The 144,179-nt window shown below is 44.0% G+C and overlaps 1 protein-coding gene across 3 annotated transcripts; it reads right to left on the bottom strand.

The window, feature by feature from the left end:
- Positions 1-7,113: 7,113 nt before the first annotated feature.
- Positions 7,114-71,609, bottom strand: PRKCQ (protein kinase C theta). 3 transcript variants are annotated; one of them, XM_030016010.2, is made up of 20 exons: positions 71,570-71,609; positions 53,335-53,488; positions 53,087-53,241; positions 51,810-51,935; positions 46,233-46,432; positions 44,625-44,685; positions 42,789-42,951; positions 42,151-42,182; positions 41,969-42,054; positions 40,857-40,986; positions 40,046-40,155; positions 38,234-38,357; positions 36,047-36,222; positions 33,364-33,537; positions 23,981-24,072; positions 21,584-21,646; positions 17,833-17,971; positions 13,366-13,554; positions 10,450-10,578; positions 7,114-9,101 (listed from the first exon to the last, which is right to left on the bottom strand). In XM_030016010.2, the coding sequence occupies exons 4-20, from the start codon at positions 51,925-51,927 to the stop codon at positions 8,946-8,948; spliced, it is 2,142 nt and encodes a 713-aa protein (XP_029871870.1). In that variant the 5' UTR covers positions 51,928-51,935; positions 53,087-53,241; positions 53,335-53,488; positions 71,570-71,609; the 3' UTR covers positions 7,114-8,945. The 3 variants fall into 3 exon arrangements, with proteins under 3 accessions (XP_029871870.1, XP_029871869.1, XP_029871871.1); XM_030016009.2 differs by lacking the exon at positions 71,570-71,609 and adding an exon at positions 69,286-69,461; XM_030016011.2 differs by lacking the exons at positions 53,087-53,241; positions 53,335-53,488; positions 71,570-71,609 and adding an exon at positions 52,100-52,142.
- Positions 71,610-144,179: the final 72,570 nt, after the last annotated feature.

Consider the following 144,179-nt stretch of genomic DNA (forward strand, 5'->3'; position numbering starts at 1 on the left):
CAAAGAAAAGGGATCGCCACCATATTAAGCGAGGTTTGCATCGCCTGCAGAGCCACACTTACATAAAAACACTTTCCAGACTGCTCTTCCACCATTCTGTTTCAGTGTCTGGCCAAGGTCACCATGTAGCAGCAGTCTCAATTGAAGAAGCACAAGATTAATCCAAAATCTCTAATCAAAGGAACAGGCAGATGTTTGGGTATGATTCCCTGGTGTAAATCGGGCATCACACTAGGGACACTAAAAGTTATACCTGCGGTAAGACACGGTAGAAAGCTGCCTCCATCCAAAAATGAAGAGCTTAATCATAGTTTCACCACTATTCAGTGTCAGTGTGTGGTTGAGTTCTGACGACAAGGAAGAAATGTATATTTCAGAGCACTACACCATGGTGATCAGAATTTATTATTTCTTTATACAAAGAACAAATGCATCTTTTCTCTTGCAGTGGTCCTTTGCAGCCCCAGCCTGTATCTTAAACTTTCCTAGTTACCTTCTCAGCTATGTCTAGACCCAAAATTTTGGCAGACTTTGGGTGCAGGTCTTATTCTGCCGTATGCTCCTGTGCTGATAAAGAACCACATCACAGTTCCCAAGAGGTCCATCAAAGACCCTCCATTTGGAATATGGGAAGTGCTTCAAGGTGGTTGCTGCTGCTAAAAATAGCGGCTTGAGCTGATACAGCTGTCTCCCTTTAGCAGTTAGTCCACATAAGTGTGTGAAAGTGTTGCTACTTTTCGGACAAGGCATTTAGTTGAAATCTTAAGGCAATGGCTGATTTTAGCAGGTTTAAGCCCTGCTTTTGGCACAAAGATGTCTGTTTTTCAGCCAAATATGCTGTGGTCTTTTGTGGAGACTTTCTATTTATTCCTTTCTTTTCAGTCCACCCAAAGAAAGAGAAGCAAGAGTATGATTTGGTGTGGAGAGAGCCCAGCACAAAGAAACAGCTAACGTTCCTCTTCCCATCTGAATTCCTCCTGAAGAACTAAAATGCATTATTAAGTTTTAACATCATCTTTTCCAAGAAAGGTCACTTTGTGTCACTGCTGACTCCTACCTCACTATCTCAAAAATGCCACTATGGTCTGGGATTTATTATCCTTATGATAACAGTGTGGTCCATTTTCCCCATTTTGTCAGGTTTTTTTTACTCTTTTCATTATGCATAGTATAACCAGAACTGAGCTGATTTGCTGGGTGGATTATTGTTTCTTTTGAATTAGGGTTGCTATTTTGTCCCCTTTTGTCCACTACTTCGGCCCCATGACATTTTGCGGGGGAAGGAGGGAGGGAATGAGAGGTTATAACTTGAAGAATTTCACCCTGGTGGAAAATACCAATGATTTAAAATAAATATACTCTCTGAGATATCACATTACCCTGCCGAGCTCATGTACAGCAGAGATAAAATGGCTTTTTTAGAACCGATTTTTCTTTCCCCACCAGCTGAATGGAATATCAAAGTACACAATTTAAAGTAACTGTTAGAAAAAAGGTTATACACAATGCTATCAACAGAAAGGAGCTGAAAATTAAATGGAGATGATTACCGGAGAACTCATTTCCTTTGCTACTGGGAGGCTAACAACAATAATCAAAAAGAATTTAGAAGTGAAAGCTGAGATTTTTCCTTTGATGTCTGAATATTTTCTGTTTATGTTCCTTTAAAATAAAGGGCCACATCATAAATTAAATGTGATGCTTAATTCTTATTTTCTCTCTGCTCAAACAGCATGTTTTCCTCTAGGTGATTATTAAAATAATGATTCACCTCTCCAGCTGCTGTATACTGGCAGTTTTTTGTTTAGGCAGTGGAGCAGCATGGGTTGAGTGATAGCTGGATCTCAGACAGACAGAATCCTGTTGCCTCTTGGAAGAGAGATTAGGGCTTTTTTAATTTAACATGTGAAAATGTAGAACAAGAAAGAGCCTGTGCCCATAAGCATTCCTGTAGGTTCATCTTAAGTGAGCATCTCCTATGATACTCAAGTTATTTAGCCAAGCTTTCAACCCACTTCAGCTTTGGAGGCAACATCATTGCTTTGATGAGGAATCTCAGGCTAAGTCCGGGGTGTAACATATCGGTTACACTGGGGTTCTGCGTGGCTTTAAAGACCAGTGCATCACACACGACCCACCCTTGGGTCACCCTTGGGTGCCGTTGCAGGTTGAGCTGCACTGAAGCTGGAGAGCCCAAGCACACCCACCATGTCAGCATGGACCCAGGCTCTGTTCAGGCAAGGCACATCTGGGCAGAGTTTTGCTAGATCCCGACCCACCAGTGGCTGTCCCAGGACCTTACCAAATACTCCTAAAAGGGCTTCAGCTTCTTTATGGCAACGGACTGTGGGAAATGTCTGTGGCTTAGTAGCTGGGGCTTTCTAAGCTAAGCTGCAGGCAGACTACAACCGGGCTATATCCAGCCACATAGACATGCAGGAGCTTTTTGTTTTGAAGTGATTAAGACCTATATCATGAACCTGGTCTTCGACTGGAGTGTATAATAGAAGAAAGCAAATGTCACTGCTACCTTCAAGGAGAGCAAGAAGGAGGCTAAGGGGTTTACAGCCTGGTAAGCCTCACCTCCATCCCTGAGAAGCTGATGGAGAAAATCCTCTGGGAAGCAATTTCCAAACTTGTTATGGACAAGAAGGTGATTAGGGGTAGTCAGCATGGATTTATGAAGGGCTAATCATGTCTAACCAACCTGCATAAAAGCCTTCTACAATGAAATTATTATCTTGGTGAAAGAGGGGAGAGCAGTTGATGCTGTTTAGCAAAGCTTTCAAGACAGTCCATAACAGTCTTATAGACAAACTGATGAAGTCTAGACTAGCTAGGTGGACAGGGAGATGGATCAACCCCTGGACTGTTCCTCGCTCCAGTTACCAAACCAGGGTGCCACAACAGAGACCTGAGTAGCATGACACTCACAGCATAGTCATTCAGCACCAGTCTTGGGAGAACCAAACCTCATTCACAGCCAGCTGAGGCATTTTTATATTCTCCTGATTTATACAATGGCAGTACTATATCTACCTGAGAGAAAGGCCCCATTGAAGCCCAAAGTGATGCAGAAGGTGATGCACAAATACACACAGGGCAGCACTTGCCTACTTTTCTAGAAAGTGGAGGGAAAGAAAGTTCAGTGGACAACTCTGGTTATCTTAGAATACGATGAATCATACTCAGACTCCTTCCACTGATAATAGAGGAAATATAGATTATTACTTTGGATGCAGCTAGTTAAATTTTTATGAATTTTAAAGATTACATACTTTTATGCAACTCTGGTTAGTTGAGCTTGAATTCCATTCCATGAGCCTCTTTTCTGAACAACTTAGAGCAACACAGCATGAACTATGTCCATTCAGAGGAATCAAAGCCTAGCAATATAGCTTGCGCTAGGCCACAGGAGATATGTATAGCAGAACTTGGAAATCTAGGTCTACAAAGACTCAGTAGCACCTTAACCACAGGATTGTCTTTCCCCTAAGACATGTCTCTGCAAAGTCGTGTTGAATATTGTTGGTTCAATTTTGCTCCAACTTAACCCGACCAAGAGATCAGCTAGGCTTTGTTGACCTTTTGAGGAAATCTCAACAGGCGTTAAGGGTTTGCAATGAGCTTCTGCACCATTTTCAGGGAGGTGGACAAAGATTTCTGGTAGAGCTTTGCTTTTAATTTTTGACTCACCAGATCCTCCAATTCAAAATGAAAGTGAATGTCCTTGTGGAGATAGAAAGTAAAGACAGTTCTCAAAAGACCATAAATACCGAGCTTTGTGCCTCTCTGGTTGTCACTGCTTTAGTATGGGAGAAGGGGAGATGTTTGTCAATGGGAATGGAAATGCAGTGTTCTCTGGCCCCCCTTAATGAGGATATACCAGGAGGATCGAGAATTTCCTTCATGAAGTTTCTTTAGCAACTACAGAAAACACGTTGATGACTAATTTTTGATGTTTCTTCTTACAAGGCTTTTCCCTGACAGGGTCAAAACATGTTGACATTGCCAGCCTCTAGTTCAGGCTGTTTCAGTAGCTAAGTGCCAATAAATGTCCCACAAGCAGCTACTGCATGCATGTAGATCCAGTCTGCCTACCAGGGGCTCATGCTCTTCACTGCCAGGAGCTGCAGATTTCCTCTGGCTGGGAGGCTGCTGAGAACCATGGCAAAGGCTATTTGTTTCTGGTGCTTTTCAGGACAGAAGTCAAAGAGATGGTATTTTTGCAACCCAGTGGCAAAAGCAAAAAAAAAACCAAAACAATCGTATGTGTCGAGCTGTGACATGTTGTCCCCACCACAAGGAGCGACTCGGCTGGTTGAGTGCAGGTGCCTGTTGTAGGGTGAACTCAATCACTGGGCTTGATCCAGCTGCTTACGCAGAGGTGTCCACTGCTATTGGAGGTGCTCTGGGGCAATAAGGCTGTGGGATATGCCACAGGTTGTAGGAAAGACCCATGTTCAGTGGAGGTCCTCCGGGATACCCCAGCGTGTCTCAGTGATGCTAGATGACGAAAGGTGAGCAGTTAAACTGCATTCCTATGCCATAGACAGCTGAATTCAATTATTTGAATTGGGATCTGAATCCAGATTCAGGACAGAAATACTTGGATTTCTGGGGGAGATGCCAGGGTAGGGGTGGCTGCTCTGTGTTGCCCGGGAGGCCAGATTAGATAGAGCCATTCATCTGTTCTAGCCTCAGGCTGTCCCATCCCCTGAAATGTCCGAAAATCCTGTGCTTTCAGCTACAAAAGCAACTCTAGGATGGTACTGATGGCTTTGAATAAAAACAGCAGAGTTGTAATTGAAACCATTGAATGAAATGTTGCATAAGATTATACCAACCTGTATCCCTTCTTTTCTTTTCTGTGCTTGTTTCATCTTCCACAACTCAATGATGTTTTTTCTTTGTTTCACTTTCCTTTTATTTTTCAATTACTTCATATCCCTGTGTATATAAACATTAAGGTAATATAGGGGATAAAGGACTCCACTGCGCCTGTTACCAAACAGTAGAATGGACCCCATCATGTCAGGTACAGCCACTGAGCTGTACAGGACCACTGACTTGCAACCAGTGCCAGTTACAGAAGAGCCAGAAATACATTAATTCCTGTACTGCACCAGCTCTGCCTGCGTTGTCTTGGCTGCTGTGATACAGCAAAGATAAAATTTCTTTGTAAGCAAGGAAGGTAGAAAAACTTCCTGTGGTCTGTGCTGAGACCTCCACTGGCTTCTGTAGGTGATACGCTAGGTGAGCTGGCATCTCTTGGAGTGAGAGAGCAGTTTAGGTCCCAGCTGTGATCTCTCGCTTGTGTTTGAAGTGTCTAAGGTACAAATACAATAGTAAAGGGAGGAGCATACCTACTTGCAGTACCCACTATTTGGAGCTGTACTGGCAGACGGGGACTTTTGGTGATACCTCTCCACTGCAAGATATGCCTGGTAATAACTGGGCAAAGTTGACTTTCCTTTCTGCACTGGCAACAAAAAGCGTGGTGGGGTGCAGGATGGAGCTTGGTCTTCCCTGCGGGAGAAGCAACCATACCCCTGGGCTGCATGCTGAGGAGCTGTGAGACCAGCCAACCTCCTCTGGAAAGCAACTTGGAGGTGTTTGTAGGAGGGCTGAAATCAGGGCTGCCACTCACTGGTGACTTCCACTCATCCTGACCTGTTTATCGGCCTGAGGTTTGGTTTGGTGAATGCCAACAAGTAGGAATTTGTGCATCTGTCGAGTGGAGCTGCAAGACTGGGGAAGGAACAGTTGGGTGGTGAGGACTCCCAAAACTTGAGCTGAGGCAGGTGGTGTTGGAGGTCAGACCCTGACGTTTGCAGGTGCCATGCTCCTACAGCAGTGCTGTGATCCCATGGGGCTCCAGAACAGGATTGGGCCTTCAGCGAATGAATAACCAAACCAGGCAAGCCCCATTTACTATGCCAGAAAATGAACATTTTATGGAGGAGGGGAAAAAAAAAAACAAAAAAGAAAGAAGAAAAGACAAGATGGGTATGGAGGTGCCAGGTTTAGCCAAGACAAAGGAGCATCTCTGTGAGTATGTTGGCTCCTGCTCGTTTCCGTGCGGGTGTTTGGCTTTCAGCCCTCACCGGCTCCTATCTCTCAATCGTTGCCACCACAGGAAAACGCTTGCTGCTTACCACGTCACTCTTCGCACACCACAGACACAGTTGGGAGGGTTTTCAGGCTGTGGCACCGGTGAGACACACAGCACGCACGTTCGTGGAGGCTCGTACCCACCTCCCTTCCCCCATCCTCAATGGGTTTATTTGGTTTTTAAGCTGAAGACACCTTGCAGTGAGAAGCAGGCACTTCATCTTGTGGTTTGCATCAAAAGCCCTACAGTAAGCCTAACACTGTATCTGCTCTAGCAGTTACTCAAATGTGTTTCTTTACGAGCCACTCTCACGTTTGGCTGCTTTAGCTATCTGGGACCACAGCTGTAGTGCAGAGAGCCCTGTCTCTGGTCAGAGAGGTGTTAAACCCTGTTGCTTTTCAGTTACTTAACCACAAAAGGTGATTCAGCACCCTTCCTCCTTAGTCTACACTCTTGGGGTGTCCCTGCATTGGTGTCAAGCACAAACCACTGTGCTGTTCCAAAGAAAACATCCCTAACAGCCATCTAGAGCGGGATACTGCCAATCTTCAAATGCTAAGAAATGCAGTCTCTGGTCTGGATCAGGCCACCCAGACTCCATCCACAGTATGTGAACAGAGTCAGGTCCTCCCAGGTCTTGGCTGATCCAGCCTCATGCAGGTGTCAAAGGGAAATGGTGATTGCCCTCTAATAGTAACGACCTCTGCACATCTGGCTCTGCAACCCCTTTGAGATAGCAGACCCCATTTACAGCCATGTCACCTTCCGGTAATTCAGAGGAACATTTTACTCTCTTCTTGGATACCGTTGCACAGTGCCAAATCCTTGTTTTAGATACTGATCTGTGGAGTAGTTACAGTTGTTCAAATGCTTGCTGAGCTTGTGTATTTATGGGTTGAAACTGCGCTGGGGAACATCTCCCAGAAAGCACAGAGCCTTTTTAATGGCTTTTCTAAGCACCTTTGTCCTTTGTCCCTATTTAATCACTTCAGTGCCCATTTTCCAATTGTACACAACATTTTATTAAACTGTACAAACAGCACTGGCATTTAAAAAATTCCTGTTAACCGTTCTAGTTAAACATGATGACCAGCTGCACAAACTGTGAGCACAGATGCCCCCTGCATTTCATACAGCACAAACAAGGATTTCATAAGAATCACTGGACTGAAACCTTTTTCAGGGCGCTCTGCTTTTCTTGTCGACGTTAGGCACTTCTGCTCTTGGTCCTGCAGGATTCGGTGCCTGCAGTCACTGCCAGCGATATCCCAGCGCTGCCTGCAAGGCTGCATTCATCCTGTTGGGAGGTCCAAGCTGACAGCCTGGTCCAGCAGAGCCAGAAAGGCACCTCTGAAGGGAATCTGGTTTTGGGATGACTCACCTTCTAGAGCTTCTCTTCTCCATGGACTGGAGGGGTTGATGCAACGAAGCTCCAAATGTATACACTTCAAGTAGAGCCTAACACCAACTTGGGTGACTGCCTAAGTCTAAGCTATTACAGAATCCTCTCTTTGGGCTTTGACTTAATTTTGACCGAGTATTTAACTGGTATCTCAGTGACAAGCAGTAACTGGGAGGTTCTACATCTCTCCAACCTCAGAAAACAGTGCAACTTTATTTAAAAGGATCCCATGATGAAAGGATCACAGAAAAGACTTTTTTAAACCCATCTCCATTTCCACAGACTGCAAAGGGATAGAACACACAGCAAAATGTCACAAGGTGAAGCAGAGGACCACCCTCTCCCTATGTGCTGTCCTGCCCTGTGACCGTTGGGTGCAGCTTGTTGATGTATGTCCACCATGTGGGCCAAAGGGTTGGGACATCATTTAGAGCAATAGAAAGTATATCAGCCTTTGCAAGGACTGATTACTACCTTTCAAGTAAAATATGTCAAAGCCAGAAGGCCAGTTTTACGACCAAACAATGGTTTGAGGAAACCTCTTCCACCTTTCTCATGAGGTTTTAGGATAAAACTCAAGAAAGCCAAGTCCAGATTTTGCTCTGAGCCTGGCGTGTGTGAGGACAGTTAAAGCTTTAGAACAGGGGTTCTTGAGGCTTTCTGCTGGACTGCAACTTCCCATCCTTCCTGACCAAGTACTAAGTGTAAACCACTGGTTTTCTGTATTGATCTTGACACTTGCCTTGCCAATGATCCTCCTTCGCTGTTGAGTCCTTAGCTCCAGGGCCTCTAGTTGAGATTTAAGAATGCTGGAATGGGCACCTGCAACGTCTCTTCGTCCTCCTGGAGCAAAATTGAGTCCTAACACCTGTGAACATTACTCTTAAAGTGTCTAGGAAGTAAAACTGCTTCTTCAAAACTTCTGTGTACACATGCACAATTCTGCACATGTACAAGTGGAGGTTACCAAAGCACCCAGCCTGAAGTCTTCCCAGATGCCCTCAGGCCTTAAGCAAACCACTTGTCCTTCAGAAGGAGGTGGGCCGAGGTGAGAATTGAAGAAATGGGCACTGTTATCACCAGAAATTCAAATATACTTGTTTTTTCTTACAGAGAAACCCATTGACTGTGTGTACAAGTAGTGGGGAACATGTTTTGTCACTTCCTCATTTTCAGATGCTCTCAACTTCAAGAACGTTGGGAAAAGAGAGAAGAGAGACCAGAAGATACCACGAAGAAACTTCATCATTAGTGAAGAGTGGCTGGCATCTGCTACAGACTGGAATAAGCTGGAAGCCTCCAGGCATGGTACAAACTTTCACTGAGGTGTTTTTCAGGTGGGTTCTTGATAAAAATAACCATCCATAGTATTCAGTTGACAAAGTGTTACTCAAACCATTACAGAGAATCCCTTCAGAAAGGCAGATCTCAGGAAAATATTTTCTCCATTTTAGGGTTCACGAAAGAAAAGTTGCTGAACATATTTTGGTCCATGCTGTTAATCAGTGCTCTGTCAGCACAGGACAGTCTAGGTTTTTCATTTAGAAATTCCTTGTCAAAGTTGCTACAGTCACTCGGAGATTTCTTCAAGAAAAGGAAAAAAAAATTGATGTCAAACCACTAATATTCAGATATTCATTACAATGGTACTGGTCCTATCAGGCTGCTTCCTATGGGCTCAGCTCAACCAGTTGAGAGCAAGCTCAGTTCAGCCAGGGAACCCGCAATGCATTTACTCTTGCCCTTTTGCACCATGATTAGTTACTCCAGCCCAAACGATGTATAGTAACATGTCAAGCTGCAGTGAACTTCTGTCTGAGCTCTTAATATCCAGCAGCCAGTGCTAATCACTTGCTTATTACCATCCAATTGAAGTAGTAAAGGGAATAAATATTATATAGGAGGCACTGAGCCTGTGATCCATTAATTCTGCCAGGCAGGGATGTTACAGTTTTGTAACACAGCGGACTGGACCCATCAATTAAATAACACTTGTGAAGGACTGTAAAATGAAAGTATGATGCACTTGTCAAATTAAATTATATTACTGTTATTAATAGGACTTTAATAGTTTAATAGGACTGCTAGTAATAGTCAGGACTATCCTGACTTAGCCGACCACTTGGTTACCTGAACTGCTTTTCCTTCTTTACCTTCTGCAGTGCAGTGAAAGGTAATCCTTACAGAATGGCTTGCATTGATGTGGTTAAGGGAAGGTGTTTTAAGTGGCATCCAGACCTCTGCTATGGTAACTGAGAAAGTGATGAATAATTTATGGTTTCTCAGGTGTGGGCATGCCAGACCTGGGCTTATAGCCATCAGAAAGTAGGAGTCATGATGATCAGGTCAGGCAGCCTAGCCAATAGACTTACGTAGTTCACAATTATCTTTCTAACGACTGTACAATGAGTGAGGCTGTGGTAGATCCAAACTGTAGATGGTTTCAGCTGCTTGTATCTGATGTGCACAACATACCAGACAGCCTGTGAACAATTTAATCTGCGTTTGGACATTTAAGTAAGAGTCAACACTTTCCATTCTGATGGCCCAAGACCAAGGTCCTCCATCTACTTTTAGTCAGAGAGACTGCATGTGCACAGCAACTCCAGAAGATATAACCCTGAAAATTTGAAGGCATTTTGAAAGCCTTCACTTGGTGCCTAAAACTGTTAATTCCAGTGTGAAGCAGACATTTACCCACCTTTAAAAGGCTGACTCTGTGAATCTAAACAGGATTTGAGGTCTCTGACATTAAAGACCCATGTCTGAAGAGTTTGGACTGTGCCCCTAAATAGATGGGTTTATAACATTACTGCCGGTCCTGGCTTTGGTTTATTGCTAGCATGTGCTGGAGGGTTTAAATATTTGGGGAATGAATGATTCAGGAGAGAAAGACATGAGGTGGTAGAACTGCAAGAAGATGCATCCTTACCACTCTTGGTTTGAAAGGAGGTTCCATCCTTCTTTCTTCTAAAGCTTCCCAGTTTATTTCCCGGAAAAAGGCATGCTGGCGGATGTTCCCTCTTGCTCCCAGTCTTCTCTCAGGCTCTCTCACAAAAAGCTAGAATGTTGAAGAAAGAGAAATACCTTAGTCTTTTATCAATAACAGTGTGTTCATTAGGACAGTCCTACCAGGTAGGGGTTCAGACTTCAAACTCAAGCATGGTTGGTGAGAGTGTGAAGAATGTTCTACCTTACTAAATTTCTGATTGGGGAACCAGTTTGGGTTCTTAGCCTGACATGCCAAAACTGAGAGACCTTGGCCACATTTTTCCTTTGCAGGAGAGAGAACACAATTTGCTACAGTGACAACAACATATGTGTCTGAACATGAAAATATGCAACTACACAGGTGAAATATCTGGATTGCACTTGTGAGCTTTTGTCTGGACAATTTCTTCTTATCAGAAAATTTTTATGGTTGAAATATAAGCATAATTTGTGAAAATACCAGCCTAGACTATATGGGGTTGCATTCATCTCCTATACCTTTGGACACTTGGAGTGTCAGTATTTGACACTTTATAATTAATAGAGAAAAACAGTCACCTTAGGTGCAAATAATCTGACCACCTTTACACACTTAAAGATGAGATAAAAGACACTCTGGAAGTGCTCGCTTCTCTCCACTCACTGGCTCAGATGCTGACAACCATCTACTTCGTCAAAAGACGACTCCCCATTCAGATAGCTTGTGTTTGCTGCACACTGCAGGCTGCAAGTCCTGTGGATGACTAATTCTGCTGAAGACAGGGAAAAGTCAGAAGTGGGGGCATATTTTTTCACCATCACCTACATGCAGGTCTAAGCCCACTCTTCAGTTTAGTGTAAACACAACCCGTTCTGTTATAGATGTTTTTATGGTGATGCAGGAGCCATTTGGCTCTGGAAGCAGCTGAAGTGTTCCTGGGGGAGAGTTTCAGGAGCGCTAAATGCCTCAGAGCTCCTCTCAAGGTTTGTGAGCAGGAGGTACTGTTGAAGTATTGCTGGGTGTGAATAGTTTAAAACTCATCTTCCTATCTGCAGCAAAATGTCTGGGGCCTCCAGGCCAGCTGGCCCATAAAGAACCAGATCCTAGATCCCTCTAAAGTCAACAGAGAGGAATAGTGGCAACACTTGATAGAAGGTGACCTGAATACAGCCAGTATGTCCTACTCCAGAGGTAAGGGCAAAATTTCAAAAGCACTTTATTGTTGAGGGTCACCTCAAAATGGATTTGGGTTATATATGGTAGAAGTTTCTTGCTACGCTATTTGGCCAACAGTGAGCATACAATAGATACCACTCAGCAAATAACTAATAGAAATATCTAATGCCAAAAGTGGCAGCAAAATAATCAGATGTATGGACCATTGAGGGCCTGTTTGAAAAAAACCTAGGCATTGGGTTTTGGTGAACACTGTGGGCAAAGCCTCACCAAAACTGAAGTGTCCTACAGACAACTGATTACTCAGCAGTGCAGACTCTGTACGTTAAATTCTGTGCTGATAATACAGGCAGTAAGCAGGGTGGAATAAGTAATTATCCAGAGTCAGTGGCAATGACAATAGCTCATAATGGAGAAAATGTTTTTTTTGCTAAGCAAGGAAGTTTATTGATTGGTATAAAGAAGATTACTACCTCTAATCCTGACAGAAGTACAGGTTATTTGTGCAGAAAGATGGCAGTGTATGTCCCAGAAATAGATGTTCAAAATCTCGGTCTGCTATGGTATGTCTTCCTGAACAACTTCTTTTGATTGTTTTCATTATTATCATTTTATAGTGATACCTAAATATCTGAGCCCTGCTGTGCACAGCACAGATGGTAAAATAATCTCCTGTTCTCCTTCTTTTTGTAGTGGAACACTGTATGTTGTCCTGTTGCTTAGTAAATGCAAAAGTCAAGGTAGGGACTGTAGGTCAAATATGACCAAAATCTTGTGATGAAGAAGTTACCTCACATCAGCTGAGCCATTATAAGCCTCTGTACATGCTCACTCACCATGCTCCATCTCGAGTTAAAATGCCTTAGCTTAGATCATGTCCAACAGTTCAAAGCCCAACTGAGGGGTGGTAGCTTGTTAGACTAGCTGCGATTTGATTGCATTTTTATCTTGCAACTCTAGAATAATTTGCATCCCAAGCCAGAAAGGCTACGATGATAAATGGCATGGGGCTGAGAAGGAGGCAATGAAAAAATCAGTGTGTTAATAGACAGGAACCTAAAAGACGAGGAGGATGCCCATTAGAGGGAAACAGAAGTGTGCTCCACTCAGAAAGGACAATATGCATTCCTATGTAGGAGATTCAAAGGGCCAAAAATCCAGATGACTTGGTGCTACTAGCTTGAGTAGCTCCGCCACTTCAGGACACAGGCTTTGTTTTCCTGCTCTTTAGCTCAGTGCAAAGACGCAAAATATTCGCTACCAAAAATCAAGCTGAACACCAAAGCAATATACCCTAGATGTCCTCATATCTCTGAGGCACAAGAACTGCTTCAAAGCCACAATTATCAAGGATGTCACTGTAACCCTTAGTTTGAAGCCTGGCAGAGTATCTTTTTCAGGAGTTAACATGCCTTGCACCTTAGGGATTGCTCTGCAAAGAAACTAATCTCTCCTGGTATCTGATACCCTGTGATACTACTTACTGGATGTGAGGAGCCATCATCACAACTCAGGAGAAAGAAGACACAAACATGGCCTTATGACTTAAGTCAGGTGTGCTTTGAGGTCCACAGACAAGAAAGTGACTCTCTCTGGTCCTGTCACACTAAGTTTGTTTCTCTGAACAACAGCTGAAGGTGAACAAATCAAAGATGACAGTTCTGGCAAAAAGACTTTACTTCGATGTGTGGTATTTCTTACCTTCACCAAAATGTCCTTGGCATCCTTGTCAAGCCAGCGAGGGTAGAATGGGTTATCCATACGGATAGACTGGAAAAGCTCCTCTTCATCTTGGCCATGGAAAGGAGACTGGCCAATAAGCATCTCATACAGGAGGACACCAAAGGACCACCAGTCAACGGAGGTGTTGTACTTCTGCCCCAGCAATATCTGCCCAAAGAAAGGAGTGACAAAAAGACAGATGCAAAATGTCTGACGTGAGTATTTCAACTTCAGAAAGGTTGGCCAGACCCTGACCTTTCAACAGCCGCTTGGCACTGGGTGGGATAGCAGAGGTGCTTCCCCCTGCCTGCAGCACGAGCCAGAGCATCTGCAGGGGTGCAGAGGCTGGGGTTCGAGGGGCTCCAAGTCACAGCCTCACCTGGGTGCCAAAACAGTCTTTCACACTACAGATAACAGGTTGCATGTAACTCTTCAGTTACTCGAACAAATCCTCGGCTGCCAGAGAGATCTCTAACATAAAAAGTGAGGCAAGTCATCTTCTGCCTGCTCTCCAAGTTATCCCAAGGGTTCAGATCAGGCTTGTGAAGTCCAAGAAGACAAATGGTTAGGCATTAGCATTTTGGGACTGATTTAACTCACACAAGCTCGTATTTTAAAATTACAAGTGTGGCAGTGTAAGGGTACTTTAGGACTATTAGTCAGTAGAAATGGTGGGAATCTATCCCAGTAAAATCTGCCCCAGGAAAAACATGAGAAAGCGGTTGCTGATCTGTCCTCTTGAGACCAACTGAGTTATAGGTAGACAAATGGGCATTTGTCCCTCTGTCAGTCCATTGGTTTATGCCTTTCTGTATCAGCTACAAAGTGAAGGCTACATCCAGTGTGTTGGGGCCGGGGGGGGGTCACCTGGAGTGACGACCTCCCCTAAGAAGGGACGTGGCCTTTTCTGGTGGCCAGACACCACCAAGTTCTCAACCTTCCCCTCTGGGGAAGCAAAATTAATCTCACCTGCCTTTAGATATCTGTTATGGAGATACATAGAGCTGAACCAGTTATCATTACCACCTTTTATAGTCAAGGAAGAGAATCAGTCCAATTTTAGACATCCAGCTAAATATCTGCCCGCTGTAAAGTACAACCCCCTATTTGTCTCCTTTAGTTATCAAGGAGTCTAGACAACTTGCTTATACATAGATACTTACATTGCAGATGTCTAAAGGTACATGTGATGACTATGATGTCTAGGATCCTTATCAGAATTTTAGAGCTGGAGAGGGGAATAGTTCATTTTAAGGCACGATCTTCACGCTTGAGCCCACAGCTTGGTTGCAGTGTGATCTCTTATACTATAGCCATGGTGTAGGTATCAATGACAAGCACTGGAGATGGCTTAATACCAGTGAAAACAACTATCCAGATCAGTATATATGAAACTGCTGATAGTTGAAAAATTATGATTTGGAGAGGTGATCTTTACTGCTGGCTCTGAGGTACAGTGGAAGTAGGTGAGTAATTTCTTGACTGTTTTCATACCTTGTTTTCATTGCTTGTAAATTGCCCCTTGGGCCCAGATTCATCTTACTGCCTAAAAGTTATGTGTCTTATTAATTTAGTTATCCAGAGTCTTTCCATAGTCGATGGAGGGAAAATGGCGATTTAACTGACTTACACCCCTAAGATAGGAAGGGATGACTTGTCTTCTGGGATGCTTGTCTTTCTACAACACTATAAAGTGCCATCTAATGCCTCATTTTTAGATGAATTCCCCTCTGATGTACCTGTGGCATCTAGCAAAGCAGGACCTTAATATCAGAAGTCTAAACCCAAGCTGATGTAGAATGCTCATGAGTAACACCTTTGTCTCCAAAAATGCCAAAAGAGGAGATAAAAAAAGGACAAAAAAGCTATTTCAATATAAGATGCAATATATACACTCAGAGCCAAAAAAAAAGAAATCAGCAAGACTCTGTAATGTATTTCTTCTGGATCACTTATAAACAAAATCATCCCAACCTTTCCTTCTGAAAAGACACATTATTTTTATAAGGCTTTACCTCTTAAAGTACAAAATGTCTGGAAATTAAAATTAAATGTTTTATGACAGTCAAAGAAAAGATTTATTAGCTTTGCAATTCTCTGGAAAAAATAAATAAACTCAGCAATTTCATTTCAGGTTAAGTATTTTTTTTTTTTTGGTCAAATATTTTTCAAAATAAAAAAATTGCTTGTCTACTGACCCAAAGCCCCCTTATTTACACGGCTGTAGCCAAGGTGCTGGGTCTGTAACAAATTACAGTGCTAGAAGCTGCATTGAAATACTGACAAAAAGTCCAGTGCTCCTGCCTCTGGCAGGAGAGATGATCCATAAACTCCAGCAGTGCTTTCAATTTAGAGGTAAAATGCTTTATATGCACTCGTTGAATCTCTAAAATAAATGATGGTGCAGAAATAAAACTCTGAGCTATTTTAGTCTTTCTCTTTTCTATGAAGTAAAATCACAGATAATGGATTATTACTTGGCTCTATTTTTTTTTAGGATCAGAAAATAGCTTTTTTTTTTTTTTTAAGTAAAAGCATATTGAAGTGGAATAAAAGACAACTGTGGCTTAATTGCAGAGCACACTTACACCTGCTTTTAGGCAATACAAATCCAATTGATTTGAAGAGACCAGCCCTTGTGTCAGCAGTGGTGTAACCTAGATCAGAATTGAGCCCTTGGTGCACAGTAAAAGATCAATGAATTATAGCGGAGGGGAAAAAACCAAAAGCTTTAAAAGCTATTTGGCAAGTACCAATATCCATCATGGAAACACTAAAATCAGGAAATGGGATCTTGAAAGGCAAATAAATGGATTTTAGAGTGATGTTGGACATGATGCATGGATGACTCGTAGGTTCTTCTCTGAGCTGAAAAATGTTTTCTTTGGCCTCAATTTGCCACCTAATTAGTCAAAGCCTCTCCATAGTAAGATCTCTCATTGTGTGAAGTCACCAGGTTAAGGGTACTTTCTCTTTTCTGGAGACATCTGGTCCAAAATATCTAAATTTACCAAAAAAACCCCAACCCCAAACCCCCCCACAAGTTTCTGTCTGGGAAAAAATGGAAAGAAATAAGGGGAAGGGCAAAGGATCTCGCTATGGGCAAGCTGGAGTCTGGTGTCTGTGATGACCCAGTTTTATTGCATGGGCACATAGAGGCCAGGTTCAGCTTTTCTCCACCAAGTATCAGTAGATATCAACTGCAGATGGAGAAGAGGAACTGTTGATATGTTTTTGCATGGAGCTTGGAGACTGTCTCCATGCAAGCCCCAGTCTTCCTGAGTCAAGGGGACAGAGCAGGACCTTAACACGAGCTACAATCTCTGCCTTGCCCTTGTCAGCTCAAGCAAATCCTGGCCCTGATACAACTCCGTCATCTCTAGTTTTAGAGCCTCCTTCACCAGGAGGCAGCTTGTGGAGGCATGTCCTCCAGGGATGGGATTCATGCAGTGACGTGAGGTGCTCTGGCACCGTGCACAGCCAAAGCAGAGAAGCAGGTAGTCCAGAGCCCAGCGTCAGCAGGTCAGGTCCCAGTTGTCCTCCAGACAGCAACACCTCTCCTCCGACTGCTGGCATTTCGAGGGGAAAAATCAGGATGTATGACCACTCTCTTGTTTATGCGTCCAAGAATCTCCATCCCTTTTACAAGCAGCTATTGGTTGTTTTTTATCTTTACAGACCTTCAAGCCTGTGCTCAGTTTTAAGGTTATGCCTCTGATGGCAGAGCCTTTTCAGAGCATATAGTGCCTTATTCAGCTCTGGAAGGATGCTCATGATGCAGGCTGTGTTTGCAGCCAGCTAAGAACCTGTCTGAGTAAGGGAGAAGTCCAAGTTTATGGGTGCCATCCCTATTCAAGCATCAGAGCATATCCCAGAGGGAAGGTAAACCCCAATCTCTGCTTTATAGTGGATCCAGCCTCTCTATCTAAAGGGTGGTTAATCAATGAGGAGGGAGAATCACCTCCAGGTGGGCATTTTGTCCCACCTTTCTCTATTTTCTCTCTCAGGTTGTGATGAACGTCATCCCTTAGAAGCGCCCATAGCTCCCTACCAGCTATGAAGGAGCCTGTACAGCCATAGAAGCCTACTGTTAGCTAGCTACGGAACATGCTTCCCATTCCTCGTGCTGTTTCTGTCCCTGAATTGCAGGACCTACCTCTTGGAGCTTCTTCTGCCGTGGCTTAAACTGGATTTTCATTAGGCATCCTGTTACTTGGTTAAGCCAAGCACCACTTTCTTCCCAGGCCCATTTGCACAAAAAGTGAGTTAGCCACAAAAATAGGCAATGCCAGACAGCAACACAGACTCTGAGTCAAACTGAAATCCAGTTTCTAGCCTGGAACTACTCAAAAGCAGGTTCTTACTCTTTGCACTCTCCACCACTGACTGACAGTCATGTCCTCTCTCCGACAGAAGCATGCTGACCTCCCTGAACCCCACACCTACCTCAGGAGCGATATAGTCAGGAGTCCCACAGAAAGTACTTGTCTTCGCATCCCCAAACATGTTCTCCTTGCACATCCCAAAGTCAGCAATTTTGATATGCCCCTCATTGTCCAAGAGGACGTTGTCTAGCTTCAAGTCTCTGTGGAGGAAGAGAAGGAAACCCCTTCTTTAAAGTGTTGAAGAGCCACACAAGTTATTTCAGCAGGTTACACTTATTAACTTGCTATCTGCCTCCGTGTAGTGCCTACATGTTGCAATTACAAAGGAAGGTTGAGGGCCAAATGAGGAGCTGATCTCTTAGACTTCGATATCCCTCTTCTTCATTCCTCCTGTCCCAGCACTGATTCATTTGCTGGAGAAGAATTTATCCAAGACGTCTTCTAAAAGCTGCCTCCTTTGAGGATGCAGAATAGTGAAGCTAAAAAGGGCTTTGCTCCTGCCCTAACACAGCCTGGAGCAGGTGAGCAAGAAGGGACCAACTAATGCTCACTTTTTCCTTCTCTGGGAGTCTCAGTACTCTCTCTGAAGCTGCTGCCAGATGTCCCTCCCAGTGCAGGCTCTACAAATGTTGGAAGATGTCAGGATCCGCAATCCCTGCATGGCTTGCGGAGGGTCAGAATAATCCCGGACATCAGCAGAACACCCACCACTTTTTCACTGCTGGGCTGCACTGTTTGAGCCCTGGGGATTTACAAAGCCCTTCACACATAGCTGCCAAGATGTTGTCAGAGGTTTCAGGCTCTGAGCTACTATGGGAAGCAAAGAGCCCAGAGAGAGAATAAAAGGAAATGCACAGAGAAGGAAATAAAAGTGAGTGAGCTGATGAATCATGGCCATTGACGGAGAACAAAGAGGTCTTCACATGGGAACAACCTCTGAAAGTAGAGAAAAATATGTAGAGAAGGAAAGAAAAAGTCAGAAAGAAAGAAAGGCTGGCATGGCTTCTTTGTTAATTTTTTTAATATCTTACCTAAAGGTTTTGCTTTTCATTGAAATAATGACTCAGGGAGATGTTTGGATCAGTGATGCTGCACTTCACCTGGGATGTAGGTAGAATTTGGATTACCTGGTCTCAGAGCACCCACGTTCCTGCACTGCCTATCCTGTGCTATCATTCACTGCTCCTTCTCAGGGCTCCCAAAGCACCCAGACACAACATTTGCTTGTGTCCACAGCTGAGGATACAATTGGTCTTTTCCAACCTCTGCTGCTTCACAGCCTACACATATTTTCCACATCTCAGGCAAAAGTCCTAACCGCAAGGCTGCAATATAGCTACCCTCCCAGTGACAACTCTTTTACAATGTGTTTTTTTCAGAAATGGCTCTGACTCCCTTAAAGAAGGTAATTTCTAATGCATGATGTTCCTGAGATAATTGCCTACAATTGCAGGAAAGATGGCTGTTCAGCCTTCCTCTATGCAAAGCTCCTTGTCTTGGTTCGGCCAGGTCCCAGCCAGGGTGGGGAGACCTCCCAGTGTCTACACGCTAAATTGTTGTCATGGGGAAATTGTTCATTGCTGCTAGAATATGGCCCAAGAAAAAGCGGGAGTCATCAATCAAAAAGAAATATAGAGACAACCGAGACATTTGCCTTCCAAGTGGCAGACACTCATGTTGTCACAATTTCCAGCTGGAATGACTTATTTTAGTTACACCATTGAGATCAATCTCTGGCTGCCAGCACTGCTTTTATTCATCTGGTAGATCGAAGCAAAACAAAAACCCCATCACCTACAGTTCGCTTTCATTATTTTGATGAGTCTCAAACTCATTGGCTTCAGGGATTGGAGTTTCTGCCAAAAACGCCTCTGCTCATTCATTAAAATTTAAGCCAACGTTTCCAAACATGGGTGCATGAGACAGAACAGCTGGATTCATTATTCTTACTACATCGCAAGTGATGTAGTTTCAAAAATGATTTCTATTCACTTTCCTAAATGCTTAGTTAGCTCTGACTGAGATGCTGATGGCTGTGCGTTCTCAACTGACCTCGTTGTCATTGTCTTCAATAAAAAAAGGAAAAAGGGGTAGGACTGGTTAAATCTTTTCTCTCCAAGCTTGGTATCCAAAGAAAAGCTGCACAGACTCCTGGGAATGAGCTATTTCTTCCTGTCCCCGATGTCTAGCTATCTCAATTTGCCTACATTTCCCAAGGCTCCAGATTCTAAACCTCTCTCTCCTTTCATGAGGAAGCGGGTCCCAAACCCTGACACACCACTGGTGTAGAAATTCCAAATAAAAATGTAAATTATAAACAAAATGTCAGCATTAACAGTCCTGCCACAAACTCACAGTATCCTGCAGATATTTTTAATCAACTTTTCTGAGAAGTCTGGATAAAAATGAAGACACGGCTAAGTGATTTGGGCACTTCAGAAAATGTTTCCTTTCAGTCATCCAGAACAATAATTAGAGCCAGAAACTTGCTGAGACCCCAGAGATCATCTTAGCTTCATGTCATTGATATTGATCCCATGTTTACACAGTCACCATCATTGGTCAATAAAGCCTATAAATGGCTCCCACATGAGTACTAGTAATTAATAATAAGGAGAGTTTATATGAACCAAAGCTTGCATTTTAATGGGAGAGTGGATTGTAAACAAGCCATTCACTTTTAGCATTTGTTCTAATGTTCACACTACATGACAAACATTGAAATAAGCTCATTTTGGTTTCAGCAAACACTGTTGCTTTAGTGAGCTTTCTCATTTGTTTGTGACAAGCTATTTGCTTCCTGCTTTTACAGAAAGCTGCAATGTAGTAACTAACTTTGCCATGAAAATGAGCTGGACTAGAGCTCCCCAGAAATTCAGTTCCTCCTTTTGGTCACGTGAAAGCAGACTGTGGCCTGATTTCTGCAGCCCTTCTTGCTCCCATCTTGTCTCTGTCCTTTTATATAGGTCTAAAGCACAACACTTGTGCATTAGATCAAAGCATCCGTGCATAACTTTGAAGCTCCTAGGGAAGTCAAGCAGAAGCTGGAATGGGTCATTTTGTAGTAGAGGACTTCTCCCCCTTGGGATTTGATAGATTGATGCATTGTGGAATAAGTTCATACCAGTAGCTTTGGGAAAGGACCCTTCTGAGTGCAGCTGCCTGCAGTGTCCCACCTAGTCCCCGTTAGCTCCCTGTAGAGCCTGCTGGTAGAAATGGGCACTTCTCACACACACTCTAACACAGGTTTGAAGAACCTAAAAAGCCCACTCCTCTGCTTACTACAAGAAGAGCTTGGGTACCTAGCTCAGATTCATAATGGCAGGTGAGATGAATCCCATCTCCCCATGGAACTGTGCACAGCAGACCTGTTAAATAACCCCCAAATTAAGGTATATCACTGTCTCCCTGCTGTTGTTACTTGAGCTGAGCTTGTCACCGCTGTCCCAGGGTAACCAGCACAGCAGATATACCAAATTTCTCATGGCTAGCTTGACCTTATATACCCTCATACATGGAAAGCTTAAACTGGGTGCCTATGCTGGGTGCTGTATGAATGACCGAGTGTAATGCATCAAAGGGCTTGTTTTAATGTTAACTGAAACAATAGGACTGGATTCTCAAAAAGGTCTCAAAACTGCCTTTTCTACACTATCTCTTCCAAATAAAACAGCCAGACTCTGTAAAAAGGAAATCTGCATTGAAATGCAATACCAGTAAGTATATCCAAGCAACAGTGTCTCGGTTACTATTAGTGCTTGCAGGGAAAGCAGAAACGGTTTAGCATATTAGATACTATACAGCAAAATTACCTGTATATTATGCCCTTGGAATGGAGGAACTGGAGCCCGCATATGATTTCAGCAGCATAAAACCTGAGTGACAGAAGGCGCAAGTTAGAATGGATGCAAGTTAAAATGGCGCTTTCAACTAGACCCAAAAAGATGGAAACTTTGTCTCCACAGAGGCCAAAATTTCCTTAAGTTCCCAGAAGGCTTGGGGTAACTGATGGATGATGTGAGATTCCCAAAAGCAAGCCACATGGCTAGCAGCCCAACCCCCACTTTGCGAAACGGTAGGGATTTGGAGCCTACTCATCTTCAGGGATTTGGAAGCCACGCTGCATGGCTAGCTGCCTTTTTTTTTTTATATGTGACTGACTCTGAGGACATGTCCTTCAGTGCCCAAGGATGTCTCCAGATCAGCTGTGGAGCAAAAAAAACCACCACCCAGCTCCTACTGCCTACCCTGCTTCACCTCAAGATACGGTCCCTGTCGCAAGGAAGGCAGACCGGCTGGTATCTGTGCCTCTCCCTTATTTACATATTTAAAGCAAATCAATAATTGACAGTGATGCGCCAGACCGCAAACTGCAAATTACAGTTAATGCCTCAGACCTCAAAAGAGCAGCTATCATTTGCCATGTTCAGTAGCTGCTGCACAAAGAGTGGAGCAGTCCCGGCAAGGGGACAGGCAGGTGGGCATCTGGGTTTGGGGACCACAGACAGTCTCCTTGGCTTGTCAAACAGACCACTGCTCAGATTTATGCCTTGCTTTTGAAATTTTCCCCAAGATATGAACTAGCTAGCAGCTCAGGGGCCTTTCTCTGGAGTCTTTTCGAGTTTGAGATCTTTGTTCTCAACACAGTTCTGCCTAAAGGACAACACCACGTTCTGCTGGAAAGAGGCAGCAGAAGGCTGAAGCACCGTTCGCAATGAGAGTGCTCTCCCAGAAGAGCATGTAACTGCAGGATCGTAAGCCCCTCCGGTCTCGCACAGCTCTGCTCCCTCAGGCTTCAATGTATTGGCCCTTATTTCTGAACATTTAAATGCTTTTGAATAAATCATCAAATTAAACACTGATATAAATGAGGGCTTGCTTTTTTTTTTTTTAATTATTAAATAAAAATTAATTCCGATAGTAGTTTCAATATTGACTTTTAAAATACCTTTTACTCGCAGAAGGATTAAAAGCACCTTTCATTTATTCTAATTCATCTATTTACTTTAATCAAAGTGAAATAAATTTTTAACTCCCTGATGGTGTATTAATTTTTTATTTAAATTTACCTTTTGCACTTTTGATAGGTTTTCTCTCTTGCCCCCCCCCTCCCCCGAACCTTAAAAGGAAAAAAGGAAAATCTCATTGCTTCTAACAAACAACAGCTTCACCTCTGATCACTGGACCAGGAACCTCAGCTTGTGCACGTCCTGCAGCTTGGCTGCAGGCCACCCAGTGTTGTAAAGAACAAGATATTTGGTTCCACAGATGGCTGAAAATGCATCTGTGGGATTTCTTTGACAGCGGTAAATCTGGGTTGGAGGTTGGGTCCACGATGTTGTTATTGGGGTCTCCAATTATGGGCTGAGCAAGAACTCAATGAGTGCAACAAAGAGCAACCCCAGGGCTGCTGTAATCCACAGCAGACACCTGTAGGTTGCTTTGACCCTCATCCATGGGCCGTGTAAATAAGTTCTTAGGCGTGCTTGGGGCTGTTTATAGACAGTGGAGGCACTTCCAGAGGTAAGGTCTCAGCTGGGTTGAATGGTCCCTCTGGAGCCTCTCTCTGTTTCAGAGACTTCAGTCCTGGGAAGGGGACTAATTCAGCAAGCAGGGCAGCTTAAGGGACAGCTTCTATCCAGCTCAGCTCTCGGCTCTGAACAAATGTTTGTGGGACTATGCTGAGGTTAGCGCAAAATACGGGAGCCAGGTCACAGGCTAGAAGGAGGTCCCTGGTTTGCAGGCTAAAGGATAAGCCTGCAGGCAGAGACAATGCTGACGAGGGTGTAGCAGCATCTGTAATGCTTCCAGACAGAAATAGCTTCCCTGGTTGACCAAGAATGCAAAGCAAGGTCACGTCTGACTGAAATCAGCTGTGTGGATGGGCTTTAAAAAGCCTTCTGTGGGAGGGGAAAGAGGACAGGGAGAGGAAGTGACTTGCTTCAAGTCCATCGTTGAGTTGGGCTGATGTCTGTTTTGTTCAGTTTGGAGAGAGCTGGGCTAGAGAGTGACTCTGCTTCCAGCACAGGCATTATCCCCACTTTGCAGCTGGGTAAGGTGCAGAGAGGTCAAATGATTTGCCCAAGGTTTCCTCTACAGGACAGTAGCAGAAGTGGGAATAAAATCAAGATCTCTGGTGTCTGCAGCTGCTGCCTTTGCTTCTACCACGTGTGCGATCTGCAAGCCAAAAAGTAATAATAACATCTTACGTTGCTCTGGGAAGGTCGAACTTATGACAACTCTGTATATGGAACATGAGGTCTCCTCCGTTGAGGTATTCCATCACAAAAAAGAGGTTTTCCTAGAAAATGAGACAAGGTGACAATAAGGAGTGGGGAAGGGTGAGATAAAAGTGAAAAAAAAAAAAAAAAAAACCAAACCAAAAACCAGCCCAGAAAGCACTCAAAAAGAGGAAGGAAAAGATTACAGTGAGGGTTTTGGAAAGAAAACAGTTTCTTTTTCAGATTCCTCATTTCTCCTCTTTGTTTTCCAAGTCCATACTCACCCCCTCTGCCCTGATTTGTATAAACAGCGTTAGCAAAAATTGCAAATCCACTTAATAACCAGCTGGTGCAATTGATTTTTACCAGCAGACCTCAAGGCTCAGTAGAAGGGGATGAGTAATTCTACGGTGCCTGCATAACAGAAGGACAGATGGACAAGCTTCCTGGGGGACTAGTGGAAGAGGCAGAAGTAAATCCCAGGTCTCCTCTGGTTCCCAGTGTATTATCCATCCAGTGGAGTGATCTCAAGCTGGTGTTACCTGCATTGCTGCACATCTTTCGTGGACGCACATGGGTCTGATCTTTTCAAGTTATCAAAGACACTGGCCAGATGCTGCAACCTCTTCTAAGCACATGCTTGATTTTAAGCCTAGGAGCTGCTCTATTAAATAAGGTAGGATGTAACTTGCTAGGGGGAAGATTCATAAATCAGTCATATTTCTGGATGCCCATTGAGTGCTTGCATGTCAGAGAAGACCGGAAAAAAGATCCAGTCTTTGTCCCCAGTTGCATGCAACCATCAGCCATTCTATGAAGGCAGTGGAAAACTCTCCTCCTGGTACGCAGGAAGATGGGGGGAATCTCTGTGTTGAATAAAGAGCAGAACAGATCATCAAAGTTTCCTTTCCAGTCCTTGATGTACACCACATTGATCCACTTGCTGCTTCACGAGCTGTAACTTCACCACCAGGCCCCCCCAGAAGCTAGAGGCTGATTCAGACCAATTCCTTCCACACTGAATTGTACCTACAAAGCAGGATGGGTGCCTTTTTCTGCAAGAAGAGTATCTGTGCAACAAGTTATGCTCCCAGTTTAAACTTCTGTTTCAGGAATCTCGGCTTTTGTGCATAAATGCATGGATAAAATAAAATGGATGCAGTACTTTTTTTCTCAAAAGCCTCTCTCTGTTCTGTACACATCTGAAGTTAGTCACCTCCAGGCTATGTTAAAGTTTATGAATATCTTCCCTTTGTTGCGTATTGCCCATCACAGTTTTTTTTGGGAGGGGAAATAGAGTTCTTTTCACTTACATTTTTAACAGTCAAAGGCAGATTTTTATCCATAAGATCTAATGTAAGCATCTCTGGCAGCAAGCCAAGATCTGGCTATTTAAAAAAACAACAGTGTTTGTTCCTTTCAGATAACAGCTGTCTGCTCTAATTTGTGCAATTTCTTTAGCCAGATCCTTTTAATTACAGTAGTCTTATTTAAATGGATGTCTGGCTGGAAACCCCACCTGTCATGCAACAAGCACGGGGCCAGATCTAGCCTCCCAGGGAAAGAATACAAATTTTGCCAATAAACCAAATGGGTGCAGGTTTTCAGTTTGAAGGTCTTGCATCTGTAGACATCTGTGCGCATAAGTCAGTTTAAGCAAGCAAGAAGGCCAAATGGAGATGGGCAATTCAGTATAGAAATGCACAGATCTCGGAAGCAATGTGAGCTCAGGAGCCCGTTCAGGAAAACACTTGAAGAGATGCTCTTTGTGAAGGTACACAGGGATGTGATGAGGTTTAGTTAACAACAGACCAGCAGCCGCATGTATCACACTGCGACAGAAGAAAACTCCTGGGTCTTCACATGGGCCAGACTCAGCTTCAGTGGACTGGGAAGGAGAAAACCCCTGGGATTCCCTGAAAAGTCCGCTGAGTTGGGCTACACCTTATCACAGACCTTTAAGCATAACTTGAAGTCCATGTTTATTTAGCAGTTGTGCTCTGCTTGCTCATGGATTTGAGCAACCATCTGATGGACCTATTTAATTGAACTGGGGACTCTAACTTGAAACTGGGGACTTTGGCACCATCCTTCTGTCAGCTGAGGAAAGAAAAGGTGGACAACCCCTCAGGTTAATTGGCATCCAAAGATCATTATATGCACTCAGTTGCTCAACTGTCTAAAGCTATGAAGCTGAAGTCTACAAGCTTGACTTAGGCATGATTAATACTGAAGTTCATTGTCTACCAGGTGCTACAGAGTGGTACAGAAATACTGTTGAAAAGAAAGATGGCATCACTCTGAGTTTTCTGGTCCAAGACTTGGAAGTTCCCCTTGCTTCTCACAAAGGTCAGTTGTCTGGAACAGCCCATGGAGAAAAATTGCTTGAGATCAGCCCTAAGTACATCATTATGAGTAGCAAGATGTAACTAAGCAGCGCAAGCTGCAATGAATTATTGGAGAGAGCTTCCAAGCCTGAGATCTACACAGCCACAGAACCCATTAAAAAGGAGAAGTGGCAAAACCCATGCTTGAAAGCACCAAAAATTCAACAGTGTGCTAGACATTAAAAGGTTAGAATGTCACGGAGCACATGTTTGCAGACAGGCTCCAACCTACACTTCCTCTGGTCCTGGGAAAGTTATCTGATGGCTCCTGTCTGCTACTGCCAGGCTCTGAAGTCTGTCAGTACCTGGAGCAGGCGAGAGTAGGCTAAGCGGGTATTTCTCAAGACGTGGCAGCGGGGATGGCATGACTTTGTCATGCCTTTATCCCCTGCAATGGTCCTAGCTCAGGGATGTTAAGCAAAAAACCGGGAATGCTGTTCCTCGGTGCCGAGACCTACAGAGCTCTGCAGGAGGCTTGGGAAGAGCCCCTCACCTTCACCCTACCCGTCTGCCTTGCAGACAGACGACAGACGACTTGCTGACCGCATGTGAGAGCATCCTCGGGTAGCAAATGCTCAAGCCAAACTTCTGGTCACGGGTCCAGACTCACACAACGGAACAGAACAAGTCTGGTCTCATGGCAGAGTTTGGGGTCATCTTTTACAACCACAGAGCTCAAGGAGGACTGTAAAGGCATTTCCTGCACTCAGCGATGGGCACTGCCCCAGGATAGTTGGCACTAGTTGTCTTGAGGACATCCCTATAATAGCCATTCCTTACTTCTAGATCATCTTCCAGGGGCTTTCTCCATTGCAGCAGAGGGAACGTGACAAACCCCTCTGCGGGAGGATGAAAAGCTGCTCCTACAGCAGACAGAACTATAAACGTGACGTTGTACAACACACAGTTAGACAGGTACAGGTATGCATCCTGCACACAAAATACCAGGGTTCCCTAGTCGAGTCAATCCCGATTCCTGCAAGAACTCGATTTCTTGCCCCATCAGTCCCTCAGTGCCTGGGCTGAGCCGAGCTCCTCTCTGCAGAGGCGCCTGCTCCCTCTGCCTCGCCAGGACATGGCAGGGACGGAGTTAAACCAACCTGCTTCTGTTCTGCCTGCAACTGCTGTGAGAATGAATAGTCACTATCAGAGATGCTTTCAACTTTATAAACAATGAGTATAAAGCAGGCAGTATTTAAATTGATCTTTTGAAGGTACATCCTATAACAGGCTCTTAAAATTCTCAAACCAGCTGGAAGCCCTCCAGAGCACTTTTCTGCAGAGATTTTCAGATTTTGTTTTCTTCGCATTTGAAAGCACTTGCGTACATACAAATACACAATTTAACACCATTTACTGAAGAGCAAAAATTCTTCTTCCCAGGGCTTCCAGGAGGATGAATATCAGAATAATTAATGCTGCAGGATAGTACGGCTTTACCCTTATTTAGAGCAATTACCCTAAAAAATATCTGCAGGTGGAGAGGGCTCCTCAATGCAGATTAAGTGACCTAACCTCACTGCACGCCCATTGAATTAGGTTGGCCCTTGCCAAGTGAAAGATTTAACACCATGCAATTCCTGCAGCTGATTCTTGTCTCACAAAATGTGAGACAAAACTCGGTCCAGTCTGAGTGCTCATCCGAGCTTCAGATCTATTTTATTTCACGGGATAGATGGGTCCAAAGGCCTCTCAGCCCTTCTCCACCACACCACCCGCTGAGTGTTGCAGTCCCATCACGGCATCCCATCCAGTGGGAAAGCAAGGAATGCACACACTCCTCACTGTGTCTGCTCCCGTGAGGAACCGCTAACGCAGGATCACTCCTTGCTAGTAGGTGACCATAGGAGGTATTAACGTTGCTATTCGCACCATCTGGGGATGAGCAAAGCCTGTTTGTTACAGATTAAAGCAAGCCCAGGTTTAATTTTGTTCTCTGGTTTAAAGACTTTTTTTTTTTTTTTTCCCTCTTGTGTAATATCAGTTTATCTTCTGGAGATGGCAGCATTTCTTACAGCTGTCAAATAATTCAGTCCAGTCCCTGATCTCACGCTTTATTTTTCGTTCTAATCTTTGCACTGTCAGCATTTTTGACTGCATGTTAAACTGCTCATTTGGGATGCTTAGCTTTGTGTGCCCATCTACTTGGTACAAAGCGTATGAATATTTTTATACACATGTATAAAAATACATATGTATACATAAAAGTGCAGACATGGCTGTCAATAGCTCATTTCACTTGAGTTCTGAGGTCCTGGGACCCTTCCTCACAGCTCAGAGCAGGCAGAGTGGTAAACTCACAGTGGTAAACTGAGTTAGTCAGCCCCAGAAAGTGGCTTCCCCTACCAGTATCAGGTGGGATCTTGGAAAAAGACTAATTTTCTCAAGGCTGGATAAAAACTTCTGTAAATATTAGAGGATAAAAAAAATTGCCAGACCAAAAACTAAACAAAAAGTGGTCAAATTTATGAAGCCTAAATATTGTATCAGCTGAAAAATAGGGGGAAAACTGATGTTTTTATTTTAAGAAGTCAACTTTTTTCAGGCCAAAGAACTGAGCAGCTACACTGCAGACTTCTAGAAATCCCAGGCAAAGCTGAATGCATTTTGAGTTGATTTTTCTCAGAGCTGGACAACAGAAAAGCAAATTAGAATATGTGTATTGAATATGGCGATCATCTATCATTTAAAAAAACATGCTTGTGAGCTGGGCCTCTATTTTCCTTGCCAATACCCTCCACCTGTTCACACCACATGGGCTGACACCACCTAGAAATGTCTTGTAAAGACTTCATATTTTTGATGTTATAATTACAGCTGCTCACACCTTCTCTGGCAGAACCTTGTTGAAATCCCAAAGCTCTGCTGAGACGCTGCTATTTCTACTGAACCATGTTGAAATTTTGGCCAGGACTGAATGAGACCTTGCCAGTTTTCCTGCCTGCCGGTTGCAAGAGGCAAAATCCTCAAAGCCTCCCTAAACTTCCCAATTCTTCCCCAACTTTCCCATCAGCTGGTTCAAATTTGGCCAAGTAGCCTTGAATCAGATGTTTCCAAGCTGATGTATCCCCCCCAAAATACTAGGAGGGTGGCGACTTAGAAACCTTGTAGCTTCAAGATTGTGTTTCCCAAATGGCTGAACACTAAGGCGTGGGATGGTTTGTACAAGGGAAAAAGATGGTTTATACAAGGGAAAAATCGCTACATTGCCCTCTACTCTCTTCTTTAGCCTTCCTTCCTGGTCAACGCCAAAATTAGGATGCTCATTTTGTGACCAGAGCACTGTGTTTGGTTTAGTCCGTCCAACACTTTGTTGTGCTTCAGTGGTTGAGCAGTGCTGGAAGTCAAGGCTTGCAACCTCGCCGCCCTGCAGGATGACTTCTCCTGCAATGCATGGGCATCCCGCAGCCGTGCTGTGGTCAGGGAGGATCCTGCATTGCCTGGGGAGGGAAGGTGGGCCTGATCCAGGGCTGCTCAGAAGGTCCGTGGCACAACCAGGCAGTGGAGCCGAACATCAAACGGGTGTGAGACGCACATGTGCCAACCCACACGCTCTGATTCAGGTCAAATAATTCAGGCCTGTCCCTCTGACAGCAAGGCAAAGGTAGATGGAAACTGAAATTGGCCTTCAAAAAATTTTGCAGGAATTGCAGTTTCCTCGGAGGACATATTTTAATGAGAAATTTCCTTAAGATACTCGTGGAAAACACCTCAGAACCTAAGAATTTTTCAATTAGGATCACACTCCTTATTTACAATCCTTTTTTCCTTCCTGCCAATGTAAGAGATTTTTGAAGTCAGTATTAAGCACATTAAAATAACAGAGCATGTGAAAATGGCTCACCACCAGGACTTTGAAAAGACATAATACATTAGCAAAGCAGAAAAAAAAGTTACTGTAACATTTGCTTTTAAATTGCAATAAAGATTACTTCTCTTTTGAGTTGAGATAGTCTTCTGTGTTGCTATTTTGTGCTACAAGCCAAAATGCCTCAAGACTTAATTTGAATTTAGGTAAAAGGTGTGAATAAAAACTTGGTCAATGAAGCAAAGAAACAGTTAGAAACAAAAATGACTTTCGAAAAGGCAAAGCCTATTTTTATCACAGAAGATCAGTGAAATGCAAAAAGAAGAATAAAACATAAGCACTCGGATGCTAGTCACTGTGTTGGCATTACTGATTTTGGGTTTTCATGGAATTATAAACATGTTTTTCCTCCTCTTTAACATAACAGTGTCCCTTTAAACATAATACAAGAGAATAGCTCTCTGAGCTTGTTGTTAAAATTCACACCATATAATTATGTCAGCTGAATATCTGGATACAAAGATTACTGCAGTAAAATAAAACAGTCAAGTTCAAAAACAGATTGGGAAAAAAAACCCATGTGCTTGAATTTATGCTCATGTAGCAACACATGACAAGTATTCTGAGTTTCGAAAGCACTGATCATTCAGCCTCTGCAGGAATAAAAAGGAGCATTAGGGGCCTGGTGCCTACAAAAACCTGTCTGAAGGGCTGTCACACTTTATATATTTCAGCATTCACTGATTACCTGGGTTGAGGCCAGGAAGAAACTCATCCCAGAGCTCAGAGAACTGTCAACAGATTATATGACTTTTTTTTCCCTCTGGAGACATGGGGACTAGTGAGGTTCTTGTTTCAGTGTAGGAATATTCCTGGTTTTACTGTCCTCTGCAGAGGCACTCAGTACCTGAAGCAGCTCAGAAACCTCAAGAGTCAAAGCATCAGGGATTCAGAACACATTGACACATGCATTTCTGTTTGAAACTACTTATCTATCCAGTGAAACCTCAAAAAAAAAAAAAAAATTCAATTTTTCAATTGAAAATTCAAATTGTCAATATGAAAGTCCAGAGAGGGACTACACAGCAGTGCCCTGGCTTCTAAAGTGATTGCTCCAAAAGATATTGTGACTGAACCATGCTGTCCTTTGAGCTGTGAAGGACTGCCCATGGCATGTCACAGCTCTCCTGCTCTGAATGACTTTCACGTGTTGAGTGATCGCTGCTTGGCTTCCAAAGGTCAGAAGAGAAAAACATAAGCTAGAAATCAATCACAGCCCAGGGCGGCTTTGGCCTGGGCAGCCACATTCCGGCTTCTGTATCTGGGAACTTGAGGGCAAAATGGAGAGACCAAATAACATTGAAGTGGCAATGTTGACTTGGGATGAGATGGATGGAGATGCTTTCTATACGTCAGGAGAACAATACTATGATGCTGCCCATAAGAGAGTGTAGGAAAAGATCGCTTGGATTTTTGAGCGTGGCACCCATGGTTTTTGCAGGCACTCGTTGCTTTTCCATCCAGCAGGTTTTCCTTGCCTCAGCCACAGCTGGAAGCACAGTCCCCCCACTAAATGACCAGTAAATCCAATCTGGCTCCTGACATGACTCCATTTGGTCTGTCATCTTTTTGTTGTCGTCTCATGAAGGAAGCAGACACTTGTATGCGTGCACTGCCTGAGACCAGAGCTGCAGACCGCCACTGCTGGATCCATCCTGAACCTGACCTCCAGCTTCCAGACCAGGGTTGGACCAGGCTGGACCACAGACAAGATGGTTCTGCTGCTGTACGCAAGTCAACCGCTGGCATCAGTCAACATGCCCTTGGGCACCTGGACTTACAGACAGCACAAGCAGCTCTCCCTGAAGTATAAGCTCCTTCGTACAGCTGACTGTTGTGAAATTTTGTCATTTTAATTAAGTCTTGATTTTCTTTGCTTTTGGAGTTGGGTCACTTATATTTTCCTCTGAAAACTAGCCCCCAAAAAAGAGAATTAATCTTTTCCTCTCCAGGCAAGGATCCATCCCCAGGACGTGCTGTCCTAACTGACAGTCCCGAAGGGGTTAAACATGAATGCCTGGGCTCAGTGTCATATTGCCTACGGCAGTTCCCTGTTATAAATTTAATCTGTCTTTAAACAGGTGCTACATCCCACGGGCGACTGGGATATACCGCAGAGGTTATATTTGTTTCTCCTGACCCTGCAGAAGCTGTGAGCCTCTTGCTGAGCAGGCCCTAACCTCACACCCAGCAGTGGTTCGTGTCATTAAATTCTGGGACTGAGCAGGGACTGGGAGCATCCTAACAAAACCCTGAACAAGCAGCCTTGAGAGAGTGATGTTGCTCTGAATTTGAGCTCAGGGGTAGCAAGAATCTCTCAGGAGTGGTTTGAGTAGGTCGGACAGACAAGACAATCTCTCAAATTTCCTTCCATCATTTTTTTTCTATGCCTTGTGTGTGCTTTAGTGTTAAGATGATTGGTTGTGGCTGTAGAAAAGGCTCTGGAAAGCTAATCAGTTGGTGATTTGTTGCCATGTAGGTCCTTGAAGATTTATACATTACTTAAATGTCACTTCAGTTTTGGACTGGAGTCCTAAGCAGGGTTTCAGGTGAAGATGCTTTGTGCTGCGCCTCTGAACTGCAGCCTTCACCACCAGTGATCCTGCATGAATTAGGAAGAGTGATGCAATTTAACAGTAACTGGGGGAAAAAGAAGATTCCTAAAGTGAACGAGAGCATGTTTATTCTTTATAGAGTTTTTTGAGTTAGCTCTGATCTAGGCTAGTCGCTGCAGCACAAAAGTACTGTTTCATGGTCCAAGAGGTTCAGATAACACCACTACGGGCACATCTGCACCCTGGCTGTGGATGTGGCCTTTGCACACCCTCAGCCCAGGGTACCAGGACGCAGATTTTAATAGCGGGTCTCTGCATAGCCACCACAATCAGTCTTGGATGCCATAATCCTCAAATGCACCCCCCAGGTTAATGTGGGGAAGGTAGATGAAGTTTCTGGAGCCACTTCCCAAGTGGTTAACGTGAAGATCCCTTCCCTTAGCACTACTCCATGTCCAAGCTATTCCCTAACATCTAGCAGGCTTAAGGACTTCACCAAGTATCCATATCACAGCAAAGCATGCTCAGCCCCTGGAGGAAGGTGACAGATCCTTGTCTTACCTTGGTCTGGAACGTACAGAAGACATGAGTCAGGAATGGGTGCTCCCAAGCTAAGGAGAGGACTCTCTTCTCCACCATCGTACATTCAACGTCATCATCCATCAGCACCACATCCTTCTTCAGGGCTTTCACAGCGAAATACTGGTCTGTGCTCTTCAGCTCGGCGAGGAACACCTAGGGTGGAAAGAGCTGCTCAGAAAGAGGGATGCTCTTCTCTCAGAGCTGGCAACACAGCCACGTGAGGATGGGAGCTGAGCTCTGGGGAATTCACTAGGGTAGACCTTGAAAAAGCTGATGTTTAAGGCCCAATTCTGCCATTAAGACTTTGTAGACTTTGAGTTTGTTCCCCACAACCAGAATAGTTTCATGAAGCTGAACCCCGGGGAAGGATGAGAAGGTCTTGGCGCTTACAAGAGCAGGGGCTACTTGCCTGTGTGGACAGGACATGTCAGAGAGCCAAATACTTTGGATAACAGAAACCATCTTTATGCAAATGCTCATGAGATACATTTCCTGTTTTCTGACTTCAAATAACAAAACATAGCATATTGCTTTGTCAACATGTGAAATGCAAATGCCCTGCACCAGATCCTCAGCAGGTGTAAGACCATGTCCACCAGCAGACTGATCTATATCAGATGTGACTTTCTCCCCTTCCTCCCAGTTAGCGGGAGGCCTGAGCAAACCGGCTGGGTCCCCTGTGCTTCTGCAGGACTTCTTCTTTGAGAATAGCAAAACACATCCCAGAGGAGTTAGGACCTCTATCTCTTTTTATGGGCAGGGAAAATGAGACACGGAGCAGCAGAGAAGGGTTTTCTAGAGACCACAGAGCAAAGAAGTCTCCGCTGGAAGGCACTGCCCGTCCCGACCTTCACGCTAACAGCCTGTCGACAGTGTTTCCCATAGACTGAATAAACACGTAAGATTCATCAAAGAGGTCTTTGAAGTTCTCTACCAGACACTATTTACTGAGTAAGCTCAGACATGTTTTAGCCCTGACAAAAGTTTTATTTACCCTTTTGGCTAGTGCTGCATTTCACTTTGTGGCACTAGACAGAGAGTAGAGCCTAGAGCCTCCCTCTGTCTCTGCAGTGAATGACCAGAAATGCTAACAGTGCTGATGCTGCAGGCAGCCTTTTTACCCCCGTTTTTGTGCAGGGCACTGTTCTTTTGGGGAAACTGGGGAACGCAGTACATTTGTGACTTGTGCTGTGACTTCCAAGGTGCAGGTAGGCAATGCTAGACATCATGTAGAGGGGGCTTCCTCACGGGTCTGGCCCTCAACCTCCCTGGTCCATGCAGAGCTGGAGAGACCCCTCAGGCACTGAGATCTGCACACCCTGTCCCCTCTATGGGGAAGTGAATCTCGCTCCAAACAAGTAAGGGCACCAGGAGCAACACCTACACAGGAAACTTGTGGGTGATGTTTGTCGCAGAAGGGCATGAAATAGCCCATCCTCTCCACACCCACGTGGTGCACCGCAGAGAGGTGCAGATGCTTGCAGGCTTGGAGAGTCCATGTTAACACAGAGGGCTGAAGCATGATACAGAATCTGCTTCAACGGAGGTATTCGAGACTTGACTAGACAAACCCCTGAGCAACCTCATCTGATTAGGCCTGTTTTGAGCAGCAGGTTGGATTAGATGACCTCCAGAGGTCCCTTCCTTCCAACATAAATGTTTCTGTGACATCTATGCTCTTAAGTCTGGGTTAGTCTGGGCTGTGGCATTTGGGTTATTCCGGCTTAGCTCTAACTCAGATGTCTCAGCTCTGCTTCCCATGCAAACTGTAGACATGCCAAGTATTTTCAAGTATGGAAAGCCAACACAGCAAATATTTCACCAGTTTAAGAATTGGCTGCAGCAATTGCTTCAGCTCACTTAGCAGGCAAAAAGCAGCCCTTCTTTAAGCCACAGTTTCCACCTTGGAAAGATGTGGGATCTGAGCAATGCGATGCATAATGATACTCATTCTCCTTATTGGCTGTGAAAATACAATGGTGAGTTCCTCTGAAATTGCTTCATGCAGCTCTGCGCTGGCACCGAGTAACTTGAGTCCCCCATGTTCCAGGGGACATCTGCAAGAAGGAGGAACAATCCACAATTCATCAAGATTAATGAATCCACTGAAAACAGGTGGTTCTTGTTTCAAAAGCACAAATTCTTGGCTGTTGCAAAATTTGCTTTACGCTCCAGCACAGATAGGAGCTGGGAAAGAGCAGTTAGCGTTCCCAGCTGGGGACCTGCTGCTCTGGAGAGGGGAGGTGATCCACACTCAACTTTTCAGCTAATGCTTCTGCCTCCCTCCGAGCTTGCTCAGCTAAGTTGGCAGGAGTAGCTCCATGAAGGGGAACAGCACAGAGATCTTTCCCACCAGCTCTCTGTGGACACCCAGGCCCCGTCAACCTGCACAGAAGGGGAAGTTGCAGCTTTACTTGGCTGCTTTCCTCTCCTGTCATGGGCACTCATGAGACAGCAAACTAATGGGGCAGAGGAAAGGGCAAGGAAGATCTTTGTCTTAGGCAAGGAGAAGAGCGAGTTCAAGACTCAGCCACGCCAGAGCAAGGCTTCTTTGAGGGCTTGGAGATGTTTTTCCTAAGTGGCCTTCAAACCACGTGATATTTGGTGTCATAATAAGCAATAAGCAGACCTATGCAGTGGTGTCTAGTCCCCTGATGCTTACCTTGCCAAAACTGCCCTTCCCCAGCATCTTGTGCAGGACAAAATCTTCGATGGTTAGTTTTAGCTGCACTTGGTGCTCTTCCCGCTCCTGGGGTTGGTCTCCCAAGTCCGACTCTATTAGAGCCTCCCCCTTCACTGTGCCCTCCACCGGAGTCTCCCAGGAGATGCCCTGTGGCTCTGCAACACATATCAAAGGATTCAAATAAACCCCTGGAAATGAGCAGAAAATGCCCAGAACACTTACAGGTATTGTGTTTAGAGTTTTAAAAGGGTATTTCAAATAAATGGAAATGTGGTGGCCACATCTACTACGTAGATTCGTTCTGCTCCCACATTGCTTTCTCGCCAGAGGAAATTTTACTCCAGTGTAACTCCACCTTCTTCAGTGGCATTATTCCCACTTTATAAACTCCTTCATCTGTCTTTCTGTTTTATGGCAGCAAAACATGACCAAACCCTTCATTTCCGGCCACTTGTGCTGTTCATTCCTTCTTGCTGGTTGCCGTTATGATGTGATCCCATTTTTTCGAGGCCTTCTCAAGACCCTTGGCAAAGCTAGCATGTGAAAAGATGGGACAGCGTTTTCATATTGGGTCCCTGCTCTGGATGTGAAGCTCTGAGAGAGTACTCCAGCTGTTCTGGAGTGGAACTACTCAGAGTTTCTTCAGTACTGCATTCACTTGGATGTATGTGAGATTAAGAGATTCTGTCCCTTACTGGATTTATCCCATGTACTCAAGTGCACATTTGCTGTACTGTCCTAAATTGCTGAACAGCAAGAACACTACTCAGCTGACAAACAGACTCGCAGGTAAACCAGATTTGAAACCATTTGAGGCTTTACTGATTCACATCAGCATAGCCAGTTCTACTTGTAGAAAAGAAAGAAAATAAGCACAGATGGGGACATCATTTATTTCCCCTTGGGGGCCAAAGGGCACCGTCCCCTTAGCTCAGATGGTACCAAAACCAGCCTTTGAGGCTCAGTAGCCTGATGCTGCACAGTATCAAACCCAGAGCGCTGGTATAATGTGGCTCTGCCGTGCTTTAACCGGTGCCTTCTGACATTTTGCTCTAGGTCCAGTTTCCAGGATATTATCTCCACACGGGGCAGTATTAACTTGCATTGAGAAAGTAGATGATGGTGGGCCTGGGCTCTCAGCTTAACCTTTGGTTAGGGCTGGAGCTGAGGACCCGCTGTCTCAGTCCTTGCGAGGTTTAAGTACTGATTCACTTGTACTCTTCTTTTTCTCCCTCCCCTTTCTGGTAGATGCATTTTAAAGCTCGTGAGAGGCAAAAAACCATTGTGTCAGTGCCATCATAGGCCTGCTGCAGTTACAGTACAGTGCTTGGAGGGGCACCATGATCCTGAAATGATCTTTTACGTGGGCCACATGGGTCTAAAGAAAGATGGTGATGTTTTTGCTCCTAATATCCAGAGTTCTGTGACTCAAGCACAAAGCAGACAAACAAGGGATCTCCCCAGGAGACTAATTTTTGTTTTAGGTCACTGAGCCCCTGGTAGCTTTGTCCAAGGTCTGTTAATCAACAGTGCTCCCTGATCTCTCATTCACCCTCCTAAATTCCTGCCCTTGTAGCACAGAGGGCTGTGACACCTAGATCAGCTCCTGGGTGAATGAAGTGGGGACGTGTCAATGATTTTCAAAGGTACTGGATGTCAACCCCCACCCAAAAATACAAAATCAGAAAGAGAATTAGCCATAGTGATCAGAAGGACTCCCCATCTCCTGTTCAGATCTTGGTTTCTCTTTAAAGTTCTCACATTTTACAGTCTATGAGTCCCAAGAAGGGAATAAACACATTATTGCCAGTGGAGGTATGAGGTATGCTCAAGTATGGAGTCAGAAAGAGAGTTTAAGGGTTAGCTGAATGAGTGGCCGTTGGTGTCTCATGTCACCAGCGGTTGGAATGGCAGGGGGGAAATGCAGGTTTTTTAGAGAAGAAAGGAACCAGGTTGGGATCCAGGGTATCTGCCATGTCCAAGTGATGTAGCTGGGAAGAGTTGTTGATATCCTGGGATGACAAAAGGTATGTCTTGCTCTAGGCTGGAAAGATGCATGAAAGATTCACCGGCTAATAAATTCCCCACCCTCGTCACCTCCACCTAACCATGTACAAACCAAAAAATTAACAAAGCCTGCCACCCCATCTCACGAGGGGAATCTACCTTTTTTTCCTGTTGTAGATGCTGGCAATGCCTGAAGCGGTGTTACCTCCTTCGCTGGAACTGGGAAGCCAATTTCAAGAGGTCCATCCCTGGAGATCTGTTCAGTGTCACGCTGACAGCGAGCCTGGATTACAGAAAACAGCAAATGACTTTTGAGCCAAATATCATGTTCTTAGTTTATGGATGCTGCAGCTTCTTAAGTGTGACTGTCACACAAGCCAAGATCTAGAAGAGGTCTTTGCTTATGAGAAGAGCATCTCTGTACCTAACTTTTAGGGGTTTGGTAACCTAGAGGAACCCACAGCCTTCAGCAAGGTTTCTTATGAGATGAGCGTGGATGTTAACAGGTATTTGTACTGCCAAAATAGAGATCCCCTATTTTGCACAGGGGTCTGAGTCTCTGACTATCCACACAGAGGGCATTTTAATTAAGAATGTCCTTTCTAATAGTTCTCTTTGAAGGGAAATCTGCAAAAATACCAACAAAAAAATGGATCATGTTGTAGCCTCACCCCTGTACAGTGTCTGGATGTCACTCTGAAGAGCTCCTTGTCCCAGGATGTTGCAGAAGGTAAGAGTTTGTCTGGATTCAAGGGTGGTGAGACAAAAGGATGAAAGACAAATCCTCTGCGGGCTACTAAACACGAAGACTCCATCTATGACTTAAGAAGTCCCCAAAGCCTAAATTTCTGGAGATTAAAAGAGTATTTTGGGGAAAGTATGTAGTGTTTGCCCTCTGCACAACCCAATGGTGACCCAAAGTATGCAGTGCATGGAGCTGGAGAGAGAGAGCAGGTAGGAAATAGAGAAGCAAGAGCAGAAAAAACTCCTCTTTGGAGGTCTGGCAGCACTACCTGTTGCATAAAGGTGAGAAATATGCAGAGCTAAACCTGGTAGAGAGGCCCTCAGGATCGTATACATGGAAAAACACCTGCTGTATGGATGAAGATGTTGCATTGGGATACTTGAGGAACCTAAATATGGAGGACTGGGTACCTATGGATTTTGTCCCTCTCTCAGGTTACTCAAGAGCTGAGAGGTGTCCTAACAACCCTGAACTACTATCTCTAAATTCTTTTATGGTTCTGGGCTTGTGACAAGCTAATTTTCCTTCTTTTTAATTCAACTTTCTGTGTTCATACACTATTTTTATGACAGTAGTATCTAGATCCTCTCCCCAGGGCCCATCTTTCTTCATGAGAGTCCCTGATCTGGGGAACTTCATTCCAAACACATCAGAGGATCACAGGAGCAACTGCTAAGTGACAACCATGGAGCAAGGCAGTGACAGCAAAAGGACCCAAACCAAGTTCCTTGGACCCTGTTACACAATCTCAGTTACAAATATAATGTAACTACAGCTGTACCGAATCAGGGCAAGAGTCCGCCCAGGTCCTATCCTGTCTGCAGCAGAGGTCAGGTAGATACCAGGTAAAGATACAAGAAGAGTGGAGGCACGCAAAGTCACCTCCTCAGAATATTGTCCCTATCTCCAGAGATGTGCGGCTCAGAGAGTTCCTGATTCAAAGGCAGTGCTTTTCTATTAACAACATTAATTATTCTATTAATCCTGAATGGATTTCTCTTCCATGAACACTGGAGATTGCCCCTTGAACCCATGAAAACTTTTGGCCTCCAGAAATTGCTGCAATGAGTTTAACTACCTGTTCCATGAAGAATCCATTTCCTATTCTTTGCTTTGAATTTATTACCCACAATGCTCCACTCAATGCCCTTATTTCTTGCACTGAAACAAACGCTGAATAATTGATTCTCCTTTGTCTGGGTCACTCACAGCTTAAAAGTATTTACCTGCTGGGTGCTCTCTATCATTGCCAGAGCTTCAGCCATTAGTTTCTGGTTAACTCCACAAAGGTTTGCTACTTTTGTCTGGCACTTGTGATGGACGTTCATGCCACATGCTGAAAGAAAGAGCAAGAGGTGTCAGGACAACGAAGGATAGCGAGGCTGTAAAGGGTTTGGCGTTAGGTTGGGCAGGAACATGAGCTGCTGTTGGCCAAGGGCAGAGACCAGCCATGTAAACAGCTCAAAGCCTGGGCACCTTTTACATCTCATGAGATGGTACTCAGGTCATTTTCTTGGTTCTCTGTGGAGACAAAGTTTTTTTTATATTGTCTTCTGGGAAAAAGGTTGCATTTCCACATCCACCAGCCTTTGCAGCTACAGGCTACCAAAACTCCACATCTATCAGCTCACAGATAAACCGTAATCATAGAACAGTATTTCCCCATTGGTATAGGATTATGAAGATGGTGGAGTGTCTTGGGTCTGTCTGACAGTGGAAATAGAGCATGAAAGTTGATACTAGGAGTGATTTTGGAAGATCAGCAGTGTCACTGAGATGTTCTTTGCTTCTCTGAGAAGTGATTCTTCAGCCTCGTGGACTACATATCTTTCTATATGCTGACAGTGGTCCTCCTCCTTGAAGAATGATTCTCCTTGAAGATTGGTCATCTTTACCACTCCTTCACCACCCTGGATGCCATCACATACAGGTCTCAGAGAAATGTGATAAATGAGATTTGGCTTTTTAGATTGCAACTCTCTAAAGGCAACATCCCACTCCCATGCTCAGCTCATGCCACGTACATCAGGGACTCACCATCACACTTCAATCCTTGCCGTGCAAGGCCCCAGAGGAGCGTGCCGCAGTGCTCACAGAAAGTTGGGCTCTTGTAGTTGTAGACTTTGAAGCGGTGAGGCATGTCAATCTTGAACCGCTCTTTATGGAACTGCAAGAGAAAAGCCATGTTGGCAACTCACCCCTCTCCACCTCAGCTCTTCATGGAAAACCAAACTTGTACTACAGAAGATGGGATGTCTACTGCCCTTTTATCCTTGGGTATGACCATCAAGAAGAAACTATCTATAACTATCATTCAGATATACAAAGCCAAATTTTTATACATAATAACTGCAATTAGGTGGGAACTGGGTAATTTCCTCCCTGGCTTGATTTATCTGACCAGAGAGCTGCTTGCATCTCAGCTACACGTCAACATTTTTTGTCATGAATCACTCCTTGGAAGAGCCTATTTTTCTTCTTTTAGTACATAGGGAGTCAAAGGTGATGACAAAGTTGGATGCATCTACCCTAGAGATGTCAGAAGACAAGCAAGATGAATCTCATCTCTAAAGACTGTAGAAGAACAGGAGCCAGGGTGGGATTGGAAGCAAACAGAAGCTGTGGAACACGATTAAGGAAAATGGAACAGTCCTATCAAGAGTTAAAGTTTCACTTTTGCCTACCAAAAAAGGTTTATAATAAACTGATATGAGAAAAATAAAACAAATAATAGTGGAGATGCTAGTTATTCCATTGACTGCTTGGAAATCTCAGATAACACAGAGTGGGATGTTAAAGTACTGCTCTGAAAATTCAGTGTAATGTCCTGCCTAACATCGGAGAGCGAAAAACTTCCTCCAGTAAATCTCCACCTCATGTCCATGATCTTCCTCTGAGCTATACTTCATACATTTGAAAAATGTCAGTCCTGATTCAGCAACTGCTTATTCAGTGTCTGCATTTGAGTAAATCACAAGTAGGAGGTAATGAAACCATTGGGAACGTGAAAAACAAAGGGGACAGATCAGATCACACAGCCTTTAGTTCAGTAGCATGTTTTGCTTCATTAGAAGTTGTTTTACAGTGATGTAGGAGAGATCTGAACGACAGTAAAGTTGTTTTAAAAACAGCCAAAGAATAATACATACCATTGTTTCTCTGCTATTGATTGCTGATCCTGTACACTTGGCTATTACTTTATCAATGCACTTCTTATGAATGGCAGCATTACATTCTGAAAGAACAAGTGTGTCATGGTGTCAATAAAAAAATTCTTTAAGGAAGGATCAAGTAAATAATGATAGTAATAAAATAAAAAAAAAATTCTTACGTCTGCACTGATAGCCTTGTTTATTCAGACCCCTGAAATAAACAGAGAAATTATTAATTCTGAATTGTCTGAAAGCCTCGACAGAAGAAAGGAGAGCAACATTTATGAAAGAAAGAGAATAAAACAGCTTTGCTTTTTATCAGTCTTTATAGAGCTTCTCTAATGTAAATATCTTCATTCAATCTAACTGTGGAGTCATTCTCTATGGTTTTCACAGCACATATTCACATTCTGAATTTCACAATATCCAAATGGCGAACTGGGCTGATGAGAAATGTCTGTGCATTTGGACAAACCCAGAAATATCTATAAAAAATAAACTAAAAAATGAAGGGAATTTTCACAGTTGGAATTAAAACTGTGAACCACATCCCTGAAGTGATGCAGTAACTCTACACGTAAGATGTCAAGGGTCTCATCCTGCTGCCTTTACTGACAGCAGGAGCACAGATATTCACCGGAGAATCATAGAATCACAGAATCATTTAGGTTGGAAAAGACTTTTAAGATCACTGAGTCCAACCATAAACCTAACACTGCCACGTCCACCACTAAACCGTGTCCCTAAGCACCACATCTACAGAAGAGCTGGTCCCTAGGGTTAAAAGGAGAAAAAGCGGAGATCTCTTTTCATTTACCATACAAACTCATGACAGACAGAGCAGAAGGTGGGTTGTGGAAAGAAGGTGGCCGTGAACTCGTGACACTTGACATTATGGATTTTGGCCTGTTTGATGGCTCCCCTGCGCTGGTGCAAGGAGAAGAAGCCTTCAGTCTCACAGTCAGCCAGGTCCTTTGCATCTGGGGGGAAAGGAAACAGAAGATTTATTAGGGTACCCTGTCCTGATCAGGCGCCTTGAGAAAATGCAGCTGCCAAAATACTAAGTGACTGAGACTGATAATTCACTCATGGAAATAAAAATTTTTAAGAACTACTGCTTTTTGAAACCCACACAAGACTTGTTTGGATGGTTTTTTTATCTACTGTTCCTACAAGGACACTAAAATGACTTTAAACTTGGCAATCTGAGCTCCTTTGAATAGACATAATGCTGCATTTGAAAGGTAGACCAGAAATTTCCCAAGGAGAGATAATTTGCACTTAAACATAAAATTCTAACTTTGTATAGCACTGAAGAACCATGCCCTAAAAAAGCTGAAATTACATAAAATTTAATTGTTATCTATATATGCGCACACACACACGTGTGTATATATATATATATGTGGGTATTTAACTGAATACTTTATGTGTGCATGTATGTATGTGTAAGTATGTATGTATGTTCCTAGGATATTCTTTCTCTTGTTATTTTTCCATGCCAACAATTGCTTTGCTCTTTGCTGTGTCCATGCCATTATTCATGGTTCACATTTAAACTTTTTAGAACAGCAAACAAACCAATTCTGACAACACGTGCATATATACTTGTGCACTTATATATGTGCTTGTGTCCACAAATCTAGATATGCACACAGTATCTCACTCTCAATCTCTGTTTTGTTTTACTCATGCATTACACAGCAAGTTACATAGATATTCTGTGGAAACTGGCCCCCTGTGTGATCTGATGCTGATCTTGCTATTTGTAATACAAACACAACTTGCATTTTCTATGCTTTGGCCTCTGATATCTTATAACATACAAGGAGGCAACATAGTCTGTTCTATATTAAAGGTAGGAATGGATGAAGAAAATATCAGTATGGACAAGCTATTAGCTGCCTTCAGTACTTCTATGCTTCTATAAAAGGAAGGTCCTTCTAGATACGTATACCTTACAGCTTCACCCCACATCTGAATGTGGCAGAATTTTGGCATCAAAGACAGGAGAATAAGACTGAGCATTTGGATTGTAACCCATTTTCTTCAACAAAGCAAAATGCATTTCACATGGACATCGAACTCTGCCGGTGGGCTTTGGTTCCCAGTGAAGACACGTAAATGATGGTGTCACCTGTCCAGGTTGACTAAGCCACTGCCATGTCCCTGGAGGTCTAGCTGGACCAGGCAATGGAGCCCAGTGAATGACTCAGCTCACCTTGCAGCAGAAACCTACATTTGATCAGCTGAATCACTTTCTAGGTTCTTTTCCTGTTTTGCCTAGATTGCTCTTGATCTTAAAAGCCCGACTAACATGTATACTTAGGTGTTGTCAACCATAAATTGTATCCCATCCTTTACATCTGCACTATAATGCACACCAAAGCACATGTTACGTGCATACATACAAGTAGAATGATTTCAGAGGGAGCTGGCTCCTTATGTATCTATTCTGTCTTACTTAACATAATGAGAAAATCTATCATTTTAGTGGCAAAATGGCCAAAAATCTGCCTTGCAAATCACAGAGGAACAGTCAATCTTCATCCCCACCATACAATAAAAATCACTTTTCTGGAGTGTTTCATTTTCATGTCTACCCCACATAACCAGAAATCACATCTATCTATTAACAAATGAAATCACTTACCACTTATTTCCAGGAAGTATCTTGCATTCATCAGCATTCGGCCTTGAGGTTTCAGTTCTAGCTGGTTGAGATAAGTGAAAAATAAGAAAAAAAGACCAGTGCAATCATTAAACAGTCATTCAAAGAAGCAACAATAATTTCAGATGACTCAAGCTATCTCCTTTTCCCAGTGGGAATTGGTGAATGCCAATGAATGCTAATTTTGGGGTTGCTCATACCCGTGTGGGGCAACAAGGCAGGGTAGGAGCAATTATAGAGAGAGGATGCTAGATCACCTCTTATCAAACACTTGGAGTGGCATGATAGAAGAGATAAACCACAGAAGCTGTAGGCAGGTTTTTAGACTCCAGCTCAGGACCAGCACTATCTATAGAGAAATCTCATGATTCCCAGTAGATCCTGAAGGGGCGAAGTGGGAGCATCTCAAAAAATCCAGCTAACTTCAGGCAGGTACTTAAAAGATGCTGAAATCTTTTAGACACTTGGTTCTACAAGTCTAACTTCCATTACAGTCCTCTATGCCACAAGCTTACTCAGGCATTTTTGGGGCCTTCCCACTGGACCTGGACATTCCCACCTATCTGAACCTCCGTCTATAGGTGCCTTTGTAAATCTGGATCCACTTGCCTAGGAATAAGAAGACCTACCTTCAAGGATTTCTTCAGCCTGAGAACCACAACAGTCCCTTCCCAGACTACGTCCCCCCATCTCCTCCTCACCAGGCTGCTGCCTCCCATGGCTTTGGAGCCTGGGGCTGGAGTCATGCTGAGCAGAGCCTTTCGGTTTTCAATTCTGTCCCTAAGTTTCTCGATTCCTTCCAAGTTATGTGTTAAATGTGCAAATCTCTACCAAATCTTGCTCTTAGATCTGTTAAGTGACCAAGGCCTTTTTGACTTTTCTACTCTCTGCTTAACGCAAGCAGCTTAGTCTGAGAACTGGCATGAGAAATAAAACAAACAAACAAAAAATCCAGGAAATCAGTTTCTCTCCAAATTCTTTCCGCTTTATTGTTATTCATGGTATGGCTACTGAATACTACATGTTGAAGACTATTATCAAGAACTTTCTTGCTTGGACTACCAGGGAACACAACCTTACATTTAGCATCCTTATGAAGACTGTTACTTCAAATTTACTCCACTATAACTCCAGTGATTTTAAAGGAGTTCCTCTGACATAACTCTGAAGTCGGGCAGCTGTGAATCAGTTACATGATATTAGATTAAATTTTTAAAGCTGTTTCCCCAGAGCACATAAAATAATTCACATTTAGCCACTCACATTACCATTTGTCCCCAATGGGTTTCCTAAGCGAAGATTAATACGCGGGCACGGCTCAGCTGAACCAGAGTCCTTGCTAAGAGAAGGCACATGTTTCAATATAACAGCAGCAGGTAATATAAATGTGCCATGCTCTTTTTTTTCTGACATGCATGGAAGCCTTTCCTTCAAGTCATACCCAAGTACACTCAAAACATTATTCCTCGGCTGGCAGCCAGTTCCTGCTGCCCTCCTGGTTACTGTCACAGCCTGGCACGGACACAAGGCGTTCCCCTACCCCACAGCAGCACCCCATCCCATCCTGCAAGAGGAGATAACGATGCTCACCCATATCTCTGTTTTCCCATTGCTCTTTTTGCACCTCTCCGCCAGCACCTTGAGTTCCACCGTGGTCTCTGAAACTATTTCGGCACTTTTGTCCTTGACGATGATGTGCATGACCCTGCCGTTGTTGATATGGGCGTCGAAAGTGCTGTTCCAGGGTGGGTACATGGTGGGCTTCTTCTGCACGTACACTTGGCCATTTTCTGTCGACAAGAGGTGGTTTGGATTGACTGGACTCATCTGCACTAAGGCCACCACTCTACAGTCCCTGCGACAGATCTGTGTTATTTACCCACTTTAAGGTCTCTCTCCTGGCACGGTGTGTAATGGACCATGTTGGAGTGTCTGAGGAGGTTACTATGTGAAGTGAAACCTAGGACGGGATTCATCTCACTTAACTTTAGGTTTCTACAATGTGTATGCCCATATCTGAGCTGCCTGAATACTGGCTCCATTCAGAGGCAGTGAAGAGAATGTAATCAATATAAATCAATGGAGTCAGGGTGTGTTCATTTGACTAAATACATACATCTACCTTAGAAAAGATAATTTCCACCCTTGACTCCATTAACTCTATTGAGTAGATCTCAAACGTGGACTCTGACAACATAGATACCCACTTCTAATCAGGTGAATCTCGTCATAGATAACCAGCTACAGGTACCATTTGTCCCACGGCAATGCAAAATCAAACAGGTTTGCTTCGATCCCCCGAAAAGCTGGCTGCGCTTTGAGATTAAGGTTCAGCTGGAGCGCATGTCCAGTCAGTTCCTACATCTTGGCTAACTCACGGATGTTAATATATGAACTGTCTTGCAGACCTGCAACCACATCCACAGCGGTGTAGAGTTTTCAACCTAGCAAACTTTTCCTGCACCTCTTCCTCATGCATTAATTCCTCTTCCTTCCTAGCAGACGCATCTTCAAATGGTGAAGGGTATCTCTGAGGCTTAGCATTAGCTTGCAGACAGTTATCTCTAGTTAGTTCTCTCTGAAAAGAGTCTCAGCCAGCTTTATTCATTTCATAAAGCCCTGTAAAAGGCTTGGACATTTACTCAAGGTAAATTCTGTTTCACAGTTACCCTCTCCAAATTTTCAACCCAACAAATGCTGAAGCTGGAGGCATAACAGAACAAAAAGCAGTTGTGCGAGCAGCAGACCTGCAACTCCTGTTTCCTAAAGATCCTGCTCCTATTTCCAATAATCCCAGCCTTTCCTTCATCCCACCCAGCTGGAAAAGCACATCCAGCTGATAGCCTGGAATGTGACATGTGCTGGAGAAAATCTTTCCCTAGATGGGAGGACTAATTTGGGTTTCTTCCCTCTGCTCAGCTTTGATCTACACAGGCAGGAACTGGGGGATTTCTGAGGCTTGTACCACACCTTCAGGATGGATTAAAATTGGTAAACAAGCTCCAAAGTTATGGAGGCAGGAGAGAAGGAGAAAAAAAAAAGGAAACGGTGACTCCTGATTGTGTAATATTCATGTCAGGAAATGAGAGAACGTTTTTTTGGGAGAGAACAAATATCAGGGCTGTGAGATTATAACAAAACTCTCTCTTTATCACCCTGTACACTGGTTTCCTATGGAAGGAGAAAGAACTGCCAGAGCCACTGATGTAAACTATACTCACTAGAGAGATTTAGGTTGAGAAAGTGGCTTCCTGAGGAAAGGCACGCAGGATCCCGCAACCAATACTGACTTGCTGAAATTTCACTCCACAGCCCAACACATGGCTCTCACAAAGTGCTTTTGCACTTTTTTTCATCACATAAACTCGATTTGAGCTGCAGTCCGCCCTGACCATCAGCACTGGTCTGCATCGCAAAACTGAGCAGAGATCATTCCTCCAGCATACGATCCCCTCTCACACTTGTCCTGCCTGGTATGACAAGCGGTTGTGCAGCTAAATCTTAGGTTCAAATTCAGTTTCCCCAAAGTTTAGAGCAACCCAGTCTAAGGGGAATTCATCTCTATCAGTTAAGTGAGGTTGACTTTTCACATATGCAGATTTAGGCAATCATATACTGAGCTCATTGTCTGCAGGCTTAATTCATTCCCATCAACCTTGCAAATATACATTTGACGCACTCTTTCAACAAAAGCAAACAAAACGAGCCATAAAAAATGGGACATAAACTTCCCAGCACCACGGAGAACAGAAATCTCAGTAAGGACCATTATTTCTTTGCTACATCAGTGAAACTCCGCGGATGTGAAACACAGCACTTGCAAAACAAGTGCTTTCGTTTGCATTGCACTCCGAAACATACGGCTTAAATAAACAAACCCTGGAATGTGAATGAACTGGCCAATATATGGGATCAGACAGTCACCCCCGGCGCATCCCCGCTGACGTCTGTGGAATTCTGCCAGGGATTAATCTAACCCTGGGTTCCTGAAAAATAAAATAGCATCTGTCTTTCCCAGGCAGCAGCCTCCACTGTAGCTGGGAGCACTTTTCCTGGAGGCTTGCTGAGTTCAAACACGGAGCAGGATCTTTCACGAAGCAAATGTCACCAAGACAGGTGGTAAAATGGCACCGGGCCGGGTGGCTTGTGAAGGCAGAAGTCATTTTTAAAGGGCAGGGTTTTTTATACCTCAGAGGCGCCTATGATCTCTGAAATGTTTTGTCATCAGTAATAAATTGCTGTAACACTTCTAACTGTATGGAGGTATGAGGTTTTTTGTTTGTTTTTTAAAGATTATATCATAAAATACCAGGGTTCCTTTTACAAAATAAGCAAGTGGAAAAAACAAAAAGGCTGCCCGAGATCTTTCCTGAGCTTCTGAAATTCTTTGGGGTGGCCTTGTTGTGACACCCCTGTGTCCACAGGTGACGTGCACTACTCCCAGACCCCTGGGGACCTGTGTCCCAATGACTTATTCATCACAGCTAGTCGACAAGGGACAGCCTTTGGCATGAACCCAAAGTCAGAGTCAAACTCCCTTTTTTTGGGAACCAAACACATTTATCATCTACCACTGTAGATGATAGCTCTGTCTGTAAACAAACAACCAAAACCGCCTCACACTTTGCTAATGCTAAACATGGTATATATCCGATCCGTAATAGGACATTGCAAAAGTCAGAGCAGAGTCATCTACCAAACTGGTTCCAGCACAGAGCTTGCAGGGATTTGGGACTGGATCTATCCTGGATTTGGCTCTGGGTTTAGGCATGTCCTGCCCTGCATTCTGCACTCACTGCTATATAGCAATCACTTGTCCTGAAGAAATCTTAGTGGCCGTGTGTCAGAGCACAGGATTATTTGCATCTCTTACCAGCTGTGCAGCTGATCCACTCCTGCACCTTGGACATGCCACTTTAGCCAAAATTTGCATATCAGGGCACCAATATAAATTTATTTTTTAATCCTATTACCACTGAGTAGCAAGTGCTTTATGAAACCAGGAAGCCAGAGAGCAAACCGTGATCAAAAAAATCACAAAGCAGGGATGCAGCTATTTCAAATACACTCAGCTGATGTTTGTCCTGAGACCTTCATTGCCTTTTGCCTTCTCTGAGCCTGTTTGAGCATGACAGCTCCTCGGGATGGTCATGTTGAGAGCATTTCTGGCATCTAAAGTCAGGCTCACCTCACTGAACATCAGACATTTACCTCTGAGCGGACTGTCTAAACTGGCCTTGGAGTCAGCGGAGAGCACTGGGCTTTTCTGGGAGTGATTCATCAGTACCCAGTATGGATGTCTTCCTCAAGCCGAGATGACTCCCACCACAGAAATCCCTGTTTGTTCCCTTGGGTTCTAACGCAAGGGTAGCTGACTTGCTCCGATATCAACATCCCTGCAGAAGACTGGAATTATAGGGGAGATGGATCCCACCGTGGCCTCATCTTGGCTTAGTCACCTTAAGGTAAGTTTAGCCATCTACACATTTAGCCACCCTCCACCAGCAGCAGATTAACACCTCCCAAGGGTGGTTCAACCCCCCAAGAGGGGAGTCAGAGATGAATCAATCTCAGGAGGTTCCTGCGGCTATCACTGACATGACGAGAAGTGCCCCTGGCTGCCCCACCATGCTCTGAGCAACGGCTAGACAAGTGCAACTACACCCCAGCAAACTTATATCTTCTATTAGAAGGGCATCATTTTTCCTATATTCAATCCTTACTAATGGAGGAAAGTTCCGCAAACCACACTTTTTTATTTCTTGTTGGTAGAGGTATTATTATTATTATTATTATTATTATTATTATTATTATTATTATTATTATTATTATTATTGACTCTCAGGAGCACAAAAATTATATCCCTTAGTTAGTACGTTTATGTTTGTTAGGTGCCAAAAAAAGCTTTCGGCTCTGTGTAAGACAAATAAATATAGGTCTGTTCTGACCAAATTGATTTTATTTACTTTTGAACTGACAGAAACTTCAATTTGAGTTATGGCTTTCAAAAGCCTCATTAAAGCAAACTGCCAAGCTCTGCGCAGAGATGAAATAGGACAACTTTTCAGTAAAAAGTGAGATCTTAGGGATAACTTGTCATGCAGTATTTTCTTTCCTTTTGAATTTACCAGTCACCACATCTTTGAGAATCATTTAAAGTGTCATTTGAGCCAAGCTGAAGTTCAATGTGATAAATGCAGACTCTTAAAAAACAAACAAACAAAAAAGCCATCAAATAAACAAACAAAAAAGCCCAGTGAAATACTGAATTGTTTTAAAATTCTAAAATCTCTTTTTGTAAACTACTTTAACATCCTTTGGAGATTAGAGTCACAGGGATTCTCAAGGTATAAAAAGGGATTTCTGAGTTGATTTAATTTTTTTCAAGAATCACAGCAGTCAAGTTAGGAATTTATCAAAGATTTAAGATAAAAAACAGCCAATATGAGGAATTCCCTAACACTGAAGTTCTTGATCTTCATGATTCTTGAAAAGCAGAATGGAAGAACTTTTCATCCCCTCGCTGGGACTATTTTTGTGTATAAGATGTTTAAGAAGTGTTTTCCCAACGAGGACTCATCAGTCTTGTTCAATCAGGGAAAGTGTGCAACGATCCACGTATCCAGACATAGACAACAGCTTAGCAGGAGGTTTCATTTTCAAACATTTTACATAGCACAACAATTATGTAGAGAAATTAACTCTCTCTGCAAAGGCTGGGGCTGTTTGAGAGCTATTTTTTTTTTAAATGATTGAAGTTGCTGGACCTGTCAGTTCCTCAAAAAAATGTGATAAACAAAGATAAACAGGATATTTCTAGGACACCCAGACTTCACCTGCCTGGAGTCCCACTGACAAACCAGCAACTGCTCATAGAAAAGTGAAACCAAATACAGCTCAGCTCATCTGCTCTGTCACATGCAGAACTGTAATTCAGTTGATAATAACCTCAAATTGAAGATATAGATTTGTTGGGCACCATCTTAAAATCAGATTGTCTTGCAGGCCATGCCAAACCCAAACTTGCACTGTGCTGAGACACAAAATGCACTTTACAAACCCGTATAAAGATTTACCAATGTGCTTCTTACACACCAGAAATGACACAGTAAGGTGCACACAAGTCTTGTAAAAACTCATATGCATATTTAACATCTCCCCACTTACCTGACTCCACGGCTTCTTTAACCATCACGGCACAGTAAGGGTTAATCACCTCCCCTTGGGATGGCAGGTAAGGGCCACTGTCATAGTTGGATAAACCAATACGCAGAAAGGGAGACATGACAAGTCCTGTGTCAAACAAAAGACAGGCGATATTTGGGAAGAGTCTAAAAATTCCCTTGGTTTTAACCAGCCTCTTATCTCCGTTCGACAGGGTTACGCCAGCCGTTAGTTATCCATCCAGCTGGAGACTCTCTGACTTCCTCCACTGTCGAGCAAGACGATGGACTAACCGAGTGCTGCTTAACGTGCGTAAGGTAACGTAACTCAGCTGTCGGCTTCGCCGCGTAGCTGAGCTCATCGCAGGGCTGGAAAGACCCGCGACAGCAGCTTTGAGTACTAGTCACTTGATGCCAGCCATCAGGAACGAGAATGACAATACACAGAAGCCAAATTGGGACTTTCTTGGCTGGGGTAACCTCTGCTGTAATTTATGTTGAGTCACGCGTTCAAGCACCCGAATGCTATGAGAATAGAAAGGGTTTCGGGAATACAAGGATGTTGGAAGCCTGCGAGCTGAACATGAAACTGTGAAATAACTGCGTACTATTTATATATAGCATGGAAATGATCTCGGGCATTCAGCTGCCTGGGTGCTGACCCACATTCATAAGTCAAGCTATAAAGAGAAAATTCAGCTTATATGAACCACACTGTGTAGAGAATGGAGAAGAAAAAAAAAAAAAGATCTCAGGATAATTTTAAGCAGCTGGGAACAGAACCATATAAAATCAAGATGCCAGGAAACACAACAAAGCCTTTGGGTTGGTCTCCTCTGTAGGCTCTTCCAGAGCTTCTGGAGAGAAGATGTAGTGAAACCAGAAATTATTAACTGCTGTAGCTGGTGGCCATCATTGTGCCACCTGGGCCCAACGACTGGCATTTACCACCCAACTCCTGTGTCAACTTCAGAGCTTGTCATTCCTGGCTCCCCTTCTAGTCAATGGGGAGCAAGGGGCTCTTTGATCTCGGCTGCAGACGTCTATGTCTTGGACCACCAAAGTTAAAAGACACGAGTCTTGTCACCAGCTGTTACCTGTCAAATATATTGACAATATATTGTTCAACTACAACAGCAAAAAGTTGAATGACTTCTGGTGTGGGATGCAGCCCAAGTCTCTTCTCCTTTTTACACATAAAATGTCCTATCCTAAGGGCAGCTTCTCTAGCCTCACATAGCAGAAGATCCAGATTCTTTTCTGGGAATGGCATTTTCTTACCTGTAAATAGTATTTTCCTGACAGACAAGTTCAGTCTCTGGCAAGAGGGTCTTCTCTTTTCATCACAGTTGTGCACAGCATGGAAAGGATTTTCTCAGCTGAAAGAATGAGGATAACCGCTCCTCTGGCTGGGCTGACTTTAAAACTTGGACTCTCTGTTCAAGGAGACAGCAGGCAAGACCATCAAAGAGAGAAGAAAACGTGAGAAACCAAGACATAGCCCTTTACTTGAGTGTCTTCTCTCTTACCCAGCAGTGTGGAGCGATGAGTTTCCATCAGCCCCCTGTGCAAAAGTCTAGGCGACTGTAAAACTCAGAACAACTTTCTGTTAGTGTGTGGCCAGGTCGCAGCAGCTTGTTGTTTTGCTTGTGTCCTGGATAAGGTGAGATCTTCTCCTTCTTCCTGTTTTATAAAATGAAGACAAACAGCTACATTTAGCACTGGGACTGAAACACCAACTATTCTGGCCCAAATATTCACAAATACCGAGCACTCACGCTGCAACACTTTCTGACATTTTGGCAAAAAGATGGCCCATGCAGCCAGCTGCAGCTATTCTCTGATAGGGATTTCAGCAGGGGAGGCTTCCCAGGAGCCTAAATTTATTCCCCTACGTAAGGCCAATTTATACAACGGACAGCACAGGAAGACTCTCCTTCCCATTTGAGCTCCTGGATAGGTTAGCTAACAAAATGGGCTGAGTTTTCAGGAAAACGGCAAAGACTCATAAACCATCTTGGATATTGCGCTTAAAAGAGAAGAAAACCATCAGGTTTCTGGGGAAGACAGGATAGGACAGAAAGAGAGAAAAAAGTCCTGTGACTCACGTCTACTGCATATCCCTAGGTATGCACAGATTGTGGGCCACCAGCAGCTATCAGACCTCCTCTGAAGACTGCCCAAGGACCTCTGCCTGTGGCATTGCCCTCAACTAGGAAAACACCAACACTTTTGCAATGTTACAGAAGCTAGTGGGAAAGGCAAACACCACCTGGGGCTGGATGCAGGAGACTAGGATGATCCTATTCTCCTCTGGATGAGGGCAGCATCTCTCTGAAGGGTGTTTCAGAAACACATTAGCCAAGTGCCTGGATGAACTTGCTCCGGAAAGCCACTTCCATTTAGATGTTCAAGCACAGGTAGCTCTGTAAGAAGGAGCATTTGTGGCACTGCACAATAGTACAGTGAATGGTTTATGGGTGGTCCATGGCACAAAAAGTCTAAAATTTCTGGCTGGACTGACAGAAGCAGAGAAATCCAATCAAATTAAGTAGGGAAAAAATCCCTTTAACAGTAAGAAATATATGTATATATATTTCCCCTCTCTGTTCCATGCAACTATTTAGCCGTTTGTTTCAAAAAATAAGAAGCCTACTCAGCCTAAAGAAAAAAGGAAAACCAGATCAAAGTGTCTCTGGCAGCAGAAGGGAAATCCAAGTAGCTGCACGTTCTGTCTGCTCTGTGTGTGAACAGAGATGTATTCTCTCTGCCTCTACCATAGTCCACTAATACTTCTGGTGACTTCTGGGCAAGAGAAGATTATGTATCCTCTTCCAAATCCCCAATTCCCACACCCTTGGCTTTAACAACCGCTTGTTCCATGAATGGGAGCAAGAGGAAGTGCAGAGAGGGCTGTAAGCACCCCCTCACCAGGACTTTCAAAACTCACCTTTAAAACTCAGAATGCTAGCCAGAATTACTAGTCAACATGTTGGGCATCTAAGAACATGCGTGTTGCCAAAGGAAGCTGAAGTTTATTTGATGACTCCTTGGCATTAAAACGTAGTAATGCTATTTGCTTAAGTACTAAAGAAACAAAATTAGGGCTAAAAGTTTGAGCCTGGCACTCATCACATTTCAATGAAATCAATGTAGTTACAACATAGTTAAAATTGTGAAAGCATCTTGTCCTGCTAAATACATCACTGCTCCAAAAATCACTGGTTGGATGTGCTACAAGATACCTGTTCAGATCTGTGGATCTGCTCCCTAAACAGTGACATTTAAAACTTTTCTTAGTCTTAAATCCTGGACACCCCCTCCCTCCTCTCCAGTGCGATACTTCATTTTAGCTCTGTACAATCAAGCACTTCATGAACAGGTTTCCCAGAGAGGTTGTGGAGTCTCCGTCCTTGGAGATATTCAAAAGCCATCTGGACATGGTCCTACTGGCTCAGGTGGCCCTGCTTGAGCAGGGGAGTTGGACAAGATGACCTCCAGAGGTGCCTTTCAATCTTAGCCAGCCTGTTATTCTGTGAAAACATGGGTGGGACAGATCTCACCTAATCCTAGATGTCTACAGCATCTGTGTCTCCACGTGAGGCAATTACCTGGGCTCCTGAGAGAGAAACAGAAAAACTGGCACCCTTAGATCATCAGCTGGATCGATTTTAGACCCCTCTATTAGCATGTGATGAACCCATTTCTCTCCTTGAGAGCAAAGGGGAATGCCTGGGGATGATCCGTTTACAGGGAGCACCTCCACAGTACACAGCTGGTTTTGATCGCATTCCTCAAGCCATTAAATTTCAAAAAATCCCCTGCATTGTATCAGATCTAAAAGACTTACTCTGGGACTTCACATAAACCAGTCTATTGCATGAGATGTTCTGCAGCCACTGCAAACAGGCGAGAATTTTCTATCCAGCTGCAAAGCATGTAGGTTTGGCACACCTAGTGTTAGCACCAGCAGATCAACAGCTGCCCACGTAAGCTTTGCAAAGGCTGGCTAAAAGCTAGCTAAAATTGGAGTTTACTGTTGCACCAGTCTCGTGTGAGCACTCTGTCCTGGGGTAAATTTCTTCACCCTGTCCAATAAATCAGACAGATAACTGGTTTCCTGCTTCTCTCTCACTGTCTTTCCTGAAACCACCTTGGCTTTGGCCCAAACATCTGTTTTCCAGGTCATATCTCCAGCTTTTGCCACTACAGGACTGCTACTTGGCTCGCATCCACAGCCATAAACAATTAAGGAACAACACAACTCAGCTCCAGCAACAGCTCACTGTAATAGCAGCAGTTTAATTTAACACTAGAAGCAGCTGCAATGGATATGGAGAGTGTCTGCTTAATTTCCCAGTGGAAAGGATACTATAAGGTATCTGAAAACTAAGGATGAAATGCATCTTTCTATAAAGGGCCACCTGCAACCTCTCCTCCAATAAAACACTAAATACAGGGTACTTGGGGTTCAGCAATACTGCTCTCTGCTTCGCTGGCGCAGAGGTTTGCCCACCCTTGAGAATAATGCAACATGGAAATCATTCCCAGATGATATTAGGAAGTAATAAACTCCTTAATATCCTTACTCAATTGTGGTTAAGGACAGATGAAGAAATGAGTTCCTGCTCCTAGTCAGAGGAAGAACTGCGTTGAGGACAGCTGCCTTTAGTGGGATTTATGCTTTTGTGTTTCACTGAATGAAAATGGATGCATGCATGATGCAGTAAAGATGGCAATTTACTGAATGAGAGCCAACTGAGAGAGGAGGGGAAGTATTTCTGGATTTGAGATGCTGCTTCCCTAATGTCATAAAACTCTCATTTTCTAGAGGTCAGAGCGAATATTTCCAGCTCTCCCCCCCTTTTTGAGGCAAAACTGTGCATGCAAAATGAGTTCATAATCTGAGGATCAGCATCACCAAGAGAGAAGGGAACCAGGAGTTATAGCTGAAGGGTATGAACTTTACTTCACCCCCTGAAAGGCATCTCGCAGCCAAAAACACAGCTCCTGACCCTGCAATGATCTGTTTATATAGCTGGTGGAGACCTGCACATGAGCGTAACTCAGCACACCTCAGGGTCTTCCTGCTGATTTCGAGAGCAACACTGAGCACCCACAGCGATGGCTGGAGTCCCCGTCTCTGTCCCCGGACTCCTCATATCCCACAGACGTCTCCATACAGCAGGGAACAGGGATCTAAATAACTCCCCTGAGCGACTTTCATTTTGGGTGCCCCTATCACCTGTTATTTCAATGGAGCTCAAACCAGCCTGTTTATAAAGGAGGAAGTTCAGAACCCCTCGGGGTGCCACCCAACATTTCTCACACTTTCATTTTACAAGGGTGTGAGTCAGAGGAGGAGGAGGAAAAGGAGGGGAACTTGCAGAGCCATTTAATTTTCCCTCTCTTCATGGTCAGCCATCCTGTCTGGAGCATCTCACAAGGGCGGCTGAGGGAGAGGGCAGGGAAAGGCAGGACCAGCGGCCGCTGATGGCATTGGTACAATACCAGACTCCATGCAACTAAAGACGCTCCCAAAACTTCATGGAATGTCAAAACATAGGTGATGGTCTCCACGCAAACCCTTCCCCATGGCTTGCAGACACAGAGGACCCAGGCAAAGCATTTCTTCTGCCATGTGGAAATGAGGCTTGCAGGCTTTTCTAGGGCCAACGGCAGGCACGGGAACGGGCATTTCTCTTTAAAAGTCTCTGGGACAGCTCGTGATGCTGTGTTTAGAGCAAGTTGCGTGTATCGGTAACAGGACCTGGTCTCCTATATATAGCCTACAAACATGTCTGTTTGGACTCTGCTGAGTTCACGTGGTTTCTTCCAGTTGTATTTGTTGTGCGCAAGGCAAGACCGGAGGCTCAGGTCTATTTCAGATCTTATACGTGATTTAGCTACAGTGGAGTTAACGCAGGTGAACAGACTTACAGCTGTGAAAGGGTTGGTATTCATACCACTGGGACAATTGCAGAAAATTGCTGCTGGGAATGCCAGTGGTCATTGCATCCATCAACAGACTCTAGGACGGAATCTACAACCATTCTACCAGGTACATGTATAGCTGGGTCTCAAAAACTGAATTTGTGCTTTGCTGTCCTTAGGTCTCCGCATAACAGTTGCTTAAACCTGACCTAAATGCAGGCTATGTCCAAAGACACTGTTCAGCTCTCCACCCCGTCTCACACTGCAGGTTCCCAACCTCTTCCAGCACAGCCCAGTATCTGTGTAGGGTTTGGGATCAGGGAACAGATTTCTCTAAAAGCAACCCTTCTGCTTTTCTTTACTTGACAAGCGAGTTTGCAGCTGCATCCATTCCCTGATCTGACTGACCCGGCACGGACGCGGGGGCCTGCACTAAGCAGGAATGATGACATGGGGGATGGTATGCAGCAACTGCATTTTGGCTGGGATAAAGAGACTGGGAAATCGTAGCCTCACTGCCGGTGAAGAGATTAAGGGTGGATTCACATGAATATATGCAGACAACTGCAGCGCATATATGGGCTACCACCCCAGCTCCCATCATATCCAGTAAAGAGATATAAGTACTTGTAGCGGTGCATCACCCCATCCTAAAGAAGACATTTCAAATACGTTAAGCCAATCCCATCTGGGAATTGCTGTTTCCCCACTATGATTACATCTACCCCAAAGATGGCCAAGATCAGTCCTACCACTGATGTTCTGGTGTCCAGTGAAAAGGACCCAGATTGTAGGGTTTGATCCAGGAGCAGATGCATTCGTGTCTAACAGTCACAATAGCTTGAAAAGATAGTGAAATACAGCTGGGTGGGGACCCCACACATCCTGCCAGGCCGGAGCCAAAACCATCCGCTCTGAAAGTCGCCCTAGAAATGGAAAGAGGGTCCGGTGCCCAGGAGCACTCCTCAGCGCTTCTTAATTTGCTCATATAGAAGGAGCCAAAGTCTTACCTCAAAAGGAGAATCTCTTTCAGATGTGCCTTTTGTTTCCCAGTAGACAATGTGAATTTATCTCCCTCTGAAGAGGCAAGACTTTTAAAGCTAAAACCCTTGTTATTTCTGCAAACGGGAAAGAGAAGAAAAGCAGACCTACCAAATCCCTATTTGGAATAAACCCCTCCAGGTCCTGTCCCTGAAGCTAGGTCATAACCCTTTTTTTCCTCACATTTAATGAACGTTTGTCAGATGTGGTCCTGAAACAAAGCAAACTTGCATCCTCACCTGTCCCATTGGAAAGATGCACAACTATTCAGTTTACTCTCCTTTGTAAATCTTTTCTTTTTTTGTGCATTTTCGGGGGTCCAGATTATTAAAAGCAACTTGTCATTTTGCTTTCTTATTTTCCTGGAGAGCTTTTCAGGTTAATTTAATTCCCTGTATCACTCCATTTCTGCAACACTTGGGCCACACAAACTCAAAATAAATGTTTTCAAAATAATTATCCCCATTGTACTTATTTATAATTTTTATTACTAACGTCTCTTTTCAGGTTTTAGTTGTCTTCTAACAAACACAATGCTAAACTTGAAGCGACAGCACCCTGTTTTTCAAACACTGCACACAAAATTCTTTCAAAGAGCTTTTTAATGTAATGAGGGAAATAAGAATATCTTGAACTGAGATGTAGCTACAATATCTCCTTTCCTTTGGCTTCTTGTTCGTTAGCCCAGCAGTTCCTGTATTTCTGTAAGATTTTCACACCGGTTCACAGCCGTCTTGCTATGATCTTTTTGTTTAGCTTTTGGTGCTTTTTTTTTTTAATGACACAGGTGGAGTGCGCCTCAAATACTTCACCATCTTGTATCAGGATGGTCGTTAATGCACTGAACTTCCTGCCAGTGCCAGCATCTGCACCTATTTTTTTATTTTCTGTCCCTTAAAAAAAAAAAAAGTCCCAAGGAGGGGGGCAGAACCATAATGGGACATATTAACATCCTTCCTTCTGCAGGCAGTTTCACGCCTATGGTTAACCTCGTTCAGCAGTAGAGGTATTTAATGTCTTTATTTAATCCAGAAATCTGCTAAAGGTATTTGGACGCTGAACCACGGAAATGTTGGGCTGGAAAAGAGCATTTTGCTCATCCCTCTGCCTCCTGGCAGACTGTCTACATCATTCTTGATGTATCTATCTAGCCATCTGTCAGGAGCAAAGCTTCTTGTGTGCTTGGTGTTACCACGTACTCCTCCAAAATGTGGCCAAATTTGTCACAGAGGAGCCTCAGATTGTAACTGGAGTCCACACTGGACATCCACACCTTACTTCTGTGTGACACAAAGGACTTTGGAGATGTATTTTAGGAAACTAATTTTGATCTAGGATTGTCCCGTGTTTCTCCAGAGCTTGCAATATTATTTAAGCAGAATTAGTGTTTTCTCCCCACTCCTCTGCAGCACTGGACATTTCCTATCAGGCTTAGCAGATAGGAACTGCAAAAAGATGCCTGACTGCCAGATAACTTCATTTTAGGCATGCCAACAGCATGAACCCAGCTCTGGTCCACAGCCCTCAGCTGCCTGCCCTTTGCGCTGCAGTCCTCCCAGTAAGTCTGCAGCAATCTCCACCCCCGGGAGCACCTGGCCCAGCTCACACTTTACAAGGAACACCACCACGAAGATTTCAGATAATTCAGCCTTCTCCACACCCTTGCAGTTTCATGTTTATTCTTAAACACCTTAAAAGCAGAAATACTTCTTTTGCACGGCAGAAGCTGGCAGACCTGCAACTTCTGCCTTCATTCTCTGCGCCACCAGTCTTTGCTTCCACGGCTTCACCAAAATGACCCTCAGGAGGGTTTTTTTATTTCCGTCAATCTCAGGGCTCCCTTCTGCAGATGGCATACCTGTGCTCTCTCTTGTCAACACCATCACAACACCAAACTCTGTTTTCCCACTCCCAATGCCTTCACACCCCAGCCACTTCCTTAAATAAAATCTGACATATCGTTCCCTCTTCCTCAGTCAGACCAGAGCTCAATTTAAAACTATACTTCTATTTAAATAAGGAAGCTCTGACTCCCTGAGAGACCGTCCATCTCTGTCTCTTCATACCTTTGCACCCCACTTACCATTTAGCTAAGTCTCTGAGAGGTCATTTGTCCACCAGTTTCTTTCTGTGCTTCTCCCCTTAGTTATCTCCCTGACTGGGTGGCTACAGGGCACACAGTGGGTGGAAGAATGTAATGCAAAACACAGTCAAAATTCATTTTAGCCCAGAGAATCAGGTTTTTGCTTTGTTTTGTTTGGGGGAGGGTTGGTTGGTTGGGGTTTTTTTGTTTGGTTGGTTTGGTTTTGGGGTGGTTTTTTTTTTTCATATCACCTGCTGGCTGCTTAAGAAAACCTTCATGGGCTCATCTTCACACTGTGTGAAGAGCTAAGTCGTGATCATGCAGACAATATCTGCCTCCCTTCTCCCCAAAACTCATGCTGTTTTTCCTACTAAGTAGCCCTGGCTCAGGCTGTCCCTGAGCTCAGGAGGTAGCACAGAGCCTCACACAAAGCAAATGAATGTTCAGTCCATCCTACAGTAGCGATCTCGGCATTACCGTGGCTCACAGTCCCCGGGAACCGCGCAGGGTTCACCTCAGCATCACTCTCCTTTTTCTGAAGTGATGGCATAGCTGTTGCCTAACACAGAACTGCCGAACCTGATTTTTCAGAGGGGCTGTGCAAGTAGGAGCTGCACCATGAAGAGGCATATTGGTGGCTGCTAGGACTTCAGCACGCACGTATGGCGTTCCCTGAAAGGATTGAATTCAGGTGCTCACATCGGTACTGTGGTCCAAAGCTCATTCAATTAACACCACATCCTGCTTGTCTACCATGCCACTGCCCTCTGCTTGCTCCTCATCCACCACCACGGTCTTCCTCTGTGGGATTAGCAGGAGAGGTCCGTGAGCAGATGGGGCTGTAGCTGGTGATGCTTCCGCTACTGGGATCCTCTGCCCAAAAGGGCCCCCAGTCCCCAGGAACCAGCCTATGGCCACCTCTTCCACATTGATATGGGTCCTTCTATCGATCGTGACACACCGGAGGTCCCCTTCCCTTCCCTCTTTGCCCAAACAAACCAATATAGGGCTGGGATTCCTGACACCTAACTTTAGAAATTCACTCGACTACCTACTCCGTATACATCTGCATATGGACTATTCACCCCAGGCTCTCTTCATAAATGACAGAAAGAGACCTGCTGGGTTTTCAATTTCCGTTATCCCCATGCAGCTGACTAAAATGGGTCAAATGCCTGGTGACCTCAAATGCCTCTTTCTCCCTCCAGCCAACAAACAGAGACCAGGCAGCTCGTTCAGGTGGAGAAGTCTGTCCGACATTTAGGTTTCTGAGATGAGAGGGGCTGGCTCCCAGCCATGGTGTTTCACCAGCCAGCAGTTAAGCAAATTCAGAGATCAGCTTATGGGTGTTTGTCTGCATCGAAACCCAAATGAACTAACACATGTAGTGCAGAGAGAGATGAATAAGCTGAGGGCACAATGATGGTCTGCAGCTTTGCCTAAGTGCAACAGACTCTGAACCAAAACTCACTGAAAACTATTTAACTTTCTATGGCGTTTGAAACCAATCTATAAATAAGGCATAAGGACAACGCTAATAACTAAGAACTGGAAAAACTGACATAAGCTGTCTAACTGAATTTTCTAAAGATGACATTTGGTAAAAGCACCATCCTTTCCAATTTCACTAGAAAATATATTACAAAGAACCACCTTGCTTTGACGAGGGGAGGACAGGGAGAAGCAGAGCTGTTTTCAAGAGACTTTATCTAATTTGCTCCAACGTTTTAATACCAAGGTCTGTAGTTGCCCTTACAAACAGCCTCCCCTTGTATGAGCGGGAGGAGGGGACAGGAGAGCTGAAAACGGAAGCTGGAGGATGCACGTTCTTTGCTATTTCACCAATGTTATAAATCAAAACATAAATAGCAAGTGTTACTGCAAGGGTGGGAGGGGAAAACCTGGGTAAATTCAGCTCTCAACATGTGCATAGTCCTTCAAGACAAATAACAGCGATTCCCACATCAGCATTTGTCTCCCTGGTTTCCGTGGATAAGTAGGGTGCGACCTTGTCTAAATCCCATTCACAAGCCAGAACAAATCTCTATAAGCCTCAGCTGCTCTTTCTGTTCTCAACACATCAGACCCAAAATGCCTCCTCGTTCACTCAGACTGATTCTTCCCCCACCGCAGCTATTCCTGACTTGTACTGCTGATTTACATCAGAAGAGGAGCAGGTTCACCAGCACATAGAAACTCCACAGCAAAATCAAATGACCACATCAAAAACCTTCTCAGAAGAAAAGGCTTGGATCCAAGTGAAAAATTAATCATATGCAAGTTTAGTTTTGAAACAAAATAGAAGTTTCTGCTCCCAATGCACTCGCAGAAGTCTGGAGCAAGGCTCATGGGGATTTATGGTGCTAGATGACCCCAAAGCTTGGCCTCTTCCTTAATGTGACAGCCGTCCTGTTGCTGGCTGTGGCATCCCTGAGTATCCCTGTAGATTGTTATCTGCTATTTACAAAATCACGGGGTCATTAAAAGACCAAGCTGAATTAGGACTTCACTTGTGCCAAGGCAAAGCTGCAAGAACCCTGCATGTTTCAGGAAAGTTACTCCAGCCTTACACGTGTGTGTTTGCAGATAATCCTGCTGCCACTAGCATTTCTCTCTCTTTTTTTTTTTTTTTTAATTAAAAAATAAAATTAAGGGCACATACCTGGGCAGTTTATTTAGGCTACAGGTTAAATTTGGCCTCTCAAAGTAAGACATTTAGCTCACAGTGAGGCTACTGCTGCTGTGTGTTTGGTCCCAAGGACAGAAGTGGATCCAAAGTGTTGAGTTACTGCATCAAAGAGGACAGACAAAGACAAAGTATACACCTACCAAACCCAAGAAAAACCTTACTGCCAGTCCAAAGTTACGAGTACATTTGTCAGGGGGGTTCTTCTCCCACAAAAAACCAGAATAACTTCACAAAACGATGAGTCAGCCAAAGCCCTCCAGCCAGTCTGCTCTGAGAATACATCCTCTTTCACCCTTGATCCCTGCGTCCCCGAGATGAGCTACATTAAATCCACCCTCTCAGCAAATGCATGCGTTTACAGTGGTGCGACAGCCCTGCTGCTTATTGGGATGGACTGGTTTATTTGCTTTTCCAGAAAACATGTGGTGTAATGACATGTGAGGGAGGAATTGCACTTCCTCGCCTGGGCGGGTGGCTGCTCTGCAATGAAACATCCAGGTGTGATGACAGAAGAGGAATCTGTGTTTGACTTAGAGCTATTTGTTTGGATTATAAGTTGTCTGCTGTACTGTTACTGGAACTTTCAAATGCCTCATACTTATCAAGGTAAGAAACAGAGGAGTCCAGAGGAGTCTATGCCCTCAGAGATGACTTTTTAGGGCTGTGATTTAGTCAAAAACACTTGGCCCAGACATGGCAGTGAGGAGCAGGTCCATGCTGGTGACCAGCACAGCCATTTCTTCTCACCTTCTCTGCTGAGGTCCAAAACTTGCTATATGCAGCACGCAAGGACAATTCATTAGGTTCATTACTCTCTTCTGGCTACATCCCTTCCTAAGGGGAAGGTCGTATCTCCTTTCTGTCCTCTGACGGTCACGAAGGTGCCACTAAACCCAAACTAGGCAGTCTGATCTTGTGAAATGAAGGCAATACTGTTGGGATCAGCAGTGCATGGACACACATGTCCCACATTGAGTGGACCAAGGTACCTTCTCCGGTCCCAAGACCAAAAGTACATCCATCCCTTGGGTACATCTCCCTTCCTTGAAAGATCTTCGTCCATCCTGCCTACAGGGATCTGTCCCTATCACACGCTATCACTCAAAGTGTGCCTGCCAGAGCGCTGCTCAAACGGGCCACGACCAGACCTGGGACTGTGCTGATGCTTAAATGTTCTTGCTGACTGCAGCACAGTGCTCAGCCCTGTTATTTTATTAGCATAGCCAGTAACTCCAGACACACAGTGAAGAATGGGCCACGCTTGCTCTCAGGAGCACATCCAGCGGCTCACACCAGCTATCAGGTGGAGCTGTGCACCCTGCCTGGATGGAAAGAGCAGGCAGCAGGTCCCAGTCCTTTGCTTTACCTCAAAGATGGTCCAACAGGGAAAAGAAATGTCACTGGGGGAACATGACCAGGCATCATTGCTTTAGTTTGGACTGGGACTTGGTTTGTGCTACATCACATGAACATTTGGGTTCACTAAGTTCACCCGGATCTCTAGAGACCTCACCTCCCACCCTGAAAATAAACAGTGGCTCCATACTGCCCATAAACTGGGAGTTTGAGGAAAAGGCACACTTGCATTATCGCAGAGTCTGAGTGGGTCTGCTCTGTTCTGGGGCAATAAGGCCTCCTCTCCATGAAGAAGCAACAGGCAGAAAGGTCTTATGCCTGAAATATCACCTAACAGGAGGTAATTCGCTAACTCTGTCCCAGGCACACCTTCTGGAGGTGTCTTTCTTTCTTACAAGGAGCAAGGAACAAGGACGCTCTTGTCTTAGCTGCTCTGGTGAGGTGTGTAAGCATGAATCCTCACGCCCAGGAATGATGTTAACGAAGCCAAGGAAAGCGTCAAAGCTTCAAGAGAACTGAAGAGCACTTCTGTACAATGTGCTAGACCTAAACACAGGTGAATCTCTAGCTTAAACCTTCACCCTTCTGCAGTAGGGAGGAATGTACTAACCACCCCCAGCCCCCCACGCACCTCTCACCATATACCTATCTATCTTCTACCCACCTCGCTGTAACCAGCCCCTTCTGCTCAGGCTGTCTGTCTGCACAGGGTTTTTCCTGCCCCAGATTGCTGTCGTGGTGAGTCTGAGGTCTATCCTACCTCCTCCACTCAGTGATCTGCTTCTGTAGGCATGCTCACATCTTCTCCCATGTTACCACCAGAGTCTGGAATGACCTTTTCAAACCAGTTTCAAACATCGTTTTCCTGCCTTTCTAAATGATAAAACCCTCCATGAGCAGCAGGTGGTGAGCCAGCGTTTCTTTTTGCCATAGAAAATTGTCAAACATATTTAATACAGAACCACTTTTTCAACTAAAAATAAATAAATATTTTCTAAAGAAAAGTTACGTTTTTTGCTCTAGGAAACTGAGGTGCAACTTCTGAAATGGTTTGATTCAGCCAACCTGTCATAATGCCTCATGGAAACTATAGATAAGATTCCCTCATATCCTCATTCTTTCTGTCAACCAGGTTTATCCACAGGACCACATCTTCCTTGAACACTACTGCCAGGGACGTTGGGGTTGGAGCCAACACCTTTCTGCACCACATAAAGTGGTTATGGTGCATCTCGGAAGCTTCAGGAAATCAACTGAATGGAAAAGCAAGTACCATCTCTAACTAAATTCCTATGACACACAATAACAGAATTCAGAATGAAAACATTTTTCTTGTGGACCAAAATACTTCCACTAAAGAACTAAAAAAACCTGAACATCTTCTGTGTTTTGGAAAGGAAAACACCTTTATTTCTCCTGGCCTCTAAAGCCAACTGAATCTGTAACCCTGAAGCTTCCAGCTTAGACCCTGCTTTTCTAACACCTTACCTGGGAGCATGTCACTACACCTATGAAGAGCTGTCATCTTGCAACACACAAGGTTGCAAGACTCCTCCTTCCTTCCATCTCCTTCTTTCACCATTTCTACTTCCATATGTACCATGCTTTTGCTGCCTTTGCTATAACTCATTCTTATGTACATTGCAAACTCCTTAGGATCAATTTTTTGTATGCGTTCATGCACTGTCTCATCCTCATCTCCTGGTCAGGGCAGTCATAATTATGAAGGCAGTTCTCCTACTGTCACGTTTGATGATAATTATAATGTGCTAAGTACAGAAAGGTTTTTATTGCCACCTTTGAATTCCTTTACATATCATGGAAGGTGTGCCAACTATCTCCTATAAGCACCTCTCTTTGATGTCACATCAAATTCTTTCCTTTAACTGTTCATGGTCTGGCATCCCTGGATGAAAACTGCCTGAATTTTTCATCACTGTAGGTGCCTTGTCTATACTGGGAGATGATTTCAATGCAGCAATACTTTGGTAAACTAATAGATATTTCTCATGAACACAAAAGACACTTCTTATAATTTTTTTTCCTGTTTTTCTAGTTTGTAATCAGTGGGGATAAAATGCAGGGCTTTTTTCTTTTTCTAAACTCAGGTATTCATGAGGCATTAATGCTGAGATGCAAATAAAAAAACTATGCCATGAAAGATACAGTTTCTCCATCAAGACTGTCTTCAGCTCCTGGAGAAGTGGCATCATCTCCTGATGGAAGCACAAGAGTGCCCTGGCCTTGGGTGACAGAATGGGGTAGAACGATCTTTTCTACTCTTTTCCATTTGAAGTCTCCACACAGCTGCAGTAACACTGCTCAGTGAAGTTCATGGCCTTGTTTGTGGATATCTTGAGGTTTTTCACATTGTTCTGCTGGCTGAGACACCTCTTTTTGTCTGCAAGCACCTCCCAGGCAGTTCAGAGCTACTTTCTCCATAATCCTTATGCAAAGCATGGAGGTTTTACCCCTGTTTTATAGCCAGGTCCAGACTGACATGCAGGTCATGTCCTTGACAGCTTAGCGACAGAGTCAGTCAAACACCTGTAGGTTAAAACACTCGGCCGCGCAGGAAAAGCATTGCAGAGGACGCAGCACAAAGTGCTCACGTAATGAGCGGTACCCAGCAGCCCTTCTCTCCCCGTTGACCTGGCAGGGTGAGGATGCCCTAAAATGGTCTCAGCATTAAGACTCCCTTCACTTCCCCGACGAAATGGCAAGTTCAGTAGATGTAACAGAAGTCACGGGAGCAACACAGTCAGGCTGAGTATGATACACAGATGGCCACAAGGTTCATAACATCCCTGTTCTCACTCGTTTATCAACAGGAAATTTTTTTGACTTTTAGGGTTGGTGTTTCCTATGCCTGCATATGCTCTGACTATATTGTTGTATCTCCTGGAGATAAGTGGGACGTTTGCACTTGACAACAATAAGGAAAAGAGGATACACATCTTTTGAATGAATGCTAAGCAAATTAAAAGACATAATAATCAAGGCAGCTGTTTACTGAGAAGCAATCCAGCCCAAACCAGGTCGAATGCGATGTGGAAATGACCATTCACAAAAAACAGAAAAATGTTATGTAGAACTTATCATCTGTAAATCTCAGGGCTCTTTATGGCTCAGATAAATATCAAGAAATTCACCTCAGAGATAACTGAACCCTACATCCGCACCACACACATGGCACCGTGGTGAGAGAGGCAAGGTACGGTTACGTGAGAGCTGCACCATTTTCTTTTCATCCCACCCCGGGTACATCCTATACAACCGTACACTTCTTCCATTCAGCATTTCTGCCCAAAAGGAGCAAACACAGGAAAGTATTCTTACACATAGGTGGAACGAAAAATATCCCCAAATGGGATGGCACAATTCTGCCTCAGCAAGCTGCTCCAAAGCAACGGTGTTGCTACAAGGTACGATACAAAGCAGAGGAATTATCTGTTGCTAAAACAGCTGTGTGTAATTTGAAAAGCAATCTGGGTTCGTTCCACAAACATCATCAAAGTTAATAAACGTTATCTCTACTGTTGGATGTGATCTGGTTGGTGGTGACAAATTAAAAATCTCCAGCAGGCTTGATACATCACAAAATTAACACAAACAAGCAAAGATAGAAAAAGCACTTTACAATTGGCTACAGAGAAGCGTTTGCAGTTTACGCCGCCTTTGCCAATGTTTTCCTTCCAGCCAGGCCTACAACCAAGAGTCAGATGCTCTGGTTAGGATGCAAGCGCAGGCGAACAGAGAACACCACCACGGAACGGCGGTGATAAACTGTCACGGTGAGCTCGCAGGCTAACGCAGGCTGCCTTCTGATGTCAATCACGAACATGATCCGGTGAATTATTTCTATGTGAGAACAGGCAGTTAGCACGTGAGAAACCCTGCAAGGGAGCTTTGCATGCACACCAAGCTGTAGGTACCCGTGATTACAGGATCAAGGCTCTGGTTGGTGCTACAGATGATTTCACACATACAGGTTTTGGATGTTCATACCACTATATTGACTTTCTCTTCCTTTTCCATTTCAAGAATCACTTTTTTAAGCTTAGGCAAAGAACAACACTCTGCTTACACAAACCCTGGCTTCAGCAAAATGGGAAGCAACAGCAGAATTTGCAGCCAAATGTTTTAACTTAGAACCACAAACATATACATAAAAAGCCAAGAGCAGCTCCTATAGAGCAGCCCTCCTGACAAACCCCTCGAAAGCGGTTAGTACTTCAACCTCCTTCCTAGGCTGCTGCAGAGATCTTTGCAATTAAACCCAGATAATAAGAGAAGAAAACAAAAAGTTGCCATCAGAAGTTACGTTCACCATATCACCTTCCTCAGAACAAAGCGGGAGGATATACGGAGACTAACCTGGAAAAGATCCCAAGGAGGAAAAATAAAAACTTGTCATGCCGGGAAGCTAAGCTGCTTGGGCTCTCCTTCCCTCCATCCCTTCTTCCTTGTCTCTCCCTTTAAACCTTTTCTTTGAGACCCTCCATCTCTGACGTGATGGTGAGGCACACACTGCAACCGTGAGAAGCTCTGAGAGTCAACTGAGTGACTTTCTTTGAAAGGAAACACACTTGAGGCAGAAAAAAAAAAATCAGTTAGCTCCACCCTGGCAGTGTAATAACCCTCTGCTCATAGCTCTCCTTAGTGTGAAAAAAAATGAAGATTTTTACCCAGTGTGATTACAAAAACGGCCTGGGCACAGGGGGGCTGCTGAGATGCAGGATGGAGGTTCAGGAGGCAGATATGAATCTTCAATAGGGGTCTGAAAAGAATCCCGATGGACTTGCAGAAGTGGGGATAAAATCTAACTAAGCTCTGCATTGCCTATGCCAGTACAACTGTGGCATCATCTTAAAGCAAGGAGTCCTTCAAGTCAGAAACCTCTGCACAGGCTGAGCATTACTTGCTTCATTCATCCTGTGTCCTCACAGGCGTTGGCCAAAAAGTCATGCGAGGAAAACGAGGGCTTGGCTCATGGAGCTTTGGCAAGTGAAGGCTGGTGGACGTCAAAGTCTCACGTCCAGCCTAGACACCAAAAAAGAGACAGAGACAGCAACCCGGAGCCCACACCGGGATTCGGGTTCAACTCTGGTGTCAGGCGTTCAGCCGACGGCGGCTCGGTGGCTCTGGGAGCTCCAGGAAAGCAGCGCTCCCAGGAGCCCGTCCGATGCCTCCAGCCGAATGCAGCCCTGCTCCGCCGCAACCAGGCGGGCCAAGGACCTCCTTGAGGCAGATGCTCCTTGCTGGTCCCTCGACTCGGCTCCTAAAGCATATTCCCCAGAAACTCAAAAACGCCTGGCGGCCTCAACTGGCATGTGGAGAGCTTTCTTCAGTCAAAAAGAAGGATAAAAAAAAAAGAAATATAAAACCCACAGGTCCGGGACCTCAAGGATTTGGCTGTTCAAAAGCACAAAAGTGAGAACATTGCCCTATTCACCACAAATAGTTCTGCTTCTCCCTCCCCCCCTGCCTTTTTTTTTTTAATAGCAAGTTCAGTGAAACTTTATCTCTTCCTGCCCTAGTAACCCTACTAAATAATCTGTTATTAGCATGACTCAATTGAGTGGCTTTCAGCTGCTGAAGTAATTTTCTTTGCTACTGTTGTTTCATCGGTGGAAATTAAAAAAACAAGAGCCCGTAAAAAGCTTCCCACCCCTGCAAAGTATCACACTACTGGAGATTAAAGTACAGCCGAGAAGTAAGTTAGTTGCATTGTAGTTACAATTAAAAAGAATCCGATTACACCCAAGAGTTTAACTTCATTAGCATTCAACGTGCATGCAGGGAACATAACCCAGGTCTCAAGACGAGCAGCCAGGCTGGGTTTTTAAGTCCTCTCCTTCAAAAGGAAATGCAGCTCACAACACTATGCAGCGGAGGAGGGATGGAGAGAGTTCATTTCTCTTTGCTGCTCAAATCTGCTTTCAAACTTATCACAGCGCTAGTTTGTAGAATATTACAAACTTGATCCGAAAACGATATAGCCAGCTACTGAGACACAACCTCGCCTCTAAAACTAGACTTCTATCTGGCTTACTACAGACTGCTGTAACCAAGAAACACCTACAAAACATCACAGAACCTAGCAGGGGAAAGTATTTTCCCTCTATATTTTCCCCAGTTTGTTTACTGTGTTGAATAACACTTTGGTTATGGTCGGTTTTCATTGTTTTTCTCATTTTCCTCTTTCCTTTGTATTGCATGAAGGCGCATGGGAGAAAACAACGCTTTTTTAAAGGCAGGAAAATGTGATTACGAAACCACAAACACTCGCAAAAGACATCAGGTGTAGAACCTGAAAGTAATTTAAACTCTTATTTAAGAAAAACAAAACAAAATAAAACAAAAAAAACCAAACCCGCTCTCTTTGTCTAAACGTCAAGTCGAGAGCTTTAAAATCCCAGAACAAGAACCCAGAGCCGGAGCAGAGCGTCCTGCAGCAGCGTCCCAGGTAAAAAAAAAAAAAAAAAAAAAAAAAAGAAAAAAAAAAACCCAAAACCCCAAAAAAACCGAAACGCCGGCAGCACCGAGCAGCGCCCCAAACTTTCCCACAGCCCCGCCGGGCGCAGCTTCTCCCTCCTGCGCGCATCCTTCGCGCCCCGCGCATCCTCCGCTCCGCTCCGCGCCCCTCCGCAGGCGGTACCTGCTACCCGCGCAGCTCGGCTCGGCTCGGCTCGGCTCGGCTCGGCTCGGTTCGGTTTGGTTCGGCTCGGCTCGGCGCTGCCCGCCGCCGCGGCCCGCGGGGGAAGCGCACGCCGGGCCGCCCGCCTGCCCTCGCCGCCTCTTCCTCCTCCTCCTCCTCCTCCTCCTCCTCCTCCTCGGCACCACCCCGCTCCGCGCACCGCCGCGTCCCCCTCCCCGCCCCTCCTCGGGTCCGTCCCCCCCCCAACTTTTATCCCGGGTTTACCCCCAAAATGGCCCGATTCCCCCCGGGGGGGGGGGGTGGTGCTGGCTGGGAGTTGAGCATCGTGGCCCATCCTGCGAGGGACCCTCCTGTTGTAATCCCCTTTTTGCAGGCGGGGAAACCATGGCTGCATAGAAAATGCTCACCAAAAAAAGAACGAAATAATGAGGACGACCTGATTTTTTTTTTTTTTTTTTGGCAGGCTGCGGTGGCTGGCAGGGGGGAGGTTTGCCGAGGGGTGCCGAGGGGAAGTCAACGGGGAAGTCTTTCCTCGTTCGTCTGTCCCTTCGTGTTACGTTCTTGGCCATAGGGATTTAAAATATCTCTTTTCCTGACCTGAGCCCAGGTTGTTGTATGAAAGGCGGACAGACGGTACCTGCTCGGTGCACCCCGAAAGGGCTCGGGGGTGTCAGGGGTGCGTTTTGCCTGGGACATCCACTGGGACACTTTCTCAGCTCCGCCGGTCTCGTGGCTTTCTCCTGTGCTGTAAGATTAGGTGTGATGCTGGCGCTTGTGGACAGGTGGATCTTGGAGGGGGAAACTGGCCTGGGAACCTGGGAGAGGAGCAACAAGAAGGAAAGGAAACCCCAGAAATGTGGGTGCCAAAGGATTTTGGAGAAGGCAGTGCGAACTCCCCCCCCCTTCCTGCAGGAGCTCATCAGCCCTGTGAGACGAGCGGGCTTCGCTGCTGCTAACAAACAAATACGATTACAGCTATAGCAAGGAGACCCACAGATGTCCTTCACCCCCCTGATGTACCCATGGAAAACGTGAAGCCGTGCTCAGGTACCTCCTGTGGGTCCTAAGGCTCCGGGGAAGAATCTCAAATGGTGTTTCCCTAAAGGGGCAATGCACCATTAGAGGTGCAGAACATGCCACCTGCCAGACCTGTAAAAGAGATATTTTGTTTGAGATCATCCAAATGAGGTGTTTAGAAATTTTAGGACCTCTAAGTGTTCGCTTTGAACAGGCTGGGATGGTTCTTTGAATACCATTGTGATTATTTTGCCCCTGCTGCTGATCCCTAAAATGTAAAGCATGCATTAAAATAAAGAAAGGGGAGGCAAGGCAAGGCAAAGGGAAAGGCTGCTGGGGTTTTGGAAATCAGGGGAAATGAATTGCTTTCAAAGAGCAGTTCTCTCCTATTTTCTGGAACAATTTCAGCTGAGTATAATACCTATTCTTGTTACCAGCAGGAGAGAAAAAGACATTCATGAGGCAGATGATTTTGCATTTTAATTGCTCACACACCATTAACTTACATATCCATCCTTCCTGTCTGCATCAGAGTCCATTATACTGGGGGGGCAAGAGATGTGGTGTTGGTACTGGTGAGCATGCAGAAGAGGTTCTTTCACCCCAAGTGAAGGTGAGCTGTAGATAATTAAAATCCCATGTATTCCCATCCCGAGCTTAAGTTTTCAGCTCCACTGGTTGCTGCTACTGCTGCTAGAATTAACACAGGAACGTGACGGTTGGAGGACCATCGTATCCACCTGCACTTAGACTGGATGAGTGCAAGCTTTGGGCTTCATCGTGGCGTATCCCCAGCTCCGATGCAGCCCCATGGTCTCTCCCCCATTCCCTGACCCCATTGGTATTGCCACCCCACATATGCCAGATCCCTCCTGGGGGACAGAGCATGACACAGCAGCCGGTTACATGGGGATCACTTTGCCTATAGGAAATTTTGCAGATGCGCAAATGTTTAGGCTCAGGATTAGTTTCTGTGGATCACCCGCACAACAGCGCATCAGGCCACTTAGCTCCAATATAGGGGCAGAAAAAAGGTTGCAGCCCGTGTCTTCTCCCAGCAAAACGTTTGGTTGTGCAACGACAAGGTCTCAGAGCAGAAAAAAATCCTTGGCAGGACATCTTTCTGCCCCAAGGAAAAACCAATACGAGCCCTTTCTAAGGGGACATTCACCCATCTTGCCCCTCCAGACCTTTGGTGACAGCTCCACACCTGCCTCCCACAGCCTGTCCCAAAGCTGTCCTTCACTGCTGGAAAGCATTCCCTTAACGTGTAACCGAAACCTTCCTTGCTGTGATTTAAGCCCACTTCTTGTTACAGAATCATAGAATCGGCAAACGGTTTGGGTTGGAAGGGATCTCTACAGGTCATCTAGTCCAACCCCCCCGGCAATGAGCAGGGACATCTTCAGCTGGATCCTATCCACCAGGGACACGGAGAACAGATTTTCCCCTTCTTTTTCGCAGCAGCTTTTTGCATATTTAAAACCGACAGCGCTGTAGTCTGGGAGGCAGCTGCCGTATTAATTACCCAGCTGACACAGAGCTTCCACTGAAACACGCATCAACTGCTGTACATTATTATTGTCATTTAACTCGACTTGTACAACTAATCAGGCATTGCCTTCTACAACAGACAAGGCTACTCCTGTGGGTGTAGGTATTTGGAAACCAAAAGCCCTTAAAGCTGCATCTTTCTGGTGGAAAATATCACCACAAGCCATCGTGTTTTCTTTCCTGTATTTGAAAACCACCCACATTTTCAGTAAGAAAAAAAAAAATCAAACTGATTGAGTGTCTTGCCTGGGCAATAGGCCTTTCTGAAGAGTTTCATTCTCAAAATATTTGGTCTCTGTTGTTTGGTTTTTAAGGGTGATTATTTGCAATTTATTGTTAATTTAAAGGAGGCGTGGGGAAAAAAAACCAAGGGAACACATTTAATAACTGCTGCAAAAGAAGGTAAGGTATTCCTCTTTGCTTTGAATTAATTGAAACTCGGTTAATGAGTCAATGCGCTTGAAAAATAAAGAAGAAAATATAGCAGGTTAGATAATTTTCAATGTTAAAATAATACTAAAACTGGGCTTTTTATTTTTTTCTTTTCCTCCCTAAAGGCTTCCATTCCTGCTCAAAGTGTGTACTGCATGTTAACACGAGGTTTACATTTCAGTCTCTTCTAGCAGTCATAAAAAAAGGGCTTGGAAAGGACCAGAGAGGTCACTTCATCCCTTCTACTATACGGTGGGTCTGACACTCCCCAAACGGCGCATTCCCAAGAGAGGTCTGTCCTCCCGGCTGTTACACACTTCCAGCTCGGGAGCTGCCCGGCCTCTGCAGAAGAGGACAGGAAACACAGTGAGCAAATCAAACCACTTGCAAAATACTGTGTGATGGTGCATGTCTCCCAGGCTTCACCAGAAAAGGTTGAGTAATTATGGGAGAATCTTCCTACAGGGTCCAGTCTGATTTTACTTCCTTGGAACTCTTTGACTGGAGATACGTATTGTCCCTTTCAAGCTGTGAAGAGAAATAAATTGTGATGCTGGTCTTATCACTGGTGGTGTTGCAGTACCCTCCAGGAATTCTTAGTCTCATATCAAGGACTAACCAAACATACGAAGCAAAATGTATTCCCAATCCATTAAGGTTGTTCAACTGTGATTTTTGTAAAGGTGCAAAGCTTTTTCTCAGTCCCTATTCAGTTATTTCGGGCTCAGTACTATGGTTTATCAGCAGCTGTGAGCTGGTGGCATTCAAAATAATCAATTTAAGCAGATGCATAAAATGCATTTTAGGGCACAGGTTGAGGGAGGCGAAGACGCTGCCTGCCCTTACCTACTGGTTCCCACGCTCTGCCTCCCTCCTGCCTGTGTCCTGCCTCCCCACCCCAGGCTATGGCTTCCTCACTTTGCTGACTCAACCGATTGCCTCACCGTGCTCTCAGCCAGAGCAGCAAAATGGTCTGGATTTAAGAAAAACAAGCAAAGCAAAACTGGGAAAAAAAAAAAAAAAAAAAAGGAAGGGTTGCCCTTTGCCTGTAACCGGCATCATTTTCACAGGGCATGGCCACATGAAGGGCTGAGTGAACACAGTCGTGGTGGGGAAGAGGTGGGTTGGGTGGCGGATGGGTGGGAGTGGGTGAAAACCTCCCCAGCCAGCTCTATAGCCAAAAGGTTCATGTGTGTGACCACACGCTCTAGTTGACACCGCATGAGAGGTGTGATGCTTTGAAAATGCTAAGTCATTTTTGAGCAAAAGGTCCTCTCCTTCCCTGGGGAATAGTCCCCCGTTGCTTGGGTGAAAGCAATAGCCCTTCACTGACTTCTGCACAAAGACACCACCTCGAGAAAGTCTCCCTGAAATGGGGATCATTGCAACCTCACCCCAAGCTTGGTGTGTTCTTATACCTGGGTGTTAGCTGTTGACCACCCTTGGAGACAAACTGCCTGGTTTGGGGGTTGAGGGACTGGTGGCACACATATTCTGCCATTCCTAGCTCCTTTGATAACATTAATTGATTGCATGGGGAATTCTGAAGCAAAATCAACAGTAGTCATCTTTGAAATCACAGAGTCACAGAATGGTTGAGGCTGGAAGACACCTCTGGAGGTCATCTTGTCCAACCTCCTTGCTCAAGCAAGGCCACCTAGAGCTGGTTGCCCAGGACCATGTCCAGACAGCTCTTGAATACCTCCAAGGATGGAGACTCCAAGCCCTCTTTGGGCAACCAAATGACATTGGGCTCTTTTTTATGATGCATTTATATACCCTCTGTATTCACTATCTTCCCAGTTAAAAGGACTTTAGTTTAAATTCAGTTGGGATTAGCAGAAGTCATTGACCAGGGAGGTCACAGAGGTTAAGAGATCAGCAGCATTTCAAGTGTGCTCACGTTTATCTTTGTAACGGCATTGGTATTCAGCATAGAAATTTGCACTCCTCTAGAGGGTACTCTAAAGACAAGATGACTGGGAAGTTGATCAATCTTCTGTTGCCGCTGTGCTAACAATACAGGGCGCTTTGTTTTGAACATGAGACGTTTTTTCAGTTTTAGATCTGGGTGTCTGGGTTTTGAGCCTTGCTGCTGACAAATCACACCACGGTGTCCTTCCATGACTGATGTCTGTACCAAGATTTAAGCTGCAGCATAACTGAAATCTGAAGTAAGCATCATGGCTAGAAGATGGTTATGATGCTTGCCGAGGTGGGGCAGATGTTCTCCTTGGAGACATAGTCACCCCTTTCAAACTAATGGGCTCCAACAGTCCAACTGGTAAGGGCTCTTGCATGTGATGTAGTGATCATGCACTAATAACGAGTTTGAACCCTCCTCCCAGGAATCCAGAGGTTTGGGGTTTTTTTTTTTTGTTATTATCTGTACAGTTTCAGCAGACAGATTGTCACAGATTCCTGTTCTTCAAATAAAATAGTTTGTCAGGAAGAGCAATAAGACACCATGATGTTAATACAAATTTGGATCTAAAATGAATGCCATGTAACGGTGAGGAGTTGAGAAGTTTTGCCTGATAACTTTGATTCTGGGTTGTGCACTGCAGTAAATCAAAGCAGTTTATCACTAGTATTTCAGAAGTGCTGAGTGTCCAACACAGAAACCCCCTGTGCTGGGTGCTGTACAAAATCCTAAAAGGGACCAAGTCCTAGCAGCAAATAGCCTCCTTTACACAGTCTGGAGGAGGAAAGCCCAAAAGAACAGGTTGTCTAAGGCAAGACCAAAATCGTTCACATCCAGTGTTTTAGCACCTCCTAGTTTTCAATATATTTATCCTTATTGTGCCGTAAAAAGGAACAGCTTTCCCTCTTTTATAGACAGGAGACTGAAGCCTAGGGACAGAGCAGGGCAATGTCTAGCTCTTGGGTAACCAGTCACACATCCCCACACCACGAGTCCCCAGACATCTTGTCTCAAGGTGTCTTTTGCACTTGGACCTGTCTGGAAGGCATGTGGTGAGGACTGACAGGTCGGGCCTGGCAGGGGAGAAGATGGAGACTTGTTCCATTGGAAAGTCTTTCACGAGGCACGGCATGAATTAATGCCAGAAGCAGCTGCAGGTGGTGAAGACTTAGCCAAAGGAAGAGCTGATTTCGCATGGGAAAGACTGCAGGAGCTGCAGTGTCTGGTAGATGCGCACACAGCCACTGGTGGAGATGTAAGCCCCAAGCAGACTCTTTCACCAAAGGCATATGCAGACGCTCATTAGTGGTCTTCACGATCTCAGTAGGGCTTTTTCCAAGAAAGGCCTTGAGATAAGTCATCAGTGGTTTAGCAAATGGCGCTGTGAAACTGAGTCATAGCTCGAAAGGTGTGGTGGGCTAAGCCTGAGGAACCCTGACTCAGCCCACTCTGCCTCCCTCCCACCCCAACGCGGGGATGCCGAGCAGTCCCTCGCTCCGCTGCCATCCCCCTACTCCACTGTGTGCTGAGGCCACGCCGTCACCTTCTTGGTGCTACGAAATGAGCGCTGATCTACCTCCTGCGCTTGGTTTTCACCAGTGCCATCTCCTAGCTGGGAGCAGCCAGCCAAAACCCAGCCCTTTCTGTACTTTTTACCTCTCCTCTGTAGTCTATCCATGAGCAGGGGTGAGCCAAAGACGACCTGTGATGGTCTTTATTTTGTCTCTCTGAATTCTCTCTGTGTTTCTCACATGAGCCGGCCTGCTAATTATTTTGAATTGGCCTATTGACAAGAAACAAGGACGCCAACAGACAACGTTGTTTCTCAGTGAAATTTTGCTAATAATGAGTTATTCTGTTGGGTGGCTGTGGTGTGCACGCTCCTAAATTTCCCAGAAATATGTCTTCTCCACTGCAGACTTAACGTAAGCTGGGGTGAGCAGAGGCTGCTGACGGTAACATTTCAGACCTGACCTCCTTGTGGTGAATATTTTGGGTGAGGACTGTGTTTGCTGGCTTGCTTTCTTTTAGTGGTTAAGGTGAAAGGTCAAAACTTTTTCTTCTCGGTGCTATGAAAACATCTGATGTGAGTGCATTTACCATCAGTGCTGGCCGATGGAAACATACCAGGCTATGGTTAAGGGAACCATTGTCACATCCTTTCTGTTATGGCCACAAAATTTTCAAAATGATGTCTTTCCACGATAGCTTCTCTTCCCTGGAGGATGCTGCATGTCCAAGATGATTTTTCCATCAATGACCTCAGCTTTGGGACACCCAGCAAGAGACATGACGGACTCAATTTTCAGCAGCATGGAAGAGAACAAGATCAGATGGCCTTAAATGTGTCAGCTTCCCTCTGAAAACCAAGTGACCTTGGGCCCGCTCTGGCAGGCAGGAGAGCTGGTTCCTCAGAGGTAGATGTTACAGAGATCTCAGCTAGGATCAGGAGGAGGTGATTGGAGCAATGTCCTGAGCAATTGCAACATCAGGAAGGTGCGTGAAGGTAAGATAAGCAACGATCCTCTCCTTCTGTCACTGGCCACAGTCAATGGGTTATAACCCACTTCTGTACCCAAGTGTCTGCAGCATTGCTAGTAGGAGTAGAAATGGGATTTCAGCGAAGGAAGAAATGAAAGGGAGATCCCCAGGCATTTCACGGCTGTGGCTCGGCTGTGTGCTCACTGTTCATTCCTACTTTCCTACGAATGACTGAAGGCCACTCCGTCAACCCCTTAGAAACGTAACTCTCTGCTTTGTGTGATCCTCATGTCCACTGTTGTCAAGGGGTCTGGCAGGGTAGACAGTAACATCGAAACCTCAGTTTAGGAGACCAGAGGAGAAAAACGAGAAAGAAATTAAGTACCGATTAGTGCCATAGGTGACCTTCAGTACCCCGTCTAAGCCATGAAGTGTGGGAAGATGAGAGGGCTGTGATGCAGGGACAGGAAGAGCGCACGTACAGCGTGGTGGCGATTTGGGGCAGCACACAGCAAGGACACTTGCTTTGTGTAGGTGTGAACACAGAGGATGTTGCCTCACTTGGCTTGGTTTCGGGGATGCCAGTGCTGCTGCCTGCCTTGCAGTACAGTGCGGAAATACCTGAGCTCATTTGAAACAAGCTCTCGTAGCTATTTCAAGGAGTTGCTCTGCGACAGTACAGATGTGGGGGAGGAAGGGCTGATTGATCATATCAAGAAGTTGATATCTGTGCATTAAAGCACAGTCTTCTTCGAATATTGTCCTTGTCACTACAGCAACAAAAATGCAACTTTGGGATAACCTAACAACTGGCTTCAAGTCCTCTGGATGCCTGACATGCAATAAAGCCTGGGCTGCTGCATCTTCAGTGCTCTTGTTGTGTGCTGGTAAACAAATGAAAGCCATGGTACTACTTCATCATCTGGTCACACCTCTGTTTAGAGAAGGTCAGAATCTGAAGGGTGAAAAGACCCCGGAGCATCCTTTCCAGCAGGATTTCTCCTAGCCATGCTCCAGGGGCCTTACACATTTACCCCAACCGCCCAGTCCTGGAGCGTTCGCTTATTCTTAAAAGTAGGTCATCACGGTAGCAGCTCAGGCTATTTTGTTTCTGGCGGATTTGGTTTGAACACTTTGCTTTCCAGACACCGATAAACACGATTGTATATGAATCATTTTTTACCTCCGCCTTCATTTGATTGTTAGAGAGAGCTCTTAGAAAGGCTTAGATGGCTGGAAGCCTGCTCGGTAGTGCCTGCTAATGAGAGGAAAAACAAAAGCTGGGGAGGAAAAACAAAACTACAATCGTTTTTCTGTTGTCTGATCCAAAGTGGTTTATCCTGTGATTTCCTTCAGGATATACAAGAAAAAGCTCAAACATGCCTTGAAATTAAATGACTGTATCATAGGAGGTTCCCCGTGCAGGAGGCAAGTGCAGCACTCTAGTTGTACTTGAAGTCTATTTTGAAGGCTTAAGTGGGACTAAGGTAATAAGTAGGCTTTGTGTTTTATCTTTCAGTACAGCCTTGCAGATTTGGACTTAATCCAGGTGTTGTAAGGCATCAAGGTGCTATAACACTAAATGCCTCAGAAGTAACAATTGAAACCAGCAGTTCTTTTCATTTATGCCTCTGGTTTGTACTCAAACGCTCTTATAATTTCTGAGCACTCTTCCATGCACAGTAGAATTAGTCAAAAGTCCTTTTCCAGGTGAGGGAATCAAGGGCTCCATTTATTAGCAACGGAAAAGACTTAATTCTCTTGAAGTCCCAGAATGAATAAGCCTGAGGAACCAGAGGAATCGTGCAGTGACAAAAATGATTTTAAAAGGTCACTGCACATAACCAAGAAAGGAAAGTCAGGTTCTACCCACCAACCCTAGGAAATGCAGGGGCTTATTTAATATTCATTGTGGGCTTTCCCTAAAAGTCAGTGCATGTTTAAAAATGTCACTGCACAAACTCTCAATTCATGTTATTTCTTAGGCCATTGCATGTTCAGTAATGGGAAATCAGCTCCATATTGCAAGGAAGGTCATGCAGTACACAGGGCCCTGACTTCTTGTAATGTCGGTACATTTAGCATTGAAGACTTTGCATCTGGTTTTGTAATTTTGTTCTAGTAGTGTCCCTCTCTTCGCCCAGTTCTTTTTAATTTGAATCTTCAAGCTCTTTGGGGTAGCAATTGTCACTTCTACAGGTCTAGACACACTCTAGCATGATAGCTTTTCACCATGGCCAATTCCAAGATGCTAGTGAAATATGAATGCTAAACAATAACTGTGATGATAAGGCAGTATATATTCCCTGTAGGAATTACATCTTTGGCTTCTGAAATGAAGGTAGAATTTCACTTTCATGAAGAACTGCAGGTCTGATTCAGATCCAACTTGTCAAGATGGTAAAGTCAAAGAGACAGCTCCTTGTAAATCAGAAAAAGTTCATTGACTTGAGAAGGGTTGTGCTCATTTAAACCACAGCAGGCACACCTCCAATCATGTTAGAGGCCAGGATCAATAGAAATACTTTCACGATTTTATTCACTGTCAGTGAAAAGGTTTGTTTCTTCTGAGTCTCTGGAGATGGGAGGAATGTTCTTGCGGGAGAAAGCAAGGTGGTGAAACGGCTGGAACCAGAAGTTATATGGACTGGTCTGTTTTTGGGGTTTACTAAGAGAGTAATGCAAGATGCAGGCTAAAAGCTTAGTTTAAGAGGAAAAAGCATGCTTTTTAAGAGTCAGAAAACTTTGAATATTGAAACCACTGTGCACTAATCTAAAGGCATACAAAGAATAAAAAGCAAGACATTCATGCATACAAATCCATATTCATACATAGAACCATAGAATTATTTAGGTTGGAAAAGACCTTTAAGATCATTGAGTCCAACCGTAAACCTAACACTGCCAAGTCATATCCATGTGTAATCTGCAGAAATGTTTAGATGCAGGGCTATAGCAAGGGCATCATCTACATAGGATATCAAAAGAGCCTACGTATATATACAACATCCCCAGACACGCCAGGGTATCGCCACAGGTGTCTGCATCTAAGACCAAGGAGAAGGCCTCATTACCTGCAGCAGCCGGGCAAACAGGAGGTGGCAGCAGCTTAGAGATACAAAAGGAGATGCCCAGATGACAAAGGAGAGCTGCAGTTACAGAACAGTCTTGTGTCCCATCTGCCTTTGTGAGTGTTTATACATGTGTATATTTGTATCCTCCACCAGTCTCACTATTGGTTTTGCAAATATTCTTATTGCACTTGCCCACATACTGGAAGAGAGGGGACATACTTTGCAATACCAATGACGTGACTGAGCCAGGCAAGCTGTTTCAGGCTGTTATACCTGTACAGCCGTTTTTAACTCTCTAATGTGAAAGAAGTGTCGAAGTAGACAGACTGACTCTTCCACGCATGAACCTTTTTTCTATGCTTCAGTGCCTCAGTACTGTGTCTTGAGTCACCATCAGTCCCTCAGCTGAGAAGACTTACGGACACAAGGGAAAATGAGAAAAGTTGCAGAGATGGGCACAGACATGTGCAGCTAGAGACAACGTAGGACAGCTTTCAGAAGGTGTGCGTCTGTATTTGGGGAGATAATCTGGAATATGTGGTGCAGGAGGTGGAGAAAATTGGGAACTACAGCACCGGTCCAGGCTGATGTTGCACAGCCACTTAAACAGAGTTGATGCAATTTTGCTTTTGCTGTTTCTGTCGAGGACTGTGGAGCTGTGGAGGAGGCGGCTGCTCCTGTCTAACCTGCCCAAGTGTCCCCAAATGTCACATCTTGTTCTCCAGGTTCCTTGCAGTAGAGACAGCACTAGCTCCCCAGCTGACCAAGCAGAGGGCTGTCACCTACGTGCTGGAGGAGTTGTACCACTGCCAAAATTACGCTGCCCATCCGCTCGCTAGCCACGTCCTAGATCTGGCCTTCCTCCTGCAGCCTGAACTTTCAGGTATCACTTTTATTATTGCACAGGTCTAGTCGCCTGTTCTTCGTCAGACTGCTCTGCTGAGCCCATCAGCCAGCTTTTGTACCCCTTGCTCAAATAACGTGCCTTTCCTCCCTGCGACCAGTTTGCTCAGTTTGGTTAGGGACTGGTTTTCTGTTTGTGCAATACTCTGCAGTGTAAAGGGAGAAAGGGGAAGTGATCACTTGTGACCGGGCACTGGGCACTATAATAAGCAGAGGATGACGATACAGGCGAGGCTGAAAGGAAGGCAGGAAGTGCTTGTTCGTACATGAGTAGGTTTTATTCTAATTCATGTGACATATGACCGCATTAATCTGGGATCAGGCGGTGGCATCCTAGAGCGGTGAGCACAACGAAGGCCACAGCAGAATGGAGATGGATAACGAGGATATCTCTGTCCAACCTGCCAGATATGCGGTCAGGTGTCAATCAGTCCTCCAAGGCAGTTCAGTGATCAAACTGTAGACCACAGAAAAAACAAAGGGATCGTTTTCACATGTGCGTGTGTGTGCGCGACTTTCGCTTTGAATCCTTCTGCGCTCAATTTGACACAAAGAGAAGAACAGAGCAGCCACTGCTCAACCCAGAGGGGCATATGAAGTGAAAAGCCAAGGTCTTTACCTGCAATTTAAAAGTGATTTAATGTCTGCCTCCTAGTGGAGAGTGTATAAGCCAACTCTTTCATGGGTATTTTTGGAGTGCCACCCAACAACATAATATGGGACATGCTTCCTTCTGGTAGGTGCCTTAGATTTTATAATAATTCAGGCAACATCCTTGACATTAGTAAGAACTAGTTATCGTGCAGGGAGTTTCAGTTTCACTGTGATCGCCTTATCTGAATACAAATCTGAACACTCCGCACATCCTCAGACATAGCTTAGGACATGAAAATACCTAGCATGCTGTTTATTGCCGTACCACCTAATCATGTTTTTCTAAGATATTTTTTCACTGGCAAATTGTTGGTTTACTGTTTCCTAGGGTAGAATAACAGTGATTTGGGTTTGGCCTTTGGTGTCATGGATTTAAGTGTCAACATAGTCATCAGGGTCACTGGGGCACATGAACAGTTCCCAGTACAGCTCCATCGAGGTATCTCAGACATCCTAAAAGTGCTTTTTCACACTCTCAGCTGCTGTAAACAGAAAATTGCAATGCTATGCTTTGTCCTGGGTGGGGCTTCTCCTTTAAAGATTATAAGCACTTCGTTAGTGATGTGCTTCTCATTGTGGATTAGGAACCCATTGTGCTTTGTGCTTTAAGTTATGAGAAACTTCTGACTCCAAAATTTGAATGCCAGATGTCTAACTCCACCTAATCACCTAGGGTCAGTGGAGACAGACAGGTGCACTATGAGTGACCTCACATATAGTATGGGTTTGCAACTCAAAATCTTCTCTCTTTAGGTTAAAGAGACCTTCACATCTTTCCATAGCTGTCGTTCTGAAGTGTACAATTCAGAACAGAGATCCTGCGAGGTGGATGTTAGCTGAACAACAGCTGGAAAGTGGCAGCTGCATCACAAACTGGAAAGCTGGCAGCTGCTGAAGCTGAACCCGCAAACCCACAAGTTTCCTGGAAGTAGACTGGATCTGGAAATATTCACGCAATCACAGCATTAGTAACCTGGGCTTGGTCACTCCCAGCAGCAGGTTAGCCTGCTGATGGAAAGAAATAATCCCCAAACTCTTTCTCCTGGATATAGTGGCACATGAACAGTTCCAGCAGGAGTTCCCTGTTATAGGTGAAGTTGAGCTCCAGTATGGAGTGAGGTCCTCTCACTAGGTGCATAGCTGAAGGGTTCAGATTTCATCACTGATGGAAAATTTATTGGGAGATTGTTCATCAAACCTTTCTTGTAAAACCCTCACACTCCCACTGCCTGAAAGCTCTGAGCAAATGAGCTGTCTCTTCTTTGAGCATGGAAAAGGCAACATTTCCAATGATAATTTGTTACTGGAGTTTGTGGGCAGGTTTTTTTGTTTCTGTTCCCCCAGGATGGGAAAAAAATAACAGAATAAAGCTATTGACTTTTAAAGTAATCCTTTCTGTCAATATAGGCCAAGCAGGTCTTGATTTTAAACAAATTATAGAGATTTGCACACCTCATTTCAAGTATCATGCCACGATCTTGACTCCATGCTGCAAGTTGTTTAATTAGCCATATTAATCCACTAAGTGATGGCAAAATGTTTAGTAATGATGTCTAACTGGGGCATTGCAAGGGAACTTTGTTGTTTAATTAGGAGATAATTGATGATAGTGCAGAGAGTACTGGGTTATAAAAGGCTTTTGCATGTCAATTGGGCTTGTGCTGAGCTCAGTACAATAGCTTTTAAAAGGCCTGTTCAAATTAATTGCCATTATTATGGTACATAGATTTAAGAGGGGCCATTATTCATGAAAAATTTTGGTTTAGCATTCCTTTAAATCCAGCTAATTAGACGGAAGGATAATGAAAGGTACCTGGAAGGAATGGAGAGGTGGTGAATTGACCATCTGACATGGAATTAACTATAGTGGTTGCACTGACTGAGGAATCAGCTCCGTGAGGCACCTTGGACATGGAACTGTTGAGGCTTCATCTTTCTACTGCTTTTAATGTAGTTACGGTTTAGGAGCCTGAATACTCTTGTGGATCTGGGCTGTGGAATCCAGGTAGGTCCTTGGTGCTAAGGATGGTTGTGTCTTGGCTGAGATGGTGATGCCTGTCAAAGTCAAGGTCCTCTTTTAGTCATTTCCACCATGGAAGTCATTTGGGGTGAGCTAAGCCCTCCCAAAGTCGGTGGCTGTCTCTTCATGGCCTTTGAGGGCTTCTGGCTTGGGGCCCAAAGAAGGCCTGAAGAGCAAAACTCAGAAAAGGTACTGAAGACAACTGGGAGAGGAGAAGGCCAGTTGTGGATCCTCCAAGTCCCTGGAGGTTTGGGACAGGAGGGACCATCCTGGTGGGAAAAGTCACAGCATTAGACTGTCAGTGGGAAAAATATCTGTTACAGGGTTCTGCTGAGCACAAGGAAACTCAGGTGATGCTATCCTTTCCTACCACAGTTCAGTGTCTTAGCTTCACTTCTACTCCATGACCTGGCAGAGCACAGCGCCTGTTTGCAGCTTCCCTACACAATTTGCAAAGTCAGAAGAATATATCAGAGTTGAACTGGTGTTATGTGCGCTTGGCATCAAAGAACATGTAGGAAAAGCAAGTATTTGAAGAAAATAACTCAAATCATTGTCATGGCATTTCAGTAGCTTCTAATGATTGCTACAGTTTTGCTAAAGATGGAAGTTTGGCAGTCCTACTTTGCCTGGGTTGACTCAAATGAGTGGGATTCTTCTCTAACATTAGTTATCTCCCTGTGAGGAGGCTGCTGAGGCTGCATGGTTGTCATTGGAGATCTAGTCAATAGTCAGTAGAATTTAAAGTGCAATTTAATTGACTGAAGGTGGACATTTACTTCAGAGTGGGATAAACTGCACCATGAACAACATTGATTGTCTGCCTTCTTGACACATATGCAATCAAGCTTAATCCTCTTACCATACAATCTATTTCAGCATCTCATTCTCTTTACCACTAGAAAGATGATCTTTCATTAACATCCAACCCAAATCCATCACAATAAAGCTGAAGCCTCTGACTCCTTATCCTGTGATATGACACAGACCTATAAAATCATGAGTGCCATCAAGACAATGTGTAAGAAAAGAATGCCCACAGCCTTTTCTAGTACAAGAACATCAAGTTGTCATCAAAGTACATGAAAGAAATAGGTTCAAGCAAACATGCAGACATAGTTCTTCATGTAGCATGCAAGACCTGCAATTAAGTTATGAAACCTCTCACTGGAGGATGTTGTGACCACTGAAAGTATAGGCACGTTCAAAAAGCACTTAGACAAATACACAGATAAAAATCCCTTGAGGGTTGTTAAATTCCAGTAGACCCTCTCTGGCTTAGGAAGTTCTGGAAATACAAGTTGTTGGAGGCTGAGAGTATCGAAGGAAGTATTACTCTGTGCTTGGCCTATTATAATTTTCCTTAGTTCATTTGCCCTTAGTACCTCTCAGAGGCTGGGTGCCCTCTTGCCTGCACTGAATTTGTCTTGTCTTAATGGTAAATTGCTCCAATTCAGTCTATTTTTCCTTGTAAATAACTTTTTCTTAGCCTCTGATGTCTTTCTTGCCATCCTCTTCTATTCCACACCTTTCTTGAAGGGTGGGCTCCAGGCTGGACCTCAGTGTCTGTGGGTACCAAGCCAACACCACATACAACAGGTTTACCTCACCTTTTTTTTTTTTTTTTTTTTTTTTTGCAGTCTGTGCTGTCATTTCTACACCCCAAAGTGCTGTTTCCTTTGGGTATAAATATCTCTGATGAACAGCCGCAGGCTGGTGTAAATCTATGTTATGCAAATCAGCGTGGTACAAGAACATCTGTTCTGGCAGCATGCTAATGGGGAAAGCAAAGGGAGGGATTTGAAGTCCTGTGAACTTTCCAGGTAAATCCATTCCTGTGAAGATGTGGCTATCCACCTCTAGTTGTCCTCACCACATTCCACGCTGTCCTCGGTAAATGTGGCTGGTGTACTGAACAGCTGGGACAGAAATGTCAGCTATGCAGTTAAAGGACCAGTGGACGGTTATAGTACATCTGCATTTAATTCTCGTAGCTGCCAGACACTTGATGTATGACCTCCCTCTCTGATCGCTGAATTTATCTGATACTTGTGCCCCCACTCCTGACTTGCCCACTGGGCTCGTCAGAGACCCTGGGTGCTGGGACCTCTCTGTGCTGCTGTTAGTCTTCTTTCTAATTTGTTTCTGATGTTTTATTCAGCAAGATCCCAAGCCTGGAGCTCTTGACACTTCATGAGGTGTAAGATCTAGATCCACACTCGAACTTTTAGGCTTGGGGCCATTTTCTAGTTATGAGACGGATGTTATTTGCCTATACTTTCTTGCTTCAACATGATATGATCCTCTGAATTAGCATAGGTCTAATGAAGAACATTTATTTCAGGACACTTTCTAATAATTCCCAGCTACATTTTATAGCAGATATTATGTTCTAACAAATACCCTCTATAGAAACATTGCCTTCCAGTGCTTCTAAAATCCTTTAGTGGGTGGAATCTGATTGTAAGGAAAAAAATTTGTAAAATATGCAAAGGTTAAAGCAGACAGTTGTTTTGAGGTATTTTCAGATCTGAACATCTTGATCTTTGTGATAATTTGTATTCAGACATGCTATGTTTCCTAAAGAAAAGCTTAAAATAAAAGTTAGTAAAATACTTTACTTTAGGGACTAGCTGGTTGGCTGTGAAGTGCCAGACTGCTCTTTAAATTTTCTCTGCATTTACAGGCTTATCACTTGCTGGATTGCACTTAAATGTCACATTCTTGACAGAAAACGGAGCTGATTTTGTAGCAGGGTGCCTGGACTTTGAGGATGCCAAACAGTTACTCTGTCGTAGGTGTCTACTGCAATTTTAGACATGCCTGAGTATCATGCTATCACGCTGAGCTTTTAGCCACACATCCAGAAAGGCACATGTCCTATGTAACCAGCCTTATCTGAATATCTCAGATACCCTGGGCATCTCAGACGGCTCCAGGCACCTAAGTTTAGGTAAGCGAAACAAGCCCTGACTCTTTCTCGTGAGAATCCAATTGATTAATGATTGCTTTAGGAGCATTCCACTGAAACACAGAAATAAAGAGGGCAAATAAAACATGATCCATGTTCTTCATTGAAAAGTTCATCTCCAGGTGTTCCCCACACTTTTTGATTCTAGCCTGTAGTACCCTGTCATCATTAGTTTTTAAAGTTGACAGTCTATGGAAGGGAATCATACAAACTCCCTCACTCAAAGGCTGTCTGATGCTCATTGAAAATATAGGATATGGCTTGGGTTCATATGTCCCTCCCACTTTCCAATCTTAAACTTGCAGTTAGAAAAAAGTTTGTATTCTCGGGTACAAACTGAAATCCTGCAACATAATTCCCCTGGTAGGCAATAAATACATTGACCAGTTCTCTGACACCCTAACAATGCTCTTAGTCATGTCTGGTGGTGATAACATCCTGTCTTCTTTTGTGTTTTCACTGATGATTTCTACCATGATCTTTTCTGATTAGCCACCTCCCACGTTCTAGTCAAGTACACTGGTTTCCTCCGCTCCCCAAAACATCGACTGGCCTCCCTCCCCCTCAAGGAAATGAACATTTGATGTTGGTGGGGGAATTGTTTTAGACTGGGGAAACTGTGGGCTGTCCAGATGCTGGCAGAATACACGAGAGCTGCCGAAAGGGGTTTTTGGGGCTCCTTCTCGGTAACCACCCTCTGCAGCCACTGTCCCATGAAAGCAGAGACTGGCAATCGTATGGCTTAAATTGTTGCATGGTGGTGCGATGTCGGGGATAAAGCACCCAGCTCAGGAAATCTAGGGTCTTTTTCCCTTTGATGGCACAGAGCAAGTTCCCTGCCTCAGTTTCCCCCTTTCCCACAGAAGGAGAATGCAGCGCTGGGGTGAGTCTTTCCAAGCTGACAGTTTAAGGAAGAAAGAAGTAATTCCATGAATTACCTGTGGATTTGCTGCAGGGGACTGGTTTCTTTCACCCACTTGCAGGGCCCAAGCAGCGGCACAGAGGTTTCTCCTGTGTAGATTCTCCAAGGTCTAATAAGGGTTGTGTTTACAACTGCAGCCTTTGTAGGTGGGCATGGGTCTCCATCTTCTACTGTCTGTGTCTTTCTGTGAAATGTGAAATACTCAGAGCCCTCAGTCTGATCTTCAAACTATCCCAAAGGTGTGGAGCAAGGGACAGACACAGGACATGGCTCCACAAGCCTTATGGCTATGTGAAACGATGCTGAGACGTGGCACCAAGCATGTGCTCCGGAGGAAGTGTTGCCCTGTAAGGCTGGGAGACAGCAAAGATACCTCCCTCAGCAATGTGCAACACTGCAAGAAATCCCAGAGGTGCCATTGCAGGCCAACAGCCAGGCAGAATAAAATCACACTGAGAAATGAAGCGCTGATTTAATTATTATAATGAATTGTTTCCATTGCTGCAGGATAACAGGTCCCCTTATGGCACTGGCCACAGTGTGCTACAGGTCTGTTGGCCTTTCTTGAGGAACCACAGTGTTTGCATTGCCAAAATGTTTTAGCACAGCCAGAGGTGGCTAGAAACACAGGAGAATAATGTTTGAAAAATAGAGGTGCCTTGGAAAACGGAACTGGGAGTCAACTCCAGCATCTAAAGGGAGGCTTTGGGCCACAGATGGGGCAAAGAATAAAAGGTTGTTTTCTGCTGTAGACTGCCCTTACCTGGGCCTCTGTCAAGATTGTTTCTTGACCAGAATTTGGTCCCTTCTGGCCTTTGGCCTCACTTTGCTGTGTGGAGATACATCTAAAAATGTTTATTAATCCCTGTTCCTGCACCAGTGGCTACATCTAGACTGCTGAATCAAAACAGGCACCAATTGCCTGTCCTGGGACTGGCTCCTGGCTACCTCCACACTACATTGCACTTGGCCCCGGCTCTTCTCCATGACATGTCTTATCTTCCCATGGTCCTGAGACAGGTTTGTTACTTGCGTTGTCTTTATTATCTCCATACCGTTATTATCTTGCTTTCAGGTCAAGGTCACAACAATAAAGCTGCAGTGGAACCTGCTAGAGCTGTGCTTCGTAGCAGGAACCTGACAGCAAATGTTTTATACCTTGGGATGTGGCATGAGGCTATATTGGTGGGTGTGAAGCCTGCAAACAGCAGCCCACCCCTTGAGCTTATTCCCTGTCCCTCTTTCATTTTACAGCATCTGCAGAGCCAGGAGAGCTGCTTCGGGAATGCTCCTTGCAGTCTGTCGGTTTGATGTCAAACAACAGAAAACCATTTAGGAGAGGGATAGAAGTGTGATAGACCTCTCTCATACTCCCTCAGCCACCTCTTCAGCCTGGAAATGAGTCCAAGGTCATTCATCTGTTCCTGCTTGGGCTGCTATTCCACTTTTTTATCATCTTTGTCATCCTTCTCTGCACCTTTCTTGAGCTGTAAAGCAAAGCTCGCTCTTTCATGTTTTTTTACAAGTAAGTAAACACAAGACATGAAAGACATGTTTACAAAGTAATCCTCCTTAATGTATTATTCATTTGACTTTTTAATAGGAGTGTTTCTGTAGCCCTGATGTCCTGAGGATATAAGTAACACAAGGTTTGTAGAGAGAGGTAATGTTTTTATTAGAGCAATGGATAGATTTAAGGAGGAAAAAAAATTACTAAGTAGTGGACATGGAAGCCCGGTTTAAAAGTCTTTCAGAGAAAGGTTTCTGCAAGTAGAAACTTATCTATGTTCCAGCTGCTCTCTGGAGTCATACAAGATTTGGCATTTTTCCCCAACATTGCTTTTTCTTTTTTAAGAGAGAAACAAATATGACTGAGAAGCTCAATGCAAAGGTTAAAATGCATGCAATGCTGTTGACTACCAAGCTAACTAACATAATACAGTCTTGTCAATACAAATTGTGGGGAAGATGCATTTCTTTCACGGACTGGCTGATATATTTCGGTTTGCCTTTAACCTGCTTTCATGGACTTACTTTACAATACAAGATTACCTGCATCAAAATAAGACTGTCCATTTGAAAATTTATACTAGTTTTACTCTGTTGATTCCACTTTGCACCTTCAACAGTATCATAGTGGTATCCTCATGCTGACAAAATTTAGGCCTGGGGATCTGAATTATAAACATTTCAGAAGTTAACGATTCCGGCTGGTTTTACACACCGCCCCCCCCCCCCCCCCCCCCCCATAGCTGACCAGTGGCTTTCACTACAGAGATTGCTAGAATAGTTTAAAGCAGTGCAGAGGACTGATTTCACAGGATCAGGACCAGTCTTGCCATTCATTCTTCCAACTCTGCTCCAGGGATGGGAATATCTGGTGGAAACAGAGCAACAGGCAGGAAGAGATGGCAAGATCTAAAACACAGCACAACACACAGCTTGATGCTTTGTGCTACTTCCAGGGCTGCTGCAGCAAATAAATCTTGGTGGCTGCAATCCCCTTGGGTTCCTCTGAGTCTCTGAATCATCCTGAGATATTAAATTAAAGAAAACAAAACAAGGGGACAGGAACTGAAGAGGAAACCAAAGTATTAGGGAAATGCTTTCAACCAAAGCTTACTTTGTTGCTTGAACAGTAAAAATACAACAGACTGGGTGCAATGGACAAGTCCCACTGAGCGCAGACTCCATGTGAAGGGAAAAGCTGCTGCTTTAATGCAGCCTGGGAAACCTGTATTTAAAGGCTGTACCATCTAGAGGTCATCCTCTCTTTGACTGCTGTGGGTGCCAGGTAGGCTCCAAGATTTTCTGAGGAGGAGGCTAGAGGATGGTAACATGGATCAGGGTGTAGGGGACATGACCATGGCAAAGGATGGAAGCCATTGAGGATGTTTAGGTCAAGAGAAGCAAGCAGCAGCTTTCAAATAAGCCAATAGTGGCAAAGAAAGAGGTGTATCTCTTCTCTGTGTCTCCTGAGGACAAGATATTTTGGCCTGAAATTGCAGGAAAGGTTGGTTGCATTAGACATTTGGGTGTACTTTCTAATCCTTCTCTGAATCATTGCTTTTTAAGAAAGATATCCCCAGTGGCTTCCTGGGCTGACCTTGCCTTTGGCTGTGTAAGGTGACCCAAGAAGATCAGATTGGTTCAGTTTGGCTGATGGCTGTGGTTTGACTGATAGCTTTGGCTGATGGTTTGAACTGATGGCTTGCTTCGGTTTTGTCCTGACCCTAACTGAGATCTTCAAATTGCACTGCCATTGAAATAATCCTAGTAGCATCATAATAATAAAAAAAGGGATAGTTTAGTGACAATATTTACAGAGAAACATCTGTAGAGTTTGTGACTGAGAAAGCATATTGAACCTTTCATCTCGTATTATTCCTTTAGACCTTGAAAAAGCTTTTTAATGCTAGGACTAATGATGCACTGCAATAGCTTTCATGGAGAAGGGATGGGAACTCCAATATTCCTTTCTTTTTTCAAAATAACATAGACAAACATTTATTGAGAAGGTCTTGGGTAGGGCTGATCTTACCTTGTGATAGAGGGATGGAGAGGATAATCTATTAGGCTCCTGCCAACTCCATCTCTTGTAAAGATGCCTCCTCTTAAAAGCCTTTCGGATATTATACTTTATTATATTTTAACAAGAATCGGCCACCTTTTGGGACTGCTAAAATGAAACTAAAGGTCCGTGTGTATTTTGGTTTGTGTTTTTGGGTAGCGATTTCCTGTGTCTGCTGTGCAATGTATCTGAATTGAAATCAGGTGGAAGGGCTGCAGCCTGGCAGCCCCAGCTCTCCCATCTCCCTGGCTCAGCCCGCACACTTGTCCCGGGAGCGAGCTCCTGAGGAGCACCTACTGCCAGACATATGCATCACCAAAAGATTTTTGAATTTTGTCTGCTGGTTAAGCCTGACTTGCAGTTCTGGATGTGCTTAGGTCTCATTCCAGCTCCTCTTTCCACTTTCATTTTGCAAATAGCATCAGCTGGTTCATATGTCGACTGTGATGGGTAACTGAGGATAGAGTGAAAGACGATAGAGCCATCATGACACCAATAAAACAAACACAATGCGAGTGCTAGGAGGGTCTTTGCAGGTACACAACAAAAGTTTGTGCGACATTTGTCCTCCCTGAGAAACCCTTATGTGGTGCTGCATACGGGTCATACAGTGGGCATATCTCAGCCACATAAGAAAAGACTTAAATGATGCAGGGATGCTACTGCAGGAAGATGACAGTGGTCATTTTGGGGATTGCAAATGCGCAACCTAACAACACGGTGCTCTGGATATCTGCTGGCAGCTTGGGCTGCCATGGAATGCATTGGTTCCAAACACGCTGGATGAATCAGAACTGGGTTTATACAAAGCCATGTAGATATGGCTCCCAGGTCCTGCAGGATGGGGCGCCAACGAGTCCATAAAATTGATCTTATGGGCAAACAGCCATAGATGCTTGCAGCAAATGCAAATCATTCACTTTAATTTATTTGTTTTTTCATGCCTCAGTGATAACATTAGGTCGATGTTGCTTATATTGCCTGTCACACAAAATGCAATCAAGTTGAAAACCAACCTCGAATCAATCACTCTCGTGAGGAGTCTTTGGGGAACGCATTTTCCGTGAGAGAGTCAAGGGTTACGGATGCTACAAAGGAAGAAGGAAGCCTGACTTTCAAAAGAATAGAGGAGTTTTTATAGCAGCCTCAAGTTACACCATATGAAGTTAAAAAAAAAAAAAAATAGTGTTCCCAGCTGAAAAGCCTGGGAATAAATGAAACTAAAATAAACCTCTTCAGCTTCATGCACAAAGGAATATTATTCTTCTCTCAGTTGCTCTACTTTCATGCTGGTGTAACTCCAAATAATTCATTTCGGTTACTTCTGTTTGTGCCAGCTTTGCGGAGAAGAGATTCAGGCCCAAGCACTGGGTTAGTGATTGACTCATCTTTTCCATTATAGAGAGAAAAACAGCGACTAGAGTGTTTATGGCTGAACCTGGCTTTCAAACTGCAAAAATTATATATACATATATACACACACATATATATGTGTATGCATGTATATGCATATGTACATTCTTCTGAATTTCACTAGAACACATTGGACCCTGTTTTTTTCGACAGGCTCCTGAAATGCACCACTTAAAGAGAATTTATGTTTGGGGCAGATCCTAAATGTGAAATTTTTGAAGATTGTTTGACAGCATGACATGCCAAAATAAAACAGATGATGCAATCTCTAAAATTGACTGGACAATGGCACATTCTGGTAACCTATTACTCATGTAGGTTTTTAAATAAGTGTGGATGTTCTTCCTTTTTTTTTTTTTTTTAATGCAATAATTCAAGGAAAGGCTGTTTTCCAGCATATTTCTACAGAAATATGAGGATCAATTCAGACTTCAGCTGTTTGGGCTTATAAATCAAGCCTGGAGCCCATGAACAGCCCATAATCTTTAAAAAGGAAGAAAGATGTTTCTGTGAATGAATGTTGCCAACATTTATGTGTCCACAAGCTTACTGGAATAAAATTGTTCAAGTGTTTGCAGGATGGAGTTATTAATTAAATAAGAAGTAATATGGGGTAGTGTATAGTACACTATTTTGCTGTCCTTCAGTGTTCTGGCATTCTTGGAGTATCACTTTCCCTCTCCTTCCTTTCCCTTTTTTGATAGTAAGCACTTACAGGGAAAAAGTGGTGCCTTATTATATATTCTTTCTTTGTAAAAAAGGTTCAACGCTGAAGGCAATTATAACCCTAAAATTCTGAAGGTCGTTTGCTGTGATATGTGTTCACTGGCTCCAATGATAGGAACGGGACTGGCAATAATGGGTTTAAACTGCAACAAGGGGGAATTAGGGCAGACAATAGGGATGATGCTTCGTCAGCTGTGACCGAGAAGCTCTGAACAGGTTGCTGCAGGCACATTGCAGAGGCTCCATCACTTGAGGTTTTAAGAACAAGGCAGATGAACTTGCACGTGTACAAAAACTTGTGGGAGATTTTAATGAGGAATTACGCAAACTTATAGAGAACTGAAATAGGTAGGGTTGATCCCAACCTGGGACAGATGATGGAGGAATCGGTCTCTTGAGATCCTGTTTTACTGTGATTCTATGATTTCTCTGAACACACAGTTACACCACCTATGAGTCTAGCTTTATATTTTTCTGTAAATATTTTTGTACAGCACAAATAAGAGCAATTACCGTAGATGAGAAACACAGTGAATTTCAGTGGGCTACATAAGGTTTCAACCCACATTGCATTTAATGGAAATTATGCATCTGAGTCACAGACCAAACAACGGCATAGAAAAGAAAAGGTGTTAGAACACTCTCTGTACATTTGGACATTGTAGAAAAAAAAGTTTTAATTATGGCTAGCTTAGCAAAAGTTTGCTGTTAGCCTGTGAGCAGTTAATCCTGAGTTCAAAATCCGAAGACTGGTTACAATATGCGTTTGCAACAGTGCAATGGGGAAAAGGGGCAGTGCATGAAAAATCTCTTTCAGTACGTAAACGACTCATTTGCTTACTGAACTTTATAAAGTTTCCCTCCTGGTGATAAGAAAGATCTTTTTGATCTTAATATCATGGCTGATGTTCTGTTTCAGAAAGATGGGCACTAGAGAGGAAGTAGCAACGTTAAATAGACATGATCACCAGCACCGAGGTCATATTTAAATTGACGTTGAAATAGATTGGCCATGAAATGTCAGACACATGTACACCTAAAGTCAAACTAATTCACGCTGAACATGTCTGGAGAGCCAGAGTTCAAACCCTGGAAATTCAAGACAAGAAGGAAACCCAAGCAGTCCTCTTAGGACAGGACTTCCAGAAATCCTTTGGAGCTGCTGATGGGTTTTTGTGTCCACATGTGAAGTGTATGGTAGGGACAAACTTCAAAAAAGGCTGAGGGTCATCCCCTGAAGGTGGGCATTTCTTAGAATTCTTGTGCTGAGTACCCAAAAATGAAGCTTCTCAAAATGCTGGCAGCTTATCAGATCTTGGGCAATGTGCTGGAGATGAATCCTTGTGAAGATTAACTCTGCAGGGACTAAGGAATTGGAAGAAGCCTGAAGGAATGAAAGTCTCTCCTCAGTTTTACAAACTTTCTAGAGCTTTTCAGGCCTTGATTTATTGGCTGACAGGGCTGGCAGGCAGCTTAAACATTATTCTAGCAGGAATCTCATGTACATGTGCATTACACATACCAACAGAAGTCAGGTCATGAATCTCATTTCACAAAACAGTAACAAGCCCATCAACACACCAAGTGACTTTTACACATTTTTTCACCAACGATGGGAGCCATTATCCTGGAAGCAATATTTTCTGCATACTAGGATGAACACAGAGATGTAGCCACATCACATTTACTGAAACCACCAGGTATGAGCAAGGCATCTCAGGTAGCTTTGGTTAGCTTACCCCTAAATAAAGGGAACAACGATCTTTGCATTTGGCAAGCTCTTGTATGGCAAGCTACATGAACTGAAAAACACAGAAACCCAGACAATTAATCAGGAGTAGCTAATGTATGATAACACGCTACTGCACAGTAATTCTCATGTGTGAAAGTACCCTAGTTGCACAATGCAAAATAATTGATACTCCGATCCTGAAGAAAGCGGGGCCCTGGCACACTCCTTGGGAGTGATTAATGAACATTTCATGCTATGAGGAGTGAACTAAACTAATGAAAATAGTAATACACTGCCTGGAAGATGAGCCTGGTTATAAACCCTAAACGAACTGCACCTTTAGGGGGAGAGGAGAGCCACTACTTCATTTTGTATCACCACCTTAAGCAAGCCACAGAAGGGAAAACAGTCAGAAGGTTGCTTTATTTCTGACAGCAGCTGGCTGTAAAACACTTTATGCTTTTAATGTTTTTCAGCTAACTCAGGCAGAGGAAGTTAACTACGAAAGCGTGCAGCAGGGATGGAAGGAGTACTGCACTCCACATCAAGACAAGACATGTGAGAGTGATGCTTTAAAACAGCTATTATCAAAAGAAGCTGAAAACATAGAAGACTTTATGACCCATCTAAGATTGAAGAGAAATTCTTGCTTTGTGGGAGGCTAGATCCCTTGATAAGAGATCAGAGTGTGATGGTAATCAGGAGCTAAAAAGTCAGAAAGAGAAAGTATTGGCAGATTAAGAATTAACCCCTGACAATGTGGTTAGGATGCATTAAGGAAAAACTGGGAGGCAATTCCCTCAGAGCACAGCCAGAACTGTGACACCTGAACTTTGCATCATGAAGCCTCATGCACAGCTGAGGATGTAGTAAGAGGTTTCCAGTGCCATCAACATGAGTGGCAATTGATGTTTCCATCCCTGCCTGCAGTTTTGGGTTGTCTGTGGGGCCAGGTACTACCTAGAAACATCCCATGTAAGGGTACCACCGGGTTTATGTGCATGTTCAAGAGTATAACACATGCCTAGATAAATCCTGTGGAACAGTAATATTAGATTAGGTGCACACCTGTGAAAAATAAGCATGTTAGTAAATCACCTCATTCTTGAGGCCATAGCCAAATGTCTCCACAGGCATGATCAAGCAGCTGGAATAACCAGCTGGAGTGTTAGCCTATAATGGTATCTAATCAACATGGAATGCAAGCCTTTGCAAAACTTTTTAGAAATTGAACAGATTCATTATAGAGTCCCAGTATCACGTGTCCAGAAGTAATAGAGATAAGATGCCCATAAATACTTCCAAGAAGGTGTGTGAGAACAAGAGCTCAAGTCAAACCAGTAGCAGGTCAGCACAAGACTTGCCGTTCATAGATTTCCTGTAGTTGTGGCTTTATATTCAATACCTCTTTATGGATTTTTCTTCCATCAGTTTATCTCATTGCTTTTTGCATACCAGCAACCTTTCGATATTCACCACATCCCATGAAGAGAACTACGTGCATTAGCCTCCTGCAATAAAAGTATTTACCAATATCGCCACCAACAAGAGTGTAGTTATTGCACAGGAGATCTGAAAGGCCAGTGACTCCAGAATCTCACTGAACTGTTTGACCAAACCTCAATAGTTAATGAATGCTTCTCGTTGTTTAAAGCTCTGCTTTCTGTTAGCATTGACTGTTGCTACTCTTGTCACTCTTCTATTGCTATTATCGACGTATGGGTCTGGGAAAGGAATATGTGCAGAACTGGGTTTCTAAGAGGTTTTGTTATGAGCCTGGTGGATCCAGGAGTACAGTTGTAGCCAGGACATGAAGCGGGTAGACCTTTGCCGGGTTACTTAGCTCCAAGCCACTACTGAACAAACGTCTTCCAAGGACCTCTCAGAGCTGTCTTGTCCCTGGTTCCTTCTGATTGCCACAGATAAGCCGTATCTCTTTCGCACCGTAACCTGGTTTCCAAAGCCATGACCTTTGCCAAAGCATCCCGGGCTAACTCAGTGACTCTCCAAAGCATCTCCTCATCGCACGGCTCGTGGTGACACGGTGCAGCAGCGAGGAGCAGGGCTCTGCACCACACTGAACGAAACCACAACCAACACCAGCCCTTCCTCCACCTAAGCAACTGGGATACTGTGCTGGTGGTGCTGGGGGCTGCTCCCCTGTTCACACTCTCTGAGAACTGAAGCTTGGATGCAGGAGGGCTTTCACCTCCCAGCTGCTCACTTGCCTCTCCAGCAGCAAAGAAAAGGAGCTCAAATTGAGTTAAGATGTGGACAGAGCTGGGGCAGTCATAAACTTTTGGGCTCGGTAGCTGAAATTAATAAAATAAAAATACGGGAGAGGAGTGAGAGAGCATTTCAGAGGAGGAAGGCATTGAGGGGCATTCTCTGGATATCAACAGAGCAACCCAGAGAGGGTCGCTTTAAGTCAGGCAGAAACGTTTTGTTCCTCCCCAGGTTCAGCGGTTTCTTTTATTTCCCCTGTATTTAACCCCCTGTCTGCTAGTGTTCACAGTTAGCTCCACTTTTCAGAGGAAACAGGCTGCTTGAAGTCCCAATGTTTCATTCTGGAAAAGCAGAAATACAACATCTTAACATTTTTACTCCTCTTTTTTGAGGGGTGAGTTTCTTCTTTGAATCCTGCCCAAGTTGCTGAGTACTTCTGGCCATCCCAATTTTTCCTTTTATTCTCTTCCTCGCACACTCCCACTCATTAGCCAGAGCCCATCTCCCTGTCTTCTGCTAACCTACCCCACCAGGCTCAGTCATCACTTCTCATCCTATTTGGCATTAGGCTGAACCGGTACCACTTGGCTTGGGGGCTGCAAAGGTCTGGAGGGATGTGGGCCTGCGACTCAGAGTCAATGTCCCTCCTGTGATGGTGATCCCTCATTTCTACTCTGCAAGAATCCCTTGGGAGCACGACTCCCAGAGCCAAGTGAAATATCTGACGTCTTTGTGCAAGGAGCATGCAGGAGCTGGTTGCACTGTGTGACCACGGCCGATTTGGGCATGACAGTGTAATGGTTGCTGAGTCCTTGCAGGCAATAAATGATCTGGGCTGCTTTGCTAGCCGGAGAGAGTTTAAACTACTGCTTCTCTCCATGGAAGAGTTTAAGATGGGATGCTGTGCTAGGGTCCAGCATCACCTGTAGGGGCAGGAAGGCGTCCTGCCCCTCTTCCTATATGTTGCTTGTAGCCTAATGGGCCAGTGCGTCTCCTGGACATCTGGAGCAATGGATTTGGTTCTCCTCAGGTCTGAGGAAGGCTCTGAATCACAGACTTTTCCACAGGGCTGAAATCCTCTGACCAGGCCTCCATGAGGGTGGTTCTTCTTTAGCTTCCTCATAAACAAGTACCATAATCTTTGATTTTCCTTCTAGGAAAAGCAAAAGATCATGAATCACAAAGTGCATTGGTTATGAGAGCAGCTCTGTTTCACCTTTCACTCTGGGTGCCTCAGAACAGCCCTTTGATGCCTATTTCCTGTGGCAAGTAAAAAAAAGAATAGACGTATGGGTACACATTTTTATTGTTTTTCTTTTACCCTGGTTTTGATGATTCAGTGGCACCTCTTAGACCCCAATAACCTTCTTCGCCCTGTGTTACCTTTCCCTGGGGTGAAGGCGTGGGAGGGAAGATGGGAACCACCAGATAGAGCCCAGCTATGGATTCACTGGGACCTGGGGCAGCTGCACCTGGGAAAACTGCAGAGCCCCATGGACCAAGGCCCCAAGACGTAGCTGGGACTGGTTGGGAGATAACAGACTAACTGCTCGGGAGGTTTCTGCTCTACTTTATTTTCCTGTTGCCCGGGCACCTCTGAAGGTGAATGAGTCAGGAGAGGTGAGGGAAGAGTAAGAAACCCTCCAGTCTCTGCCTCCCCACTGAGCCCAGAGGAAGAAGATATTGTCTCTGTGGTTAGAAAACCAGACACGTGTCAAACGTTTGCATTCGAGTCTTCAGAAGAAAAAATTGTCACACGAGCTGTATCATAGCTTGCAGCAAAGCTTTATCTGCTGGGCCCACCGAGGGTTGGTTTGAGATGGAAAAATGTAACACCCAAATGCAGCTATTTGTCTCCTGCAGAAGGACACTTGCAGGTTTTTCCATCTTGGGGGTTTCAGACCCCTTGATCACGGCAGAGCAGGAGCTGCGGTGGTGTGCTCCCCTTGCCCCAACCTGACCTGTACTTCCAGTAACCCTGCTCAAGTGATAACCACCAGTGGCGGTCGTAATGGGTGCATCTGGGCGTGATGGATGCATCTGGTCGTGATGGCCGTACCTGGCTCAAAGTGGATTCGGGGGAGACAGATAGCAACGCAATAACCAAAGGCTAATTTGAGCAATGTGCCCACCTAACCACAGTGCTGGTCAATGTCCGATTCAAGCCAAATTTGGAAGAAGCTAACATCTGTAGTTGGAATGGAAATATGACTATGAGTCGATTATCTTACTCCATAAATAGTGGACAGCCCAGGGCCCGCTGAGCTCTCCTGCACGGCGGTGGGCTGCACGCCAGGATCTCCCCTTGTGTAGGGACGCTTCTCAAGGTTACTCCTTGAGGCTGAGAGATTCCTTGCCGCAACAGATTCTCAGTAAGTGATTAACAGCATGGTAAACTTTGAAATCTTAGCGAAGTGATATAAAGGATTGATTGCGCATATATAATCCTTTAGACATAAACCGTTGAGCAAGTCTGGGACTAGGTCACACTAGCCACACCGAGACTCCTCCCTGGGAAGGAGTTTAGAATGCAAGGGTGTCCATTCTGAACCTTGCGACTCCACAGGAGGGTCTCCCTGGCAGTTTTGTCTGACCCTGTCCTCTATCCATTAATTATCCAGTGAACCTTACCATCGAATCTTCTTAACCCACTGTCACATTCACTATCAAACTTTGTTAAATCGCTGTTTTATATCAATAAACATATTGCTACTTCTTTCTTATGACTGAAGTGCGTCACTCCATCCACGACAGGGTCTGAGCATCAACCCTCCCTGATGTGTGGCCCTCAGCTCTGGAGGAGCAAGACAGGCAACAGGAGCAAAGCAACTCCCTGAAAATCAGACTTTCTATTTGTGCTTTTAAGAAAAAGGAGTTTTCAGTCATTCTTTTTTTTTTGTGAGTGAAATTCAACTCCTTGATGAACCAGAGTGTGATAATAAGCATGGTCTGGCATACAATCACTTTTCTTCATGGGGAAGAGGCACACGGGCACACTCTTTCTGTAATTATTTAGGCACATAGAGTAGAAGAGCATCCTTCCCAGCACGGTCCCTAACCGTGTAGACCTGTTCACTGTCCCAAATGTACCTTCACCATGCTGGCCTAGCATGTGAGAGGTTGGTCTGTCTTTGTGTGTCTGTCTTGGCGTAGACACCAGACAGACCATGCCAATGGGCTTGGGGACAGAGAAGGTGTCCTGACCCATTTAACTCACTACTACAGGTATAACGCTGCATGTCGTCTTGGCTTTCTAGGGCCTCTTTTAAGGTCATTCCCTGTACTTTGTCCCCTTATTGGGACCACATGACCCAGGACACAGAGGGAAGGACAGTTGCTATCCTCAAAATTTTCTTTAGACAGCAAATGGTGGTAACTTGTTGAGATGCCTGATATGCGGACAAGGTTTGCTCCTAAATATGTCAATGAAAATAAAATTAGCACTTTTTTTTTTAAATTATTTCCACCCGACTTACTGTTGGGTGTCTGAAACAAAAGCTGCAGGACGGAGCACACAGTGTTTGAAGTGGGCACGAAACGTCATGTTTTGCCTCAGCAGACTGTTCCTTTACAGGAAGCAGCCACAATTTTTGTTCTGTAGCCGAACAGATCACGAAAACCCTCCCCGCCGCAACCTCACTCATCCACGTCAGTGAGCAAAGTTTAAGGAACCACTTTCTTCAGCCCTTTGGGAGCTTGAAAATTCAGCAGGGACCATTTTGTAAGCCCCTGTTGCATTTCCCCCTTTCTGATGCAGTGCGCTTGCACATTGTGCAGCCAATGGGAAATGCACCTGAGATAGGAGTATTTGTGATTCTGGGGGATGGCACCGGACAGAGCAAGCAGCGAATCCATTCTGGCCATTTGTGAGGGAAACATTAACTTTTTAGTGGCTGGACAGTTACTGACTCTCCAAAGTCACTGAGTCACTTTGCAAGTTATTTTATTTTCCTTTGGTGGAAATGACACCAGATGTCCAAACCATCTGGCTAGTTTTGTATCATCCTTCTACCAAACTGTGGTTGTCACAGCATCACAGTGTGAGTCGTGGGCTTCAAGGCTGAGCAGTGAAGGTTGGAGGCTATTAGTGCTGTTTCTTTTATTTTTCTTCTGTCAGGGAAGTAATCCAAATTGTTCTTTGGTAACAGCTGCTCGAATAGAAAACGTTCTATAAAATCAAATGACCACAACAGCTCATGCCATAGGACCAGACCTGGCAATTGCTTCTCACAGGTCAATAACTTGTGTTTATAGGGACGGAAGGAAGAGAATCTCTAACCATGTAGAGATTTCCAGGCTCAGCCCAGCCTTGATGTGTGCAGTACACAACACGGCTCAGTACAGCACTGCTGATGTGGGGTGCAACAAGAGCTTCTCCAATCCAGCATACCACATCCAACTCAGACATACCCCTTCTGTGGCTTCTTGGGAAATCTAGGATGCTAATTCTGATTCTGTTTGAGATTTTCTTCTGAGCTTTACCGGACAGGAATAACTGAAGTGCAAATATAAGTATGAAGCATTTTGAACTTTTGGCAACAGCCTAGAGCAACCTAAAACCTCTGATGGCCTTGTCATCTTATTTTAACAAATAGGATCAAACACAGATGAAGGAATATTATACAACTTGTAAGTGACTGGTATTATGGTCAGAGTGTTGTAGGTTAATGATTACCAAGATAAAGTAAGTGAAATCAGCATTTCTCAAACATATGAATCTCTTCAAGAACATTCATAATAGAAGGTAATGTAGGAATGGAGTGTGCTTTGCTTACAGGTGTTCCAGGTGTGGCTCCATCAGAGCTGATAGCCACAGCTGAAAGAGTTAGACACTTACTGAAGACAATGACAAACTTAAGCATCCTGTAAAAGGCCATTGAAATAGCTTAGAGATGAGCAAGAGTAACTTCTTTTTCCTCCAGATAAAAAAATTCTAGGAAAACTATTAAGTGTTGAATGTTAATCTTATGATTATACAGATGTCTGAAGAACCCATGCTGATTCAGGTGTGCAGGTTAAATGCATGTGTTGGATCTGCTGATAAGCCTAAACTATAAACAAAAATGTGATCAGTCATGGGATCATAATTTCCATCTGGTCATCCGTTAGAAGAAGGGAGTATGTGCAAAAGAAACACAAAATCTGATCAAGTCACTGTCAAGCTGAGAAACACTTGGATGTTTGTGGAAATAAATTAACATATGTTATGTGTGAAGGGTGCAGTCATTCTTTAAAAGACCCAGTGACAAAAAGCTAATCAAATGACAGTTATAATGACTTGAGCCCGAAGGGAGCTGTTATAGTAATTATACAACATGCAGAGGATTGTAATAGCAGGCCTCACCTGCTAAAAGATGAAAAGATCATGTCAAATGGAAGTATTTGAATTCTAAAAGATGCTAGGAAAGCACAAAGAGAAGAGCATAGGAAAGCTGCATCAGGAATCAATTTACCTTAAGTAGTTTTGGCCCCAGGGGCTGCATAGCTTCAGCTGTTATTTGCGTTGAACGTGGATTGCTTGGTGCGGTGTGTGAACGGGAAAAGCAGATCCAGCCTCAGACCAAAAGTACTTGTGGAGGGTGATCCAGGCCTGCACTGGTCTGAGTCACCATCTCTGATTGTCAGGGTACAAATTCCGGTTTCTGAGAACATTAGTCAGTGAATGACATCTCCTTTTATCCTCACATAGATCATCTCTGTCTTGCCTAAGGTGGTACTTGCCATGTCCCTGAGTGATGCTCCCAAAGAAAAGGAGGCTTGAATTGCTCAGTGGAGTGTGGAACTAATCTGAGCATTAGCATAAAGAGGTTGTTTTTTTTTTTTTCCTAACTTAATGCTTATTTCTTAACTTAAGATAATCTTCTTGATTTTTCTCCATCTATTCAACTCTGTTGCATGAACTCACTGTTGCAGCAGAAAAATAGGTGTCATGGCAAGACAGCGTAGGTAAATTCCTTGATGCGCAGTCATGTTTTCTTTTGTAAATGGAAGTGAAAGTAAATAGCATGAACTAGGGATCCATGCACTTCAGGCAAGGCCTGTGATAAGTTTAAAGGCGTTATGCCCCTTGTATTGCCATATATTTAATTACGGTATGAACAAGCCTATGGAATATTAGTGATTATCATACAAAATGAGAACTTTGTAGGGAAAGATGTACCACAGATCTGATGTACTGCATTTCATAGGTCAAAAAATTCCACTACCAAAATCTGAAATCACCTACTCTTCAGATTGGGAAAAAGAGAGCACATTCTTCCTAGGCGCTGTCTAATTTTCTTAAAAACTTGCTAGCTTTATTTTTCTTTAATTGAATACTAATAATATGTGTGGCTTGTTTTCCCTTAGAGACTGATTTTCCTGGTAGCCAATAGAAACAATTTATTCCAAAACTTTTGATCCTTTAGGCTATCATCTTCATCTTAATCTGGATGGATGATCCTTCCTAACAGCTGAGGGTCCCAGCGTTATTCTTAGATTTCTAAGAAGAAATTAAATAGCTATTGGAAAGCCGCCAACAGATAATGGAAATAAGTCTGAGATGTGGGCTTGAAGCTTCAGCAAGATGGAAAAGGATAATTTCATACTTGAACATCAGTGGCATTGGAGCCAGAACCACGTGTTGGATCTGCGTATTGCTTAAGGTATACATGCTCTTATCCTGTTATCCTCCATAGTAAATTTGTGGTAGTTTAGCCCACTTCTCGGAGTAATGCATCTGCTTTTCTCTCCGTAGCTCACAATTGTTGAAAACCCCTTGTACTGAAAGGGTCTGACTCACTCCTAACTAGTACTGTGTCAGAACTAGACTGGAGTATATATATGACAGTGGATAAGAGCCAGTGGCTCAAGGCTGGCTCAGGGAGGGATTGATGTCAAGTTCTGCTTTTAATGGTTCTGGATTACATATCCTAGTAAAAAAATCCTACCCAGTAAAAAAATTAGCTGAAAATACCATTAAAATCTCAGTCTGCATTTTGTCTCTGTGGTTTCCTTTCACATTTTTTACTCTGAGCACTATTAATTCTGCTCATTTCTAGCTGTTGCTTTTTAAGAAGCATGCGCTATGATCAAGAAAAAAATGTTTAGTCTCTGTTGGCCATGGTACCTAGGTATTAAAGGATAGTTCCATTAATGCTCTACACCAAGGCTTTACCACTACTTGACATGTGGTGTAATTTATCCCCGTTGACAAAAGGAACTGAAATCAGCACATTCATTTTATAGCCTAATCCTGTACTTCATATTAATGTGTAAACAGTGACACATGAGAATTTTACTGCATGACATAAAACATACATCAGCACTGAGGGGATGTGTCTGTGTGTTGGAGGGAAGCTTTTTTTGCTTCAGGGAAGACTGTTTTCTTCACATAGAAAACTTGATGAAGTAAGATCAAACCACCTGCGTTGGAAAAGTAAACAAATATAATATGGAGAGCAAAAGGAGATAAGGCATATCTTTTGGTACCCTGAGAGATGCAGATGTTCAACTTCGGAGTGCAAGTGCCAACCTCTGAGTTTAATGGGTGCTCAGCATCCACTATAGTCCATGGAGATTTAGCGCAGGCAGTCAGCAGAGCCTAGAGAGTGACTCAACATCACCCTAAAGCAGATGTCAAAGGCCACACATGGCCTGTGCCCTTTTAGACACATCCCATCTGGCCTCCCGCTATTGCTCTGGATGGATACAGGTCTCTTGTAGGTCCTGTATTATATTTACCAGCCCTGTGCTGACACCCTGGATAACTTAAGGTAGCTCAATTGCCCTAGATGCCCCTATTTAGGCAACTGGCTTGCATCCCTATGCGTGGTCAGCTGGCCACTACTGACTATATTGTCTCCTGGTCTCAATCCATTTACCTAAGCACAGTGACCCAGGCAATAAGATAACCTAAGATATTTGTGATATCTGCATTAGGATTCCTTCATACTTCTGGATCAGCCGCTGGAGTTCAGGTGAGTCCCACAACTGAGCTATGCCCCATGTCCCTCTTATCTACAAAAGAGAGCTTAGCTACATAACACATGCATGGACCCTCACATCTCTACAGTCTGGGGGGAATTCAGCTCCAAATTCAAGCACTTAGATTTGAGTGCTTGGAATTGAATCTCTTAGGGCCTCCAGCAAGGACATGCTCATGAATCAGCTTGATTGTGGAGTAAAGACTCGTAAAAGTCTTGTTATGATGACCATTTCTGATATGAATACTCTCACTTCACATGCTGCAGATCTAACTGAAGTAAATCAAGCATCCAAGAATAGTAACATTAAACCTAACTTAGAGTTGCTGGTAACTTGTATGGAAAAATCTGGACCAAACCTAGAATTTCTGGGATCCATTTATCCCATTAACTGAATGTAAACTCAGAACCATAATTAGCTGTCTGAAACTTTGTGTAGCTTTTGGCTTGGAGGAATGGGAAGATCTTTCTTCTTCTGCCTTGGTTCACATATGCTCTAAATTCTTGCCATCTGATTTAGCACAGATCCCCACTTTTCATACCAAAGTTGCCTGAATGATAGACACTGCCATCTCTACAGGAAGACAAAAGCAGAGTGACCAAGTTCCTCTGCTTTCTTCCTCTTGAACTGAGACAACACTGAGCCATCTGCATTCATAGGTAAGCTGACTGCTCCTGGAAAACGGTGTCAAATCCAGCTAAGGCCTGGGGTCCTTACAGCAACATAAAAGCAAATTAATTTCACCTGGTTTAATTTTTCTTGGGACTTTAGACACTATTTGGGAGGCTAACATGAATAGGGATGTTGGGCATGAAGGGTGGGATTTGTCTGATTAAATTTAGGTTTTTATTCTGAGAGAAACAGGCACTTCCAGAACACATTCAACTCAGACTAATGTAGACGTGTAAAACAGGTCAGAGGAATCACATCTTAAAAATGACCACATTTTCCTTTAATCGTAAGTGGGAAAAGGGGGACTAACAACTACACAGGTGATATTAGGTGGGATGAATCCTACCCTCAATATCTCTGGAAACGAAGCCATTTTAGCTGATGAGACACAGTGCTGATGTGCCAGACGTAAGGCACAATATGCTCTACGGGACTGTCTGAAAAATATGAGGCTCTCAGGATTTACAAAATACAGAGAGCCACAGCATTACTGTCTTGTGTGTATTTGTGTCTAGGTATTGAAATATGTCCTCTGAATTTCTAGTACTTTGCTCTTCTGCATGCTGTCTTGATTTTTTTTTTTTTTAAAGAAAAATGTTTTGGGTTTTTTTTATTAAAAAGAAACTTCTTACGAGCTTTGGAAGGGAGGGCAGTCAGGCTTCAGAGCTGCACTGGCCTGAGGATTTCTATGCAACCTGAATTCTCGCTGTAGGAGGGGGTGAGACATCTGGGGCTCCTGAGGATTCTCCAAGAGACCAGTGAGATCCATGGGCAACCGTAGACATCTGCTGCCTACAAACTATGGCTCACCTGCAAGGTCCTTGATGGATGTGAGAGGCATCTTTTTGGCTCTCACTCATTTTGGTACAAAGCTTCGTGGTCAAGAAAGGTGCCATTTGTGTTCTTTTATGTAGCCTGTGCTAATATAACAGTAACAGAAAACATCATTATACTACTGTATAAATCATTCCAGGGCCTTCAGCTGATGTTTATGTTGCCGTCCTGTCTCCCCACCTGAGAGCGCAAAATCCTGGGACTGGAAGCAGTGGGAGAGTGACAAAATGCTAAAACGTACAATTATTTCTCTATGATGAACAATTGGATACAGTAGGATTTTTTGGTCTGGAAAAAAGGTAGCTGAGGGGGCATCTGATATAAATCAATGAGTGGTTTAGAGAGTAGGAACAGGAAACAACTCTTATCTAATATTCCCAATACTAAAACCCAGGGGAGCATCAAATAGCATTACTGTCTGGTTAGTTCAGAAAAAACAAGACGACATAGTTCTTGTAGCAGTGCAAAGTGCAGCTGTGAAAAGCTTTGCCAAAAGACAAGTGGATGCTAACATTTACATGTTTTCAAAAAGTGATAGAACATTTTCAGGAAAGAAAACTCCATTAAGGGCTTTACTTACAAAATCATCCTGGTAGCTGCTGAAGGCCCAGAGCCACAAGTTGTCAGGGTGTTCTTGGTCTTCCTTTTCTTTATATGTTTTCTGCTGGCCATTGCTGGAGACAGAACTTGGCTAAGCAGACCTTTACTCTGATCTCATACAGCTTCATGCTACTTTATCACATATAGTCTGTACCCACAGCACAGGGGAGGTTTTTGCACTCTGAAGGAGTCCTCTTGAAGCAACGGTGTCCACCAAGTGCTTTACCCTGACCTGCAGCAGTAGCTGGGTAAGCTCTTTCACAGCCACTGCATCTGACCCCACAGAAGAAGGCTACATTGAGGAGACCGTATCAAAGTCTTCAGTGGTGCAAAACCTCAAAGGGCTTCAAGAAACCCGGTACATTGTGTAGTCTGGGTGAGACATTTATTAACAAAGTACTCGTGTGTGTTATTAGCTTAAGTACACAGGGCATGTAGGAGGAGAATTTGTGACACTTCACCAGGTATTTAAGGATAAGCGTGTTTGAAGAACAAAGCCCTGATTTTCCTGTATCTTTTATATCCTCTTTAGGAAGAGGAGGAAACACTTCTGTTCCTTTAGCACTGCTATCTTCAAGGCACTACACTGAGGTTGGGAGTCCAAATGTCCACAACGTGCAGAAGATAACCCCTGGGTGGAGGCTTTCCAAAGTGGGGTTTATCAGGATCCCCCATTCAGCAGCTCTGTCCATCTTTAGATTCTTCCAGATAACGGAGTCAGTGCCACCTAGTGTTGCTCTCCTTCAGCACGAAGGAGCTGGACCTTCATGGACATTGAAAGGCACAGGAATAATTTGGTCTCTGCTTAAGAATAGTTGTGTTGGGGTTGCCCACTTGGCCCTGACCAAGCTCAGGAGAGCCCGATTTCGTTTTGCTGAGGGAGGTTCTAACTAATTGCAACCTATGATGTGGATCAGGTGTCGAGCGTGACAAATGGACAGCTTCACAGCTCTTGTGGCAACCTCGGTGCTTTCTTCCTCCGTGACCTCCTCTGCCTGGCACCAGGTCTCCTCCTGACCCATGTGTCTCCGACCAGATGCAGTGGACCCTTACAGTCATGTCACGGGAGAGATGTCGGGGCACTGCAGTGCAGACAGGACTATGGTGCATGACACCATGGGCGTAAGAAACCTTCCAGATATCCCCTACTCAGCTGCTGTCTGGCACCATGCTCCTTCCACTACCGCAAGAGCTTTAAATCTGATGCATTGCCCTCATGGGGCCTTGATAAATTCAGCACTCAAGGTGAAATCACACCTGGCAAAGTCGACACTCAGCTGCTGTATCAGAGGGGGTTGTCCTGCCCGTGCTGTGGAAGCTGGCTGCTTTTGAAAGCAAAGAAACAAGAGCAGGACCCCAGCCTTGCTGAGCTGATTTGGTTTTCAGCATAAAAAACAGCCTGGAAAAAGATTTAGATGTTTGACTTGTGATTCCTTCCTTTCCTCCTCCCAGCCTCGCCACTTGACAAACTGTTTGAATGTTTTTCCATGTACGAGGAAAGCCTGAGGAGCAGAAATGTTTCTGACCAGGCAGTTAGCTGAAGTGTTGAAGGTCTGAGGAACAAAACTTTATGGTCCAGCAGGTCAGCTAACAGTGTCTCTCACAAAGAAACGAACTAGAAGAATTCAACTCCTTTAATCTGTTTATTTCTGACAGAAATGTGGTTGAGAGCACATCCTGCCTGCCAGAGTACACATCTGCTGCCAGTCGTCCCCGATAACATCTGAGCCCATCAGCAAGGCAGACTGAAGCTTGACACCAGGATAGCAGCCTCAGAGGTGTTACCCATGAGCCCTGCATAGCTGGGTGCAGAGAAGGTACCCAGCAGACAGCAGGAGGAATCCAAGCCCTTTGGATTATCTGTTGTCATTACATCCCCAGACCAACACCCTCACTCTCCACAACCCATAACTAAATCGCTGCGGGACATGAGGATAGCTGAGTTATTTCAGGGCGAGGACATTGTGGTGCAGGAAGAAAATGAGGGTACCATAGGGTAGGCAAGAGACTTTTGCCAAGTGAGGCTTAAAGAGGATTGAACAAAAAGCTGGGCTGACTGTGGAGGAGGAGTGTGTGAGGCCAATGAGACAAAACTGTAAGTCATTAGACTTCATTAACTAGAATCATTAACCATAATAATCCCTGAACAGATCCTGATTGCTACTCTGTTATATGTCATGTTTGCCTAGTAATTCAGGAACAAATAAGAACCCATGCAATACTTTTTCTCATGATATTTTCTTTAGCTAGGGACAGTTTAGCACTGGTGTCCGTCCCTGGCAAACAACCTTCTCAAGTGCCTCCTTTCTTGATGTATGAGACAATTGTCATGTGGTGGTCTCAAAATACATGTTAGAAGATGTTCTAGATGTGTTTGGCATAGCTCACCCATAGCGTTGGATGGTCTCACTGGCTCCGGCAGACTAGCTCTGCCAGTCAGAAGGTTGGGAGCGGGTGTCTATAACTCAGGGTCCCAGTGAGTAACGATCCATCCTGCTGCAGCAGCACTGGCCAAGCCAACTCTGTCTGGCCACAAGCCCAGAAAAAGCTGGGGCAGAGATAATGGCTGGCTGAAGCCAGAAAGGAGCAGTGGAAGGCCCATCACACCAGCTCTGTCCTCAACGAGTGAGACATGGCAGCCTTGCAGATGTGCGTGGCAACCTGTTGAAGGGGACATCAACCGACATAAAACTAAAAGTTCGGTATCGTTTCTCCCACTGTTACCAGGAAAGGTTCCTGGCTCAGGATCCCTGGACCCAACATCCCACAGGCAGGGATGGTCAGCAGAGGAACATCACAGGGGACAACCACAGCTGAGGTAGGGCATTAGCTGGGGATGTAATGCAAGAAGGTGTCACAAAACAGGAGGAGACAGGCTGTGACAAGGAGGCTCCTCAAACTCAGTGGAGAGCGGCAGATACCATAGAAGAATGATTTAAAGCACTTTGGGAAGGTAATTAGCACCCCTTTGGCCACAGAGCGATCTACAGGTGACTGCTTGTAAGTTAACTGTCCTGGTTATCTGACAAAAGTTAGGTAGCAGTAGCTGTGCATTTCTGTTTGCGAACCTTCCTCCTCTCAAAGAAATTACCACAGCTGTTGGGACAACCTGTTTAGTTACTGCTGTAATGCTGCTGCTGCTATTCCTGGACTATGGCCCTTCTCCCATTCAAGTGGAAAGATCCAAAGTTCACGCCTGTCAAGCCCTGGCTAAGGAATATTAACACAGCATCTGCCAGGCTGTTTTGAATAGCCACTAATATCTATGCTGCTTTAAGCTAAAAGAAAAGCCTTTTCAAGTGTTGCATACATTACCAGGAACAGTGGGGAAGGATGTTAATAATTCATTCATGCTCTCAGACTCCAGAGTGTGCTAGATCTTTCAACTTATAACAATAGACATCACCCTGCAGGCTGTCATGTCCCGCTTTTAACAAAGGAAAAGAAAAGAGAGGGGGTGAAAAGGAGGAAGATTTCCCGGGTGGAAAATCTGAAGCTTGATGAAGAATTAAAGCCTGTTAAATGTCTACTTGAGCCAGCCATTGAGCAATAAAATCTATTTGCAACCGGTTGTTAGAAGAAAGAGCTGCGTGTGTAGGAAAAAGCATTTGTTGAGAAGGTGCTGGCATTGTTTTCTATCAGTTGTGGAATGTATCACCCCCCTAGGGCTTCTGTTCAGTGAGTTTTTCTTATTCAGGCCAGACCAGAGATAGAAGAGGAAGGAGTTACCCTGAGAAAACCTATGAGTAGAATTGTTTTCATGTGACTGGCCCATCTATTGAGTATCTGAATAGCCTTCAGCTATAGCCTACCCCATAGGATGTTCCCAGTGGATGTGATAGAGTCCCATACACCTATTTCCAGCTCTACCAGAAATAAAGGGAACCAGAAATGAAAAGTGTTAAGAGGAATGGTTTGGGACATAGGGAAAAGCAGGCAGCAAAGCAGCCACTGCTGAAGGCACAGCCAGGATCTTTGGGCTGGTGACCATTGCTGATGTGTGGCCACCCCCAGCAGCAATCATTGTGCCCATCACACAGGGGCAGGGAGAGAAGCCACCCATTTCTTTGGGAATCATCCTGGGTCTGTACTGCTGCCTTTCCCTCCTCCTTCTGCTTCCATGAGTGGAACAACCTGACCTATCCTTGCTCCATCACTCCCAAGGTGGTAAAGTCCTACCTGTCATGTTGAGAAACCCCACAACGGTCCAAGAGTCAAGGAGTGTCCTTGTCTTGATAGAAAAACATTTTTAAAGAGAAAGATTTAGGTCCTTTATGTGGTGGGTACACTAAACTACGCCCCAAAATAACAAGAAGGTCCCTCCAGCAAAGAGTGCACCATCTGAATGAGCAAGAGAGGGAGACAGAACCGAAATGTTTCCTTCCTGGGTAGGCAGGAGATAAAGAAATAGAATTTAATCCTTCTGAGATCCAACCAACCTCGTTATTTCTGTAGCCATGTCAACAGTTCTGAGCCATTTACCAAATTCCTCATGCGACTCCCCTCATTCTCATTCAGAATTATCCCAGACTGGTTGACAAATGGAGAAGAGGGCTTAAGTCCTATCACCACTTCTAATGTCTTGATGAAAACCCTGGTTTTCATTGTATGTGCTGGCCCATTGAATACAGTATTTTATGCCCTGGAGTTCACTTGCTGCTGTTTCCCAAGGATGACTCCCCATGGACATTTTTCTGTACTTGAGAGAAGAAAAGCAGTGCTTTAATTCTTCCCTTGTACAAGTCTGCACGTCAACCACAGAACAGTTTTCCTTCAGAAGGACAGGTTCCCTCCAAGTAGAATTGCAATTTGAGCACTGCTGCACATAAAAACAAATTGGAGATTTCAGGCTTGCTTTGCTCTGTTGTACTCCAAGTTCCATACAGGCAGATTCTGCTGGAATTTACAGCTGTGTGCAAAGATGCTGGGCTCCTCTGAACAGAGGAGTGGGAACACTGATGCCTTGGAAAGAAAGCCAAGGCGAAAGCGCTTCACAAGGCAGGGAGCGAGCATGGTAAGTCGTGTCACATAAATAGCTTAGGGAAGTGGGGAGAAACTTCCAACAAAATTTTGCTGATGCATTTCTTTTTCATAGACATGAGTGGAAAATCCATCTGGATGGCTTGCACCTCATATGGCTGTAATGTGAATTCTCCCTATGGTTGGGATCGAGTTCAATTTTTGCTATTCCTGCCACTCTAAATGCTCTTTTATGTTTCCTGCTCAGACTGACACCCCCTTTAAGGGGGGGGGGGGTGGTGCTGAAGTTGTTTTTCACCCAACATTTCATATCCGTAGGAAAACTTCTCTCTTACTTTGTTAGCCAATGAAGAGACCACAGAAGGTAGGGGTAAAGGCTGACAGAGTGAAGTAGCCTGTCCAAGATCATCCAGAAAGGGAATGGTAGTGCCAAGCTCACATCCATATCTCTGTATGTGCACTAAGGCTATGGGAGGATAACCACAGGAATCGTGCCCCCTGTTCCCGTCCCAGTTTTCCCTAGTTTTCATGCCTTTGTGCAGTGATGACATACAAGACATACAGTGACATACAAGACACCATAGAGTTGGGAATTCAGATAAAGGGTTATGATGTAGGAGTTCCTGAAGGACTGTGATCATAAGGAAAAGATAGCAGCTCAAATGTGTCCTGTCTTTGCCCTGTCCCCTCTCCATCTGCTATATGCTTCCAAAAAGGTCTTTTGCAGCCTGGCAACCTGTAGACAACTCCAGGTTCAAAATCAAATGAGCTCTCTAAGGACACAAGGCCTCTCAATGGGCATTGTTCTGCTGTCTTCCATGGAAAAAGACTAATTTACACAATTTGCATGCCTGTGGTACAATCTTTTTTTGTTCATGCTACAAAGAGAAGCTCCACCAGAACAACACTACCAGCTGGGTTTATCTTGTAGTGAAGGCAGTCCATCAGCTGGCAGTTGCTACTGAAATTTTTCCAAGAGACGCTGCTCACAGGGCTGGTTTACAGCCAGCGGTGAACTGTGTTAGGAGTCCTACTATATATCAGAGCAGTTAATGTTTTGCTCAGTCTTCTCTGATGAGGTGAAGGAAGGGGATTTTTACATGGATGGGGTTGTACAACATACAAATAAAGTCTAATTTAAGGACATTGGGACCTCTAAGCTAAGGCTTGTGCCACAGTGGACTGTGACAAACATCATTGTGAAAGCTGAAAGGTGTGCAGCTAATGATTCCTCCAGTTTCTTCATCCACAAGTGTGTGAGACCGCCTTGCATCCAGAGGTGCACCAAGGAAGCGATGGCGGGTCCCTAAAGCTGCTGTACATGGTAGCAGAGCTTTCAGGCCACACGGCAGGGCACGGAGCATAGGCAGAAGGCAGAAGCTGGGCCTCCTTCTGTTGTCCCTCAGATGGCGTTCGTCTACCCGGTGTGCAAGCCAATAACACACAGAGTCAAGGTATTTTCAAATTAATTTCATTCATGTGCATGAATGGGTGCCTGTCTCAAGACAGCACACCCTTGTCTCAAAAATTCCCACATTTATATACTTAAGTAATACATATTCATGATTATTTCCCTTAATGATTGGTTCTTTCTTCTTTGCCTCTCATGTAAATTAGTGCACAGACTGCCTTCTTCCTTCATTGTCTTCTTTTAAGTAGGTGGTATCATTCGAGTAGGTGGTCGATGAGTTGGTGGTCGCGATATCTCCCTGTAGAAATTACCTTTTACCTACTTCTTACTCTACCTTGGCAGTTCCAAGCGGTTCTTCAAGGTTTGTTGATCAGACTACAATCCATTACCTTTTCTGACATAAACATAAAGCCCCATTGTCTAATAGTTAGTTCCTAAACCCTAAATCATGTCTAGTTATTGTTTCCCTATTTTAAATATTAACTGATGGGGGCCGTACACAGGACTTCAGCGGTTCCCTGGTTATTTCAATCATATTATACATATTAATTGATAACACTTCTGCATGCAATGCAATCCTTGCAACTACACGCTCCCTGGACTGCCATACGAGGTGTCTGGTGGAGAGACAAAGCGAGAAGAGAAGCTGGGGACTGGAGGGCACCGGGGCTCAGAAGAGTGTAGGTGAGGTGACAGCCCCTTGCAGGAGCCCTCTAAAATGCTAGGCTTGGTCTTTCAGAGCTAAAACCATCTCAGGAAGGATATGTCAGTTGTGCTGGGACCTCAGTTTGGCCAGAGCCATCAGCCCTGTAATTATGTGTTGAACACAGACTTCCCAGGGAACTTTAAATCAGCACTTGGGATTTGTCTGTTTGACCCCTTGTCAGCCAGCCCCCCAAACCCCCTAAAACCTCTTTCATGGGGCAGAGGTCTTCTGAGGTAGAGGCAATCCCTGGGCCACTCTGAGCTCAATGAGGTGTCACTTTGTCTTCTGGGGACATGCTAGGCACCAAGTGATGGAGACAGCCTGAGGTGCTGGCCCACCCTGTCACACTCGTGCGGGTGGGGGCCACACTTCAGGCTTTTCACAGCTCATCCTCACCCCCCAGCATGGACATGGAGACCTTGGAGAAGGAGATGGATAGGCACTGCCATGCCTTCCCTTGGTCCCTCCGTTCACCCGTCTCCTTCCTGTCACCCTTGGCGTCTCCTCTGCAGCGGTGCCAGTACGATGTGACAAGATTACAAATAGTCTTGGCACAAGAGTCCTGCTTTCTTTTTTCCTTCCCTCTGCAGGGACACGCAGCCAAGAAAGTGTCAACTGCATAACTCTGCCCCAGCAGAGCCCTGCAAACTCCCTCAGCCAAAGCAGCTGAATAGGAAATGTGATGGAGCTGGAAACTTGTCCTTGTCAGCTGGGTTCTCCATCCAACAACTCATAAAAAACCCGACATGAAAGCAGCCGGAACCATTATAGCTTAGTCCTATCTGAAAAATGGCATTCAATTCCCTGGCTGTTTATTTAGCTCTACACAACAGTTGTGTAACGTCATGCTGCTCTGTCGTGATCTAATTCCACAGAGCAGCTTTTTGGCTAAGGAAATTCATGGGTCAAACAGCCAGATCTTGGTGTTTTGCAGAGCTCTGCCATGCAAGTGATTATTTAAAAAAAGAAAGACCTCTAACCCAGGGCTTTGGAGACCTGCAAAAAAAAAAAAATGCAGGTTTAGTTTTATTTTCATTTTAGATACATTTGTGATGAAACACTTGCATTGAGCCTAACCATGCAGGAACAAGCAGGAAAACCTGGGCCCGCAGATATAGTGGAGGTTTTACCAGTCATCCTTGTTAAGGGCATTTGGGGACTATTGAAACCTTGGACTGGGCTGTTCTTTTTCCCTGACTACACCTGTATGACTTGATTTCCTATTGAAATCACTCAGCTGAAGCCAAGGAGAGCAGCACAGCTGAGAACAAGACTTGGTCTCACGCTCCCGAAACAAGACCTTGAGAACTAACGCTTCAAAACCTGCTCACTTTCCAAAGCCGAAACCATGCAGAAGGGAGCGGAGTTGAATAAAATAAATTCCGCATATGTTCATTAAACAAAACGGAGAAGCTTGATTCTCTACAAAGGATGAAAAGATTTGTTTTGCATACTGTACTGCAACATTTTGTGTGTTTGTGTGTTTATCCTCATTTTCCAGTTTTGTCAGAATGTAAGCAAGGAAAATTTAGACCTAGGAAATCTGCTTTCATTGAGTTACAAGTACATCGATACAGAAACATTCACTTATTACCTGGAAAGTTTGTAGTGACTTTATTCTGCTGTGCTCCAATATCCTTTTGCTTAGATTGTTTTTTGTGTAGTAACACATTAATTTTTAACAAGAAACTCAAGAACCACAGATGTAGGTTTGATAAAAGCAACTTGCATAGTCACTGAGAATGACATTTAAATGTAATAACTAATGTGATGAAGAAATGCAGAAAGTGATCACGTAGCATAGATTAAATAAGGTCTAAAATGTGTACATGAGGTTAGGTTTGGCATTTTCACGGGCATAGTGTTTTTGGACGTCATGTTATTTTCTTACTGCCAAGCAGTGCTAAGACAAATATGCCACATGATCACCATCAAAACACTAACCCTACACCTTGATTTGTGCTTAAGTAAGCATGTAACTTTGTGCAATAATTCTCACAGTCAGAAATGAACACACGAAACATTCAGTTTTCATTTAATTCTGTTGCAAATAAAATCATAGACAAATCTCTGGGAACAAAGTTGAGGGTCAGTGATCCTCTAAACTACCTGCTGCCCCAAGGGAGGATGAAATTCTTTTAAGCGGTTCCTGAAAATATGAATTTAAGGTGTTTTCAAAAAAACACCTCCAGTGGTGGAGAGCCCAAGACTTCCCTGGGCAGGTGATTTCTTTGCTTTATCAGTCTCCTGATGGAAATTGCTACCCGTTCCCCCAGTGTTCCACGCAGGGAGCGAGCCACAACACAGCTCTGTCTGGCCAACACGGAGGCTGCCGGCGCTGGCTCCGAACCGATCCGTCTTGTGACTGTTCTCGCAGAGTGCGATCAAGAAACAGCCTTCCACCCACAGCCCTTCTCCCCACTGCACACATGGAGCAACAAATGGTATCTAAATATATGACAAGCGATGGATACAACAAGCAGATGGTGGGAGAACAAGGGCCCAGATCCATTAGCGGAAATCTGGATCAACTCGCGGATGATTCACCAACTCAAATCAGGGGTAAATACATAACAGGCACTCCACGCCAGCCATTCCCCCAGGAGCTGAAAGCCTTGAGTGACAAATCCAGGGCTCGCATCCTTGCATGTGTCTTTTTGCAGTTGTACACAGGAGGGCAGCAAACATTTACTCAGCGTTTGGCACCGCATCTTTTCCTAACCTCTGCCATAAATAGATGCCGTTGGGATAGCATAAACTGTCCGTCATCACGAGGGGATGCCTGCTAAATAGCCCCATAAAAAACCCCAAAGTGACTGTAATTAGACGGAGTGCACATTTCTCTGTTATGACTAAGGCAAAGGTTGTCTTGGATTTTTGCCTGCTGTTGGGCTAAATTCACCCCCCACCAAATTATCTCTGGATATTCCTTTCTTCTCTCGAGTTCAGTTTTATAGAGTGTTTGCTATCACTTGTGTAAGTTTTTGCAGTGGTTTTCATTCTCCTGGGAAATTACACTTTTCTTCTTCCCACTGAGATGCTGACACAGGCATTTCAAACGTGTCCGCTCCCCTTGATTCCTGATGAACAATGTACTAGGGATGGGGGAAGAGGAGAGTGTGTTAGAAATTTTCTCTAATTCCAGCTAATGAAGCTTGTCAATGAATATGAAAATCATTATTTAGGTTTTGAAAATAAAGGCCTGCAAGGGAGTGTTTCTCAGCAACGATTCTGATTTTTTTAAGTGGGTATAATTAAACCAATTGTCTTTAGCCTGCAAAAATACCCACTGCCTCCTTCCTGCTTTCAGCCTCTATTCATTGCTTTGACTTTGGCTTCTTGGTAACTTTATCCATTATCCAGCACAAGCAATTCTGCACGTTTATGTTGATGCCGATTCAGATTGAAGCCTTTTGGGTGGAGCAGTGTATTTTGGCTATGAATTTGCTCTGGCTGATCCTAATTAAAGTATTAATTGCCATGTGGTTGGATTATCTTCAGCTGTCTAAAAGGAGACCAGGATGGGCATCTAGGGTGAGACAAGCTACCCTCCACAGCCTCATTGACTACAAGGGGAGCCAATGGTGGCTACCTAATCTCAAATGTGCCGTATCAGACTTCTAAAATTAGGTAGGATGAATTCTGACACAAAGGCCCATTTTCTTTCTATGTAACTTTGTGTACCAGAGTGAGGGTGCACATCTGGGGTCCAAAGCACCTCTACTGACCAAGGAGACAGTGAGCTCTTGGGTAGTTTGCACTGCCCTCTGAAAATAGCTGGTTTTTTCAGCAGTAGAGAGGGATCTTCGGAACTCACACCCTCAGTTAGGAGCTTAAAATTAGACAGGAAGATCTGTGCCCAAAAGACAAATTTTACATGATTTTTGAACACTAAAATTAATGGGGTTTAGGAACCTAAGTGCTTGCATAAAACCCAGCGTTGATTCATCTGCCCCCAATCATGTCAGTAAACGTGTGATAGGAATTGAACACAGATCTGTGTCCTGGTCTAATCCACTAAGAATAATCATTCACCCTGTGAGATTCAACAGCCTCACACACACAAAGCAAGCACAACACAAACAACATGTGTCAAAAATCATTGTGGGAAAATGACTGAAAGTATATGAAATAGTAATGGTGCCTGTTGCTGTAATCTTTAATATGATAATGCCATTGGGGACTGGGTTTATGAGCGATGCTGTGTGGAATGAGCCTGTCTTATATCACAGGAGTCCACTAAGACAAAACACACAATAAGAAAAAGCCTGACCAAGCAAAACCCAGACATCGTCCAGCTGTGATTTTATGGCAACGAACATGATTGGGGATTTTGCTTATCTAAAAGTTTTATCCTGCCTTTTGTCACAGAATTGCAGGCCAAACCATGAATTCTGATTTGGAGAGTTCACCTCCTGAAACAGAGATGCAGGGTCCGGGGGTGCCAGGAATACAGGAACGGTCTCAGTATGTTAAAATAAAATCCCTGGCATGGTTTACTCTAGCAGTTGTATTGGGAATATAATGTTAATTGCTGGACTAGGCTTTGGGCAGCTAATGAGTAAAGAATCCTCAATGGATTGGGGTCTTAATTACCTGATTTCCTTTAACCTGATTTCCTCTAACCTACCAGGTCAGTGGGACTAATCCCAGAACAAGACACTATGCTACATGAGATCTTCAAGCAGGTCCAAGGATTTCCAAAGATGAAAAAGCAAGTGGGAAAATGTGCTAATCTAAGTGGAAATTAGGCACCTCTGCCTAATACAATGTTCTAGAAATAATTCTTTGCTAACCACTTAGCAGCCTGAAAACCCAAAGACACATCAGATCTTGCCCCTGCCCCCCCTCTCCCCCCCCAAATACTTTGGTGCATAGACTTCTTCTCCTGCCCCATGTCAAGCTAAGCAAGCACTGTGGGAGGCATCTTACCTGACTTTAGAGGCCTTCAGTGTCAGCACAACTCACCTCCCCTTCCCCAAACTTCTCTCTGTGATGTTCAGCAAGTCCTACGATTTCCTGTATCTCTCTGTTGGAAACAAAAAATGTTGTAAATTAAGAACTCTCCATCAACACACAGAAGGAAGGCATGTGTCTGAATCAGTAGACATATGGTAAGTCAGGCTTGGTAAGACCAGCACTTGACTTGACTGCATGAGCTCCAAAGCCTTATCAATTTCTTCTACCTGATGCTTGCCATTCTTTACACCTTAGGTAGCACTGGTCCCAGAAAGTGAAGTTTGCCCCAGATGCAACTTCTTTGAAGTGATTTGCATAACTCTGCTTGTTTTTTCCCATGAGACTCTAGGCCTCATTTTGGTTACACGCTGCACCAGGTTTATCCAGGCAAGTATCTGGTCTTGCTCTTCACTTATCCTTTAAGGAGTAGCATTGGGTGACACTCAATGGTGAAAATCAGGTTAGAATGAGGTCTCTGAGCCAGTGGACAAAGTCCTTGCTGGGCTCTGTGGTGAGGATGATAAACTCTGCCACCATCTAGGGAGGACATCTCTCTTCTCACCCTGTGTTATTACCACAGCAGGATGGTCAAAGGAATTTCCACTTGTCGCTCATTATCAGAACCTGCAACTACATAGAGATGGCTCAAATTAAATGAAATATTTATCTAAAATAGCCCTGTTTCCGAGTTAAGGGTCTTTTATAGTTCTTTTTATTTGTTTGTTTGGGCTTTAGCTTGTATTCTGTGCTCCTCATTTGATGTCTTCAGCTCTTGTTTCATTAAGAGATAAGAGAAAAAGGAAAATAAATAAAAGAGAATCAGCAGATTAGCCATGAAAACTTTGAAGTAAAAATGAATTGGAAATGCTCACCAGTTTGTAGGCTAAGTTTCAGATTCATCTCACTTTCTTTAGTGGTCTAAGATTTAAGCTTTTAGTCTAGACTACCTCTATCTTTAGTAGACATAGACACAGGAAAAACACAGACTTCTCCAGAGACTGCTACCTGAGATGATTTATCATTAATTGAATGGTCTCACTGGGCCATAAACTGAGCACGTCTTGTGCTTGAAGTGACACATATGCTTAAATGAGTGATTAGGAACTCCAATTATTAGCAGTAGAAGTTGATGTTCCTTGGGTTGAAATGACATGCAAAGCCTTTTTATGCTAGAGAATCTGAGTCAAGCTTTACTGTAGAAATCTGTACCTACATATTTACAGTAGAAACAAGGTCTCTTCTTAAACTGCTCTTGAAAGCTGTTTACCTTACTTATTCTTAAAATCTCCAGTAATGGAGAAGCCATCACTCATGTGGGTGACTTAACGCCATGCCTACCATAATTTTGTACTAAGCTACTCTTCTGAATGGAGTATCTCAGTACCTTCCTCTTTTAGCAGAATTTCTTATTGGTTTTAACTGATGCAGATAATTATTTGCCATCTTTAAAGCCCAGAGGGAACATTTTGATCACCTTGTTTGATCTCCTGGCAATAGCTGTCCACAGGATTACATGTCTCTATTCCTGAATTTAGCATTCAAATATAATGCATACATTTCATAAAGGACAACCAACCCTGAATAAGGTTGAAAAAGTGAAATCCAATCAAGCTCCTGATATATATGCTGATTGCTTTTTTTTTACAAATACAGAAAATTTGAAGAAAAGTGAATTTAAAATTAAGAAGTGCACCTTTTTTTTCGCCCAGAATAATGTAAACAAGATTGTTCAACTCTGTTGCTTCTCAGCTACTGATCTGCTGCTCTGACCTTGTAATCAGAGAAGACTGTGAGCCCTGCAGTTGTCTTTGAAGACTGCTAATAATTAAATCCTATTGTTTCATTGAAACAGAACATGACTCTCACAATTTGTAACCAGAAGCAGTATAGCTGCAAAGAACAATGTTGGATAAACATGCCCTTCAAAGATCAAAGGATGGAGGGCTTTGTCAATTAAAAAAAAAAAAAATCAGCATAGCTAAACTGCTGTTTCTCAGCAACTTAGTGCGGGTTCAGATCTGAGGCTGCCTAGATTGCTTTGCTTTCATTTCACAGTCTCAAGGGCATCCTTATTCCCCAAAAGTGCATGGGGAAGCTGGCACACCCAGATGTGAGTTGTGAGACTGCAGGCAGAGGGAGAGAGTACCCCCCCTCATCACTAATTAAACATTTGAAGGATTCATGCTCTCTCCAAGCAGCACATCTTTATGACATTAAATAAAAATTGGCCTCAAAGAGAAAACACATACACAGTATGTTCAACAAGGCAACGGGCAAGAGGATAACAGGAGGATTTGGCTTTGTAGTGACGCTGTTTGCTTTCATTTCTTCCCTGTGAGAGCCCTTCCCTTCTCCACGGATTTTCATCGGAGAGTTTGTCCTCCTTACCACAAACAGAAACTCACCTCTGATACCACTTTGGCCACGCAACTCCAAGAGGAGATAGGAGAAGCCACAGCTGCTCAAGGAGTTCACCTCTTCCCATGAATGGCCACGTGGCTTACGGCCAGCAAAGCCTTCTCAAATTAATGTGACTCTCACTCGCTGTTGCCTGGTGGCTGAGAAAGGAGGCAAATTTGCAGCAAATGAGTCACAGCTAAACCTTGGCATGTCTGTTCACTAATTCATAGCTTTTTCTCTCTCTGTTGAACAATTTCCTTGGACATGAAGACTCCCTTGCTGAAATGTCTCTACTTGTGGAAGGACAGGTTGCTGCTGAGAAGGGCAGATCGCATTCTCCGTGGCCTGACCCTTCTGGTGGGAGTTGTGGGGTACAGCCCATCTCTCTGTCCATCTCATAAACTTCTGAAGTGTCTCTTGTCCCAGTGCATGTGTGTGTGGACACACTCCCACCACATATAGGTCATTGGCTAATGGGTTGAGACAACTCCTCCAGCAGTGGTGCAGACCCAGGATCTTTCTCTTCTTCATACAGAGGTCCAAGAGGATCACCTAGCTATGGCATGTGGGTCCCAAGGCAAAAGAGAGGTTGTGTTGCAGAGAGAGCCTTGCTGATGGTCAGGATGAGGCAGGAGCAGATTGTACGAGTCACGGACTCCACAGGTGAAACTGAGCAGGTCACAGATCGTCAGTGAGAGCCTCATCCACTCAATCTTATCCCGGCACATTCTGAAAGAGAATGAGAATTTGGAGGGCACTTAGCACCGCTTTCTCTCATCCATCCAAACAGCGGTGGAATAGAGGCAGCCCCTTTGGAGGGGGCTCAGCATGGTGCAGAGTGAGAGCTGCTCTCATGGGGTTTTCACACAAGTAGTCCATGTGTGGGTGTCCTTTCTGTGTCACTTGTCTTTGCAGAATCAGCAACCACAACTGTCAGTCATGGTCCTTCACACTCCTTTGCTGTGATGAGTTTTCCCTGCAGCTGTCTCCCAGCACTAAGCCAAATTTCTGAAGCAGGCAGAGACAGAAGAGATGAGAAGAGACCCATTAAAGCTTTAAGGCATTAAGGCCCACCCAGACGATCTTATCCAGAGCAGAATCTTTCTCTGCTGTATTGTTCTTCTCTGAACTCCCTGAGTAGTCCTGGTCTTGCTCAGGTAATAAGGTTAATGATATGTCTTAATGCAAAAATGAATTTGACCTGATTTAATTTTAGAGAAGGGGAAATTGAGGAAGAGGTAAAACAGAATGAATAAAATCATGCTGAAATCTTGCAGCAGAGCTGTCTCATGCATAGTTCTGTGCTTTCTGCTGTAGACCATGGTGCCTCAGCTTGAGAGGGAATGAATGAGCTTCAGCTCTAGTTTTTTTAATTGAGGAATCACAGTTTATTAGCAGGCTACTGCAATACAAATGCAGCATAGAGAAAAAATGACTGATTTTTCCAGTGGTTAGGAAAAAAGGAAATCTTGGCAACTCAAACACTCTCCTTTTCCCTGTCATTAAGTTCTAGGGTGGATATTCAGCTCACACCAAACTATGGTGCTTCAATCTTCATGGCACTGGGTTTGCAATGGACATGCAACTGGATCTACTGAGGGCTACATCTGTGAGTACGCTACCTCTTCAAATGCTCCCTTTCCATTGCAGATGGGGAGCAAACGTCTGGTGGAGAGAGGAGATGGTGTCTTTTTTGAACTTAGATATGGCCATAAAGTTGTCATCTGAAGTAGGGGAGGAAAAAGCTGTTTTATTCTGAGAATGAGGAAAATATTTGTTCCCCTTACCTCTTGTCCTTCTGGACTCCAATGCTGCTGTTATATGTGTCTGTACTTAGATTTATGAATACAATGAGAGGAATGTAAAGCATGAAATGTTGAACCTATGTGCAAGAGAGCTATCTAACCCAGAAGCCTGCTAAAGAACTACAGATATTTGTTGTTTGTTTGCTATACTTTTTGATGAAGCAGAGCTAGTCCATTCTGCTTCCTGTTTTTACTCCATTTTTATTTCCCGGTTCTTAGACATTATCATTCCACTTTGGAGAATGTTTTACAGTTTCCTTGATATAAATCTCTCTCTCCCCCTTCCTGTCTACTAAAGACAAAATCTTATTTTAATGAGTTAAATACTAATATCAGTTAAACTGAGGACAGAATCTGGCCCATAAAGTTTGACAAATGATGATAATTTTAAAAAATAAAATGTACACATTGTGTCTAAATACAATTGACCTCATTCCCCTCGGCTGTCCCGATGTTCAGCTGCTTGGAAAGTTTCCTTCAGGGAAAACCTTTATTAAATGATTTGTGCTTCTTTTACATTTTGTTCCAAATTATCTCACTCCCTCATTTTATTTCTTCTTCAGGCTGGCTGCTTGCTACAGCTAATTTGGTTGTCCTTGCTGGGACTACCATAAATACTCTTTCCCAGTAGTACTTCGTAAGCTGAATTAGTCAAGTGATCTTGGCTATAACATTCAAGAAAACAGTCGATAAGATTAAAGACTGGAAGAACTTTATGGTTGGAGACACCGTTTTAAAGTCACCCATAAAGGTGCATGAGCAAAAAGTGCTGACAAGGCCAAAACATTTCATAGATGCTAAAATTGTGACCTTCAGCATTGTATTAGAAGGGATAATTGTTCACTCACTTCTCTCCCTACAATGACTGTATTAAAGCATGACAGTCTCTTTGGAACTCTTAACAAGGACCCTTCCACACAAATAGATGAAATATCAGATTAAAAACAAGGAGGTAAAGCCTGACCTACAAATTGAAAGACAGAGCATTGAAGCCTGCATGAGCCTCCAGGTATACTGGGTCCCTGTCCTTCTCTGACTGTGAAGTAGAGAGGGTGACATCCCACCCGCGGTAAGTGGTACCAGAGTCACCCAAAGCAATAGAAAAGTTGTTTCTTCATCTCTGTCTTTGCTCTCCAAGCTCTTATTTCCCCTGGCAGTACCCAGAGCTTTAACTTGTGCAGGGCTGTGGCTCTTGGATGGAAGTCATAGTTGGGTAAGTCTGCTCTTGGCTTCAGGGTGGCACAGATTTACCATTCCGCCCAGAGTTAACAGGGATCACTATGGCACATGGTCCTGCACTGCTCCCCTCAGACTGGGTCTGTAGTTGCCCTTAGAATGGTCTCATGTCTTTCTCTCATGAGGTTGAAGCTCCTGTTTTTATTTTAAAGCTGTATGAACACTTCATTCACTGAAACTTAATTCTGGGGTAGCGGAGGTTGACGATAGGGCTGGAATTATTTGTGACTGAGTGGAATCGATGAAGAGGTTTCTGTCAAAAGTTCCCTTTTTTAATTTTTCAAGCCAAGAACCAGTTGGAACACTTCATTTCAGCATTTTCAAAAGCAAATGTGCCCTCTTTTCAGTTGTAAAATAATTGTTTTCAAGTCTGAAATTGCCAATACTTCATTTAAAAGGGTTAGGAAAATCATTAAAAATGCCCCATCAGCCATACAAAATGTTTTGACTTGAAATATCTCTCTTTAATTAATTTTAAAAAAAATTACTTTTTTTTTTTTCCCCCTAAGTTGACCAATATGCCTTCACCCTTCACCCACCCCCAAAAAAGAGTTTGCAAAATCAGTTACTCCCACAGTTTGCTCAAACCTTTTGAGAGGTAGTGGACAGAGCCACTTTCATGTCAAGGTTAACTGTAAATAAATAAGTTTTCTAATACTAAATTGAAAAGGCTCAGACTTTATTCTAATAAAAAGGTGAACTATTTTCATTTTTATATCTAAATTACAATGAGAAAAGTATTAAAATATCAGTATTTCCTGTAGAATCAGAAGTCCGTATTTGCTTAACTCCTGTGCCACACACAGGGTAGATAGGTCTTTATCCTTCCAAGAGCTTTCTTGCTGTTGAAAGGTGAGTCTATTCATGTTATAATAAACCTGGAAAATTCTAGGGTGCAAAAATGCATGGCCCAGTGTAAACATGATCTGAGACGTTTTGAGTACAAGCAACAATTCCACTTTTCTTGTAACAGATGACACTGCTTGAGGTTAGAACAAGAAGTACCTGTTGCCTGTGCTGTAACATCTCCTGCAAACAGCTTCTTATTTGTGGCACTGATATAAAGGTTGTGTTTTATGGAGCTTACCCAACCAGTTTTTTTATGTCAGGTTATCACAGATACATTTTTTTCCAATTCATTTTGAGACCAACTGCTGTTAAGAGGCTGTAACAAGGGATGTAACTTGCTCCTTTCACTTCCATTCAGAGAGTTTGAATAAACCCACATTTCAGCCTTTTATAGTTCCTCTTTCCATTATACTTATTTTATTTTATTTTTCTCCGTGGGGATTGAGCCACTTTATTCAGGTCATTTTCTGCAATATCATGTTAACCCATTAAAATGTCAAGTAATTTATTGTCCGTTCAGTCCACCCGCCTGTCCTTTTCCCCTAAAAAGCACAGTTATTTCTGTAAGCTCTCCGTTCCCCTGCATGTTCAAAGGGCCTCGTGGATCTCCTCACCTTCTCATTAAATCTCGCTGAAGAACAGTTGCCTTGGAAACCAGGGAGCCGATCCAGCAAAGGGGCTGAGCATCTTCACCTTGCCTTGACTTTGGTGGGAGGTGAAGCCATTCAGCGCTTCTGAAAGGACAGTTAGCACCTGGCCAGCAGAGAAACCATTAGGCACTAACTACTGTTTTGCTCGAGTTTCGGGATGATGGGAAATGGTGCTGGTCCCTACACGCCCTCCTATCCTCCTCATGAAGAACAGAAGATAGAAAGAGGTTGAAACAGCTGATGTTTTTCTGGCACCTGTGAACTCATTTGTAATTGCAGAGACTTTGGAAATGCGAGTGCTTTCTAAATATTATTCGAAAGAACAAACCTTTTCTGAAAGTTTAAGAGGACTTAGCTTTCTTCCCGGGTTATTTGTAATGCATCAGTGCATTCGTAAGGGAGCTACCAGGGTTGCTACAGACGTGGAGTAAGAAACCAGCCTGGATTAAAAAGAAAAGAAAACCAAACAGCAAATCTTAGATGTTTTTTCAGATAAGAGACAGCATCCTTCCAAGGACTCAGCCAATGTAAGCACCATATCTTAGCATTTCCAAAAAAAACACCCCAGGCTTTAGAAACCTGTCAGTGAAGAAATGAAGTCTAGATTGCAGTGATAATCATAGCAACAAATATCTTATGTAGATAAAGTATACCCTAAGAACAGAGCTGGCTCTGCTCAGGCCACCTTGGTCTATCAGGTTCATTATCCCAAGGCAGAGCCACGCAAATACAGCAAGTTTGCTTCCAGTGCCAGCTCAGCCCAGGATCATGTTATCTGCTTTCATGAGGCCTTCAGACCTCCCCACAAGTACTTCCCAGGCTCACCTGGCTCCATCCAGAGCCATTTCTTGGTCCTGCACCTTGATACAGGTACCAGGAGCATTGTTCAAGGTCCAGAAGACCTTTGCAGCTGAAGCGGCATTGCACAAGCTCATCAGAGAGACTTCAACCCACGGCATCTACATGCAATCCTGTGGGGCTGAGTGTGAGTCAAGCAACCCTTCCTAAATGGGGAGTCATGACCATGAGCATGATTACTGAAATATTGCCATCACCCAGAAGTGTGTAAGATAGAAAAGCAGATTTGAATGCCACAATGTGGGATGGACAAGAGCTTGTAGAATGGTTATTATAGAGTTGTTGATGTGGGTTAACTTGTTCCTGTACAAGGAAACCCATGGGGATCAAAACGTCTGTGAGAGTGTAGAGTGGGAAGGGAACTGGGCATGGACAGGACAGTGCTGATGGGCAGGAGAACATGGCACTGAAGTCTTGGTTTGGGGGCATGAGCTATGTTGAGCTACCTACATCAAAGCTATGCTCGTCAGAAAATCCAGCCACGAGCAGTGGAAAAAAAGACTTCTTTCTCAAGCTAAAAAACACTATTCCCTACCTTACAGCATTAGTTGGTGCTAAATGTCTCTCTCCTCTGCCCTTTTCCCCATCATTTACATTACCAACTGTTCTTTCAGAGACTGTTCCTTGGAAGAAAGCAAAGCAGCATATCTGCAGGGGCTGAAACGATAGGTAGTGGAGAGTAGCTTTCTAATATTCACAGCAAGGACAGAATAAAGTCAGGGCAGTCTCACCCAGAAAGAAGAATTCACTGTTACTGTCCCAACACTGCAGCGTCGGCACAATACCTGTTCTTGACTCCACACAGTAACAGGGGACTTTCAGGACCATCCTAGCCCTTACGGGTCATGGGTCTGAATTCCTTGCTCTGCTGTATGCCAGTTTTCACTCCAATCTTTGGCAAGCTCAGATTCGACCAAGCGCCCAGTTTCCCCTTGAAAATAAGGGTAAATGCATTTCTGAAGTGCAAAACGTTTGGACAAAAGTCTCTTGCTTATGGTAGACGGCACTGGGGAAGAGGCAGGTCAGGATCCCTGCGTTGCAGGGATTTACACCTCCAAAAGAGGCTTTTTGTACTGGCAAATAATATGCTTCTAATTAAGGCTGCTGCTGTAAAATCTCTAATCTGATAACACATTGTGTGGGAAGCAAGGAGACATCTGTTCATATGAACACATCAATATTAAGGTAGATTCTGGATGCAAAATTCTCCCCACGCTTTTTAATAATGCCACTGGCAGAAGAGATCTCCTGCGTTAATATCTGGCAGCAAATGTTTTGCAACAGGAGCAAGTATTCCACTGAGGATTGTGTGAACATAAGATCTAATTTTCCCTGGCAAAGCATCCATCGTGTGTGAACTTTTCACGGAAGATAATAATACCTCCCATCAATAAAATCAAGTTGGTGGGTGAAACAAGACTAGGTAGAGACACAAACACCCTCACCTCCACAATTACCAGCTGTGGCCTCTGTTTGGGACTTCCTAAATGGAAAGCATTTGGAGTTGGGTGAGACCATCTAAAATGGCATCTCTTTGGTGCTTGTATCCCATCTCACAGAAGCCTCTGAGGGTTGCCCAAGTGCTGTTAGCCTCACGCCATCCTTAACTGATGAGGGAGGACCAGAAGCGGGGGCTGAGCAGCTGACGGCCAGAAAAATTGCCCCGGACCTTGGGCAAGGGGAGGATGTGGTCTTGCATAGGGCAAAGGGACGTATCCATAACACAAGGCAAAGGCAGAAACAGTCACCTTGGGAGATTAAAGTCCCATCTCTGTCGCTGAAGGAGAGGTTTTTGGATGGAGGGCAGCTATGCGTTGGGGGGCAAGGTCCTAGTGCGCTTGTAATGAGAGATGCCAAGGTGTGGTCCCATTGCGTGGCCTGATACACACTCTTGTGCAGCTCTGTCAGGAATGAGTGGAAGAGCATACCTTGGTTAAGATGTTGGTCCCTTCAGCACACAGGTACATTTTACCCCCAGGCCCTTTTGCACTCTTTGAGATCTCCAAGCTATTCCTGAAGGGAAGCAGGGTAATGCAAGACTGACTTTTCCAGAACAGCCCAAGTGCTGTACTGACTTGGCGGTCTGTTCCCATCACTACTCAAGCACAAATCCCTTGTAGTATTTCAGAGACATAGCCTCCCCAAGTACTCTTTTTTTCCGCTAATAACTTGCTGCTCAGAGTGTTACAAGCCAGCATTAGTGTCTTCTTATTTAATTGCCCTCAATGCCTTTTTCTTTCACGAGTTTTTCCTGCTGCTTTCTTGAACCCATGTAAAGTTACGGCACCCACATCCTCCTGCGACAGACTTGCACAACTTAGGTACAAACTGTGAGAAGAGCTACATGTTTCTGCTCTCCTAGGCTCCCACTGGCATCTTCTAGTTTAATTTGCTGAAAGCTTCAGCTTCGCAGAGGTTTGCTGGAAGCCAGGAACACTGGCGATGCCCAGCAGCACCAGTGGGTGGCAATCTCTTACTGACACCAATCCTGCGCTCTAGGCAGGTTCATTTTGGGTGTTCATTTTGGTTTGGCTCCAAAGTGCATTGCTACGGGTACAGAGTCATTAGCTTTCTGTCAGGCGTAATTTTCCATTAACTTGGTTTTCTTCTATGCAAATAGGAAAGCAGTTTCTGTTTTTGACACACAGATGTGTTGGTGTCAGTGCCCAGCCCCTAGAAATAGCTTTGTTGCTAACATCCAACACCAGACTTGCTGGTTTTACCAGGAATGGAAGAGGAAGTTTGATTAACCGCACATATGAGGTGATAAAAATAAACTCCCAACTTACACTGAAGCAGAGCAGCACTCAACAATTCAGGGTGATGCAGCTGACCTTGCATATGAAGGAGGAACAGTTGCTGATGTAAAAGACTTTTTACTTCTCCAGTACATCTGCTCTTAAAAGAAAGATTGGAATAAACTCAACCAGTGAGAGGGACTCAAAGAAGTGCAGAGGGAGTGGTTTTATGGAGGTGGTTCTCCGTAAAGGGCTGATCTCCTCCGCGGGGCAATACAGATCTAAAAGAATCTGCTGAAGGGCTCATGGTTTTTGACATACAGCAAACTTAGATGTCCTTTTGGGATCCCTTCATTACCTCTACTAGTTTTTGTCAAAACTTACCACAGAAAGCCATCTGCTCAAGAATGACCTTGCTAGAGATACCTAATCCTGTTGAAGCTCCCTTTATAACATATGTGGTTCCTTCTGGGAAGGGATTCTGTGGATTTAGGTTAAATTTTGGCCATTGTTGGTGAATCTTTAGGGAAGCATGTGAAGAAAAAGCCTGATCTGTCTCCCTGTTCTAGGTTCAGGCAGCATTGACCCTTGGTGCACAAGGAGAGAGTGTGTTAAAAGTGGGGTTTAGGGACTGCAGGCTGCGTGGAGGGAAACTTTTAGGACATGGTAGGACCTGCTCATCCCTGCTAACTGATACTGATTTTTGTATCAGTGTAACACGTCAGTGGTGGGGCCCTAGCTGATTTGCGGAGTGGAGTTGGATACAAACCCACAGGGAAATATGCTACTGAAACAAGGATAGGAAATTCACTTTTTCACAGGACGTTTAAGCAGACCTCCTGCATGCAGTATATCTCATTGTATGATGCCCTGTGGGGCTCCCTGTGTTTGCTCAGCCTCCCCAGTGGTCCTGATCTACATAAGGAGAGCCAAGAAAGATGCAAGCAGGGAGCAGATTGCTGCTGGTTCTCCTAAAGCCTCGAGAGAAGGAGCAGAGGTTCCAAGGAGAGCCACAAAGACTACTGTGCCTGAAGCCAACTCTGTCCTCCAATGCTTAGAGCAAGGGAAGCTCAGCTCTCCTGAATTTCAGATCCCATCTTTGACACCAGGTCACCATATGACCTTGAGCCTCATGTATTTTCGATCTTTAATACATTAGCAGAATGACAAGAAGAGAGCTGGCAGCAGAAGAGGAGACAAGAGTGCAGTAACTCTGAATGATGCAGCAAGATGTGTCTTCAGAGCAAAAAAAACCCCATCTCTGAGGCTGGCTTAGAGCAGGAAAACCTGTTTCAGCATTAAATATTTGCACTTCTCAGGCATCAGTTACACTGGGGGCAAGTTGGTGGATAGATTATGCAAATAAGGATGAAAATACTTGCACATCTGCTTCAATCTTGTTTTCTCAGCCTTTTAAAAGAGTAACCATACCTGTATATATTACAGCTCAGATACCCAAAGAGTTTTGGGCACGTAGTTCCCATGTCACACTCCAAGAAAGATGTATCAGATCATGGGACTAAGAAGGAGCAGGGTGCTTCAAAGTAGTTGAAGGAAGAATGCAAATGTAATACAGCTACTCTTCTCCATTCATTTAGAAAGAGGCTCCAAACCAAGGGTTCAGATCCATGTAGGACTCGGCATGGCTTGGGGAGCTCCCACACACTGGTTAATTTGTGGTTGCAGCCTACCTGTCCGCTCCGAGTCTGTGAAAAATATGTAGTGACTTGATCTAATATGCACTGCTACCATTAGGCAAAATATGTAGCATTGCCTCATGATTTTTGGTTCTTTAAGAAAGGGTTCACGGGCAATTGCCATAGCTAAGCTGCTCCGTAGCAGCTTGTTAAACTGGTAGCTTGCTTGCAGCTCTGATGACAACGTGGTAGAACAAGAAAATGAGCTGAATGCACAGTGAGAAGGGACATGGTAATTAGAAGCAAGGAATTGAACCCTTTAGGGCTGGGTTCTAGAAACACTTGTGAGCGACTTTACTCATTTGTCACTTCCCATCAGTATCACCAGCAGAGCAGCTCAGCTGGACCCCAAATTCCTCCCAGCCCTACCTGTGTCTATGGTCTTTTAAAAGGACACAAAAGGAGAGGCTCAACCGCAGATTTCAATATCTCAGCTGTTTTGTTATCAGTGCTGGTGCTTGTTGGACCGAAACGGCCAACTGAGAAAAATGCTGAGTCGGGCTAAGAAAAATTAGGAGATTGACATAATAATGAAGTAAGTTTAAAGAGGAGGGAAATGTTTCAGACCACCTTTATTTGCCTTCTAGTTTCCCCCATGCCACATTTTACAGCTTTGCTTCGCAACTCTGAAACCAGATATATTTTTTTCACCTGAAATCCAAGAGTCTCATGATTTCAGTGCTACTTGAAAATCATCCCAGATCACTAGACTCCCAACATCACCATGAAATTTAGCTGTGTCAAGGCAAAGCACAGCTGTGTGGGATAATCAGCTAGGAAAAAATCAGCAGAAGTTGGTTTTTGAAAGAAAGGATGAGCTGTTTCCCTCATTAACAGTCTTATTGCTCTTGCTTGTGGATTGCTCCTCTCATTTTGCTTTTGAATTGTTTGCATCAACTTTTTGGCACGGGGGTATGTCTTAGTACTGATATAGTCCTAACAGCTAATTGCTAGAACAATACCAAATACTTCTTAGGGCGTGTGATACTGTTGTTCATATACAAATGAAGAGATGGAGTTGTTGAAGGTGCATTTACACTGTCAGTTAAACACAGGTCCAAAATTGCTCTGAAGACCACACCTGCCCATTGCCCCTACTGTAAAGCCTTTGCTCTTGCTATAAGGCAGTTTCTGGCCATGCCCTATAGCTTTCTGGAGGGACAGAGACAAAGCCGACCTTCTTCTTGCCCATGTTGCCTGGAGAGGTTGGGTCAGTGTGTTAGAGCCTCTCCATCCATCTGCCAGTCTCCCTGTCTCTGTGTTTGAGACAAAGCTATGGGAGGTCTAATGGGTTTGGCCCGCCTAAGCCCGTTCTCAAAACTGTGTCCATCTTGCATTAAATATAATCGTAGGCCTGAACTATCACATCCAAGGACATAAGGCATCAGATCCACAACTCACCGAGGTCAGCAGGAGTCTTTGCGTTAGCACCACTGAGATTTGCAGGGCTAAGCCCCAGCAAAGAGAAGAGCAGAACTGGCTCTGGTCTTTCCCAAAACTAACAGAAATAGCCAGAAACATTTCCTTCTACAGTGACCCTTGCCAGCTTTGTTGTTTTCTTACTTTTTTTTTTTCCTGAATGAGACGAGAGTGGATGTTTTTCTATTAGCAAAAAGTTTCCCTGGAAAACAAGCTGCCCACTGTCACACCAAAAGCCCACGTGAGCACGGCTGGGACCTCTAGCTGGCCACGTCACATGTAAAATTCATGCAGTTCTATCTGCGTGCGAGGCACTTGTGCAGCCCGGCCAGGGCTGGGAATGGCACACGCACCTCGCAAACCAGCTCTCCTCCACGGCTTGCAAAATGTTTCCTTTGCTCCGAAGCCAGGCGAGACAGACAAAATCCGTGCTCCCCCAAATGCACGTCTCAACGAATAGATTTGCTCTTTGGAGCCAAGAACACTGAACTCCTTTACCTTTCATTTTGATGGTTTCCATGGAAACCATAAAATTAAGCTATGCAGTTACTTACTGCAACATTACATAATCCGCCAAACGCTCAGTTGCTTTTCAACAAACGTGTTTGTTCTGGGTTGCTTTTTTTTTTTTTTGCCAGTATGATCAGCCCGATCTGTGTTGATCTGATTAAACAAGGAGCAATGGTGTAAAATCAGATATTAAAATGCAACTTCTGTCAGTTCTCCTCTCCAGAGAATGACAGGCTGCCTGCTTCCACTGCCGGTTTATAGCTGCAGTTAAGGTATTACAGCATTGTTCATCGCCTGATCATATAGATGAGGTTGGATTGATGAGGGTCTGATCCCATTTCTGACCGCAGGGACAATAAATATGTTCCAGTTCCACGCCGCTTCAGGTTATTTGCATCCATGCAAATAGTATGCAAAAAATTCGGTCATATGCAGCAATTTTTTGTTTAATTAGAGCAACAAGGCAGGATAGAATTGACTGACTTCCGTTCAGTTTCCCACCTGGACCTGAGTGATCGGATCTCACCCCAAATACTTTGTACGAGTGCTGTGGAATATCCTGCGATTTTTATTATGAAAGAAAAGTCTCATTATAAAGCAATGCTAATATCCATTTTTCCATGTTCCTGGCGCTCGGCCATCCCTGTTGGAATTAGAACAGAGACAGCAGCGATGTTTGGGATGAAGAAAGCTGCTGTACAATCACTCTTTAACTTTTGTGGCCAGGCTCGTTATTTTAAATAGACCTCAGCAAAGCTGGATAGCTCTTCTTTGTTTTGTCCAGGTTACACAATCCTGCTACTGTTGAGAATAATGTAAAAACTTTCTCACCATTGGTGAGAATAAACTGTTCCTTTTGTAGCTGCAGAGGCAAGGCAAAGACCTCAACTGGACCTTAGGGCTTGCACAGAAAATGCAAGGAAAAAAGGGAGGCCACGAACACGCAGGGATGTATAAGCAATATCTTAGGAGAAGGGTATGAAAAGGATTGCAAGTAGTGGCTCAGCATCCATTACTTACCCGGTGCTGTGTCTCTCAGGCTGTGCTTTTGCTAGTAAACTAAAAGGGGCCAGGAGATTACTCCGGCCAGACTGAGTGATTAGTTGGATGCTCTAGTACTGTCTTGGTCCTGTACCAAGTCTCACACAATGATGGGGAGCGTGCAGATATGGTACAGAAGAGGCTAACTTGTCTGGGGCGCAGAAGAAGAGAATTCGGGTGCCATGACATTTCCCTGAGGGCCAGAAATTGGCCCTGGCCCATTTTACTTGCTAGTAAGATAAGAAGTAGTTTCAAAGAAATGATCAAGTCCAGCATGGGCAGTGTAAATTAAAGCTGACAGAGATGCAGACCCTTCTCTTGGCACCATCCTTTCATATCTCTCCAATCAATTTATCCCTTCAGCAAAAGGCATGTCTTCCTCAAGCACTGCTAAGCCTTGGCATAGCATCTTAAAAATCCCTTTCTGGGGTGATGGCTTTTGTTTTTGAAAGGTTGCTGAGAAACCCAAAGAAAAGCTGGGATTCCTCCTCACACCACCGACTGTGTTTGCCATCAGGTGACACCACAAAACCACCATCCATATCCCTGGAAAATCTGTCTTTCGTGGGTTAATCTCAATCTGCTCCAGCCTCTTATCCCTCACTGGCTTTGTGTGACACATGAGAAAATGATCTTAGTATGATATAAAGACATAAAATGCTAAGTAACTGAAGCAGCTGCTGGTTCATCATTTAAAGTGCACACATATCTAATAAAGCGGGTATTTACAATGTCTATAAATAGCTGGAAATAGCAGATAACTAATTATTTGAGTGCCAGAAAAACTCAGGCAACCTCAGTCGACATAACAACACAGGTCATGGCTAGCAACTTCCAGCCTGAGAAGAACTGAGGACGAAATTTGAAGGAACTAAAGGTTTCTTGGATTTGCCAAAATAGTCAGTCTGTTTTTCCCATTTCAGTGCTGAATATTGGAGATCTTACTCTCATTGAGTACTTCTACATTCCACTTTGAAGTCAAGAAGTTCCGCTGGAGTAAACTGGCATCCTTGAAAAGAAACTGCTTTACACTGGTGGAGAGTGTGATTCAGGAAGCCAACATAAGTATTTCTTGTATCTTCTGAATTGTAGGAAAAGATATATCCACTTAGACTGCATAATGAATCTCTGCAAAATAAAGACTGCATTTAACATCTCTACAGGGTCTAGTCTTTTGAATTTCCTGGTTTGTTGTTTCTCTGCTTTCTACATATTGCTTGATGTGTAGAGTATCCTGGCTTTATATATTCATTTTCTACTACACCAAGCAGTATCAGTGCTAAATGAATAAACCATAGGATAGTAAAAAATTCACCATAATAAAGAATCACCGTGGAATCTCTGTCCATGAACTTGCAGCATCTGGTTGATAAACACACAGGCTTATTTATTTTTCAAATCTTTCTTATGTAGTTTAACTCCTTTGTTTTTTAATAAGCTGTTCAAGATTACTAGCTGCAAAAATCAGATGCAATAGTTATCCCCTTGTTTTTTTTTTATTTGTTTCTACATATGATTGTTCAGAGACATTTCTCTGCTGCACCAGGGTAGTGTAGTTACTATAGTTACTCTGGTTACTCCCCCTGTTTTCATCTTGAAGGATTATTCAAACCACCAGAACATGGAAACAGGTTGAACATATGACCCAACATATTCAGAAAACGGGACAGGACATCACTGCTCTGGTATCAAACAGCAATTAAATAATCAGCAAGTGATTAGCAGAACATGCCTTTGTAGTGTTTTAGGAAGGGTGAGACAAAAAAAAAAATTAAAAAATCAGCGGATGAGGGTAGTGATGTACTGGAACTGCTGAGTGGAAAAGAATGAAGTGGCACACAGCAGCCAGAGAGTCATCAAAACTGTGAGAAATACTGGTTTTAGAACATCCAGAATTATTAGTCCTAGAGCACTGAAGGGAATTCCAGAAGCCCTAGCAGAGTTATGATAATATCTGGTAGGAGCCACAGAAGGTGGCTCTCAAAAAGGAGGGAGTAGGGTGAGGACAAGAAGCCACTACCTGAATTAGTGGCAAGGATGAACTAGGTGACACACTATGAAAAACACTCTACCAGCAAGCACTGGAACAAACTGGGAGGGAGTGGGTTTTGTCAATACAGCTTTTAGTTTAGACAAACATATGTCAGGGACAGGTTTTGGTTTAGCTCATTCCTGAGCATGAGGTGAGACACTTTGCTCAGTATGGCAAAGAAGGTGTGGAAATGGAGTAAATCTTGAGGTCCCTGCTGCTCTTCTGATGTGGGCTTCTACGGTCTTTGTGGTAAATTATCCATTTACTGCAAAAATGGGGATGTGATACAAGTCCTGCAAGTGTGAGAAGGGAGTTGGAATAATCTCCTAGCTTGGGCAACAGTATCAAAAAAGTCCTGGAGCCACAGTGGTCATCTGGGCTACCCAGGGTCTTATGTAGGCATGTAACCACTGACCTTAGTGCTTCTGCTGTGCTGGTTTCATGGTGATTGGTACCTGAACTGGCTGGGTTAAGGTCTGTGTGGATATGTCTCCTCACACTGCAGGCAAACCACCGGACTGGCACATCCACCCCTACAGGTTGGTGCACTTGGAGACCTTCCATAGCTTCAGGCTCTGCCAGAGGTCAAGCTGAAGCCCAGCGCCTTCAGTTCATCCAGTGAAACTGCTAATACGGTCTCCTCTGTTTGTGCGGGGAAGTAATGTGTCAATCAATAGCAACTGCAAAATAGTAAAAACTCAGTTCAGGACAGCTGACATTTTCCTTTCTCTGGCTACATTGTGTTCTTAAAGTACAATGAATCAATGGAGCATCCCAAATTCCAGGGTTTGGCTGAGCAAACATACTCTGATCATGCTGAGATTAGCAGATACTAATACTAATCTCATCCTGCGGGTGAATTTATACTGAATTTATCCTTTGAATCAAGACAGTGAGGAACTTGGCTGCTTGAGATCAAACAAAAGTTATCCACTTGGCCCATTTCTCTTGAGCTCCCATCTCAGTGTTTCTTGGAATATGCTTTAAGTGAGTTGGGCAAAAACATGGCAGCATGTAAATTCAGCTTTGTAGGGAAAAAAATTCCTCCTTTTGTCTTTGACAGATTTTAAATCACTTGGTGACTTAGGCTGGACCTAGAGTTTGCTCTGTGTAACACACACACGGAGTTTACCTGCTGTCAAAGCCCAGATAACTCTCTGAGGCTTGCAAGGCAGCTAATGTCTTCCTCTTGCAGCAGCCATTCTCTTGAGCTCTGGCAGGAGAAGCTCAAATCTTTAGAGCTGGTGTTACTGTATTAAATCTGTGTTAATTAGCCCAGCTGGGGAATTGTGGGAGGCACATGCTCAGTCTTAGCATTAGTGGGTCCAGGTCACAAGGTGCTGAGATGTGTTACTCTTTCAACTTGGGCAGTGTGGCAGATGGGTGAGAAGGGTAGTATGGATTATGAAACAGGTATCATTAAGTCAGGAGGGGAAAGAAAAGCATTTAAGCTCTTGTTTCGGATTGATGCAGCAGCTGAAGATTTCCTTGCTGAGGCCAAGTTAGCTTGGCTTGGCTGTGTTAGTTGATGACAACCTGAAAGGAAGAAAATCACTTAAATCATTAATTTCAATTCCCATGCTCTGTTGGGTGGGACATGGTCCTGGTGCCTACTGCTCTGCACCTTGAAACGTGCAGCACAACACATAAGAGACATAAGCACCATGAAAGCCCTCTTGTAGGTAAGGGATGTAAACACAGCCACAGTAATGTCCTCTCTCTGTGGCCTCTGTAGATATCTGCATTTCTACAAGGTCCTCTGCATCAGTAGATGGATATGGAAGTCTTCAAAATGTGGCTATTTCTTGACTATTTCACAGATTGCTGCAGGAGTCTGAGGTCAAATGCCACCTGTAGCTCCCCGGCACTTCTTTTTTGCTGATACTATGAGGGAATTGCTCCTCAAGAACCTGGGCAGTGTGCATATGCTCCTGAGAAGGACCCATGAAATCGTCTTATCAAAAGCATATTAAATGCTCCACTTCAGACAACTTCCTCTGCCCCCACCATTAGCTCTGCTTGCCTTGGTGGGAGCCAACTCCATTTACTTCACGGTGCTCTGGATCACAGTGGATCTTTATGGCCATTACAATTTGCTTCTTTCTTTCTTGCACATGAATATAGATTGGAGATTTTATGAAGTGGTCAGAAGTGAGCAGGTTTGATATTGTTCAACTCAGATGAAATTCAATCTGGGTCTATTGCCTAATTTGGGGAGATTTTCTCTCTTTTTTTTTTTTGATTTATAGACTCCTGAAATTTTCCTACTGGAAAAGCCCTGTCTAAACCAAATTCTGGCCATCTAACTGTAAGATTGATTTTCTAACTGTAAGATTGATTTTCCTTATCACATTTCAGAGACCTTTTTATATTGTTGACACACCAGAATAAGCCCATGGAGCACAGAGTAAAATTCACTGATTAAAATGATAAAGCACAAACGGTTGTTTTGATACATCAAACCTGAGTGCCCAAGGATAGTGAAATCATCACAGGTTTGGGTAATTGTTTCTTGCGAGTTTTTGAATTTTTAAAAAAATTCAAATGCTTTCAGCTACTTTAAGATGTTTTCTTGCACTTCAGTCTCATAGAACAAATTTCTTAGGGCTTTTCTACATGAAAAAATTGACTGTTGTCACAGTAGTGGTGTAGTTCTGCCGCCTATGTATCAAATTCCTTGAGTTTGACTGGCTTTAACTTTAGAAATATATAAAAAAGGTGAAGTTTCATCTGTTTGAGCCAAAGTGAATTTGGCATGGTGACTAATGCCTTAGCTAAATCAGGTAGTGAAGCTGTGCTTTTGGATATGTATTTCAGAAGAGTTCTGGACCTTAACGCCCCTATAATGCAGCTACCATGGATATCATGTCAGAAGAGTCTCTTGAGAGAGAAGCTTGTGTCAACAGAAGTTTTCAACCAGAAAGAAACTCTTTGGTGTTTTCTGACATAGTGACATCAGGTGGATATGCCAGATCTATAGTTAAGCTTGCAGAACCTTGTTGTGTCAGCCTCACCTTGGGGAGCGCTAGAAACTAGAAACTATTCTCCTTTATTTTAGAGATAAACTTTCTAAAGGAAACAAATCTTATTAGCAATTCTTTTAGAAAAGTCTCCATACTGTGCAACTTTTGGAGGAGAGAATTGCGTCAGGAGAGTATACCCTTCTCTATTGAATTCAACTTCAGACACTTCTCTACAGGTATCAACTCAATACAATGTCATTTGTGCTAACAAGGTCTTTAATTGGGCTAGCTCAGAAATGACATGCTAAGCCAAGATCCAGTGAAATCTCCCTTGGTGTCAAAATCCTTTGGTTTTACACTCCAATGAACAAGAGTTTCCACCCCCTGGTGCTTCCAGTGGGAAGATAGCTGGGTTGGCAAACTTTCCTACTCCATCAGAATATAAGCCTAAAATCTGGGCAACTGCAAAAAGGGCTTGAATCTCTCCTCAGCCTCTCCCATGTAAAAAAATAAAAACCTCAGAGGAAATCAACAGCATTAGATTATGAAGCAGAAGAACCAAGCCCTAATTTCTACAAGATTGCCTACAAGTCATATATATGTATATATAGAAAGAGGGAGCTATATCTATATCATACATATATATATATATATATATGTTCCTACAAATCTAAAATAAAGGTAATTTAATGACCCTGTGTGACACATACATTCATGCATATATTACATATATCCGTGTAATTAGATGGACATATAACTAAATATACATATAAACAATTTTAAGGCGTGTGTCTGCATGGCTATGTATAATTTAAAGGTATAGAAACATTAGGCATTGATTTCTCCTGAGCTAACAGGATTTGTGATTGGATCCCTGCATCTCAGCAGGATGATTTAGAGCTAGGGAGGGACTTCTGTGCATGACAATTTCCCCCCTGTTGGGAGGCATTAGTTCTCAGTTTATAATGCCTTTTAAGATCGCCAGTGTGAAATGCGCCCTTCTGGGTAACGCTTGCTCTAGGTGCTGTAGGTCATACAACAAAATGAGTCCTCTGCTACCGCACACTGTGAACACTCACTCAAGACAAGGAGAGGTAACAGGTAGGGTATATTAAAGTTACTCATTAAGCATGAACTAAGCACTGCTCCCTGGGAAGGATTTCACACTCATACCAATAGTTTTGCACAGAGTTTGACCAGATCCATGACCAATATCATCCAATATACGAGCATCCATAGATGGGTAGGTCAACCCGGTGCACTCTGAAGAATCATCACTGGGGAAATTTCACTGCTTTCCAACCTCTATTTACTACATCTCCAATATAAACATGGCAGAACTCAGCCCAAAATTTGAATGAGACTGCCAAACGGCCAAAAATTATGTCAATGCTTTTTGGTACATAGAGTTGAACTGTTCTCCCAGGGACCCTCTTTATCTCTGCAGGATAGAAAGGGTAAGAAAGAGTAGTTTGTTACCATCAGGAAGCTTGAACAAGTCAAGGCTGTATAGAAAAAAGACTCCCTGGTGAAATACATTGTAGAATACCTCGATCGTCCAGCTCTACCAGTCTCGTGGTCTTTTGAGGGCTCATCTGAAGCTAAAGCCTGAGTGATGGAGACCTCCCAATTCCTATCATACCTCAGGGTAAATCAAGCCCCCCAAGGGGCTGGCAAAGTCCCCCAAGCCATAACTCAAAATGAGTCATTTCTTATGATGTGGCCTGATCAGAATCACTTGACTGGAGCAAGGTAGCAGCCACTAAATGCCCACTATGTTTGCTTCTGGCCACTTCTTCTTAAGAGATCTTTCCAACAACATGGTATAGGAAAGGTTTTTTAAAAAAATCAGAACAGCCTTGTTGAAGATAATTTTAAGAATTTATAAGCTACAAGCTCACACCTGGCACTCTGCTTTTCGCAGGAAGCAGCACTGCTGTTTGCCCTCTACAAGTAGCACTGCTTACCAAAAGAGACACTTTTCAGTGTTATTTTTATGCTTCTCAGCTCGTGCATCTGTCTGAAGAGCAGATTGGACTCCTTGCCTCCCCTCCCATGCAGGCTCTTCATTTATGCATCGGAGACTCTTGTGGCGCCTGGGAAGTAACAACCTCAAGGCTGGCTTTTAAGGCTTGCTTACTTCCAGGCTTATTGTCCTCCTGGCTGCCACTCCAGGTACTCAGTGCCAGGTGCTCAGCTACTTAGCACTTGCTTTTGGTGGCCAGCAATCAGATCCTGAAATAATGTTCTCATGGTTTGAGTGAAACCTTTGATATAGCTGTGTCTCCTTTAATAGAACAGCACAAAATGCTTGTTTTTCTTTCCCTCTGTCTACATCCATCTCTTTTCCACCTGAACAGCCTGGAGAAGAAAACATGGAAGACTACTCAATGGACACCACAGACAGAATGTCACTAGGTTGCCTTTACACAGCCTGGCTCTAACTGATAACAAAGAGTTGATATTTACTATAACTTTTACAACTCCAATCAAGATGTAGGTCATACCTAGAGAAATGTCACCTTCCAACACCCAGCACGTCATGGCAAAAGGTTAAAGTGAATAAAATCACTCAGCTTCTCAGCAGTGATCAGGAGTAACTCCATTACAGCTAAGGTGTTACCTTGGCACGGAATTGATGTGAGGGAGGATCTATGCAGACTCT

The sequence above is a fragment of the Aquila chrysaetos genome, chromosome 5 (genome assembly GCF_900496995.4).
Source record: "Aquila chrysaetos chrysaetos chromosome 5, bAquChr1.4, whole genome shotgun sequence".
Taxonomy (NCBI): domain Eukaryota; kingdom Metazoa; phylum Chordata; class Aves; order Accipitriformes; family Accipitridae; genus Aquila; species Aquila chrysaetos.

Bases quoted from the DNA above. Each gene is read 5' to 3' on its own strand.
- PRKCQ (XM_030016010.2), bottom strand. From the start codon at position 51,927: ATGTCTCCCTTTCTGCGTATTGGTTTATCCAACTATGACAGTGGCCCT. The intron at 44,686-46,232 runs GTGAGCATCGTT...TATCTCAACCAG, and splicing joins ATGGGAAAACAGAGATATGG to CTAGAACTGAAACCTCAAGG. The intron at 38,358-40,045 runs GTAAATACTTTT...TCTGTAATCCAG, and splicing joins TGATAGAGAGCACCCAGCAG to GCTCGCTGTCAGCGTGACAC.